At 50.4% G+C, this 144179-nt stretch overlaps 1 protein-coding gene across 2 annotated transcripts; it reads left to right on the forward strand.

Annotated features, from left to right (window-relative positions):
* Positions 1–21392: 21392 nt before the first annotated feature.
* On the forward strand, positions 21393–120428 carry NRP1 (neuropilin 1). Of its 2 annotated transcripts, XM_004588417.2 has the most exons (17): positions 21393–21745; positions 24946–25120; positions 65201–65382; positions 68265–68492; positions 74346–74501; positions 75997–76163; positions 92144–92299; positions 95040–95184; positions 100974–101305; positions 102679–102823; positions 104818–104922; positions 107807–107866; positions 111427–111564; positions 113263–113534; positions 114077–114173; positions 116174–116224; positions 117803–120428. In XM_004588417.2, the coding sequence occupies exons 1-17, from the start codon at positions 21676–21678 to the stop codon at positions 118090–118092; spliced, it is 2769 nt and encodes a 922-aa protein (XP_004588474.2). In that variant the 5' UTR covers positions 21393–21675; the 3' UTR covers positions 118093–120428. The 2 variants fall into 2 exon arrangements, with proteins under 2 accessions (XP_004588474.2, XP_004588475.2); XM_004588418.2 differs by lacking the exon at positions 116174–116224.
* Positions 120429–144179: the final 23751 nt, after the last annotated feature.

The following is a 144179-nucleotide window of genomic DNA, read 5'->3' on the forward strand; positions in this document are numbered from 1 at the left end:
GGCTGGAAGGCCCACCACAAACTCAGTGGGGACAAGGAAGGGCAAAGGGTTATTCAAGATGTCACTGGACTTTTCAGTTATCCATAAGGTACCCATGGCCAAATCCACCCAACTTCCATCCTACTCTCCTGGCAAAGTCAAGTCCCTGGGCACTTACGGCAGGGAGCAGGGAGCTGAGTGCTTGGTTCACTGCCCTGTTGGTTGCCCACCTGTGGATGGCCCAGTTTCTGCACTTGTGAACAAAGAACAATACACTCTCCAAGCAATAGTTATTTTCTGTAGGGTATAATTATAGTTGTAAACCTGCCATTCCTCCCTCCACATTAGAAAAATGCCTTCCCTCCAAACCAGCTGCCTGGGACCCTGATGAATGAGAGGGCCTTGTGTGTGAGAGAGCCTAATAAATCCTTCCAGTGACACAGGAATGCAGATTGACAGGCCAGATCCCACATCCAGACCGTAGCACAGTGGGCTGACCCTGCCCCTTCCTGGTTAGAGCAACAGTCAAACACTAGAGTTTGCCACTGAGCCTTAAACTGAGCCCTGAGGGCACTGTAGACAGAAGACACGACATTTCTTACACTCCCTAGCCTAGAAGACAGTGTGACTTCTTGGGTTTGATCAGACCTAGAGAGAAGACACAGACCCAAAGGATCACCTGTTGTCATGGACAACACACCTGTGAATGCAGGCATGACCTCTTGTGGAGCTCCCACTTTGTGTATCAACACTGGGTGTGAGCCTGCAGCAGCTTCATCCCACTGCCTGGGCTCAAGGCTCTATCCACCAGGCAAAGGAATTGTACAGACCATTCTGGGCTTAGAATGTTGTGACCCTAAGTCAGCAACGCCAAGGAAGAGCTCTACATGAGGGGTTGAATCATGCCACCAATGGGGACCAGGGGTGTCTCTTCCTCCTGAGAAGTCCTCCTAGGTGACAGACACCATGGATCCACGTACTCTATAGGTGTCATTTTGAAGGCTGCTGGAAGCCAGCAAGCCAGAAGTGTGCCCAATCTGGAAGCCTCTGCTGTGTTCCGTTCCAGGACCAGGAGTTGAGATCCAGGTTGCCCAGAAGGAAGTACCCAGCACTCCTGGCACCATGGTTTAGGGGAGGTTCTTCAGGGAAAGGAAGGAGCAGGTGTCAGGTAGACCAGCATCTTCATCCAGTGCTCGCCACTGTTCACACAAAGACCCCAAGCATGCTGCAGGTCAGCAGTAGCAGCATTGCTTGAAGCAGTCAGTCCTGGGCCTAGGGTCGCTGTCCTCCAACATGGACTCTGTCATCTACATCCCCACCAGTGGCCCCATGGGACTTTGTCACCCTCCCAACAGCAGAGGATTAAAGAGCAGGGAGGCAAGGCCTGGGAGGGGCATGGCCAGGCTGGCATGCAGCAACTCTGAGTACCAAAAGGATAGCAGATTTGGGGGCAATTTGGCGAGATCCCGTTGTAGGACATGGAGCTTAGAGAACTTGGCAGGGACCACTAGGAGAGGTAGAATTAGGAACCCATCTCTGGGGGGTTAATTGCAATTTGGAAGAAGGAAAGGAAGTGAGAGAAGGTTCCATGAATGCCTGGAAATTTCTGGCTGGGAGAACAGAGGGAAATAACCATCTCTTGGGAGGGTCATGAGCCTTGAGCTGTCATTTAGCTGTGACGCACCTATCACCCAGACAGGAGAACCTCAAGCTACGCACATGTCCACATGGAATCTGCACAAACACTCATGCTGGAGCAGTCCTTGAAGGCCACGACAAAGCCCACAAGATGAGCTCTGATAAGTCAGAGTCCGTGAACACAGCCACGCCGATCTTCTTGTACCCACAGGCGAAGTCGAGAGACAGGAGCAGGACGAGGGTACAGCCGTGTAGGATAGAAATATGGGTATGCATATTCATCGCAAGGAACTCAGCAGGAGCACACCACGCCATTAGGGACTATTCTGGGAGCTCTCTGTGAGTTAAATCTTCAACCAAATGTGTATTTTCATCTGAGTAATCAGAAAAATGTATAATGTAGGTTTTGGCAAATTGATAATTATTTTTTTAGTATAGATAAAGCCATCTATGCTGAAGGCAGGGGAGAGGTGGGATGTGAGGTCCCAGGACACATGTGCAGGTATGGATGGCCATATGTGTTGCCCTCTGTAGATGTGTGTTTAATGTGGATGGGAGTATTACTAACTGAGTACATGTATGGACACATGTGTTATTCCTTGTGGATGTCTGTGTTGCTAATTGTATTGTAGGCAGATCTGCCACTATCTGTGGACCTGTGTGGTACTATTTATACTGGGGATATGCATGTTACTGTTCCTGCGCATATGTGGACATGTATGTTGCTGTCTGTGGACCTTTGGACACGTGTGTTGCTATTTGTGAACATGTTTGTTACTGTTTCTATGAATGTGTAGACATGTGTGTTGCTCGGTAGTTCCTCTGAAGCGTTTTGTAACATTCTTGTTCTGAAACAGAATACAGAGGCAGACATTGGTCCTGAGCTTCCCTGGGACCACAGCGTCTGAGTGTCCCTGTGCAGGCCCCACTATCCTGGGCAGGCCCTGGTGGGCAGGCATGGGTGGGGGCCAAGCCAAGTGAAAAGGGCTGTGTGCATTTTCCAGGGAATTCTAGGATCAAATCAGGAAGGACCATCTTTGTGTTAAATGTCTTTCATCTCATTTTTGATGATTCATCAGTGAAATCACATTAAAGAATGCGAAAGTTCCCTTCCGTGTGAGACATCTTGTAGACACTCGTATGAACGCCCAGAAGCTTATCCATGGGCTGGGTGTGAGGTTTGCTTCTCAGTTTTGAAGTGACTGCATGGGGATGGGGAGAGAAAGGACAGGGGAGAGAGAGAGGTGGGGGGAAGAGAGAGTGAAAGATGGGATGGAGACAAAGGGGGAGGAAAGGAAAAGAGAAGGAAGGGTTGGATAGGAAGGAAACATGCGAGGCAGAGGAGGGAGGGAGAGAGATTTGGCTCTGCGGGTATCTCTAACAGCCAGTGCTGTTAACCCCTCAGCCCTCCTGTACAGATAAGTCCTTTTCTTGTACAGTCCTATTTATTTAATGATCGATTTACTTTATTTGAAAAATAGACAGAGAGAGAGAGAGATCTTCCATCTGCTCTTCAAATGGCCTCAATGGCCAGAGCTGAACTGATCTGAAACCAGGAGCCAGGAGTTTCTTCTGGGTCTCCCATGTGAGTGTAGGGGCCTAAGCACTTGAACCATCATCTGCTATTTTCCCAGGTCATTAGCAGGAAGCTGGATGGAAAATGGAACAGCCGGAACTCAAACCCATATTATTCGAATCCATATGGGCACCCATATGGGATCCTGGTGCCATAGTCAGGGGATTAGCATACTATACCACTACATCATCCCTATTCTTTTTTAACATGTGTTTATTTTTATTGGAAAAGCAAATTCGCAGAGAAAAGAAGAGGCAGAAAGATCTTCCATCTACTGGTTTACTCCTTAAGAAGCTGCAATACCCAGAGCTGAGCTGATCTGAAGCCAGGAGCTTTCTCTGGGTCTCTCATGCAGATGCAGGGTTCCAGGGCTCTGGACCGTCCTCTACTGCTTTCCCAGACCACAGGCAGGGAGCTGGATGAGAAGTGGAGCAGTCAGTACATGAACCGACACCTGTATGGGATCCCAGCACATGCAAAGCAAGGATTTAGCCACTAAGCCATCACACTGAGTCACATCTGCCCCATTCTTAAGGGGACACTTATGCATTTGATGAAGCAGAGGATATGTAGAGCTCATGCAAAATGCAAGCATGATGCTGGATTTCTATAAAACGTCACCAACCAGGACTGACACTTGGGCCAGCGGTGTCTCCAAGCAGGCTGCTCAGAGTAGGAAAGGAGCTGCTCCAGTATCACCTCTGTGGCTTCAGGTGAGAAAGAAGTCACTGTGGCATTTTTAATCTGTAATAAAAGCCCACATAACACCCTTTTCAAAACCACGGGTGTGTGTGAGCGTCATAAATGTCTGTCATTTCTAAGAGCCGTCTTCCCTTCCGTGGCCGCAAGAAAATCCAATAAATTAAACCAGATCAGGCATTAATCAGTTGCCAAGATTCATTTTTGTAAAAATCATCTTGGAGTTGTAGAACTTCATAAAAAGACTAATTGCAAAGCAGTTTAAATTATGATTATTACAATTTAATTGTTCTAAACAGTTCTCTCTTAGGATTATTTTTCCAAGTCATTTATTTCACGTTAGCAAATGACCTTTTAAGAAATGCTGTAATCAGCACACTTTAGGAAGACAACGTGGGGAACTCAGAGACACATCTACATGGGTCACCAGGGCTCCACCTCCCACCCCCTCAGTTGCATATATCTTACCATTTTTCTTTACTTTTATTCATTCAGTTTTATTTTGTTAGAAAGGAAGAAGGAGACACACACACACATCCCTTCCATCCTTTGGTCCACTCCCCTGATGTCTGCAACAGCCACAGTTGGGCCAGGCTAGAGTCAAGGTTCACACATACAGCTGCAGGTGTCTCAGGCAGTGGACTAACTGCTGTGCCACAAATGCCCATCTCACCTTTGTCAGTTTGGGTGACTGAGACCTGCGCTCTGTGAAAGCCGTGTGGTGGTGGGGCCAAGCCAAGCTGCCCCCTGTGATATCAGCATCACCTGTTAGAGCTTCATTTGCAGTCCTGATATCTGCCCTTCCCATACAGCTCCCTGCTGATGAGCCTGGGAAAGCAGCAGAAGATGCTCAAATGGTTGGGCCCCTCCACCCACATGGGAGACCCACATGGAGCTTTTAGGTCCTGGTTTCGGCTCAGTTTAGGCTTAGGTTTTGTGGGCATTGGAGAAGTGATGGATGGAAGCCACTTCTGTATCTCCTTCTCTGTCTCCATCTTTCAAATAAAATGGGCATAAACAAATCATCTCTCCAATGTCTCAAAGTTGCATGCTCCCCTTTTATCTCCTATTCAAAACTGAGCTTCTCAAGTGCTCTGAGCTCCAAGCTGTTGCTCTCTGGCACCCCCACCCTGGTCAGGCCCCTCTCCATCATCTTGGTCTCCCCAGGCTTACCTAGCCCCTGCTAACCCAAGACTTCTTTGCAACTATTTCCCTCTGAAAATTTTCCTGGCATAGAGTGGTCACTTGAAGTTAAAAACTGTGAGTTTGTTTTTGGTTTTTCTTTTATTGGTAAATTTTAGATTAGTGTATTATGAAAGACCATACTACAAAATGTGTGTCGGTGGTATCCATTTTCTATATAAACAACTTTCACTTTTCCCCCATTTGTTTTGTGATATATACTGCTTTGTTTAACTTAATTATGTAAGAACAAAGGGTAGCTTAGTAATAGATTTTAAAATGATGCTGCAAGCAATCCAGGGCCTGGGATCTATTGACATGTAGATTGGCATGTAATTACGTATGACCTCATCAGGGTGTGACCACATCAGTGGCAGGCATTTAGCATCCTGCCTCAGTTCTGGCTGGGTCTCCCTGTCATTATGAAGTCTCATGATGACGTGAAAGGACTTCAGTCTGAAAGCCAAGCCAGATAGGATTGTTGCTGTGCCTTTCTGTGGGGTGTGTAAGGATTTTACTACCTGACAGATGTATCTGGTGAACATGATCTTGAGTCAAGTTTGCAAAAACATTCTGACCCTTTGCTTCTCAACACCTCATGCTCCAACATCCATGTTCCTTTCCTCACCATATATTCCAGCAAAGCCCTATTTCCTGCCCTAGTATGTGGTTGGAAACACACAGTTTACTGCATAAGGAACCACACAGCTGGCCTTGTGTTACAGACACCCATGTCCCTGCTCAGAGCACCTGGGTTCATTTCCCAGCACTGCTTCTAGTTCCAGCTCCCTGCTCACGCACACACCTGGGAGATAACAGATGATGGTTTACGTGCTTGAAAGACCTGGATGGAGTCCCTGGCCCTGCATTTGGGGAGTGAACCAGCAGATAGAAGTGTTCACTTCTTCCCTACCCCTACTCCATCCCCAAGCACATCAATTTTATTATTTTTTTCTTAAGATTTATTTATTTTTATTGGGAAGGCAGATTTACAAAGAGAAGGAGAGGCAGAGAGAAAGATCTTCCATCTGCTAGATCACTCCCCATGTGGCCGCAACAGACAGAGCTGAGCCTGTCCAAAGCCAAGAGCCAGGAGCTTCTTCCGGGTCTTCCTGACAAGAGCAGGATCCCAAAGCTTTGGACCATCCTCGACTGCTTTCCCAGGCCACAAGCAGGGAGCTGGATGGGAAGCAGAGCAACCGGGACACAAACTGGCACCCATATGGGATCCTGGCAAGGATTCGGCGATTGACCATTAAGCCAGACCCGACACATCAAATTTGAGAATACACTAATAGAATGTGGTGGTGATATTGGTTTCCATCTCAGTTGTACCATCCTGTGGGCATGTGTGGGACCCTGAGATGCCCTGCCATGGGCACCCAGGAAACTCCTTTTGCCCCACCAGATTTCCAAGCAGGCAGGTATCACTCAGGGTTTCACAGTAGTGCTCCCCAGATTGGAGCCAGGGCCAGAGTCACCTCAAGGGGCCACTGGCATTCAGATCACCCATCTCACCCAGCCCCCTATGGGCTTGGAGTGCACTTGGGCCCCACAACACACACCAAGCATTAACGCCCTCTGCAACTGAAGGGAGGAGGCCAGGAAGGAGCTAGAAGAGGTGCCTCAGGTGCTGCCATCCTGAATTAGACTAGTTGATTATTTCATTCATTTATGGGATTAACAGACCACATCTGAGGACTGCAGAGCAGCTCCTTCACCCCCACTGGATCCATGTGCCTGACACACTGTCCTGGACAGCTCAGCCAGGCCTAAGAGCTACTAGGAGCAACAGAAAGTATGCAGAGAGATGGCCATGAGGGCTGCAGCTCACCCACTTCTATGTGTGCTGCCAAGAACTTAGCGCACACTTGGGTATTTACAACTCACTTCCACATGAACAATGTTATCTGCATGTCTTTGCGGCCCAGGAGGAAGGGGCGGATGAGACACAGATCCTGTGACAAGTAATAGCAGCATTGATTTATGGAGTGTGTGGCATTGACCAAGCTCTGAGACAAGGACTCTGGGTTTGGTTTACACGCCAAAGTGAATGCAGCTGTAAGCATCATACGGACATGAATTTCCGCTGAGAAACTCTAAATAAAGTTGCTTGTAGCGCAGTAGAAAAAGGACCCAGGATGTACAGCCAGGAATTCTGGCTCTTCAGAGCCACTATGGGCGAGCCACATCCCCAGAGAGCTACAGCCAGACAGGACCCTGGGAGGGGAGCAGGGTGACTCAGACATGGGAGCTGGGTTAGGGAATGTTTCCTCAGCCGAGCCCTGGAGGAGGGGCCACTAGGACAAAGAACGGAGAAGGAAAGCCCTGTTGGAAAGGGGCTGGAGGTGGGTGAGGAGCTCAAGGAAAGCTTTGATGCCCTGAGACACCACTCAAGAGCAAGGTTGGGACCAGGAGGAATCTGACGTTGGCCACTGGGACAGTGAGAAGCTATGGACCCCAGTATGCAGAATGGAAGGGAAGATTCATCGTGAAAAGTCAGGGATCCCAGGCCACTGCTGTAGTCCAGGCCAGGTAATAACAGCAGAGGTATGCACCCTTGTCCTGAGCAGTGCTTAGGAGAAAACAGCAAAACTCCTTAGCTGACTGTGAGCACACAGGTGGCTGGACCCCACCCTGGAGTACTACAGGAAGTGAAGCTGTCATAGCTCCACCCCGGTGGCCATTCACTTATTGCACCTCTACACAGGTGGAGATGTGGCTGGTGCGTGGATGGTGGAGAGTGTGGTGGAGATTGGCAGGTTAGAGATGACACTGGGGTGGAGGTGTGACAAGAGGATGATGGCCACTGGAGTGAAGATGTGACAGGCTGCAGGATAAAGAAGATGCCCTCCTGCAGAGATGAGAGCCTTGGGGGAAGGGGAACCATGAGCAGAGCTCAGAGCAAGTTCCCCAGCTGGATACAGCTGAGAGCTCCTCTGTGGGTCTGAAGTGAGGGGAGACGGTGGACTTGCTGCCTGTGGTGGCCTCAGGAAGGACACAGAGGGAACAGGGTCTGGGCTGCCTGCATCAGAGCCCAGCAAGGAATGTGCAATGGGAGCCCCAGGACTTTCAGATATGTGCCCAGCTAAACAGTTATAGATGTGTTGTGAGGGCTGGTTATGGAAATACAGGAGTAGGGATAAGAAGATGTACCTGTGGCTGTGGGCTCAATTGGCTCAGAAGAGGGAAGTGGAAAGAAGATGGAGAAGATGGGAGATGGTGGAACCTGCTGTGTGGTGTCAGTCCAACCAGGGGAGAACCTGGACTGGAGTCCCAACCCAACGCATGGCCAGGTCCAGGTGCCACTCCTCAATGGGCAGTTAGACATTGAACCCAGAGCACTGTCCAGCACAAGTGACAAACCTCAGAGAGCCCACAGCACTGCCCGAGCTCCTCCAATAACCAGAGCAGAACAGGGGGACCTGGGATGCTCTGACTCCAAGAGGCTGGGCTGGCAGAATAGGGTAAAAACAAACAATAGGAGTGTCATGGAAACCAAGAGGAGAAAGAGGAAAAAGAGGTCTTAGGAGAGAGCAGTCACCTGGGATGACTGAAAGACCAGCATGTGGCTGTAGCCAAGGCCACTGTCGGTGGTGTGTGTGATAGGGGGTGATGGACATTGGGGTGCAGGTTATGGGGGGTGATAGACACTGGGGTGGAGGTAGGTAGGGATGATAGACACTGGGATGGAGGCTGACAGGGGTGGTGGACACTGCGGTGGAGGTAGATAGGTGGGTGGTAGTCACTGAGGTGGAAGTGTGACAGATGGATGATGGCCCTTGGAGTGGAGATGGGCAGGCCCATACATTGGCAGAAAAGGAGCTGAAAAGACAGAAGAAGCTACTGGCAGGATGAACTGTGGAGGCCAGCGTGGACAAGGAGGGTGGGTGGAGTGGAGATCTGTTTGTTGGTGGTCTTGTTATGTATGATACCCCCATGCAAGACAGGTGGGTGGTATCTCCATCATCCTCTCATGGATGTATTCCTGACTCAAAGTTTGTCCACTTTCTCAGTTGGGGTAATGCTGTTGACCAGATGATGCAAACTCCCACATGGGACTCAGGGCTGCCCCTGTGGTCAACTGTACCAGGAGTTCTACACTCTGTATGTAGGGTCATTGACGACCATGGAGTTGCCCTCGAGTCAGGTCAGGTCCTGGGCATTCCAATCTGTTTGGGTCTGCCTTCAAGCTGTGTGGTCAGCCAGTGAAGAGAGAGAGGGGCAGAGAACTGTGTGCAGGATGAGACCTTGAAGACAATGTCCCCCTTTCCCTAGGCTGCCTCATCTCTTCAATATCCCCTCCTCCTCTCTGCCTGGAGCACCAGCACACACTCCAGGAAGAGCGCACACAGCTCACACAGCAGGCATGATGTTCTCATGCAGCCTCCCTGCCTGTCACACATGCTTGCTGCTGCTCATCCACAACAGCACACTTTCAAGTATCACACACACATCGCACCTCACCTTCTGCACAGCCAGATGCACAGCAGAGGACTCACCTGGGTGGGGAGTAGCCCTGAGTCCTGTGAGGCTGGTTCCAGCTCTGAGTGGACAGTTGCCATTTGTGGGAGGCCCCACCCCACGAATGAATTGTCCTAAAAGTGACAGAGTCCAGTGTGCCCGCAAACAGCCAATAGGACCCATTGTGTGGCCACATAATGACTGCACACCACATGCTGGGCTGGAGTCCACAGCAAAGCAGTGGCAGCTCCTGGACCCAGACACCTGGCATGGTCCTGGCATGGTCCTTCCATGGGGGAGGTTGGAGGAGACAGATATTGAGCTGGCAGTGGTGGGCATGGGGTGAACTTTGCACAGGGACAGTTGGCAGGTTAAAGTTGGAAGGACAGTATGTTGAGAGCCATCTCTTGGGCTAGGCTACTCTGTCTTGTTAGAAGAATACTTCCTGTACCTTTGGGTTGTAGCCAAGGTCTCCCAGGAGTTGTGTCACGGCTTTCTTTATGTTCTTTTGAGTCTAGCAAGGGGAAAGTTTTCTTTGAAGATAATATTTTCTAGCCTGAGATTCCTGACCCAACAGAGTCCCAGGATCCAGGGTTTGGCATGGTGGTCCATGCGGGTTTTATTTTCCTAAGCTGAGGACAACTGCGTGTGTAATTGGAACGCAGGCAGGGAAGCTAGTGGACATCAAAGGTGTGCTCCTGGAGAAGGGCATTCTGGGTGTTGGGGGTGGGAGAGGAGTGAGCTTTCATCTACTGGAGAGGCAGAGCAAGAGCAAGAGTGAGACAGAGTGAGAGAGAAACAGAGCTTCCATCCACTGCTTCACTCCCCTAAGTGCTGCAATGCTCAGGGCTGGGTCAGGCCAAAGCCGAAAGCTAGGATCTCCATCCAGGTGTCCCACATGGGTGGTAGGGACCCAAGTACTTGGGAAACCTCCTGTTGCCTCCCAGGCACATTAGCAGGGAGCTGGATTGGAAGCAGAGTAGCCAGGACTCAAACACAGGCACAGTGATAAGAGATGCAGGCTTGGCAAGCAGTGGCTTAGTTTGAAGTGCTCAGAGTCCAGCCCTACAGGACCAAACATGTGGACGGAAGTGATCAGAGCATAGCGCAGCAGCCAGCAGCCTGGCCTGCTCAGCAATGCCCCTGCGTGAGACCCAGTCACAGTGTTTGCAGAAACTGTGCTGGGTGGAGGGGACTCTCTGGGTCAGCAACAACATCATCCTATCCAGGAAGCTTTTCCCATGGAACGCAAACATCTTCCTGTTCCTCTGACTTGTTAATTCCTCCCATGGTTTCAGAGTGACCTCAGGTTTCTTTGAGGCCTTGTCCCAGTTTTCATATTTCCTGGAAGCAGAATCTACAGAGGACAGCCCGCCAGGGTCTGTGTACTGCACTTCACTCGGTGGTGAGTGTGGGAGGAGAACCACCTTGTCCCATGGAGCCCCCATGCAGGGGAGCCCTCAGCACACAACAGCCACTTGCTCTTTTTGAGTAGGTTCCCCCCAGGCTTTCCTGGCCTCCCAGTAATTAGAATGATAACAGCAGAAGAGCCTCCCGCAAACCTTCTTTTATTTCTCTTATTCAATTTGGTGAACTTTCCTGTGGCAAGGATGAGTGAGATAAAGCCCCTGCAAAGTCACAAGACCAGGAAGGGGAGGGGATTGCAGAGGGTGAGGCGAGAGCTGGCAATGCAGGTGCCTTCTGAGAGGGAGGAGGTCAGAGTGCACATGTGTGAGGGTGGGAAAGCAGGGGGCTGGCTGAGGTGGGCGTGCTTGGCACGCCCCTGGGAGGCAGAGGAGAGCAAGCCAGCAAGGAGGGCATGACCCTGGCAGTCACCTGTGTGCACAAGGAGGAATGCACATGACCTTCAGGCAGACCTGACTGATTGAGGCAGAGGAGGCAAGAGGGGTGACCGGTGCAAAGTTCAGAGACCTGCAGGTTCCCAGCTCTGGGGTCTGTGTGGACATCCATCCCAAGACGAGCTGCCCATAAAGAGAGAATGTCATGGGTGTGTTGAGGAATGAGGGACTCAAATCGACCATAGCCCAGACCCCTACGTGGATCTCATGTGTGAATGAGCCAGCTCCTCGGAGTTACAGGGTGGAGAAAAGAGTAGGAGCTCAGGCTGTGTGCGCCCAGACACATGGAGCAGGAAAGGAAGAGGAGAAAGGTGGCCCCACACGGGGCGCAGCAGTGTGGGGAACGAGGAAGGGGCTGGCAACAGAGTACAGGCAGACAAAGCACCGCAAGGCAGGCACCTGCAGTCGCAGCTGAGCCAGGAAAGCCCAGCTGTGCCGTGAGAGGAAAGAAGGTTGAACGTACTGGCGAGAAGGGACTGGAAGGAGACAGTACATTCCTTTTAGAGCTGTGCAAAATGCAAGGTAAAGGGTTTTTCTGAGCTCCTCTCCAGGCGTCATCACAGGTGGCTCCAAGTAGGGAGTGTATGGAACCCTGGAGAGCATGCCACCTTTTGTTACTCTCTGTGACCAACGCCACCAAGTGATATAAGGCACATTTTCCTGAAACTCGACTGCAGGGTTCTTCAGCACACAGGATTCCCTGGGTTCCCCCACGCCCACAGGAGGAAGTATAGCTTATTTCCCATGGCATGGAGCCCCCCACGTGCATGCTGCTGTTGTAGATCCCACTGTGTGGAAGCAAGGCTGATCCATACCACAAGCTGGCAGTCTCATTTGAAGCCATTCCTCTCCCCCTAGCCCAGGTCCACTTGACACACCCCCCTCCACCAGCGGGCTTCCCAATGGACGCCATTGCATTTTTCAGGACAGAGACCATCAGAGCTGTGCATGAGCATCTCTGGGCCTGAAAGCCAGGAAGTGGACATGGCTGCAGGTGTGCACAGCTCAGGGGACGGGACCCATACACATGAGGTCTCACACATGAGACCTCCCAGCTAGAAAGACACTGGTGCTTTCCAAAGAAACAAATGTGCCAACACCAGGATCCATCCTCAGCCCTGGGCTGGGAGCAAGACACGCCAGGAATGGGGATATAGGGGTGGTGCCAGGCTGGGCTGGGCCAGGCCCAAGCCGAAGTCAGAATACTAGAGCTTCCCCAGTCTGACACAATTCGTGCCACCCTCTCCACCCCACCTCCCTCCAGCACCCACGGACTGTCACGAAGCGCGGTGCCATCTGAGGCTCAGGCAGCAGGACGGTCACTGTGGGCAGCTTTCCCAAGCTACTCTTTTCCTTCCCAGAATTATCTCCTCTGCCCTGGGGAGTGGCTCCGGTGCTGGTGTTTCATGCTGCTGGCTTCTCTCAAAGGCCGGCCTGGTCACGAACAGCTTCCACTTAATGAGGCAGGAGAGAATGGTGCGTGACTGCCCCGCACACTGAACAGGGATGCTTCAGGGAGTGGCCCTTGTGCCTGCCGTATTCACTGACACTCTAGCAAATGTGGTGCACGGCACTGGAAGGATGTTTCTGGAATGCGAGAGGCAACCTTTTCTTTCCTACTATCACCGTGCTTGGAGTGGTGACGGAGCCCTTTGGAGATGGCATCCTGCGACCAGTGGCTGAATAAGCAGCAATAGTCGTTCATTTCAGCCATGGAGGAGTTATCCCGGAAGAAGCAGGCTAGAGGGAGACCTTGTGGGTGTGGCCTGGTGTTCGAACAATGGTCACCTGCTTGCTGTTCTAAGGCACTGTTCTGAAAGCCCAGCACCCCAGTGGTGAATGTGATCCCACCCCCATTTTACAAATGTGCACTTGAAAGGCAAGCACCTGCAATAAACTTGCCTGGGGCCATCCTATCAGTAGAATCTACTCTCCCCCAGGGCATCTCTCTGGAATATAGAGTTGTTCAGCCAGTGAGGCCTCCAGGCAATCGGCTTGTGGACTCACGGAGGGGACTGTGGTGGTCAGGAGTGCCTGAGCTCTGCAGGGTCTGCCGCAGATTGCAGGGTCACGGTGTGTGGAGCGGAATCTCCAGACAGAATGTCTGCTTGCCGGGGTCGGGGGTCGGTCTTACAGCACTGTGTCTGGCCATGCTGTTCCCAGCAGCTGGGAAGCACAAACATTTGTTGTTGACTTTGAAACCCTTCTCTGCCCTCTGATGTGGAGCATGAAGGCAGCGGACAGACCAGTGACTTCTAAAGCGCCCTTCCAGGCTGCGATTTGGTAGGGAACAAAAATAGACAGGGAAAAAAAGAACCCTCCACCATGCTCATGCCCCTCTTGTGGCACGGCTGGAGGCTGCTGTGGCAAGGTTGTGATTTAAAAAGAGGGAGAGAGGTTCTGAGCAATTCTCAGAATGGCTTATTGATCATGTCACCAGGTCTCAATTCCACTGGGATGTGTAAGAAAGATCACATTGGTGCTGGCTAAAGGATCCAGGACGCTGCAGACATAACAGCTCGCTGCTGAAAAACTTGGAGAGCGTGGCTTTCAAAGGGAAGAGAATCATGCAAGAGACTTTACACAGCACCTGTCATGAAGAAAGCACACCTGGATATGCTCCAGCAGGACTGGGGTCCTGTTCCCCAGACATCTGTCTGGATTGCTGAAAGCATCCTGAACCATCCCATTTGCCACCACACACATCTGCCTTTGTGCTGTAAACGACCCACGTTAACAACTTTGAAGTAACAGCTACAGGAGTTGCTGTGTGGTTGACTCTATATGGGATGCACCAAGTTCTACTTAAAAAATAATAATAATTTTTTTTTACTTATCTGAGAGGTAGAATGACAGAGAAGAAGAGACAAAGAAAGGAAGGGATCCTTCTATCCACTCCCCAAATGTCTGCAACAGACAGAGCTGGGCCAGGCTGAAGCCAGGAGCCTGGATCTTCATGCAGAGCTCCATGTGGGTGGCAGAGACTCAGGTGCTTAAACCATCATTGTTGCTTTCCCAGGTACATTAGCAAGGAGTTGGATCAGTGCTCCATATGGGATGCTGGTGTTGCAAGTGTTGGCTTAGCCCGCTGCATCACAGTGCCAGGTGCTACGGTAATTTTTTTGGATGGTGAAGTGCATAAAAATATGCTAATCACGCAAGGCAGAGCGCAGGACAGCAATAGCAGCCCCTCCAACCTACAGTTCACCATTCAGAGACCGCGTGCTCTACATCACCACTTCTATCTCATTCCACAGCCAGCACACAAACACAGAATTTGAGAAAGAGAAACACACACACCTTGGCTGAGAGATGGCCTTTGAAAGCATCAAAGGGTCCTGCGAGAGGGGAAGGGGGTTGTGTTGAGACATAACTGTGCCCTCTTCGGATCAGACAGGCCCCAGCTTCCAGTTCAAGGAGCAGTCACTCTTCTCTGTCACCCTCCTTGATCCCTGGTGGCCACCTGCCCCTCCTCACAGCTTCAGATCCATGGGCTCAGCATTAGGACTCCATCAGCAGGAGCTACGTGGGCTCTGAGGACCCTGATCAGTTACTGCAGAACAAGAGACAAAGTCCCAAATCGGTCCCGACATGCCTACAACAGCTTAGATCAGGCTTGATAGAATGCAGGAGCCCAGAATTCCATGCAGGTCTCCTGGGAGGGTGGCAGAGACCCAGGCACTTGAGCCCTCATTACCCGCTGCCTCCAGGTGTGCGCCTTAGCAGGAGTCGGGAGGGGAGATGGGGTTAGAGCCCAGCAACTCTGATGTGGAATGCCGCTCTAGACCAGCTGGGAAGATATCTCTGAGCCCAAAGGAGAACAAATATGGGAACTGAGCTGGCTCTCAGGGAGACGAGGCAAATGACGCTGTCCCAGGGAACCCCCGTGAAATGCTTGCGTGGCTGCCGGGCCAATGAGAAAGTCCCCGATGGTTTAGGGAGTCCAGCTATAGGTGGTGTCCGGAACTACCCTCTCTGACAGAAGCTAGAAAATGTACCACTGTCAAACACTGATGAGAACCCGAAGAGCAAACATGCAGAGTTCTGCCTCTTAGTCCTCCTCTAAGAGGAAAAACACGAGAAAAGCAGCTACCTACGGGACAGTCACAAAGTGAGACTGGCACCCATGTATGTGGCTGGAATGGAGAGGAGGCTCAGGAAGGTCTATAGTCTATAGGATGCGTGGGTCCTGCAAAAGAGGACCCACCCCCTGAGTACTGCTGCTCATGACAAAAGCCTCCAAGACCTCTGTGCTGTCCACGGGTGTGCAGGTGTCAGGGGCGTGGCCCCCTGAGTGTGAGGGTAAAGGCCATGCCCGTGTCTCTGGGCAATGCCCACACCTTCTGACACACGTGGCAACCCATCTTGGGTTAGAGGCAGCAGGATCTCACTCTGGGGGATTTTCATCAGTGAAGCCCACCCACCCTGATCCTCTGTGGCCTAGTGAAGACAGCAGTCTCTTCACTGCCCACTGATTTTTCAGAGGCTCTCCCAGGGAACCAGGAATGAGGAAAAACTTCTCCAGCTTTCCCAGGTGCCTCAGCCAGGAGCTAGATCAGAAGTGGAACAGCTGGGACTCATAGCAGCATCTATACGGGATGCCAGAAACTAAACCCCGCTATGCCACAGTGCCAGCCCCACCACACTAATTTAAAGAGCACACAATGATCAGAAATAGTAATGAACCTTCAGAATAAGAAGTGGACGGTGTTACGTGGTCTAATGCAAAGTTTTACTCTGGCATGATTCCAGACGTCGACTTCCCATGCTTGGCCCCTTCAATGCACAGCGCCTGGCATGGCCAACACTGAACTTGGGTGCATTCCCCTTCCTCTCCCTTGTGACTGGCAGCACCCAGTCAGCTCTGAACTCTGCGACTGTTGCAACCCACAATCCCAGGTCCCACTGTGCACTGGCAGTTTTGTTTGACGTTCCGTTTCTGTCTGATCACCCGACCCTTTGCAGGTTGCCTATCGCAGATTAGCACTTCTTCTATTTCCTTTTTCTGCAAGTAAAACTTGACACAAGGAAAATCAAGCAGAGGATGTGCAGCGCTATCTCTTAACCAAAGGCTTTTCGTCACGGCTTGGCCGCTGCTCACCCTTGCCAAGCTGTGTGCAGCATCTGAATAGGAGGGCAGGGTGCAGACTCAAAGGTGACCACTGCAGACTCAAAGGTGACCACTGTTCAGCACACTGAAGACTTCCTAACACATTCATCTTCCTCTCATAATACAAGCTTTTGTGTGGCGCTGGGCAGTGCATGTTGTAGGGGGAAAAAAAAGTGAGCCCATCAACTGCCTACCCCTGGTAGAGAAGGCACTTTGGCAATCCGAGGTTTCAGCATGGTAAGCGGAAGAGGAAGCAGTGCTTGCTGCAAACAGGAGCCTCTGAAAATCCAGTCACTGCAGGTGACTGCTCCATCGGGGCAGAACACTGCGTGGCATCGAGGACACCGCAGGAAATCTCTACAGAACCCCATACTAAAAGCAAACAGCAGAGCAATGAGCCCCCTGCTCCACTCCTCTCATCCCAGACCCAATGTTATCTAGCTCCTCTTCAGCAGCTCCGCTGTTCCCTGACCTTATCTGCACTGACCCCAGGCCTGCCCCAGCACAGCCTCCAAGCCTTTTCCTCCAGAGGCTCTTGGCAAAGCCACACGTTGGGGAGTGAGAGTGGCACTGTGCCCATTGGCACCTTGGCTGCATCGTGGTCTGGTGCCAGCCCCTCATCTGGCACTTGGCTCTCCTGACTTCCCTGTGCCCTCCCTTTCCTACTACACATTCTTAGGGTCAGCTGCCTCTGGTCAGATCCTGGGGTGTCCTCGGTCCCCTCACCAGATTCCCCCCTGATTTCATCCATTTCTGCTCCTATGTGTCAGGGATTTGGGGACTCATGTGGTTGTCTCAGAGAGGCAGAGATGGAATGAGGACCACACGAAGCTCACGGTCTTCATCTAGGACCCTGCCTGGATGACAGCTGTTTTCAGGCACCCAGTCCTGGGAGCAGCCCTTGACATACTGGCCCCTCCTGTCTGCCCTATTAGCTGCAACCTATGCTCTGCCATCTTTCCCATCTCCACTGCTCAGGTTCCACTGAGCATCTCCTGTGATTTCACGCATGCTCTCCACAGTTTCTCCCTGCTCCCCTCACCTCCTAAGCTCCATGCACCAGCCAGGGTTCCCTACTAAAAACACAAAGTAAAGCCACATAAACAAACTCTTAAAAAGGAAAAAAAAAAAGATGTATTTATTTGAAAGACAGGGAAACACAGAAAGTTCGTCCATCTGCTGGTTCACTCCCCAGATGGCTGGTCCAGGCTGAAGGCAGGAGGGTGGCAGGGTCCCAAGAACATGGGCCATTTTCTGATGCTTTTTCCAAGGCCATTAACAGGGATCTGAATGGGGGCGTGGAGCAGCTGGGACTCTCGTGGGCACCCATATGGGATTCTGGAGTCCCAGGCAGCGAGTAACGCCTCTTAACGGTTTCTATGGTCTTCCTAACATTTTAAAGCTCATTTTGTATTGACTTGAAAAGTTTCTGAAATGTCAGTGCTCTATTTTTACCAAGCTATGATTAAATTTTAAGAAGTAGCCACTTGCCTATTTTGACTGCTCGATTGATGCAGCTCATCACTAAAGAATAGTCCTTTGGAAATGTTGGTTCTCTTCTCTCTGATGTTTTCACTGATGTGATGAATGTTTCTCTGTCAGTTACTGTAATTTCATTCTTCCTAATTCAATAGCCATTCACTAAAGGCAGAACGACTCTTTGAGGGAGACGATCTACGGTTCTGACATCCTAGCCTCGGTCTGTATTTGCTACCATGACAGAACACTCAAGACTGGGTCACTAACAAACAGACACATGTTTCCCCGCCCCTCTGGTACCCTCAGATCCAGGTAGGGTGCTTCCCTCTGCTTCCCATATGACTCCTGCTACCCCATCCTCACATTACTGGAGGGTGGAAGACACCCAGAGATGGCCTCACCAACCTTTCTAAGCAGCAGCAGTGCTATCTGTGGGGCAAAACGCTCACCAGGCAATGAGCTCCTCAGAGTCTGCCTCTCAGCCTGGCTGAAGCAGTTGTTGGATTTCAGAATGCATTTTGGGAAGGAAGGGACAAGGCCTAGGGTGGCTGCATGGGCCAGGAGACGGCTGGGATCCATATAAAAGGGTCCAAAATTCACATTGGAATAGGCCTGTCACACAGAGGTTAATGTGCTGCTAGTAATACCAACATCCCATGTCAAGGAGCCTGGGACGCAGCTCCATGCTAATGCACAGCCTGGGAGGCAATGGCTGATGGTTCAAGTACTTAGGCCCTTACCACCCACGTCGGAGACCTGAATGGATTTCCAGGTCCCTGGTTTGGACCCAGTCCTGGCTACTGTGGGCATTTGAGAAGTGAACTAACAGATAATTGGAAGATCTCTCACAAAACAAAGGGTACAGGGCTATACAAACTTGCATTGTCTTCCTGAATCTCCCCTGTTATAAAGTAGACTGGGATACAAGTGTTTTGATAGTAACTGTTTCAGATGGTAAAGTTTGCTCAGGTGTTGGAAGGATTTTCAAGGTGGTTTTGAAAAGGCTGAGTAGGAGGAGCTAGAGTGAGTGAAGATCCCCTTGTTTCCTCCTCCTCCCCCAGGGCAAACAAAGGTGTTATCTATGAAGCACAGGAGTCGCTGGCTCCACATTAGGGACACTTTTCATGGAATTATTTAAAATAATTTATCCAAATTCCCATTTTCAATCTTTTCCTCCCATTCCGCTGCTTCCACTTTAGACGTGCATTAAGCTCATTGGAAAAACACGCAGCCTTTTTGCTGCTTTTCCTGACAAAAGTGGTTTGGCGTTTTCTCAACCTTGGCTGCCTTGGGTGCCATCCCAGTGCCCATGACCAACCTGAAGCCCCACATAGGGTAGATCTGGAGGGAGCTGGTGGTTACAGACTCAAGCCTAATAAGTTTCCTCAGAGCACAGGCTGGGCTCCTAACCACCTGGTGCACATGCTAGGCTCCAAGACCAAGTCTTAGGCTGGCAGACCAGGGCCAGAGGAACCCTCCAGGGAAACGCAGGGTAGGGGTGGGGGGATGGGGATCCCTGCCAGGGTGCAAGACCCCGAATCCCACTGGAAAATGCACTGTCCACGGGGAAGCAGGAAAATAGTTTGGCTCTGGCCCAAATCTCCCCGTGTGTCCACCACCCTCCCCAAACGGGTCGTCGAAGCGGCTCAGCGGTCCAGTTCCCTCCTACCCCGGGGAAGTGGCCAGGACGCCCTGTTCTCCTGCCCTGACACCCATCCAGGTTCCAGAGGCGCCTCTTCTCCACAAGCTGAGAGCACCTGGGTCACCTGGAGCCTACTGGTGTTCCAGGAGGGGAGGAACGCGCAGGTCGTGGCTCGCAGGAGCGGCTTGCCTCCGCTGCGTTCGCTCCATGGGGTCTGAACTGGCCGCAGGGCTGCCCACGGCCCAGCCACGGTCCCTTCCTTTCCCCAGGCTTCCGACTCCCGGCCTTGGAGCGCCCCCTGCCCACCCTTCCTTTGCTGCGAGAAGGAGGAAGCTGGCGAGGGAAGAAGGCGCAGGGGGCAGGGCGGGCTCCTGGCGTCCGGGAGGCTCCTGGTGCGCGCGGGAAAGCGGGAAGGCTGGACTGGACTCCAAAAGAAAGGGCGGCTTGGCCCCGGTCCTGCTGCACTCCGGGGGATGGGGGGAAGGGCGAAGGGGTGCTGGGCCCGCGCGCCCGGGTATGCCCTTCTCCCCGCCTGACCCCACCACGCTTTGCACCAACCCCTAGCCAAGTGCCCTCACCAACAGTCCGGGTGCCTTGGCCAACCCCCTGCTGTGCTTCAACGGGGTGGGGGTGGGGTGCGCCACTTCCAAGGAAGGCACGACCTTTTCCCCTTTCCGTTGAAGGGCTCCAGGCACTCATCCCATTGGGTGTCACATGGGTAGGGGGCACAGCCTATTTGCTCCTGAAACGCCCTTGCAGTTAAGACCCGCGCACGCGCCAGAGCACCGCCTCTGAGAGGTCCCGGGGTTTGAAGGCGGGGACGCCCTGACGATGGTGAGGGCGATAGGGCGCGGGCTGGGGATTTGGCTATCGTTCGGCCTGTGGCTGGAGCACGCGTCCAGAACACCAGCGAAAAAACAACCCTTCCCCTACGCTCTACTCCCTCCCCGGGGATCCCCCACTTTCCAAACCGCCTAGAGCACGAAGTACTGAGACAAGTCTGGGTGTGCACGGGCGGCTGGAGGCGCCCCAGTTCCCAGAATCGAGCGCCAAATCTCGGAACTGTGAGGCCGCCACGCGCAGAGGGCAACGGGCACAATTGGCATTGGGGTGCGCACAGGGCAAGGCGTGTGCTGTATGGAGCTGCATTCCCGGCCTCGCGCTTTTGGCCAATGACTGCCCTTCGCCGGCTGTGCACTACTGCGCCCCCAGCCTTCATTCTCAGCCCGAGATATCCCGGAGTACTCGCTGCCCTTGCCTTGCGTCTGGGGTCGGTGCAAGGAGGGAGGGGGCCGACACCGCGCTGCTCGCTGCTCCGGGACCCGGAGTTGCTCGAAGCAGCCTGCACCCCCTGGGCGCTCCGCCCGGCCGAGCTGCACAGCCCTGTCCAGTGGTCCAGATCGAGATTGCTGTGTGGGCTGAGTCGGACCCCGACGTTGCAGCCGGGGCGCTGCCCCAGGCGGTGCTGGTGAGAGCCGACCGTGCACCCGAGAAGGAGCCACCGCCGTCCTTAGCAGGCGGGCGGGGCGGGGGGGAGGGCTGGGCAGGGGCGGGAGCTCGGGCGGGGGCGGGCGCAGCCGGCGCTGAGCGCCGCGTCTTCCGTTCCCGCTCCTCTGCTGCGCGCAGACACCCGGCCTCCCCCGGGCGCCGGCTCCACGGCTCCAACCCGTCCAAGAGCTAGCGGTCCTTTCTTTCTGGAATTGGCTGTGCTGCGTGCGCGCGCGGCCTTCCCCCTCCCTCTGCCCCTCCCAGCCCCCATTTTTTTTTTTTTCTTTTTTGGAGCCATGGCCCGGGCAGTGGCTCTTGGAAGAGGAACAAGTGTGGGAAAAGGGAGGGGAAGCCGAAGCTAAATGACAGGATGCAAGCGACTTGAGCTGCACAAGCAGGAGCGCGTCTCAGAGCCTGGCAGAGCGGGCTGAGCACCGCAGCCCCCGCGCAGCCGGAGCACCTCGGGCTGCGTGGACCCCCCGGGATCGGCTTCGTAGCATCTCCGGACCGTTCGCTCGCCCGCGATTCCCACTTCTGCCTGCGGATCCGAGAAGGGAGCATGGAGAGGACGCCTCTCTTCTGCGCCTTGTTCGCGCTCGCCCTGACCGTGGCCGGCGCCTTCCGTAACGGTGAGTGGCAGGCCGGGCGCGAGGACAGCCCGAGGACGGCGCAGAGGACAGCGGGGAAAGCTGCGGGGAGAGCCCAGGGACAGTGGCGGAGAGGACGGCGCGGGGACAGATCGGGGACGGCGCGCTGGTGCCGCGGTGCCGGGGACAGCGCGGGAATGACCCGGGGAAGGCGCGCGGGCGCGGGGACTGTGGCGCGAGGACTCCGCCGGCCGCCGGACCAGGGTTCGCACACAGCCGCGGGGCACCGGAGAGGCGGAGCCCGGAGGAAGCCCAAGGAAAGTTTTGTATGGGTGCAGAGAGGATAACAGGGGTTCCGATCCTAGTGGGCTTGGCTCCACTGGGCTCCCAGTCCTTGGCTGCCTCGGGAAGTTGGTTTGTGGCTGGGGGCGTGGGGTCTCTCCCCACCTGGGTCTGGGGGCAGAGCCGCCTACCTACCTCCCTCACACACACCCGCAGCCAATTACCCTCCTAATGTTTCCTCCCAAAGGCAATTAGCCGAGGCTTCCCTTTCAAAAATCCGAGGGCTGTGGCGGGGAGCTAAGGCTCACCGCGCTCTCCGGGAGCGCTGCCCGGCTGCCTAGCCGACCAGGCGCTCTCGCCTCCTCCTGGGGGAACGGGGTCTTCCGCCGCGTCCGGGAGCTCCCTCTGCGCGCGGGTCCTGCTTACCCGGTTAGGAATGAATGAACGCCTAGGGGTCCCACGCGAGAGTCTAATAGGATAGCATGAGACCCCCGGGGTGGCTGCAGATCCCTGGCAAGATTGTGACATCCAGCGGACTGTGACTGTCCTTTAGGTCCTTGACGGCCTGGCCAGGGCAGTAACAGGGCAGGGCTCTGGGCCCCAAGTTGTGTGTCTCTGAGTTGGGACCCGGTTGTAGGCACTTGAGTCTCACTCATAGTGAATGTCTGCAATTCTGTTAACAGTAGTGGGTCCTCAGCCATTATTAACTAATTACTAAATATTTACTTTTGTCTGGCTTCGATTTCAATCAAAGTAATTAGGAGGAGAGAACACGCACCACTTACTGTGGTATATTGTTTTAATAAGAGACCACAAGTGGAGGAGAGCTCATGCTGGGCAGGAATTGGAATCCTGGCTTTATGATGGAAGTTAATCTTACTGATGCGCCTTTATATATATGGAGGTTTTGTGATTTCCCAGACAGGTTCCAAGTGGTGATCTGAAGAGTGTACTAAAATGCATGTAAAATAAAACCCAGCCCTGAATGTGTTAGGAGCCAGAGCTGCTGGCCTCTGTGTTAACCTGGCAGAGAGTGAACCACACAGAATTATGAATGTGCAGTGCAATTTATTAATGAACCTGGACTGTGGCATCTTCCTGCGAATGACGGGGGGTGCAGTCTCATTCTGCCTCAGCGGGAAAAGCTCTGAAATGGCTGCACGCTGTGGAGGTGGCCGTGACCCCACCCTCTGTGCACCTCTCCTGAGCTAAGTCCACTGTGGGGGGTACACATCCCAGGGCCTGGGCGGGGCAGGGGGGTGCTACCCCTGGTGTAGAAGGGGTTTGGGAGTTGAAGTTATGAGACACACACACACACACACACACGCTCAAACACACACTTTTAATTCCCTCAGCAGAAATCTGGGGAATGCCGACCATGTGCAGCCTGGCCGTCTGTGAGCTTGACCAGCCGAGGCTACGTGGCCACGCGCAGTGACCACACACCTCCCCAAGCCGTGTTCTCCTGGGCCAGCCACCAGTGCCTGCTAAATTAATTCATTAACCTTCTCTCGGACTAATGGCCCAGACTCATTAGAAAACTGCTCTTTCTTAATCAACTGGCAGAGAGACTGAGCAGACCCAGGGAGTCTGGCGGCCCACATTATCTTATTACACTGTCACTTTCTCAGAAGTCACAGATGAAAGGCGCTGCCGGGGCGCAGAGCCCACCTCCCAGTCCTGGGCCACGACCGTTTCCTTGCTCGCTAACAGTTGCCAGACACCAGCCGAGGGGGAGCCTGGGGACACAGGGTCCCTCTCCAGATCCTGTGCGCTGGTACAGCCCACTCTGTACGGGTGGGTGGCATGTCAGAGCAGTTCCATAGGGGTCCCTAGCATCGCCCGCTGTGGCCAGTGTCGCTTCTTCTTGGCACAGGCTGAAGGAAAGCAGTACCTGGATAACCCTTGGCCTGGGCACCAGAATTGGGCATGTGCAGCAGCTGCTGAGGCAAACGATATCATTTATGTTGTCTTCTTTTTTAATTTATGGGAAATGATTTCTGGAATGTGTGGAGCTTTATGCATTTTTGATGTGCTCTTCATCTTTCATTTCCATTTGACCTGGTTTTCTTGCAATAAAACCCTGTAGATTTATAAATTCATGCTGGGAGTAAAGAATGCCTTTCTCTTTTCATGGGGACTCTATTAAATGCAATATTAAAATCCATATATCCTATTACCGAAGACCCATGATTGATTAGGCTTCTGTAGCCCACTTGCCTCCGTACCTCTTCCTCTGACGTAGTTTATGTAGGTACCAAAGTGTTACTGTTCAAAACAACGTATCAATAGATGTGGTGGCGTTTCTGGTTGGGATCTGTCCCCGAGAGTCAAGGGTGCCCTCCCCCCAACCCTCAAGCCGCCACTCCCCCATGAGCCACCTGGACATCTGTCCTTTTCTGAAACTAAGAAGGTTCAAAACCAGTCTCTCAGCTTCCCCAGGAAGCAAGGGTGCGGCTCAGCAGCCATGACCCTGACCGCTGTCCTCCCTCTACCATCCAGGCAGCCTGGATGCAGGTGGTTTTCTGTCTGAGCATCGAGACTCGGCAGCTCCATGTGGAAAGGGATTTCTGTTTCTGCAAGCACACTGTGCTGTTTGTGATCCTGAGAGCAGGGAAAATGGAACTCTGAGTGAGGGGCAGGCACAGCAGCCACAGCAGCAACAAAGGGCACACCCAGTCTGTCTCCTGCCACTCACGGAGATTGATCCACTTTCTGGGCTTGCAGTAGGTCTCGTGGAAACCCCTACCTGCCTCCTCCCTAAGCGGGGCTGCTCTGACATCTGCCACTACCAATGAACTCAGACTGCTGGCCTCCGAGCCCGCCCTGCAGAGGACAGTGGCCTGCCAGGCCCAGGGCCCTGGGTGCCACCTGCAACCTTAAGGAAACCTTCCTGGGGGTTGGGGTGGTCCTGACAGTTAGCCCATTGTCGCCTGCTAACCTCAGCCTATCTGTTGCAGATAAATGTGGGGACACCATCAGAATCGAGAGCCCCGGATACCTGACGTCCCCCGGATACCCACACTCCTACCACCCGAGCGAGAAATGCGAGTGGCTGCTGCAAGCACCGGATCAGTACCAGAGAATCATGATCAACTTCAACCCCCACTTCGACCTGGAAGACCGGGATTGCAAGTGAGTGAACGCGGCGTGCAGCAGGGCGCACAGCGCCACCTAGCGTCTGCCTGCACGCAGTCGTGGCCACCTCTGTCTTGGGCCAGCAGGGAATGGGGGCTACAAGGACTGACCTGGCCGACCCTATCCTGTTGGTTCGTTTGGCGTATTTATCTGTCTGATTGGTTGTGTTTTGGGTTTTTTTTTCTCCTATTCTGGGAAGAGCAGAAGGCAGCAATAAGAGTTCCTGCTTGTGTTTCTCTTGGTATTGTAGGGCGTTGCTCATGTGGGTGCTGAGATTGGGCTGTGCTCACCTGGCATATTTTGTAACTCCAGGCCTGCGTCTGTCTTGCTGGATTTGACACGTGAAACGGGGGGCCACAGGCCGAGTCGGATGGGCTCTGGAAAGCTGGGAGGCCTCCATGGAAAATGCTAGCACTCCACTGAATAGGACCAGAGCTGAAATATAAATCAGCTGTTTTGCCTGTGGGCTTTGGTTTTGCCGTGTTCTGTCATGAAGTGACTCAGCATTGGGCACGCTTTGTCACTTTACACAGGGCTGAATGATATTTCTCCGCTGAGCTTGGGAGAGCTGGTGTGTGTGGGTGTCGCTGCCCACAACTGTCTTGGAGACTCTGTGCTTGCTGTGAGCAGGCTTCCACTCAGCTCACGTCTGCATGGGCTCTCCACAACCCCGTGACTGCTCATCTTCCCCACGCCCACACCATCCCAGTCTGTGCTCCTCATGGGGTGTGGTTGCCAGGGATTAGCACCTGCTTGTCAGACTTCATAGATAAGCATTACGATCCCAGGCAGAGTTCGTTTCGGGGGCAGTGGCGGGGGGCTTGACTTTAATATCCGTGGGCTTGAAATGGGTTCATCTTGAATGGGAATTCCTCTGGACATGACGTTTCTGAGGGGACTGATTGGGCGAATGGTCCCACCTGTAGCAAGTATAGCCACCTGTTGAGTGGGTGGAGTGAACTGGCTTTTCCTGGTCATCTGAAGAATTCAGTGTTTGGAGAATTAGCATAAATCGGTTTCCAAGCAATCAGCCTTTACTTGGCAGTGAAATCAGGCGATATAATCAGACCCTTTCTAGTTTGTTCCCTGGGCCTGTGGATCTGAAATGCTTCAGTGGCTTCTGACGAACTAGCTTCATCATGCGGGATTTGGCCTGTTAATACTCTTTCTGGTGGTTTTCAATCGTGACAGTCCCTCAGACAAGTTAAAGACGTGTTGTCTATTTTGCTTTTAGCTATTTTTGTTTACACTGCTCAAATTGCATTAGGAAAGTTTTGTCCTTGTTGTTACGGCTGTTTAAGAAATTCTGCTGAAATAATACTCGAGCAATAGCATTGCTCTGTAAAATCAGGTGCTAATTAGATTTCAGGAAGCTCATGTTTGTTAACAGTTGACTTGAATGCTGTGGCTGTGTGGATCCTTAACTCGGGCCCTGATACAGTGAAAGAACTCAGGATGGTCAAGACTGTTGGCAGTGGGTGCTTGGTGACTGGGAGAACAGGGCAGAATCCTGATGTGTTACCTTTGTGAAGACCCTGGCCCTGACAGCTGGAAGCCGCCCATGTGGTGTTGGTGCACGGGTTGGTGGGAGGTGCACTCTTGTTCCCCGTGAAGTGGTACCAGTCCCAGATCACGACCGGGACCAAAGCTCAGCAGGTAAAGCCTCCTGACTCTCTACACGCGCCATGCTTACGACAGCGTCTGGCGGGCAGTAAGCCTTAAATAACTCCTTGTGATCCCATGATGCGAGGTGGGATTGGGGCAGAGCTCATGTTAGCTTTCCTCTTTGAAAGCTGGCAAGACAAAGGATGATGCTAATTTTTAGAAAGGGGCAGTGTTAGTGATATTAATGTGATGTTGTCAGGGAGTCTTTGGATATTTTTTTTGTCCTTTATGCTATAGAGTGGGGGTGATTTCTTCACTGTCACCCCAGGGGCCATCTCCAAGCCAGGGCTGAGACTGGTAAATTTAGCGTAATGGAGTCAGTGCAGAGGATGCCCTGGGGAAGAGTCTGTGTGCTCCTGCCTGCTGAGTAGCTGGCTGGAGCCCTGTCAGCCAAGAGCTCCAGAAAGACAGTGGACACCAGCCCAACACATTGGCCCCACTGGCCATGCCTGTGGCTGTGGTCCTCTGAGGAACACATTCATGGTCTTGTCCATATTAGATGTCCCTACGTGTAGCTGATTTTTTGTTGAGATTATTTACAGAGAAAAAGCAGATAGGAGGTGGCACACACCCAGGTAGTGCCAACCACAGAGTGCTGAGCTCTGAGTCACAGCTCCCGCTAGGTTGTTCATGGGGTCTGGAATACACACCACCTTCCCCTACCCCTACCCCCGTCCTCTGTCTCTGCTGTTTGATGTGTCACTGGGTGCCCTCTGGTTACCTCCAAAGAAGTAGCCAATGTGAAGGCCCTCTGAGAAGTTAGGCTGAGTCAGGCTGACGGTGTTGCCACCGTGGTTGTAGCTAGGCTGCTTGCGAAGCTAAAGATGCCCGAGTGACTCTAGAGGTGAATCGTGCCACACACGTTGCATCTTCGCTTGAAGCTGCTGGGGCCATGCACTGGATTGCCGCTGTGAGGAAGTCCGAGGAATCGATCTCCTAGCATGTTTGCTAATTGAGGAACAACCTGAGACCCAAGGAAATGATTTTCTTTTGCAGGTTTTAGGACAGGCGAGTAATTAAATAGGCCTTCCAATAGATGTGGCTGAAGAATATTTCTTACTTAATTATTAATGCTTGGTTACTGATTAGGCAAATAGTAATAATAATAATCAATAAGCCACATGTCCTATTGTGAGCAGAGCAATGAGCAGCACCAGGACATGCCCAGTTCCTGTCACCCATGGCTGTACTGCTCCAGTGGGTGCCACAGTTACCAGCAGCTCCGAGGAGGGCGTGTCCTTCAGAGAAGTAGATGTTTGAAGTTGTTCTGGTCCCCACAGAATCCAGGCCCAGGACAAATCAACATCAAGATCGCAGGGCTCTGCCCACTTGAAATGACTGATGATGCTGAGGAGTGCATGGCTCCGTGCAATCATGGGCAGCTGAGCTGAGCCGTCTACAGGCTACGAGGGGCTGGGCTGGGGTCTCAAGCCACATGGGTGTGTGTGGGCTTATGGCTGGTGTTGAGCACGCCAGGGAATTTGGCAAGAGGAGGACATGGTGAGGAAGGGAACAATGAGCTCTCCAAAGCATGCTTGTGAGCATCCAAGGGCTAAGTGTGGTTAAAAGTAGCAACAGGCAGAAGGGACGGGCGGGTGTCTGCCAGGGAGCCAGCATTGTGGTTCTTAACCACGCCAACGTCTTCCTCGGTGGAAGGCAGACATCTTGAGTCTCGTAAAACTTTATATCTCTATAGTAAACAGGAACATCACTGGTACAGTAGTTAGAATTTATGGCTCCCTTCCGGTTTCCCAGCCTTGCAGGCGATCGGCATGATAATTTATAATGGTTTGTGACAAATACTGCTGAGCAAAGAGGTGTGTGGTTACATTCAGCTCGGATGTCGGCACCTGGGGAGCAATAAAAGTTTCACAGACCCCGGGTTAAAAACATTAGGAAAATGAAGGTGGAGTTGCAGGGAAAGAGCCTAGAGGTGGTGGTGTTGTGGGGAGACGTCCCAACCTTGAGTGGACTTGGCGTCCGTCCACTGCTTCGGTAGGGGGTGCCTCGGCCTGGCATGCTCAAGTTGGGGTCTCTGAGGACGCCCCATGGCCCCTCTGGATGGCGAGAGCTGCTCCCAACTGAGTGCCTGCAGAGGAAAACATCCCCCTGTGACTTCACAGGAAGCAGAGCCCCAGGCACTGTGGGGAGATGGGGATGAGGCCCTGGCTTTGGCATGCTGTAGGAATCAATCGTGCATTGTTTCTTTAATCCTGCTCTCCGCATTACCCGAGTTATTATAAACTGTGAAACGCGGCTAATCGCATTTATTTTCATGGAGTACAAACTCGTTGATTGGAAATTAATATCTGCCCTCAGTTTTTCAAATCTGATTATTCCTGCAAATTGAATTATACCAGTGGCCACTTAGTCATTTCTTGGCGAGTTGGCCAACATACATTCCATTTTGGGATTTCCTGGAGTAATGTTTTTAGTTTTGAACTTTCTTTCCTTATTTTGCTTTGGCGGTTTTTCTTTTTTCCTTTCTTTTGCATTGATTTTGAGTTGAAAAACCCATTGCATTAAAACACTGTTTTATCTGCAAGGAACTTCCTGGAGTTTTGTGTCCAGGGGTGAGTGTGTGTCTCTAGCCTAGTGTTTCCCAGCCTTGCTTACATCGAGTCGGACCGTACTTTTAATCCAGTGCTCATTCTCTCTGGAATACAGAAGTATATTTGAATTAGAATAACAACTTACAAAGGTACACAACCTCAGTTTGAAATTGCAGAAGAGATGGGAGGTGAACACATCAGTGAAATCAAGGCGAAGACAAACATTTCTGCTCCCTGGGAGGCCCCGAACACCCTCCCCGGGTCACCAACCTTTGCCCCGGAGCACCTGCAGCCCCTAGCTCCCTTGGATCTCTTGTTTGTCAGTTTCAAAGTCCAACAAAACTCAACAGCAGCTGAGTGGTCTGCTGTTCGCTGTCCTTGAACACGGACCGTGGCTTGTTTTGGGGGTGGCCACTGCAGAAACAGTCTTGGTTCATGCCCTGCAATCATGTGAAAGAAAACGTGAGGTTGCCTGTCTGGAGGCTGCTTTGTGTGCAGGGAAGAATGCTCCTTGGCTTTTGTTCTTACCTTTTCATTCCTGCCTGTGACTTGGGGTGGCTTCCCAGTACCACCGGGTCTGTGCTGGACGTGCCACTACTGAGTTCAACTCCGATCAAATCTGCTGGGTAGGACTGGAGAAGCCCAGAGTTGTGAGACACCCCCGCCCCCGACAACCCCACCCAGGACTCAGGTGGATAAACACTATGCTTTTGTGGCCCTCTGTTAGTGCTCATTTCATTTGAACAGAGCCCTTCGGGTTTAGCAAAAATTAAACTTCAATGTTGTTCCTTAATATAAGAAATTTGCACCTGGTCACAGTGGACTCTGTTACAAGTTGCTTTGTTAGGCATCTCTGTCGCTTGAAAGACGCAACCCAGATGAGGCGCTCTTGGAGAGATGGGGGTGGGAAAATTCCATGGAATTGAATCAACATGTGCTGGGCATATTCCTGACCAGATGTCACACTCTGGGTGCCCAGGGAGACCACCCCCTCCTCCCGCAGCCAACGTATATTTCCCCAGCTCCTTCTGTCCAGCTTGAAACTCTGCCTTCACGGGTGCCCAGGGGCCTCATCAGAGCCACACACGGAAACATGTGTGTGCACAAAGTCAACTTAAACAGGTTCAAGTTCACCAAGGAAAATCTTTGCCTCTGACATGCTTTTCCTCCCCGACGGGTCTGGGCGGTGGGGCTGAATCTGATTGTGTTTTTCCTCCTTTTGTTCAAATCATCACGGAGACTTGGGGAAGGAAGCGCGCTGGCAGGCCCTGTGTGTGTGTGTGTGTGTGTGTGTGTGTGTGTGTGTGTGTGTCCCTCACAGCTCTGAACTCCCACACTCGGGACCCCAGTCTCCCTCCCCACCCCCTGCCTCACACACGTGACAGCTCCAAGGTTCGTAGCTGTGATGGAAGGCACTTGTAAGATGTACCAGCTGAAGGACAGAACACTCTGCTTCTTACCCAAGAAGTCAGTCTTCCTCTATGAACTGTTATACACAGAAGTCAACCAGCCAACTGCAGAGGGAACTTTTAGACTTTGAGTTCAGGCTAAATAAGTAACTGTGTTAACTCTGCACATGAACTCCTAGCCTACTAATGACTTTCAACTCCAAGAAACCCAACTGGCTCTAACTGAGAAATGGAAATCCTGGGCCGAGTCTGGCTGGCCCCAAAGCCTGGTTCTATTAGTTGATGAAATGTGTGGTTAAAAGGATAAATGAGCAGCCCACATCAGAGCTCTGGCTCAAGTCCCACCTGCTCCACGTCTGATTCAGCAACCTACTAATTCACCTAGGAAAGCAGTAGAAGATGGTCCTAGTGTTTGGGCCCCTGGTACCCAAGTGGGAGATCCAGATGGAGATCCAGGTTCCTGTTTTCGGCCTGACCCAGCCCCTAGTACTGCTGGCAATTTGGGAGTGAATCAATGAATGGAAAGTTGATCTCTCTTTCTCTGTCCCTCTCTCTGTCAACCTGCCTTTCTGATAAAAATATAAAGTGAATGAGGAATGAAATCCTTGCTGTTCCCAGAGCTTGGTGTTGGTGCTGGGTCCAGCAGTAAGATGATCCTTTATTTGAACTCAGGCAAGCATTAGGAATGCATTCCTTCCCACAGTGGTCCCCATGATAACACTGGGCTGCTTGCATGGGCCATGGTGGTGCTGTCAGGACTCCAGAGGAGATGCTGCACACGGGGTCCCTGTGAGAGTCATGGAGGACTTCTTGGAAAAGACATAGATGCTCCAAAGTTTGTGTTTTTCTGGGCAAATGCTCTGTGCAGAGAGGGGTCAGGGTGCTACTGTGTCCTGAAAAAAGCATCCAGCCCCCAGCTGACTGTCCCTGCGCTCAGTTTTCAAATTGCACAGGTGGGGAGCATCCATTGAGCCAGGACTGCAAGTCTATGTCTCAGTGCCCAGCCAGGCCATGCTCATGGGTAGTACCTGTCCAAAAGCCTGGGTGGACAGTTTCTGGAAGGTTCTGCTGGGAGATATTGTGTTGGGGTCAGCACTGGCACCTGCAGAGGAATCACTTTCCCACCAACACCCCTGGTGAGCACACCCACTGAGTCCAGGCTGTGATCGCCATGTGAAAGCCAGTCCTTGTCCATTCTATCCGCTCAGGGAAAACAGTCTGAATTTGCCAGGAAAGAAAGATGGCTGGGAAAGTAGACATCTTCATATCACTGGCCAAGCCTGTTCTCCTGGGACCTTGGTTGTGGACTGTGACCAAGGCTAACCATGGCAGGGGGCTTCTCCGTGATGGTCCCGACGAGTGTGTGTGGGAGGGACCCCAGCTGCATGGCAGAGAGTGCCTGCAGCCCAGGCGTGTTTTCACCTGCACCAGCAGCACCCAGCAACAAAGGTTGTCTCCCATGCTGTTGGAGTTCCCAGGCCCTTGCTGTTGATGGAGGGAACTCCTCCCCACAGGAGTGTTGCTTCCCCCTACCCACTCCCTCCTCTGTGGCTCGGGATGAGGTGGCTGTAGCCCAGAGTGCAGTCTTCAGGGCCCCACCCTCTTTGCCTCCTTCTTGCCCTCTCCAGCCACTGTCACTGCCTGCCCCAAGGTGTGCCCTAGTGCTCCCTGGCCACTGATGTACATAGGCAAGAGTTTCCCACACTGTGTTCTGAGATGCTACTCCTTTGAGGGAGCCTCTCTTGTGCTTCCCTCTCCCATGTAGCACCAAGATCCAGCCGTTTGCCTGGGTTCTGCTCTGCCTGCACTGTGTTTTCCCTGAGTCACCTATGTGAACGGAAGCGATTGGCTCAGACGTGACCCAAAGTCCTGCCCCTCCCTTCCCAGAACCTCCACATTGTGTGTGGATGGCGTTGGCTACCTGCTAACTGATAGTGGCCACACACAAAAATGAGTTTTGTACCTCTTCTCCTTCTCTTATGAGTTCTTTCAAAAGCAAAGCCGCGGGGTCTCCTGATTCTGCCCCATCCAGCAGACCTGATCACTTAAGTCCCGTCCATGTCCTGTTTTGATTTGGCCCACCTTTCCTCCCTAGCTCCTGGTCACCGTTACACTCTGGTTCGAGTTTGAGGAATGAGACATCAGGTTCCTCAGAGCCTTCCCACAGTTGGGATTCTGGGGGACAATCCTTTGGAGGTTGTGTGCTGTGTGTGTGTGGCTCTGGGCTCAGGTCCTAGCTGCCTTCACATGGGTTTAGCATGGACGCTGGGAAGCCTTCTCCATCTCTGCTCATAAACACACGTGCACTTCCCCACAGGTCCTGACACCCCTTCAGGGAGCTCCTCTGCGGAGAGGTGAGCTTGGCATGCGGCCCTGCAGGATAGTATAAATAGCCTTAGCCACCCCTAGAGAAGAGAAGAAAGAAGCTATTGGGAGGGTGAGGGACCCTGGCTGCCTGGGAGCACCTGCAACAGCTGGCCTTCTTCTGTCATAGCAATTCAGATTATAGCCCTCCCTTGGCCCTCATGTCTCCCTTGTACCCATGTCTTAGCTCACGTGGGACTCTAGGCCAGTGCTGGCCCAGGAGAACTAGCCAAAAAGTGGCAGATGCAAGCAGTAACCCAGCACAAGAAACCCAGTGGCAAGAAGTGGGTTTTCTTCCTTCTTGATATCCCCCCAGCATCATAATCCTGCCTTTAGCTGTCTGGGACTATCCCACATCACCTATTCCCCATGTGTTGTAGAAATTCACGATAGCACCTGCCCTCCTCATTCCTATGTCCCTAATTGGTCTATGGACCCAAATGCCCCAGAAGGTGAGCTCTGACAACTCCATGGGGTTTGGCCCATGAGGATGCGGGGCAGGCTCCTGTCCTTAGCTCCTTCTGCTTTGGGCTAATCCTGCCTGGCCCGTGTTCACAGTATTCTCCAGAACATGCTTAGCCAACACGTGAGCTCCATGGGAGATCAGGGCATCCCTCTGTGTGAACTTCATTGGGGCACTGTGGGGTTTGGTGCAGGATGTGTAACCTCTGTGGGGCTCAGGTGACCGTGTCCCTGTGGGATGTCGGAGTCGCGAGCCTCTGGTGATGTGTGGGACACGTGCTTTATGCATCTGGGTCTGTGTCTCCTTATCTATGACAGGAGAAGGCAGGTCCCCAAGCCCTGTCCACCATGCTGGGTGTAAGGGAGCAGTGGGGAGCCCTGTGGCCAGCAGCATGGCCTGCAGGTGTCTGTCCTGGTGACATCAGCCAGTCCTGACCCTGGACCATCCTGGCCTTTGGCAACGCCGTGCTCCAGCCTTCCTATCTCCTTTCTTATATCCCCGTGTCCCCTTCCCAGCTCAGGCTCTCCCCGCCTTTCCAGTGCAACCCTCTTCTTCCTCTTCTTTCACCCATGTGGGCTTTCTTTTTTTAAAAAATTAAAGTTTGATTTCTTCCTTTGAATGACAGAGGCAGATCATCCATTGGTTTACTCCTGCAACAACAGGAGTAGGACCAGGGCTGAGCCTGGGGACAGGAACTCCTTCTAGAAGTTCTGTTCTGGATTGGTCTTGAGTTGCAGCCAAGCTGGAGGTGTCCTTTCATAGCAGTCAATAACCAGAGTGTTAACCTGCTACTCTGATTTGATCACTAACAGAAGTAGTTCTTACCTTATCTCCTTGTTCGGCAAAGCATGAGAATTAGATTGTAAAGAGTAGAAATTGCTCTGGAAAAAAATACAAAGGATTGACAGCAGGGACTGTGTTAATGAATCCTACCTCATTCTGCGTCTCTGAGGCCGCGTGGGCCGTGGAGTAAGTGAGGCATCTATTTGTAAAGCAGACTGAGTCAAGGAGCTGGTGCAGGATCTGTCAGCAGGAGACAGGCCACCCACAGAGGCCCATTGTGAGCAATCTGCCCCAGCAGCAAATCACAGACAGCACATGGATTCATTTGTTCCCACAACTGCGTGTTCTGTGAAGGTACAATTTCATCATTTGAGCACATAATCCTCTCCAACCTCTGGTCCATGTGTTCCAGACCCATTCTAAGATGAAACATCGGAGATGTGTAAACCATAATGCACCTTTGCCAAAAGCATCCAAAGGTACCAGTGGCTCAAAACCCGTCACCTAGGGTGGACCATTAACCTGGCAGTTAACATGCCAGAAGACACCTGCATACCTTACGGGAGTAACTGGGTTCCAGACCCTCCTTGCCTTCTGCTTCAAGCTTCCTGATCAGCTGTACAGCCTGGCAGGCAGTGGTGATGGCTCCAGGGCTTGGAGACCAGGAGTAAGTTCTTGGCTGCTGGCTTTGGCTCCTGCTAGGGAGTGATCCGGGGGTGCAAACTCTAGTCCTGTCTGTCTCAGACCCCGTCATCCTTCTGTGTACATTGTGAACAGCCCAGACTTGGTCCTCTGAACGCCATCTCCATGGCCGTGTTCCCAGTGAGGAGGATTCATGAACCCTGTTGGTGATGCAGGGGGGAGGCGGGAAGCAAGTCCTCAGGACACACGCACACGCAGGAGCTGAAGTGTATGCACGCAGTAACCACGTTCCCCCTGCCCCCTCCTCCTGAGCTGTCATCTTATGATGAACGGTCAACACAGCACCGACATCTGAAGTTATTTTGCCCACTCCCCGTGTTGACTGGAAAACAGCTCAGGTTTCTAAATACTAGGATAAAAAAAAAAAACAAATTGGACCGTCAACTCACATTATCTTTGTTATTGTGTTTCCATGACCAGCCTTGAGATCTAAATTCTCGGTCTTTTTTTCTCATGTTTGTTTTCGGGTTTGGTTTATAGTTGAGTGTTACTCAAGTCCTGTGAGGGGTGGTGAGTATGAGCTCAGTGAGCGTTCTTCACAGTGGACACAAAAGAAACAGAGCCATCGTGGAGTCTTGGGCCTGGGGGGGCAGGGGTTGTCTAGGCACATTCTGACCTAGCTTTGGGGGACGCCGGAAGTTCCTACTCCGATAGCCTCAGTTTTACTCACTCACTCCCTCTTACTAACTCATTTACTCATTCATCCCATAAGCTCATTGTCCAATGATAGAGCCATGAGCACAGAGGGCATTGTTAGCTTCCCTTGGGAAATTGCATTCTGGAAGCATAGGCACCAGCAGGAGGTGTGTTCCCAACCGCAGGCGCCCATCCTTGCTCTCCCACCATGGCATCCCCGCTGGCAGGTTCCAGGGATGCCCACTGGACCTAGGTTTAACTCCAAATGAATCCTATGAAGACACTGGCAATAGCCACCCTGGCTAAGCTTCCAGCCTGTTCCTCTTGCTGGAGATTTGCGTTGGGCACTCCTGGCCTGAGTGCAGTCAATCCCTGGTCCCCGACCCCAGTGGCTTGTCCTCCAGGTCCCACGCTTCCTTTGCTTCTTGGCTGTTTCACCTCTCCTGATTGGCCTGCGTTTACTCTGCAGCTGCAGCACCCCACAACTGGTGCAGCAGTTAATTTTCCCAAAGGGCTAAGTAAAGTTACTTTGGGCCTCTTATTAACTGGCTCTTGCAGAGGCAAATTAACCAGAGAGGGTATGAGTTACAGGAACTCTGGGTAGCCTCGCCCCCGACACCCCAAGCCAGGGCATAAAGATAATAGTCACTCAGCACACACTCTTCTGAACCCCAAGCCTCCCTATATGTGGCCAACAGATGTGGAGCTGGTGGAAGAGAGGAAGCAGGAAGGACCTGACAGATGTCAGTGATGTCACCTGGGTCTCCTGCTCCAAGGGAGCCAGGGTTACCATAGTGTGAACTAAGAAAACAAGGTACAGGTCCACTGTGCATGCCTGCAAGACCTTCAGAAAGAGCCAGCCAAAAGCAAGTGAGCCATTGGATGACTCAAGTTTTAGAAACAAAGAGAAAAATTATATCCTTCAGCCAAAGCCAGCCTCCCAGGGCAGGATGAGGGAGCATCCAGGGGTTGGTATTAGCGCCATATGGTTGCCAAGGCAGGTGGGTAAGAATCATGGTCAGGTTCTGGAGGAGGCCCTGGGGCAGTGGACGTGGGAGGGGCAGCCACTGGGTGCTGGGGGGCTCCGCAGGATGCAGCTGCGTGCAGTCCTTGGGGAAGGAAAGTCCTCCCGCCCTCAAGTCCTTGGACATGAAATGCCTGGAGGTAGCACGGGGCCTTATGGGAGGAGGCGTGGGCCAGAATCACTTTTTATTATTTTTTTAAAACAATGATTTTCAAAGTCCTAAATAAAACCTGCCTGCATGAACTGGCAAATTTTGTTTTGCACAATAAGCCAAATTTATGAAGAGTTGTATACACATCCAGGTTGCATTATATATGATGGAACAAGGCTGCATGTTTTTCTGTCAAGTAAATATTCAGCAATACAAGAAAATGAATCATTCATGATTCTTCCCCTGAAAGGCAAGAGCTAGATTTTAGTGTATCTTTTCCAGCCCATCCTGTTTGAAAGTGTAGAAAATGAGGTTATTCTCCATATACAGCTTTTCTCCTACAGTTTTCTCCTCACCTCCCCTCTTTTTAAGGAGACATGTTTATTGGGGGCTCCTTCTGTGGCATCTGGGATAAGCTGCTTTCAACAGCCCCAGCATCTCCTATGTGTACCAGTTCAAGGCCCCGGATGCAGTTCATCTAATCCAGCTCCTGCTAGTGTGCCCAAGGGGCAGAAGCTGATAGCCCAAGGGTTTGGGCCTCTGCACCCAGGGGGAAGACTGAATCAACTTCTTGCCTTCTGGCTTAGGCCCGGCATAGTCTTGCCTGTCGCAGCCATTTGGGGAGTGAGTAGGCAGGGAGTAGATCCATCTCTCTCTTTCTTCCCAGACTCCCCCGCCATAACTCTGACTTTCAAAAAGATAAATCATTTTTAAAGATTAATTTATACATTCAAAACTGTTACAGAGAGAGAAACAGAGATCTCTCATCTGGCAGTTTCCTCCCCGAATGAACAACAGCCGGGCTGGGCCAGACAGAACTAGGATCCAGGTATTTCTTTCAGATTTCCCTCATGGATGTATGTGCCCAGGCACTTGGGCCGTCTTGCATTGTTTTTCCCAGGCCAATGGGGAGCTGGATTGGAAGTGAAACAGCTGGAACATAGACCAGTCCCATATGGGATGGATAGTACTGCTGCAGGCGGTTGAACTGGCTGTGTCACAACACGGGCCCCAGTACAGTTTTCTCTTAGAATTGCATTTCATGTGTCACATTAGCTGCTTCAATATTTTTTTTAAAGCATGCCCTTTACAAATGGTGTTATCTTTTCAAACTGATATGTTTTATCCAAATAGTTCAAGTATTTAGGACCAGTAGTCATTGTAAAGGTTGGTGGGATGGGTCTGTAGCCTGAGTTTCCTTGGAGGCAACTGGCAGACGAGAGATCCAGGTCTGGCCCTGGCTTTACCATCTCCAGTCTGCTGGAGACGACCTGGATTGGTGAGGCTGGCTTCAAAACTATAGGGTGTTTTTTAAGGAATCTGGCTTTTTTTTTTTTTAATGAAAGAAACTGACATTTTCTCCCAGGAGTTGACACTATTTCAGAAGGACCAGGGACTAAATACTTTGAACTTGGCTGGCCAGGTGGCCACTGCTGCCACAGCGCACAACCCTTGGTGGGGTGAGGACAGTCAATGGTCCTGAGTGGACACAGCTGCGTGTCAGTAACAATGTATTTATTTATAATGGAGACTTCATCACAGTCAAAAATTTATAAAAGAGATTGTGTCCCAATAAAGTTTTCCTTATAAAGGATGTCGAGTCCCAGGAAACTTTATTTACCACTGGATGAAAGAGCTTGCTTTCTCTGTCTCTCCTAAGATGAAACGGCAAAGAAATCAAAGCTGCCTGAGGACCATTGTTCCAGCATCCAGGAGAGGTTCCAGGTTTCCTGTGTGACACTCATGTCCTCTCTTCCACTATCCCTGCTGTAGGAAGAATAAGAGCTGGAAGAAAGCAGCCGTGCACCAAGTGGCTCTTAGGAGCTGGAACCCAAGCAATTGGTGTCAACAGTGACTTCCCTGAACAAAACACACACACTCCCCTTACACATCAATGGCTTAAGGTGCAACTTTATTTAGAACTATGTCTTTGCCTAAACACTCCAAATTGTGTTCCCATCATCATAAGATCTTTCAGGCATAAATCCCTTTTGAAAAATGCATGGAATTTTGTAAACACACAGATATTGATTGGCAGCAAGGCAAGAAGATAACCCCGGGCTTGTCCTCTGACCTCTGTTTGATGGGTGGGAGTCAGTGGCACCGAGCAGAACGGGATGAGGACGTGGCCCTCCTGGCTTCCAGGACGATGTTCTGGGCACTCATGCTGCATCCTCCCTGCCCAGCGATTTTCCAGTCCAAGCAGCACAGGCTGATAGGCAGGGATTTGGGAGGCCTGTACGCCTTTGCTGTGAGTTCTATACGGGGTAACTGACCTACTCTGAGGGTGGAACAGGGAATAGAGCCCACCAGTAGAAATGCTTGTGCTAAAGGACCACAGCTAATATTCCAGTGTTTGTACAACTTCCCTGGGATGTGCAGGGTTGATTTTGAGCTGATTTAGCTTTGAATGAGACCAGTGGCCTGTGGTCTTGGGCTTTTTATGCAATTTTTAAAGAAGATTTCTTTTATTATTTTTAAGGGTGGGGTTATAGAGAAACAGAGAGAGGTCTTCCATCTGCTAGTTTACTAACTAGATGACTGTAACAGTCAAGATTAAACCAACCTACAATTGGGAACCAGAAACTCCATCCGGGCCCTGCATGGGAGGCAGGGACTCAGGTACTTGAGCCGCCCCCTGCTGCCTCCCAGGCACATTTGCAGGGATCTGGGTAGGAAGTGGAGCCAAGACTTGTGCCCAAGCCCTCTGAAATAGGACACAGAGCATCCCAAGCAGCATCTTACCCACCAGCCCAGACACTTGCCCTGTGTCTCTTGGGTGTCATGGCTCAGAACAAAGGTGAGTGGTTTGTCCTATGCCCTGGCTCTGTGCTCTGTCACTGACAGCAGTGGATCCCTTCTACCAGAAGTTCCTGAACAGTGGCCAGATGCCTGCCGTGTGTGTGTGTGTGTGTGTGTGGTAGTGGTGGTGGGAGTCGGGTGGGAGTTACTGTGTGTTCTTGTAGGCTCAGGTCCCAGTGGATCCATTGCACAGTTAAATGCGCATAGGCAGGATATTGAGTGCCAGGCATGCTGCCATTGGTATGGTATAGATTTGGTTGGTCTCATGTCACTCCCGGGGCATGTAATGTGGGACAGGGCTTGGTCTGTCTGACTACCTAACTACATCTACCTATATCATCTATCTGTCCATTTATCTAAATCTGTGTATGTGTGTCCCCCATTTATTATCATCTGTCTAGATATAGGTATGTCTGAATATATTCCATCATTGTGTATCTGTCATTGATCTATCCTTGCATCTATCATCTAGCTAGCTATGTCTTTCTTTCTAGCTGTGTCATTGATCCCTCATCTTTCTGTGTTTGTCATCCTTCTAGCCATCCGTCTGTCCATCACTCTTCTCCATCTGTGTATCCGAAAGCTGGGTCTGAACTGGATGGTACCATCAGGATGGTTTCTGAGGGTCTTCATGCCAAGGGACTCTGCTGTCCCTCGATGCTAAAGACCAGATGGACCAAGGAGGCCGTAATTAGTGAGAAAATAAGTGAGTCAGACAGAATCTTCCAGGCAAGAGGGGCCCCAAGAACAGGGCCAACTAAATCAACGGGGACCCCCAGGAGGCAGAGCCTCCCGGTCCCTCCCCAGTGGCCACTGCCATCTTTCCCATTTCTTGTTCCCTGGAGAATAGACAGCTGTTGCCCTCAAACACAGAAAGATAAGGGGGAGCCAGGATCAAAGCAGCAGGAATTTTGGTGAGAACAGGCGGGCTCAGCTCCCAGGCTTATCTCTCTGCCTGGCTGCTGTGACCCCCAGCAACCTGGCCTTTGTTTGCTTGTCACCTGGATTGCACTCAGCTCCTTCCCAGTGGTGCCCAGTCCCACCCAGGAAGTGCTGGCTCCTTCCTGCAGTGGGGTACGCCCCTCCCCCACCTTGTACCTTGAAGGAAAACAGATGGACATGCTTATACAAGCCAGGATTCTGCATTTCTTCTTTCTCAGCTGTCTTTATCCAATGTCACTCAAAGGAAGACTCGGGACATGGTGCCATCCAGTGATCCCAGAGGGGCTAGGTGCAGAATGACAAGCATGGCTTCACTGGTGGCTGGGAGGTGACCACAATCAGGCTGTGTCAAGGGCAGGGCTGAGCTGCCATCCCACCTCGATTCAGAGCCGTGGCCGCTGGATAAGGACTCAGGACCCCTGTTGGGGGTGTAAAGATGGGCTCCTTGGCGAGATGGCACAAGGGTGGCTGCCAGGGATAGGGTTGGCCAAGTATGCCGGGTTGTGGTGTGGTCTCAGGAACCAAGATGTGCCTAGCTTTGTAACAGCTGACCAGAGGACAGTACCCTGAGCCTGTCACATTTCCCCAAATCACACCCCTGACCAGCCCCGGGAATAAGGCCGACCTTGTGGTTACCTCTTCCTTCTTGAAAAAGTAACTTTTAAAAAAGACTTATTGTTATTGGAAAGGCAGATTTACAGAGAGGAGAAACTGGGAGAAAGATCTTCCATCTACTATCTCACTTCCCCAATGGCTACAGTGCCCAAAGCTGAGTCAGTCCAAAACCAGGAGCCAGGAGCCCCCGGCTGGTTCTCCCACACCAGGTGCAGACTCCCAAGGCTTTGGGTCATCCCCCACTGCTTTCCCAGGCTGTAAATAAGGAGCTGGATGGGAAGTGGAGCAGCCAGGACATGAAAAGGCACCCATATGGAAAGCTAGCACTTGGATACAGAGGGTTAGCCAATTGGGCTGTTGAGCTAGCACCACTCAAAAACTAAATTTTAAAAAATACTCTCACTTGAGAGACAGAGACAGTGAGCTCCCACTCCTGGTTTACTCTCCTAAAGCCCGCAATAGCCAGGGCTGTGCCAGACCAAAGCTAGGAGCTCAGTGCAGGTCGCCTGTGTCGGTGTCAGGAGCCCAGGCGCTCGGGCGACCACTGCTGCCTCCCAGGGCATGCAGGAGCCCGAAGCCAGAGTCAGGGGCCAGGGCAATGTCGGACTCTGGCACTGTGATGTGGGAGGGGGGTCAAAGTAGTCCTTAATCTCTTTCCCATTCTCAGGCTCCTAGGGAGCACCTAGCTCAGCTGCCCTGTGCTCCTAGCATATATTCCCACCCACCCACCCGCCGGGGCTGCCAATCAGGAGGAGCCCCCAGAAGCCTTAGCAGGGAGCACACCACAGCATCTGTGTGGCCCCGCCCTCTGAGGCCCCACCCCTACTCCCCTCACAGCTCCCTCAGACCCCATCCTGCTGCCCACTGCCCCTGTGTGGTCTAACCTCTCCATGGGCCCCTGGTACTATGCCCTCCCAGGGAAAGGGAGCAGTCTGTGAGGAAGGTCTAGTGGCCAATGGCCAGGGGACGTCCGTCCGTCCTTTGATCAAGGAGGATCGAGCCTGACAGGAAACCTTTCCTGTTTACAGACGTCTGGGGCTTTGTAAGGGCCCCACAAGTGCTGGGCAGCTCCTTGGCTGCTATGCGAAGGGGCCAAACAGGATGTGTCCAGGGTGGCTGTAAGGGGCACAAGCTCCCGGTCGTGGCAGGAAGGAGCAGCAAGAGCTGGAGCTCAAGGTTAAAGGTGGAGTGTTGGCCCCTGCTTCCTCCTGTTAGGGCTCCCTGTCCCTGTGTGCTCCACGCCTGGAGTTCTGAGTCTGCTTGGAGGGTCGGTGAGTCAGAACGCTGTCTGTCTTCCCTATGGGAAAAGCCTTGGCATCCTCAGCCGGGTTGGCTACTCTAGAACGCACAGTTCACAGGTGCAGTTAGGAGAAGGATTTCGAGGCTGTCTGCATCTCATTGTGCAGCTGGACACAAGCCATCACTGGGTCCTAATGGGTTTCCCATGGCCCTCCACATCCCCCCTCCCACCCTGGCCTTCATGAGGCAGGCAGTGCGTTACGGTAACCACAGTGGCCTGCTGCAACCTGGGGTGCCTACTGCTGCAGGTGCTGAAGCAGCACCTTATCATTTGTCGGGTCCAAACGAACAATGAATATGCCTTTTCCTTTAGTAAGTTTTCCCATGGGTTTGGATCCTCTCTGTACAGTCATCTGAAAACATTCACGGAAATGATGAAGTGAATGGGATCCTAGTATCTGAACAGAACACAGTATTTTTCTTGTTACTTTTCCAAAAACCAAGTGAGATATTTAGGATTCATAAGGAAAGTGTTGCCAGTGTGCTTCAAAGACAGTAGGCATGGCTATGAAAGAAAGCGCTTTCCTCAGAGCTTTTGTGATTTTGTGATGGTGGCTGGGGAAATAACCTCCAGGGTTTTCAATCCCTGGCACCAGGGGGTCCCCAGGCAGGTGGCTGGGCCACCCCACTCTATGTCCCATCCTAGGGAGTGGTGCTGGTCATCCTGACCCCAGCCCCACCTCCCCAGCAAGGAAGTTACAGACTGTTTACAAAAGGGACCCACATACGACCTTCTGAGGACGGCTGACAATTTTTTACACTACCTCCTGCTGAATGATTTTGTGAAAATCCTGCTGTAAGAGCAGCCCAGTTCTGCCTCCCTCCCCTGGTCCTGGCTACAGGTGTCCCTGAGCATGCTCAGATAGTGGGAAGAAGAGAGTGGAGGAGCTACACACAGCTCTTGGCTCCTCCAGGTTTGGGGCTTCCCCACACAAGGCCCCCAAAGCCCTGCTGCTCTCCCTTGCTCCAGGCAATCCTGTAGAGAAAGGGGGGCATCACTTTCCCACTCCATAATGGGTGACAAATGAAGCCCTGCTGTGGGTAGTTGAGCATCTGTAGAGAGATGAAGGGCAGCTGCCCCTTGGGGCTAGGAGGCCAGCCTGCCAACACTCTGCCTGAGTCTATCTGGGCCAGGAGGCAGCAGATTCAGAGATCCCATCCTGGAAACTATGGACAGAACCTCGGGGCTCCTGGCCACATCCAGCAGGTGGACATTGTTGGCTCTCCAGGTCAACACTCGTGATGCGTGTGGGGATGTTAATGCCAATAGCTTTCAGGAACTGAGTCAAGCAGACTCCATTCAGTGGCTGGAAGCTTTTCTAGCTTTTCCACAAACTTACCCTGCTTAGGTACAGGATTCACGTTTTCTTACACCAAAATAAACTTCTCCTTCAAGTCCTTTTGTGGAGTCCTCTGCAGTCCTCACGAGTGCGCACACGCACACACACACACACACACACACAAACACACACACACGATCTTTTCAAGGCATGGATGAGGAACAAGGAATATGCAGCTGCATAACCCTTCCAAAAGCAGCCGTGAGCGCAGGCATTGGATGAGCTGGCGACCAACGAGGTAGACATGCTGTGGCCCACGCACACCACTCGCATGGCCAAGCGTCTTTGCAAAGCTCTCGGAAAGCCTGGGAGTTCCGGCCACACCGGACAGCCAGGACTTGGAATGGGTGAAAATCAGCGTCCAGGGTGAAAATCCGAGTGGCGTTTCTCAGGGAACAGAGGAGCTGAGAAGAATGGGCTGGAGGCCGCACAGGCAGCTGGGCCTTCAGCCCCTGAGCTTCCCATACCCCCACCCCCAGCATCAAGCCCCAGGGAGACACAGACCAGGGAGGTCCCCTCCTGCATGTTGATGGCCCTGTAGGGAACACCAGTCATGATCAAAGAGTGGAAATGAGTCTCATGGGACTTTCTCACGCCAAACGTCCCCCACGCCTCCCACGTCCCAACTGTGGTCCCATTCTCCACCACAGAGTCCTCTCTGGAGCATGTCCCGGCCCCTCGCTGAGCCTGCTGGAGAAGCCGGATCTGCAGTGCACACCTGCTCTGTGACTGTGATTGGAGTGGCAGGAAAGCGAGGCACCCATGTCACAGGATGATGGTGCCTCCCTCTCTGACTATAGGGTCCCAACAGAACACTGAGGGTCCTCTCTCTTTCATGGCTTTGCCTCAGGATGAGGGTAGTGAATCCTGTTGGTTTCCAAAGAGCCTAAAAGTAAAATTGTTCCTGCATAGCCACAGACAAGATGGGCAGCAGGAAACAGAGCCCGTGGACACTCAAGCAGTGTTCTAGAACCCTAGTCCTTGGAGCCCATCAAAGCTGAAGGAACCGCATGCAATCTGTTCGTCAGTGGCTCTTGAGACCTTGCTTAGAGAAGGCTTTGAGCTCACGAGTGGCCATGGGGTCCACCCCCAGCGTGGCACTGCCTGCACAGCTAGACACGTGGTCTTGCCCTGAACCAGCGTTGCACTGCATCCCACGGTTTAGAACCACAGCAAGTGTCAGCTTGTAGGCAGTGATTGGCTGGTCATCAGCTAGCAGAGCATCTGTAATGCCAAGTAAGTGATTTCCCTTTGTTTAGGCTGGGTGGTGAAGACTGTGAGGCAGGTCCAACCCCAGTCTGTGCTTTCCCAGGAACCCGCTGACCTCTGTCAAAACCCATCCTAGGAGACATGTCCTGGGGCTCCTTCCCAGCAGTCAGGGCACCTGCTTCCGTCCCACCCCACGATGGCCCCAGGGTCAGCCGTGGATGCACACACAGCTGCATCGCTTGCCAGGGCCTGGCCCCCTGATGGCATTTGTAGGAACAGATGATGTTGTGAGGTATTTCCACCTTGTACTTCAGTTGTGCTAAACTTGGTTTCCTCTAATTTCACCATCATCGATAATATAGTTATTTTCTTTCTAACATATATTTTCATTCTGTTTGAAAGGCAGAAAGAGACAAAGCTCTTCACCCTCTGGCTCATGCCCCCAAATGCCCACAATGGCCAGAGCTTGGTCAGCCTGCAGCCAGGAGTCCAAGACTGGAACCGTGTCTCCCATGTACCGAGTCCCAGGTACCAGGGACTTCGTATTGTGCTGCATCACATGGTATGCGTAGGCAGGAAACTGGAGTCAGCATGGAGTTGGGGGCTCAGAACGTTCACTCCTGCATGAACGTGGATTCTGAAGACTGACTCAGCTGCTGCACCAAACCTGGTCACTCCAAGCTGACACTGTGTTGACGGTGCCAGGGCACAGCTGAGGCTCTGGGTGGTGATGGAACCAGCAATGTGCACGGCTGCCCTGTGTGCAGAGCCCTGGAGGCTGCTGCAGGTTGCAGCCAGGGAAGGAAGCAAAAGCTTAGAGAGGAAAGAGAACCACTTAGCATCACTCTGCTGTCCACAGGCAGGGGCTGCTTAGAGCCCGCCACCTTGTTCTCTGGACAAACCATACCTATCCCAGCCAGGCAGTGGCTCTGACAGTTTAGCAGACAGTAGCTGCAGCTCAGATAGATGGTCCTGGAGAAGAAGCACCACCCACATCATGACTCTACACACAGGGAGACCCTGGGCGTGGATAGGCAGAGCGCAGGGACCCCAGGATCCGTGGGTGTGCAGCTGTGAAGGTTCTGTGCTGCTCGTGTGGCGTGAGTTGTGTAGTTTCCTAGATGTTTGCGTTCGTGTGTGATTTGCTACCTCCAGAGGAGACTGTCCTGCCTCTGTTTCCTTCTCCATCTGGTGAAGCCTGCTATGTGGTCAGGAGTCCTGCTGGGCTCAGGATGGGCCATAGGGATTGCTCAACTGCCTGAGCTGGGTGTGTCTATCCAAAGAGCTCTCAGGGACCTGCCCAGCCCTGTGGACCTCTGAAGGGGGTAGGAGCCTCCCTCACACCCGTCAATGAGTATGATGGTGGTAGAGGGCATTTATATGAGCGGCAGTATGAGCAGCACCTGGGTGCTTACTCCCCACCTTTTTTTCACCAGCTGTAAGCAGGACCCTTGAACAATGTGGCTTTTTGAGTAAGGATTTTTTAAATTATTTTTTAAAAGGATCCATTTATTTATTTGAAAGGCAGAGTTACAGAGAGAGAGAAAGAGATCTTCCATTCGCTCGCTCGTTCACTCCCCAAATAGCCACAACAGCCAGGCCTGAGCAAGATGTTTCTTCCAGTTCTTCCACATGGGTGCAGGGGCCCAAGGCCTTGGCCATCTTCCAGGACTTTCCCAGGTGCATTAGCAGGCAGCTGGATTAGAAGTAGAGCAGCCAGGACCTGAGCCAGTGCCCATTTGAAAATCTGGGACTACAGATAGTGTCCTTACCCAACATGCCACAGTGCCAGCCTCTGAACATTGCTTGTTTCATGATAAAAAGAAGTGCTGAAAAGATGAGAGATTCTGTAGGAAGAATGGGGATCAGTCAGTTGGTGGAGGGTGTTTGCATTCCAAGCTGACATTGGGTAGGATGTCCTTGCAAAGCTCTGAAATCAGAACTCGGTCCCAGGACCCTAAATCCATCTCTGAGGCTGTGGGGAAGCCTTCATCCTGGGCATCAGTCTCTATGTTTGAAGATATGGGAACAGAATCTGTCAAGATCAGGTTCACTGTGATGTCTAGGCATTTCTGAATTGTCCTGCTTTGCCCTGAGTCTCTGATTCCAAGGGAGGCAGTTTGGAATCTGTGTTTACATGCCTGTTATCTAGGGTTTGCAGTCTCTCTGAACTGTCTGCATCTGGGTGGTGTGTGTGTGTGTGTGTGTGTGTGCGCGCACATCTGCTTGTCTCCATGCCTGTGTCTATGTATGCACATGTCCACGTCTTCCCACTAACTTCTGACTGCAGCCCATGCCTGCACAACGCGCCTCTGTTTGGTGTTGCCCTGCGGTTGCCGTTGTTTGTAACTCTGTCTGGAAAAAAAAAAGCCTTGTCTCCCAGTCACAGCGGCTGTCTCTTTTCTTGCCCTGAAGCCACAGACGATGGGGGAGAAATAGGCATTTGTTTCTGTTCGTCAGAGTCTGAGCTGCCCCAAGCGAAATTCTGAGCTCTCCTGTTCAATCCAGAAGCTGTGAGTCACAGAACAAATGCCAACTGAGGGCTGCCTATCACAGTTATGGAACAAGCAACATTAATCTTAAGAACCAGACTGCATTGGTCGAGGTCTAATTTATGCCCACAGAAATGTCAAGTTGGCCAGCCAAGGTGCTTAGGACACACTGCCCAGACAGGAGCTGTCTGCATGAACCTGTCGTCTTATGGACTGGTTTGGATCTGGAATGCAGGCGGCTTGTAGGTGCCCTGAAGGAGAGCTGCTGCTGGGACATCCATGGCACAACTATTTGTAAAAGTACAAGTCATGTCTCCCCTCATAAAGGTGCTATTGGCAGAAGGAGGCCTGATGGCTAATCCATAACCATTGACTGGCACAGAATGAACTGAGCAAGGTCTAGGAACTGGACTGCGTGCTCCCTGGAGCCGGAGTCCTGGGTCTGCTGCCCCATTGCACTGAGTTTGACTTGAAATTGGCATGTGTTCACATTTCCTTAGCTTTGTGAAGGTGCTCAGGGGCATGTGAGTGATAGGCAAGTTTGTGGCCAGATCCCTGGGGTCAGTTCTCTATGATCCAGCAGGTGCAGATGACCAGGGCTGGCCTCCTACCTGCCGGGTGGGAAAAGCCACTGGTCACAGTTGCTGAAATGGACCCCAGTGACAGCCTGTGGTGTCAGTAGCACAGATTTGTACTCGGTCATGTCATAAGTTAACCCTCCTTGGCTGGATAAAGTTGTGATCTTTATGTGTGGTGTGCGGCACAGCTAGACACAGCTAGACCCACCCGCACTGTTTTTGTCCTCCCCTTGCAGAGTGGCTGCTGGACTTGGGTTTCATCTTAAAGGAGGCTGCTTGTGGAAAAGGCAGATAGAAAGGATGGTATCTGTCATCAGATCTCTGAGCCAGAAGGAAAGAGCCATGACCACTGTTGGACAGAAGAGAGCAGAGGTTGTGGCAGGTGGCTGGCCAGGGGTTGGGTGCCTGCATCCCATGTTGGAAAGCCTGGGTTTAGGTCCCCGGCCTGCCTCCCCTTCAGCTTCCTGCTTAGGCACACCCTGGGGGAACAGCAGGTGATGGTTCAAGAAGTGATGTCCCTGCCACCCATGTGGGAGACCCAGTTGTAGTTCCCAGCCCCTGGCATTGACCTGGCCCAGCCCCAGTTGTTGAAGGTATGGAAGGAGCAAGCCACAAATTAAAGAGTGTGTCTTTCAAATTCACACAAAATGAAAATGTAGACATTTTTAAGGAACAAAGTTGCAGCAAAAGGATTTATTGATGCCTGTCCCTATTGAGAGGAGTATGTGGAATGACAACAGGGGGAGAAGATCCTGATGTTGCATGGACGTGACTTGCCCTTGCTGCATCCCCAACACCCTGTGCACCTGCGTGGAACAGTGTCTGTGCAGGTGTCAACCATTGGCTCCATCGTACAATGTGTGCATGACTTTTGTTTTCTGAGCATAAGTTTGAAAACCTGGACCTCATTAGCGCCGTCTTCTACCTGTGAGACGGGAGCAGAGGGGCCCGTGTGCCGTGCCTGGGGACTCACAGACGTAATACTGATTAACACTAATAGGTTTTCGACACCTGACTCTCAGGAGTCCTGATGAGACAGCACCCCTAAAGACCTGGGCCTGCTCCCGTAGCAAGGTGATATTGTCACGGGGAAGGCGGTGGGTAAGGACTGTTTTAACCCAGGGTGGTGCACCCAGAACACAGGCAAGAGTTTTCCCAAAAGTGATTTACAAGATTGCAGGAAAAGAAAATGAATGACAGTCTTTGATGTTGTTTTCCAAAAGGATTTATGAAGCAATGGAAAAGAGTGGGATTTTGAGTTGGCGCAGCATGAATGTAAAATAGTTGAGTGTTTAGGTTATGGGAATTTTTGTTCCAGTTTCTTGCAGATTTATCAGTGAGCATGTACTTATTCCCGGGGAAATAAATGGTGATTCTCAGGGGAAAACAAGTCTAGGTAAACACGCAGTATTTCTTACAACGAGAGGAGCTGGTTTGGTGGTGTAGTAGGCTGAACCTCCACCTGTGGTGCTAGTAGCCCATACGGACTCTGATTTGTGTCCCAGTTGCTTCACTTCTGACCCAGCTCCTGGGAAAGCTGTGACTAGCTCAAGTCCTTGGGCCCTTACACCCATGTAGGGGTCCTGGAAGAAGCTCCTGGCTCCTGGCTTAGGACCGGCCTAGCTCTAGCCATTTGGGGCTTGAACCAAAGGATGAAAGATATCTGTTTCTGTCTCTATCTCTGTGTGTCTCCCCCGACCCCATCTCAGCAGTTTCTGACTTTCAAGTAAAATAAATAAAATCTTTTTGAAGAGAACAACTTCAAAACCTTTATTGATTTAAGAGGCACGGGAGGGAGGGAGGGAGAGTGAAAGTGGCAGAGAAAGCAAGCCTCCCTCTCCATCCGGGAGCCTGTGATATCCACCCCAAGTCCCTGCCCTGGAGCCGTTCCAGGAAGGGGCTGCTTTTTGTCCATCAGAGGTCAGCACCCTCCCACCTGAGAGTAGCATGCAACAGTTCTGTCCCCCAACATCAGGTGCTTCTGCACTTCTGCTGATCCCGCTCCCAGCTAGGGGCCCCTCTGCTCCAGACAGCTGCTGGGGTGCCCTCACTCAAACCTCCATAGCCCCCATTGACATGGACCAAGGACTTGCATGCTTGTCTGGTATGCACTGGGATCGCTTTCCAGGTTGTGAATGCTGTATTTATATCCCTGATAATGTTTGTACTTCTTGGGGTGGACATCTGTCCTCTCAATTAAGACTCAGGTTAGGTTACCTGTGTTTCCTACTGGACTGTCCAGCTTCCTCCCAAGGAAGATCACAGGCAGCAGCAGGTGCCAGCTCACGGAGCTGGAGTTCTAGCTGCTGGCTTTGGCATGGCCCAGCCTGGCTGTTGTAGGCATTTGGGGAGTGAAGCAACAGAGATGAATTGGTCCCTCACCTTTTCCTTCTGTAAAACAAGTGATATATACATGTACATATATGTTATAAAGTTCATGGAAAACATACCTTATGAAAGAGCTGTGTGTGGACTTACAAAGGAAGTGTTGCTTGCCATCATAAACATCTCTTTTAATTCCACTGCTGGATGAACCCGTTGCTTGTGCTTGGATCTGAACCTGAGCAGTTGGTGGCCAGATATACATTCTACCTCCAAGTAGCCCTTTTCAGTTGTTGTTCTGCCCTGGCCTCCAGGCGTTTCTTTGGCTTTTTCTTTTCTCGGGTTGTCATCAGAATTCATCTCAACAGATTTCAGTGGTGGTGTGTGTGGGGGGGGAGGGGCAAGTCAGGGTTCAAGTAACAAGGGCAGAACTATTGGCCATCCAGAAAAGCATGGGCTGCTGGGCTGTGTCCCTCCCACCAGGCAGCTCTGGGGTTTGAAGTAGCAGAGCCTGGATCTTCAGCCCTGGGCAGATGCGTCTCTGAAAAATGTTCCTCGGCTGCCATCAGCTGAGGGCCTCTCCTGCCCTCCCAGTCCTCCCACCACAGACCCTTCTAAGCCCATAGATGAAGAATTCAGTCAGTGCCCTGACCAGTGTGGTAGAGAATGACCTGGGCACTGCCGGTTTAACCAAGTCAACCAGCTGTGCCCAAGGTCCTGCCATCACTAGGAACAGGATGCTACACATCCCCAGTCTTTCTGAGGCTGGCAGCTGACAGTCAGCACAGAGACACTCTCAGCTTTTTAAGGGAAGCTGCCGCATTGTTGATGCAAGCTGTGACCGCTTGTCCACTGTAAATGACGCACGTCACACAGCCAAGACTGCCTTCCCTCCTTAGCATATTGTCTAACGGCAGTCAAAATCAAAGCTTCAGCTGACGGTCACACACCATGTGTCCCGAGATGTCTGCTTGACTGTTCCAGCAGTCGTATGGCCCGTGTTGGACAAGTCTGTCACAGCTCAAGGAGAAAGCATTTGAGAAGATGTTGGAATTTAATGGGGAGGAATTAGAAGAGCTGTTGCTTGTAACAACCACACACTGCTATGATACTGCTGCCCTGGGTCATATCTGAATGGGGATCTTTTGTTTCTCAGCAGTGGTCATTGGGGTGAAGGGGGAGGGTTCTTTAATATGAATGTGATGGAAATGCCATCAAGGTCCAAGTGTCTGTTTAAACGCAGGTCATGTGGGTGTGTTTTGTCGGTGAGAGTAGGCATTCGCACATGTCTAGGAAAGGGTGATGTTTGCTGTCCGGGACCCTGAAGAAGCATGTCCTCCGCCATTGGCGTCTGCACTGCGACTGTCCCCACGTGCAACACAGAGAAAATGTTCAAAGAAGCGAGGTTTGGGCGCACAATCTCCTAGGAGCCCAAGGAGGAGGGAGGGAGGGAGTCACAGAAAACGCCGCACAGACGTGAAACAGTTCCAAAAATAGGAGCGTTCTCCACTCACAATGTGGAGTTCCTGGCTGGCGAGTCTTGTGTGTAAAGGAAAAACCGGCAGAATACATTAAAATTCTTCCTTTGGTATCAGCCAGCCCTCAGAATAGATGTGGAAGATGCTTCTCTGAAGAGTGTCCGGGGGGGGGGGGGGCTTTGAGCTGCAGTGGGTTATGTCGTCCCTTGCGACACCCACATCCAATAGCAGGTGCTTGTTCTGAGTCCCAGCTCCTCCACTTCAACTACAGCTCCCTGGTGATGTACCTGGGAAGGCAACATGTCTTCGATGGCTTGAGTACCTGGGCCCCTGCCACCCACGTGGGAGACCTGGGTGAGGTTCTTGGCCCCTAGCTTCAAGCACTTGAGGAGTGAACCAGCAGCTGGAATATTTCTCTATAAATGTTTGTATTAAGTCAATAAATATGATTACCTCCAGTGTTTCCTTGGCAGCCTCACTATGGAATTTTTCCAGCTGTGCATTTTTTTCTTCATGATATATATTTCCATGCACTCTTCAGTGACCCCCCTGGGCAGCTGTTTGGTTCATGTGGGCAGCTGCATCCCGATACTGGAGATCCTGGTTCAAGTCATAGACACTCTGCTTCTCATGTAGCTTCCTGCTGATACACATGCTAGGAGGTGGCAGGTGGCACCTAGCTTGAGCCGCTGCCACCCACAGGGGAGGCCTAGCTGGGATTTGGGGGTGCTGGGCTCCTGAATTCTGCCTAGGCCTACACTGGCTGTTGTGGGCATTTGGAGGGTGACTCAGCACATGGGAGTATATGCACCCTGTCTCTTTCTCTATATTTCAAATACAATTTTAAAAGACTGCGTATATGCATGAAATTCTAAGTTTTCTTGTATCAAGATGATAAGCTTTGGATTCTATTGTCCGTGAACACTTTGGAGCATCTCATGGCCTGGCTTCCTGTGTCAAGTGGATGTTGCTGGGCTGTGTCCCCAGCAGGCACTGTCCCTACACTGCACGGGCAGGACACCCCTACACCCCAGCTAATCGCAGAGACAGGCAAGGAGAATTGTCCCTGGTGCCTCCCCAGTTCCCTCTCCCAACCCCCTTCACTTAGCGCCTGCACAGTCTCCGGTGCCTGCATCAGAATTGTGCAGCCAGAAACAGTTGCTAAAACAGTTCTTCTAAGCACAGATTCAAATTAGATCACTAACATTTCAGCAGACTGGGAGAAGGGATTAAGTTGCCAGATTGATCCCTGTCGCTGTCATCCTCAGAGCAGATTCCTCCCTGAATGTCCTGTGCTTCTTGACGGGGTGGGCGTGGAGGGGCTTGCTCCATTGCTCTGCTCCTAAAGGCAGACTCCTCCCAGGGCCCTGAGGCTGTCAGGCCAGGATAGCTGGGCTGCACCCAGGTCCCCAAGCTGTGGGCTTCTCAAAATCTCTTCTTGTCATTGCAAAGTGTGAATTTTTGCTACTCCTACTTATAAAGTAAGTAACAAACAGCAGATTAGAAAGTGAAAAAACCAGTGGTGGCTGTGATCTGAGGGCAGGAGGGGGAAAAGCAAGGAGAGCTGCTGAGAGGTGGGCCAGGAAGCTGGAGTGCTTCACATGAGGGTCACCGTTGGAGGATCCCCAGTGCCTGTTTCAGTAGACTTCAGTAAGGAAACACAAGCTTCCACATGCTTCTGGGATCCCAGTGCTGAGAAGCCAGGTTCTTATTCCTCTGTGTCCCCGAGCTTTGCCCACAGCACCAATGCTTTAAGCACATTCACAGTCACGATGCCATCAGCTTCAACCTCTTCATTAAGAGAGTTCAAAGGAATCAGGCTGCTTCCCGACAGCCTGCAGTTCAATCATTTCTCTCCTGGTTTTTACATTTCTTTAGCTGAAAGGCAGAGAGAGGAGAGCGAGACTCCCAAGTGCTGGTTCACTCTCACAAGTGCCCCCAACAGCTGGGGGCTGTCCCTGCCCCTCGCCCCCATCCCAGGGGCCCAAGGACTGGAGCCATCCCTGCAGCCTTCCAGGGCGAGCACTGGCAGGAAGTTAGACTCAGGAACGAAGCCTGGCCTCCAATCAGGTGCTGTGGGATTAGATGCCAACATCTTAATGGCTGTCCCCAGCATGCTTCCCCCCCAAAAAAAAGTGTTTATTTTACTTAAAAAGCAGCAAAATACTTAATGCAAAGAGGTGGCAGAGCAGGCACATCTCTCCTCCAACAACCTTCACACTGGAGCCGTGCACCTCGCTGGTACCTGGCTGGGTTGAGGTTGGGAGAGGTGGCTCCAAAACACATTTTATTTTGGGCTTCTCCAGCATTTTTCCCTCTCCTCTCCAGTCCTGGGACTGGAAATTCTGCATTCTCATGTAGAAAATAGAATTGACCTACATGATGAATGACTCAATGGCAATCGCATGTGGGCACCAGTTCATGTCCCAGTTGCTCCAGTTCCCATCCAGCTCCCTGCTTGTGGCCTAGGGAAGCAGTAGAAGATGGCCCAAAGCCTTGGGACCCTGCATTCTCTTAGGGACCCAGAGGAGGCTACTGATTCCTGGCTTTGGATAGGCTCAGCTCTGGCCATTGTACCCACTTGGAGACTGAACCAGCAGATGGAAGATCTTTCTGTCTCTCCTCTCTGTAAATCTTCCTTTCCAGTGGAAATAAATAAATCTTAAGAAAAGAAAGAAAAAAGAGTAGCATCAGGTTGAGTCCACGCTCTGGCTGCCTTTCATGAAGCCATAAGGTAGTACAGCAATTGACACAGCGCATGTGTTGCTCCCGCTCTTGGCTGCCCTTTCTTCTCACACCCACCCACTCCTTGGTGTTGCATAAAGCACAAAGGGCTCCATGAGTCGTGAACATCCTTCCTTCTTTTGTGAACTTGCTCCCAGTAAAAGGTGGTCAAAGACTTGCTTTTACTTCAGTTCATGACTCTGTCTGCAAGGCAAGTCCTTGAAAAGAAAGAAAAAAAAAAGTCACTCAAACCGGCATTCAGACCAAAAGCAGCAATTCTGTGAGCCCTGTTTGTAGGAGGTCTGCGTGTTGTCGCGTCATATCATGTCGACGCTGGTGGCAGTGTCTGTCCACCAACAGACGTGCCTTTCTCATTATACCAACTACTTGCTGTGTGATAAACTGATTTGGGATGTATGCATTTGGGGAGAGGGAGGGGCATACAGAACATTCCCCATGGAAAGATGTCTGCTGAGCTACCCCGTAGCTTATCTACCTCCCCCTGACCTCACAGAATTTTCCATAATGAGAAAACATGCATACATCTGAATCTGAAGCTAGACCACAAGCAAGTAGGAGCACCCAACTGCCACCCTCCTTAACACTCAGGGTTAAGGCAGGACAACCCACTCAGGGTCACCACCTGCCTGTGCATGTCACCCAGTCCTGTAGACAGGCTGGACCCATGTCCAAGGCCTAACGGCTGAGCGGTCCGCACTTCGTGTCCACCCCAACGTCTGTAGACACTGTCTCTCTACATCCTTGTATCCCCTTCCTGAGTCCCATCTTCCCTCTTCCAGGGAGAGCAGTTGCACCTGTGTATTGCTGGAAAGGATCTGTGATAATTCTTGAAGGGGGCGTGGGAGGAAGGGTTTAGAATAAATATCTGTCCACTTTAGTTCCTGCAGCTGCAATGACTGATGTACCCAGGTCTCCACTGACTTTAATCATTTGTCAGGTGGGTTTTGTTTGTTGTTTGATTTTTTTGTTTTGTTTTGTTTTTGTAGTTCTTAAAATCTGCACATAAGGATCCTGGAGCTCTCACCAAATTAAGAAAGGAGATATGACATTCTGTTTTATATTTATTTGTTTGAAAAATAAAGTTACAATGGGTGAGAGGGAAGGACAATGAGAGAGAGATCCTCCATCTGCCAATTCAGTCCCCAAATGCTTGCAATGTCCAGGACTGTGCCAGGCCAAAGCCACGAGCCAACAAGTCCCTCCAGGTCTCTCCAACATGAGGGCAGGGATGCCAGCACTTCGGCCACGTTCTGCTGATTTCCCCAGCCGATTAGGAGGGTGCTGCATCAGAAATGGAGCATCCAGGACTCAAAACGTCTCCCTCGTGGGATGCTGCCACTGAAGGCAGAGGAGTTACTTGCTAGACCACAGATTGTGGCTCTGTGATGCCCCAAGCCACAGCCACTCTCATCCATAACTGAAGGGTACACCCAGGTACCTCCATCCATCCCAGTGAAGGGAGCTTTTTGTGCAGACTCAGCACCATGTGTCAACAGCACGAACCCCACTGCGGTTAAGTAAGTCTTCAGTCAGGTGAGCTGCTGGCAGCACTGAAAGTATTTAGTGGTTTAGCCGCACATATACCATGGTATACATAAATTGCTTTCTTTAACTCCAAGGCTAGTAGCGGCTTTGGTTGATTGGCTTTTGGCAGGCCCTGTAATCATAGTGTCTTTCACAGCATCGTGTCGGGCCTTTTCCCAGACTGAGTCATCTGCCCACAGAGTACCCTGGGAAGTAACGCAGCTTAATGTCCCGGGCTACCGAAACTGCAGCCAATTTTGTTTTGTTTTGTTTTGCTGCTGAGTGGTGTGTGCTTTGGGAAGCAGGCTTTGCTCTCCCCCCACCCCCGCCTCTGCTCCTGTGGGAAAGGCACAGTCCACCAGCAACATGTCACGGACTCCATCTTGTGAGTCTCAGGTGTCAGCTGGCCCAATTCATAGAGTGGCCACTGAGACCCCCAGAGGTTGTGTGACCACCCAGGACATCCTGCTAGTAGGCGACCAAGGGTGCACACATTGATTTGGGGGGCAGGCACCCAGTTTCAGTCAACTGGATGTCAGGCAGATGTCACCTGCCCATCTTGACAGATTGTGGGCTACCAAAGATGATGACCTCGACACTCTGCAGGCCACCAGAGGCATGAGGTGACCTCTTTGGTAGTCACCATTCTGATGGAAAGTACACAGGGGACTCTGGGGCTGCAGAGCTGCTCAGTCCCCTCCCCCGCACTCATGTTGGAGAGAGGAGGCGCCCTTTGTAGGAAGAGCCCTTGAAGATGCAGAAATCTAAAACAACTGGGAAAGAATTGAGTGTGGCCGGAAGACCTGTCCCTGTCCAGTGGCCTGGCCTGTTGCGTGATGCTGGCATGATGCTATAGGACCCCACCTGAGATCCCAGTGGAGGAATGCGTTTTTCCTGAAAGCAGCAGAAAGTTGGCAAGAAGCACTCTGCAACTGAGAGGTAGACGAGAGGCTGAGAATTAAGGCCTTCCAGCTGGTGCCATGTCAACAGCCTGTGGGTGTCCCATGCCCCTCTCCCTCCTTCTTCTCCCTCCTTCCCAGGCAGGCGTTCTAAGGGAGACAACCCTTATTGCTGAATGTGCATCTTTGGGTCTCTTAACCTGCAGTAAATCAGATGAATTCCCGTGTGCTTGCTTCCTTAAAAATGTCTTGGTAATGTGTCTTCATTGTGAAGTAACATGCTCAGAAGGAAGAAATGTAAACTTCCCAGTATTCCTCATGGCAGTGACGTCTGCTCTGACCTGTGTCTCACACGGTGCATTGTGAACTCTTCTGTTATTATTGTTAAATGAAAGCCGTACCGTGCTTGGGTCTGTAGATGTGTACAGTGTGGGACATCCTGAGAAGTTCTAGTTTGGTTCAAACTGCAACCCTGCATTCTTTCCCGGTGGATTCTCACGCCCACAGCCATGCACACTCAAGACCATTCAAGTTCAGGTTCCTCTACCATTGCTGTTCTCCTGTCCTTCATGGGCCTGGTCATGGACCTGGCCAACTCTCCATCAGTGGCTGCAGGTGGAGGGCTGCCAGCGCTGCTCAGCTCTGTGTGGCCCACAGGGATGAAGTCACTTGAGAGAGGGACCCAGATCCCCTGCGTTTGCCATGCTCGTATCTCCCACTCACTCAGATTCTAGTGTAGCTGCAACCATCAGGGGTGCCTCAGGAGAAGATTATCTTGGGTAAGCTTATGTGGGTAGCTGGCACTGGGGGCCAGCAGGTTAAGCCTTTGTCTGTTATGCCAACATCTCATAAAAAGCACTAGTTTGAGTGCCGATTGATCCACTTCCAATCCAGCTCCCTTGGAAGGCAACAGAAAATGGCCCAAGTCTTTGGGCCCTACACCCACATGGGAAACCCAGAAGAAGCTCCTGGCTTTGGATCAACCCAGATTTGACCATTTGGAGAGTGAAACCAAGGGTGGAAGATACTTTTCTCCCTGTATGTCTCTCCATCTTTCTCTTTGTAACTCTTCAAAATATTTAAATAAATCTTTAAAAACTGTGATATGTTTAGGAGGGGCTGAACGAGGGATTCAGCATATACACGCACAACACACACACACATAAAAACACATACACACACTCACACGCATATACACACATCACAGACATACCACACGTATATACGTATCACACACCATACACGTATACACACACATGCACATATACACACTCATTTATAGGTAAAATACATAACTATGTTTGTATAATTTCAGTTTCTTTAGTAGAAAAAGAGATGGAGCTCTCACCTTCTAATTCACTCCCTAAATGTGACCTGGGCTGAGACAGCCTAAAGCCAGGATCTGGGAACTCTATCAGGCTTTCTCGCATGGGTGGCAGGGGCCCAGGCCATCACCTGATGGCCCTTAGGGTGCATGTCTGCAGAGAGCCGCAGTCATGAGCTGGGGCCAGAGGAGCAAGCCCCTGGGCCCTGGAAGGAACTGAAGCCAGCATGAGAGAGATTTGATGTCACAGAGATTCTCTGTGGGTGGCTTTGAATCTGGAAGGGACGCAGGTAATATCTGACAGCTGCCATGACAGCCCTCCGGGGCAGGTGAGGGAATGTATGAATGAATGATTGAATGAAATGAATGCTTTTTTAAATAAAATTCTTCTTATTAGAAAGGCAGATTTATAGAGAGAAAGGTCTTCCATCTGCTGATTCACTCCCCAAATGGTCACAATGGCCAGAACTGAACCGATCCAAAACCAAGAGCCAGGAGTCTCCTCCAGGTCTCCCACATGGGTACCAGGTACCAAGGCTTTGGTGCATCCTCTGCTGCTTTCCAAAGGTCACCAGCAGGGAGCTGGGCGGGAAGTGGAGCAGCCAGGACATGAATCAGCACCCACTTGGTATGCAGGCACTTGCAGGTGGAAGATTAGCCAGCAGAGCTATTAATGGTGCCTCCTGACTTTACTCCCGAGGAGGAGAAACTTAGCTTGTAAACTTAGGCTCTAAAGGGGATTACGACAACCTGATAAAGGAATTCTTATTGATAGATGGCATGTTAAGTCTCGTGAAGAGTTAGACTGGTTGTCACAGAAATCTGGCCTCTGCCCACTGGGAGTCTGACAGCCAGGGGGCAGCCATAGCCACTCTGCTTCTCTGAGAAATGTACCTGTGGGCTCAGGCCTCAACCACCTGCTCTGTCTGGGGAAGGCTTATCTGACTGACTTTGGCCTGCTTGGAGGTCAGGGAGCTATCCTTGCTTCTTGATCCTGGTGGGCAATGGGTAGGCCTGGTCCGAACTCTGCTCCGATGCACTTTGGCTGGGCTGCCTATGCTCAGTATCAGGTGCTAGCTCACCACAGCTCCCACATTGCTGCCCTGGATCACTGTGAGCTCTAGCCACATGGACCCCTGGGCAGGTGCTCTAGTCACATGGTCCCTGGCTGTGGGTTCTGGCCACTTAGCCCCACTGGGCATGGGCTCTAGTCACATGGTTCCTGGCCATAGGCTCTAGCCATATGGCTCCCCTGGGTGTGGGCTCTGGTCACATGGTCCCCTGTACGTGGGCTCCGGTAATGTGGCCCCCTGGGCATGGGCTCTGATCACATGGTCCTCTGGACAGGGGTTCTGGTCATGTAGCCCCTGGATGTGGACTCTGGCCACGTAATCCCCTGTGTGTGGGCTCTGGCCACATGGCTGCTTGGCATGCCACTTGAGCCAGAGTAGCCAGATTGGCTCTTAGAGGAAGCTCATTTAGGGGCACTGGCAAAGCCAGAGCAGCCTTCTTGTGGTGCTCCCCAAGAGCTGAAGACTCATTCTGCATCTCTCTCTCTCCTCACATTGACATGCTCAAAAATGCCCTCTGCAGACACCAAGACACCCATGTATGTGGCTGTGAGGACACTGTGCAGGATGGTGAGGAGAGTATTAGCTGATGTGGCTTTAAGAGTCAGGGCCGCATGGTTACTTGTGACTAATTCTGCAATAGGACCACAACTATCCCCCAAAATGTGTGAAGGGGAGTAAGAAACACGACCAGAGTGGCAGGCAATTGGCATAGGTTGGTAAGTTAATGTTTGGGCTGACCACCTCCCATATCAGAGGACCTGGGTTTGAGTTCCAGCTCCCATTCTATTGCAGGTTCCCATTGATGTACACCCTGGGAGGCATCAGGTGATAGCTCAAGAACTTGGGACCCTGCCACTCACATGAGAGACCTAGGGTGAGTCCTGGGTTTCTGGCTTTGGCCCAGCCCAGTCCTGACTCCTGTAAGCCTTTGGGAAGTGAACCAGAGGATGACAGATCTCTGTCTCTCTTTGTTTCTGTGTCTGTATTTCATAAATAAATGAGAATTTCAGAAAATGAGCAGATACTAGAATCAAGTTTTCCCACAATGCAAATCTCGTGGTACATATTGTCTGTCCCCAGAACTCCCCCAGCTCTGGGCTCCTCCCTGGCTGGTGCCAGGCAAAAGCTTTGATGTCAAGAGAAGGAGAGACAGAGCGAAATCTTCCGACCACTGGTTCATTCCCCAGATATGCACTTCAGAGATGAGCCAAACCAAAACCAGGATCCAGGAGCTTCTTCTGGGTCTCCCGTGCAGAAGCAGTGTCCTGAGGATTTGGGCCATCCTCTGCTGCCTTCCCAGGTCATATGCAGGGAGGAGGATGGGAAGTAGAGCAGCTGGGACATGAACCACTGCCCACATGGGATGCTGACACCAACCCTGATGTACTTTCAACTAAAACATAATAGAAATGTAAAATTAATGCAAGAAAAGCAGAGAGTGGTGTGCTACTTAGTGCTCCTAGTTTTAGGTGTTATAAGGATTGGAATTTGACTAGAGTTCGTTCTGCTTTTCACTTGTTTTTTCATGAACATTTTTCTATATTTTAAAGAAATCTTTTGTTGTATCTGCTGTGCAATAGTTAACTAGTGTCCTGTGCTATGCACTTGCATATTTGACATTGCAACAGATCACTTCCATGCAGTAGGTTTCTGGAAGGCTGCTCTGTCTTAGCGGGAGGCTGGGGCCACAGGAAGTCTCATCAAGAGTGTTCATCAGAGCCCTGCCAGCCCGCACAGTGGGTGAGGCGAGTGAGGGTTTCAGCCAGTGCCGCCTCCTACGGCTCCTGGAGAAAATCTGCTCCCTTGGGAGACAGGGTGATGTAAGGCATTTCCAGCACAGCAGCAGGGCAGCCATTGGGGCCGCTCAGCTGGGAATCCTGTTAACGCCTGTGAGCACCATAGAACATGTTTGCACAGGTCAAAGTTACATTAGCTGCCACTGTCATCTCCTCCCCCCTGGTTTATGGTGCTGGATATCACATTTCACCATTATGATCCTGCTTGTGAGGGCAGAGCCGCTTGGAAGATGAACGATGCTACTCCTGGGATCCCTTAGCTGGTGAGGGGATTTGTAGAAAGGAGAGGTGGGGTTTGGGGGTGGTATGGCAGTGCTCCTTGTGGGGTAAGCTCTCTGTCACTTTGGGGGTCTCTGGCTGAGCCCAGAGCAGCCCCTTGACTTGGCAGTACATACCTACAGCATCCTTGGATGCTCTCAGGTGACTGAGTCCATTTCTCATTTTCCCTCCTCTCTACCCCTGGACCAGGCAATTTTTCTAGTACTACAATTCAAACTTTGCTAAAGGAAAAAAAAAAAATCTTTGGGCAGCCCTTTCCAGAATTCTTAGAAGGAAATTTTGGTTGCTTTATTGTTCTTGCAGGAAGCTCAGCTTGTGGTTTCCAGTGGGACTCAAATGCTCTGCTCCCTCACTGGTGTGGGGTGCGTGGGTGGGCATAGGAAAGTACCCAAGCAGATGCCACGCTGGAGAAATTTGCATAACCTCAAACCAGCCGTTTGGTCCCTTGCCGGTCATTTTGTTATTAGAGCTTGGCTAGCCTTAAAGGTTGCCTGTTTTTGTGGGACACAGTGCTGTAATTTGGTACATGGACTAGGCTGCCAGGTTCCTGGTTCCTTTTTCTGTTCTCAGCTCTTCCTCCCTCTGAGACTCCTTCAGGAACAGAATGCACTGTGAAGAGCAGATGCCGGGTGCCCCCACGTGTCATGTACCCACAGCTTGGGGTTCTCTGCTTCACACCCCATCCTGAATCCCAAACTGTAGGAGGGTACCGGGGAAAGTGGACCATGCTCAGTGAGGAGTCAGCACCTGCTCCGCCCTGGCTGGGACTGGGGAAAGCTGTTGTCCTAACACAGGCTGTTTACATCCAGGGAGTCAGGCAGGGAGCAGATTGAGAGAGGCACAGCTTCCAGACAGGCCTGGCCCCTGTTGGGTTCTGGCGTGGACCTCTCTCCTGCTGGAGCAGGGACTACACTTCTTGACCCCATGAGTCCTTGGACACCACACAAACTCTCCTCCTGCTGCTGGGGCAATGCGGTCCCCAGGGAGACTCTAACAGGTGCCTTCATCCTCACCTTGGAGAGGTGCTGCCCTGGAAGCTGGGGATCCTGACATTCTGCAGAGCTGGCTGCCCTTGGAAATGCACAGACTCAGTTTCCTGGGGTGGCTGCATCGCTGGGCCACACACTCGTCCTCTAGGAAGAGGCCACTGGCATGCCGACTGCATTCCCAGCACCATGTGTGCCAGGGAGAGATGCTTACGGAGGGGAGTCAATGTTGACTGCAGAGGGAGGTGTCAGCTGCACCCTCTTGGGCCACGTGCCCTCAGAGCTGCTGGGGGAGGACAGTGGCAACAGTGGCACTCCTGTCTGTCTCAGTGGTCCAGGGTCCTGAAGCTGGCACTTGACTGCCCAGGGACCTGACTGTGGTGAGGAGGGGATTCCCAGTCCCCACTACACACTGCTAAAAATAGCTTTTACCACTGCCAAGCAGAGGGATCCTTGCTACGGAGGGTGTGTGAGCTCAGCACCAGCTGCTTTCCCCACCACTCCTGGCACTGAAGTGGCTGGCGCTCCAATACCTAGGAGGTTACTGTCCTTGCAAGCTGGCCCTGGGTCTCTCAGGAAGACCAGCCCCCACCCCAAATGTACCTAGGAGGTGACCCCCACTCGGCTTTGGCCTCTCAGCGTTCAGCCCATGGCCAGGTTGAAGTAAAAAGCCTGTGTTGCAGCACTGGGCATAGTTCGGAGCAATCCTTGCCCTCCTTGGTTTCCCCCTCTTCCTCTTCCTCCCTCTTCTTTCCTCTCCCTGTTCCTCCTGATCTTCTCTTCCTTCCCCTTTTCATTTTCTAAGAAATATGTCTTTTTTCCATTTCTCTGAAAGGCAGAGTGATACAGAGAAGGAGGGAGAGAGAGCTTTCATTTGCTGGCTCCCTCCCCAAATGAATACCACGGTCAGGAGTGATCTCCCACGCAGGTAGCAGAAGCCCAAGCACTTGGGCCCATCTTCTGCTGCTTCCCCAGCTGCTTTAGCAGGGAGTTGGATCAGAACTAGAGCAGTCAGGACTCAACCAGCACTCACATTGAATCTGGCTTTGCAGGGGACGGCTGCAACTGATGGGCTGCAACTTCACTTCTGCCTCCTCCTCTCCCATCTGCCCTTCCTCCTCCCCCAGGCTCAAGAAGCTGCACAGTCCCTCTGAATGTTTCTAGAGCTTTGTCAGGAGACTGTGGCATCTCCGCAGGCCAGGCCATTGTCATGACAGCATCAGCCACAGCAGGGAGTCCCAGCGGGAACAGGAGCTCACCTGTGTCTATGCTTATATCCCAGCAGTGTCCACCTCACTGCCTCTTCTGGGTGGACCCAGGGTGTATACATGGCCTTGATGGATAAGGTGGGTCATCTTTTACTTGGAGAGCCTGGCATATGTGCTGTGACCAGCAGAATTGCCCTGAGGTACCACTGGGAGCGTCCTATGTGAGCCCCAGGGGTGGATCACGACAGCCGCTGAAGATGCCACTGAGCATGGTGAGGGCTGCCTGGACTCTGGTGTGTGAAGTTGCTAGAACCTTGCATGAGCCATTCTTGGGCCATCTCCAGGGTATCTGAGACCTCCACGACTGCTTATTGTTAGTACTGTCACATGGGGCCCCCAAGGACCAGGCAGTCTGCCTGTAGGGTGAGGAAGTCAGAAGAAGAGAGAACAAGACGGCATGGGCCAGGTGAACCAGAGCCCCTTCCTCTGGGCACACAGGGGGCTCTGCACTGGCCCTGCACTTCTGCCGTCGCCTTCCCAGTTGGGTCACATCGTCACTCACTTTCCCATTTGTCTCCTTCATACGTTGTCATTAACCCTGTGTTCTTTCTCTTTTTTAAAGATGTATTTATTTATTTATTTGAAAGGTATAGTTACAAAGAGAGTGGTGGGGTGGGTGGGGAGAAACAGAGCTCCTTCATCACTGGTTCACTCCCCAGATGGACGCAATGGCTGGAGGTGGGCCAGACCAAAGCCAGGAGCTTCCTCCTGTAACTTGGGCCAACCTCCACTGCCTCCCCAGACACCACGCTGCTGTGACTATTTCCTGCTTGAGCAAAATGTCACCTTTAAGTAGGGGGATGCATGAAAATAGAGCAAGTCACGGTCCTTTTTGAAATAAATTCTGAGCCAATGCTGTGGAAAGGGACGTGATTGGAGAGGAGACAGCTGGGGTCTGCCCTGCGGGGTGTTCTTTGGGAAATCCCAAGTTGAATAGTGCAGGGCCTGTTTGGTGTTCCCTGGCTATCTGTAGGTGTGGAAGGTCACCCATGTGTTATCTGCAAAGGGCTTCAGCTAAGGGAGACGCTGGGGTTCCAGGTAGGCCTTTGTGCCTTTGTGTGCACAAACATGGACAGAGGGACAGGACCAAATCACAGAAGGTCCTTCCCCGGGGCTTCATTTCTCATGTACATCAATTGCATCCCCCCGGGCTTAAGGGGTCCTGTTATTGCTGTGGATCTGACCTGCCAGGTGACGTGTGTATGTGTTACACAGTTCACTTGCCCCTTCCGGCTCAATGTTTCTTCCTGCCATGTAAAGCTGTGGCAATGGAGGACAGACTGCCCTGGTTGAGACTGGTTTCTCAGTCTCTGGCACTCTTACCAGACTAACACTGCTTCCTGTGTCTCTGTGCCAGGTATGACTACGTGGAGGTCATTGACGGAGACAGCGAGCATGGGCGGCCATGGGGCAAGTTCTGCGGGAAGATTGCCCCTTCCCCTGTCGTGTCCTCGGGGCCCACCCTCTTTGTCCGCTTTGTGTCTGACTACGAGACTCATGGTGCGGGGTTCTCCATCCGCTACGAGATCTTCAAACGAGGTGAGTGAGTGTTTGCAGGGTGTTCCCTGGAACTGAGCATCAGCCTAAGGAGCAAAGGCAAAGGCAGGGCTGGCGCCGGCACCCCTTTGTGACTATTGTGAGCTTCCATTGTGAACTTGCTGTGAGCTTCTTCCAATAAAGGGATACTACCCAGTGGATAGAGAGGGTGTTTATTTATTTATTCTTTTAAATATTTATTTTGGCAGAGTGACGGAGAAAGGGAGAACAAGAGAGCTCTTCCATCCACTGCTTCATTTCTCAAATGGTTGCAAAGGCAGGGTCTAGGCCAGGCTGAAACCAGAAGCCAGAAGCCAGGAGCTGCCTTGGTGCCTCCCACATGGGTGCAAGGACCCAAGCACTTGGGCCATCTTTTGCTGCTTTCCTAGGCGCGTTAACAGGGAACTGGATGGGAAGTGAAGCAGCCATGACACAATCCAGTGTCTATGTGAGATGCCAGAGCAGCGTACAGTAGCTTTACCCACTACGACACAATGCAGCTTTACCCACTACGACACAATGCAGCTCTACCCACTATGACACAATGCCGGCTTTACCCACTATGACACAATGCCGGCTTTACCCACTATGACGCAGTGCTGCTGGAAGGGGTGTTTAAAGCAGGGAATAAGCTCTTACGGTGCATGTCCTGGCCACAGGGGCTTTCTTGCTTGCTGCAAAGGCAGACATGCACCCTTTCAGTTTGGCTTCTAAAGACACACTCACTCCCTTCTCCTTAAAGCTAACTGCTTCCTGCTACCCTTGAGGTACCAGAGTTGAGAGCTGGACCTCCCTGGGAACCTGGGTCTGCCCATTTGGCGCACAGCAAAGCCAACTGCAGATTCCCGAGGCAGAAGAAAAGAAATCTTTATTGGGGCAAGCAAGGTGCTAGTGGTGACACTTAATGCCAGGGGTGCAGAGGTAAACAGAAATTGTGGCTGTTGGGGGATACGTTCAGCTCACACGCAGGTTGCTAGCCCCTCTTGGATACATCAGCCACACTGTGTTCCATGGTGCTCCAGCCAGCCAGATGGGGGTGGTTGCTTGCCCTGGGCCTGAGGTAGGTCACTGGAGAAGCCCTCGAGGCAGCGTGGACACCACAGTGTTAGTTGCAAAGGAGATGAGCAGCCCCGGGAATCTGGACTCAGGAAGGCATCTTCAGCATGAGGCTTCCTCGCAGTCACAGATGCATCCGAGGAAACCATCAGCACCGGAAGGGCCAGAAACCAACACTGTGCTTAGCAGATATGCCTCCAAGGCACCAGGGAGGGGACCATGTGAAAATTTCAGCAGCCTGTGGTTGTCGGGGAGAGAAGCACACCCGTTCCTCCCAGGTCTAACACAGTCTTGACCATGAGTATGGATAGGAGGGAGAGCCTTCTCCACAAGGTGCCCAGCCACACACTCAGGACACATGGATTGTGAATAGCGGTACTCAAGTGATGTTCATGTCAACACTGGACCGCGTGTGTGTGTATGTGTGTGTGTGTGGCTTTGCACTAAGAGTTACTTGGCTGCTGACCCGTGTTTGAGACCACTGGGGTGAAAGATGTCAGGGGAGGGGCTCAGAACCTAGGGTTTCCTCAGCTGAAAACATTATGTGGCTCAGGCCACTGAAAAAATTGGGGGAAAATCAGCAGGGAGAACATTGAAGACACCTCCACAGCCGCTAGCTTAGTGGGAGGGGGTGGGGCCTCTCTTTGCTAGCCCAGCCCCCCAATTCAACTCTCTCAGGAGTTCCCCCTGATTAATCTGTGGAAGAGCAGACATTAGTCATTTTTTAACCAGCATCCAAGCCATTGAGGCTGTTACAGAGCCGGTGAGGCCTCTGCAGGGCAGGTGCATGTGGGTATGCAGCCTGCACAGGGGTGGCCAGGGTGGGGACACGTTACCCGTGGCTACCTGGTGCTTTGGGCGAAGACTTTCAGCAGACTCATAAAGCTGTAGTCCTGGGTGCTGAGCCTGCTGCATGAGAACCACGAGCGGAGGTGAGAATTTCTAAACTGGTTACATTTAGAGGCAGTCCTGGGACTCAGGGAGGCCAAAGTATCCCCCATCCCTGGTCTTCAAAGAGGCTTTGCTGTAACTGTTTGGAAATCCTGGTGAGAACTAGACAGCTTTTCTGTTGCGTAGTTAACCCCATTCCCCCATCATCACTGGGGGCTATGAGATTGTCATTTGCAGCAATAGCAGGCACGCTCTTGAACAGTGTCATCCCAGGACCCCACCACCCTGTGTAGTCATCACAGCATGAAGCAGTCCTTGTATCAGATGACCCCTGTGAATGTGGGTTTGACACATGCTCGGTCACAGCCATGGAGGGGCAGGTGTGCTGCCTCTGACCTTGGGATGTCAGCACATTCATGTCGATGTCAGGTGGCACCTGGTGATGTGTTTGGAGCCCTTGCCCCTGCCACTTCATCATGCACCTGTGTCAACACAGCCTGTTTCACATCTCACTTATCAGACCCAGGTGACCTCTGGCAGTCACTGAGCCATGGGGGGGCCTGAACTGCACCCAGCACCTCCCCCGATTCTCTCCTTGGCCTCTATAGCTGCTCTTTCACCAGTATTGATAGCTCTGGGGTTCTTGGAGACCCTCACAGTCAGCGCTCCCTTGCCCTGCCACCCATGATTGTTTTTCTCTGCAACAGCACTGCTCTCAGAATCCTTCTGCACAAGTGGGAAACCAAGGTGAATGCAGTAAATCTGAACTGACTGTCTCAGACCTGTTGCTGGTACTGAAAGAGCCAGTACTGCCTGCCCAGGACCCTGGCTACAGCGACGGTGACTTTCAGATAAACACTGTCCTTGCCTCCAGTCAGGCTTGGGGAAGCTGATCCCAGCAAAATTTTCACACTGTCCTTTTTCTCTTCCACTCCCAGGTCCTGAGTGCTCCCAGAACTACACGAGCCCCAGCGGTGTGATAAAGTCCCCAGGGTTCCCAGTGAAGTACCCCAACAGCCTTGAGTGCACCTACATCGTCTTTGCCCCGAAGATGTCGGAGATCATCCTAGAGTTCGAGAGCTTTGACCTGGAGCCTGACTCCAACCCCCCGGGAGGTGCATTCTGTCGCTATGACCGGCTGGAGATCTGGGATGGCTTCCCTGAAGGTGAGCTAGTGGTGGGGGGTACGACTCAGAGGGACGGTGCTGGGATCTCTAGGAGCATCCTGGTACATTGAATCACTGACACCACCCCTCAGAAGGACAAGCAGATCCACACAGAACAGTGATGATGGGCCCGGGCTAGAGCAGGCCTGGTAGGCTGGCCCATTACCCTGCTCTGCAGGCCAGTGAGCTGGGATAGAAAGAGTGCAGGTATCTGCGTGATGGAACTAAACCCACAAGAGCTTTCCTGCCAGACTGCTCAGCTTCTTTCACTGCCAACCTGCTGGTCATCCTGTCAGCCAGCCATGGACCATCAAGGTGTGGAGACTCAAGATGTCGCTTAAGTCCAATGCTCTGTTCCCAATGGCTGAACCCTGATGGGACTGTAAGGGCTAAATCGCATCTATTACATGTGTGATGTCACAGAAAAATGTCTTAAGAGATTAGGAAAGAAAATGTTTGGTGTTTTTAATTTAGATAAAGCCCTTCTGTTCCCATGTTGTTTCTTCACTGGCACTCTTCAAATACAAGATTTATTTATTTTACTTGAAAGAGTTATGGAGAGAAAGGGAGGGTGAGACAGAGCGAAATCTTTCATCTGCTGGTTCACACCCCAAATGGCTGCAATGGCTGGAACTGGGCCAATACGAAGCCAGGAGCCAGGAGCTTTTTCCAGGTTTTCAACATGAATACAAAAGTCAAGGATTCAGGTCATCCTCTGCTGCTTTCCAAGGTATTAGCAGGGAGTTTGACTGGAAACGGAGTAGCTGAATCTTGAACCGATGTCCATATGCAATGCCAGCATCGCAGACAGGTGATTAGCCTGATACACCACAATGCCAGCCCCAGGTTTTTTTTTTTTAAGTTAGACAGTTACAGAGAGAATCTGAGAGAATCTCCCATCCGCTCTGTCACATCCCAGATAACCGTGACTGGCAGGGCTGGACCAGGCCAACACTAAGAGCCAAAAACTTCATCCAGGTGTCCCACAGGGTTCAGGGGCCACCTGCTGCTGCTTTTCCAGGTGCATTAGCTGGGAACTGGATTAGAAGTAGAGCATCTGGGGCTCAAACTTGCTCTCATGGGATGCCAGTGTCACAGGAGGCTGCTTAACCTGCCTTGTCACAACTCTGGGCCCCAGCTCTGGCAATGTGAATTCTCTGGAGACATCATTACAGCTGCTGCTCCTGCCCTCCTTGTACTTCCACATTGGGAAGATGTTTCCTGAGCACCTAGTACATGCAGGCCACTGTCCCTGCCATAGGGTCATGAAGCTACCTTGAAAGCTGGCCCTGCCCTGTGATTTGTAATCTACCTCCAGCCCTGGGTAACACACAGCATGCTGCAAAATGAATGTACTGCCTATGTGGGACACAGGAAGACGAGATGCACTGGAGGGGTGAAGCAGGAATTAGGAGGAGGGAGCTAGCTTCTGAATGAGTGCTCAGATTGGTGAGTATTTGAAGCAGGTGGGGCTGTGGACTTCTACATGGAGGATGTCCCCCCAGTTCTCCAGACCTGCTGGAATAGACACAGGCAGCACAGACATGCCAGGACCCGAGAGGGCAGAGGGGGCAGCACAGGTGCTTTGTCATGGTTGCACTGCTCGTCCTGTGTTTATGCTGGTTTGTTCTGATCGGCCCGGAGAGCATGGGCTGTACAGCTCAGGGCAGACAGCCCAGCGCTGCTTAGTGCCCCTGTACTCAGAGCCATAAACCACCTGAGAAACAGAGCAATCAGAATCTTCCCTAGAGGGAGGGGGGATCAACAAATGGAGCCACTCTGAGCGGGTTAGCGGTCAGTGAGATTGCCAGCGCCCAGTCCCTCAGCCATGGACACCGCGGCCCAGGCAGAAAGTGCTGATCTCACAGGAGCTCAATGTCTTCTGTGTTTCCACCAAACAGAGTGATGATGGTGATGGGGAGGGTGCTACGAGAACCCCTCTGTGGGTGGTGAGCTTTGCCCAAAACCAGACACAAATGGATCTTCAAGCACTCAGCTCAAACATCTGGCAGATGGCATTGATGAGAATTCTGCCACAATGGCCAGACCAGTCAACAGCGAATTCCCTTGTCTACACGTCACATCTGCTGCCTTCCCTTCCAAAACCTTCCTTCAAGTGGCATCAGAGAAGGAGATGCAGTCAGCTGACCCACTTGGATGCTTTCACAGGGAAGCATGTGGTGACCAGCAACTGGGGTTCCAGTTCGGGAGTCACCGAGCTGAAGCAAGGAGCCGTAGCGCCAGGAGTTCCCAGCCTTACATCTGGTCCTGCAATAACATCAGGGTCTCCCAGGGCAGAGCACCTTGGTGTCCGTTGGTGTCACCTGCCCTGCCCACCTTCCCCAGTGGGATGTCTGCATATCCCTGGGTTTGTGTCCGCTAGTAGACACGCTCCTGTCATTGTGATTCAGCACACACCCTCAATTTCCCCCGCCAGCAAAATCACTCACAGTCTTTGATCGCCTTTCCAAAATCAACAACCAGAAGGCACTGAAGGCTTTTAACCACCCAGCAGTTTTATGTTGCATTTTATCATAAACATTGAATTACACAACCAAGTAATTGAAAGCTGCCCATTGATTCAGATTGACTTTGAAGAAAAGCAGTTGACTCCCAGACTGGAGTGAGCGCCTGGTGGCTTGCACATCTCTCTCTCTCTCGCCTCGAATCTTGCAGCTGGAAAAGAGATGGTGAGGTTTGCCTGTGGTTTGTGGCCAGGAGCCAAGTACAGCTACCCACTTCCCCAGTGGGTGCCCGGACTGACCAATGGAGCTCACAGCCCAGTTCTGGGACAGGCAGGACAAGAGTTTCAACTCAGCCTGACAGGGGAGGGGTTAGCAACATTTGATCTCAGCAATCTCAGGAATGATTCTCTAAAAAGCTAGATTGAGCTCTGCTGTTTAGCTTTCTATGTAAATGAACATTCTAGAAGCAATGGGAGAGGTGTTTGTCACAAATATTGATTCTGAGCTCCCAGGGACTCGCTACCACAAGGCTCACTACCTTAAGGCAAGCATAACTGTTCCCATTTTGCTTTATCTGTTCACACACACACACACACACACCTTATTTTACGGTTCTTGTCCATGGGAGATCGTTGCTCTCGCTTGTGGTCAGAGGTAACAGGAAGCCCACTTGTACAGTTCTGGGGCTGGGGATCCACAGCAGAATTGGAGGATGTGGCATCCCCTCTGCCTGGGAAGGGGTGGCTCCTGAGTGGCCCAGCACCCTTGTTCCTTTCACACCTGGTAAGCTGCCTCAAGCAATAGCTCGGGTCCTCCATGCCCAGATCTAGACTTTTCAGCTGTGCCTGTAGCAGCTTTCCCTTGTTCTTTGGCACTTAAACACACAGAGAAATGGCAACTCCGAAAGTCATGTCCGTGTGAATGCACAAATCCATACACGCACAAGACAGACGCAAGCACCCCCAGCACTCGGGCCCAGCCCGGATCAATACCGCATTAGTTGCTGAGCCGAGGTCCCGCTGTTGTCCAGGAAAGCTCAATACTTCTTTGTATGAAAGTCGAAAAAGCCTTTCACTCTCCTGTCTTGAGGGCTGCTAGCGCAAGCGGCGTGCTGCTATCCGGCGGCAATGTTCTGAGGACAGAGGCAGCTTTGCCCAGCATGGCCTGCACATTATAAACCAGTGAGTCATGGAGACTGTAAATTACGGTCTGTGATACACAAGTTCCCTTCTGTTCCCTCTTTCAAAGAGGCCCCCGGCTAGCTACCCTCCCCTGAGGAACCAGGCGATGCTGGAGGGGGAGGACCAGCACTTCCCAGGGTGGCCGTGGCATCCCCTACATTCTGGGGCAGGATAGGGATTGTGGCAACAGACACCAGCCCAGGGGATTAGGGCTGGGTAAGCGGTTGCCAAAAACTAAGGGGAAAATGACAGAGCCACACGGGTAGAATTTCAATGCTTGAGGCAGAGAGAATGGGGGGCGGGAGAGGGTGTGTGCACGCTGGGCATTCATAATTGCAGACTGGGACAAGGAGACGGCTCCAGCCATACATATGTGTGGGTGGTGTACTTCTCCATGGGAAGACGAGGGTGCTGCATTAGGGATAAGGCCACATCCAAAACGAAAACCTCAGCTGGCCAGAAGAGACTGTGCCCAGGATGAAAGCTGCAAGGACAGTTGGCAGCCAGCGTGCTCCAGGGGACTCAGGTCCCTGACCCCTGCCCACAGACATACAATGCCTGAGTCTCACCTGTGCCCATAGCCCCTGTCTGCCCCCTTGTTCCCTCCCAGGCCATCCCCTGCATTCTCTGTGACAGCAGCCTTCACTCACCAGACGTGTGGCCTCTGCAAAGTAGGGACTTGCCACGAAAAGTGCTCTGAGCTCAATCATGCCAATTACTCTGAACACACCAGGGGTTTCTCAGAGACCCAGGCAGCCCTGTTTTGCAACAGCTTGGCTTTGGTTCCGTTTAGATCCTTATATGGAGAAACCTGGCAGCCATGGGTGGCTCTGTGTGCTCAGGGCTTAGGGGAGCTGGACTGGTCCCTGGGGGCTCCATGGCTCACTGTTGGAGCCCCGTGGGAAGCATGTCCCACCCTCAGCAGCTACAGTCTATAGCCCAGTCTCAGACCCAGGTCAGGGAGCCCTTATGCCTATCTGAGGTCTCTCTCGAGGGATGGATCCATCCCCTATGACCCCCTAGGGTGTGATGCATAATTGAAATGGCCATCTATACCAGAACATCCTCGGCCCAGACTGGCATGTTTCTATCACAAGTAGGGCATGAAAAAGACCTTTTGGTGCTGATCTGGATCGGGGAGTAGAAGGGTTCTCCCAGCAGGTAAAGCTGAAACCTGAAGCTCTGGCATCCCATATGGGTGCAGGTTGGAGTCACTGTTGCCTCCTTCTGAGCCAGCTTCTTGCTAATCTGCCTTGGAAAGCAGCAGAGGATGGCCCAACTACACCCACATGGGAACCCAGCTCCAGCGTTAGCAGCATCTGGGGAAGTAAGCAAGCAGATGGAAGATCTTTCTTTCTGCCTCTCCCTCTTTCTCTGTCATTCTGCCTTTCAAATAAATCAGTCTGACAAGGGAGAAAGAAAAGGAAAGAGGATAGAAAGGGGAGTAAAGAGTGCTGTTTGTTCCCATTTGGGGGTGTCTGCAGCCACTGTGAGCTGGACAGCCACCTGACTTGAACACAGGTGGGTCCCTGCCCCAGACTGTTCAGTGACTTGGGTGTATTGCTTGACCCTGCAATCCTCTCTTGGCTGCTGCTTGCCATGGAATATCACCACTCTCAGATTTCAGAGAGAAGCTGGACAGATGCGCTGCCTGTTGTGTTGATATAAACAACAACAGCAGCACCACGGTCCATGCATCTTAGCATGACCGTGATTCTGAGTTAGTATCCAGTTGCTCAGTATATGAGCAGGGTGTGACCCAGCATCCTGTGCCCAGGTCTGTGATGTTTAGCAGAGTAAGAAGGGAGATAGGATCCCTCTACTGTAACCACTTGGGTTCTCAGAAGCTCTGTCTTGCCCAGGATTCTCTTCGGAGCATGAGTTAGGTTAGGAAGTATGAGGCCCTAATGACCACAGCATCTTGGGAGTCTCCCCCATCCACCACCAATGCTGGGCACACATGTGGTTTGGTCCTGGATGGAGGAGGCCAAGATACTTTCCCATAGCTCCTCCCTCCCTCAAATGGTTCTCCCAGGCTCTGCATCCCACTGCTTTTCTTCCTGCAGACTTGACCCAGGGTGTCCTGTGTGCATTCACCAGCAGGTGATGGCTTCCTGCGGGCTAGGGAGCTATAGGCTGCATCTCTCTAGTGGCCATTGCTCTGGAAGCCGCTCTGAGGTTCTCTGTGTTTCCCTCTTGCCCTCCAGTTGGCCCTCACATCGGGCGCTACTGTGGACAGAAGACGCCAGGTCGGATCCGTGCTTCCTCGGGCATCCTGTCCATGGTGTTCTACACGGACAGCGCCATAGCCAAAGAAGGCTTCTCGGCCAACTATAGCATCCTACAAGGCAGCATCTCAGAAGGTCAGTGTGTGGGCCCATGGGGCTTGTGACTCCCCCTTCTGACCTTGTCCTGAGCCAGAGCCTAATGTGTCTTCCTCTTTCAACTTTTTAAAAAATAAATATTGATAGGAGGAACCATTAGATGCATTTTCTTCCTAAAACTGGCTGAGGAGCCTGCCTGCGGGCCTCCAACCTCATTGTCAGGGAGGGCGGGATGGGAAATGAACACCAGGCTCCATCCAACTTGGGCAGCCCCACTCCCGGGAAGCACAGGCAGGTGTCTGGGCTGAGGAAGACCCCGGTGGTAAGCCATGGCATTCTACTCCCTTGTGTGAATATAAGTGGATTCTTTACACAAGAATCACATTTCAAATTCAGCCTTCACTTTCCCATCCAAGAGGCACATAACCACAGTGATGGTGTTTGTGTCCTCCATTGGCAAACTCACCTCCTTCTCAAAGCTTCTGTCGTTTCCAGCTGCCTTACTAAAGGCCTGAGGGGGAGAAAAAAAAACTATAATGGAAAAGAATAAATCATTTGTGCCTGTCTCTCCCAGCTGCTGGAGCATGACGTAGCTTTGAGAGAGGCCCCAGGGAAGGAGGTGCGGAGACCAGACCCAACCACAGCCCGGCATGCCCTCTGCCATGTCTCACTGGGAATGCCCAGCCAGTGAGACCCCAGGTGCTATGCCTACTTAAATTGTGTGTGGACTTTGTGCAAATAAATGAATTTCCTTTACAAATACCAGCGCTGAACTTAAAAGGGTGCAGCTGATGAAAGAAGAGGCTTATGCTACACGTGCTTCTGTTAAAACAGAGAACAGAGGGACCATGATCCTACTCACCTCTCCCAGGCTCTGCTCATATTGTGCTAAGCACCAAGTCCCTCGGTGACCAGTGTGTGAGCTCTGGCCAAGTGCACACAGCAGGTACACACAGTTGCCGATCACATCTTCATTTCACACTGAGGAAGGCGTGGTGTTCTTTGGGGCCACATGCCCTGCACTTTCCCTACCGTGGAAGCTTGAGTGTCATAGGACACATACGTGTGTTGTGTGCTAATGAGCATGACCGGGTGAAAGGTAGGTACGTAAGAGCAGAAGGCACCAGGAGCTGTGACCTCAGTGCCCCAGGAGAATCTGAATGGCAGAGCCAGTGACCCTTGAACATGAGTTGTCACTGCACAGAGAGACTGTCAGATTTCATTAGATACTGAAGGAAGTGATCCTACAATGTATTTTGTTTATCCATAGCTCTTAGAGTGTACCACAAGTGAGCAGCACATATATGTTATGTGGAAAATGAGTCTGAACTTGCAATACCCCCTGATGAATTTTAAATGATGTTTTGGTCATCCTGTCCCTACTCAGTAGAACTGTTCATCATTGTGATGGTTACTTGTGGACACAGGGTGAAGGTTGACATAGCCTTTGTACAACTCCATGAATGAACTCCACAGTCCACCAGCTTAGAAGGAAAACCATTGTAACCCTACATTCTGCCATGTTTCCCTTCAGATTTCAAATGCATGGAAGCTCTGGGCATGGAGTCAGGGGAGATCCACTCCGACCAGATCACTGCCTCCTCCCAGTACAGCACCAACTGGTCCGCAGAGCGCTCCCGGCTGAACTACCCTGAGAATGGATGGACGCCGGGGGAGGACTCCTACCGAGAGTGGATACAGGTACCTACAAGGTGTGGGTGCAGGTGTGGACAAGTGAGCATACACATGTGGTTAAAGTGTGGCCGCGGGTGTGGACAAGGTGAGCATGCATGTGTGGACAAGATCTGGGTGTGGGTATGGATAAGCAAGTATACCTGTGTGGATGAGGTGTGGCCGTTTGTATGGACAAGGTAAGCATACACGAATGGACAAGGTATGGGTGTGGATGTGGACAAGCGAGTATGCACGTGTGGACGAAATGTGGCCATGGGTGTGGATGCAGGCACAGATAGAGGTAAGAACATGGCCCTATACATGCAGGGTTGAGGAAGACCCTTAGGGCAGAAGCAGATCCCTGAACAGTACCCACAGTTCACTCACTGCTGACATCATGGAGGACACAGGACTGTTAGTCCCATCCAGCGCAGAACCGGAGCATTGACATCGCATTGTTCCTGGCAGGAGGATCTGATTTTTCTTCCCAACTCTGCATTTTTTTCTGTTGATGCCTGCTCTGATCAATTTGGTCTCCCGAGTAATGGACCCCCTGGTGGATGTGCGTAGTCCTCACTTCAGCTGCCAGGTTTCTTGTTTGCACAGGAGTGGAACAGGGAAGGGAGTGTGTCTGTTCTATTCACAGGGCTGTCTGCAATGTGTGTATGGGGCGCCATGCAGGGCCACGGGCTCTGTGCCCTTGTGACTGGCACCTTCTTTCTCCTGACATCCTGCTTCTGCCATATCCACATACTCATGCTAACCCTCCACACTTGTCCTGACGGGGCATATGGGGACAGATTGTCCAGCACTGGGTCCCACTGACCCCTTTCGGGGAGGAGGCAGAGCTAGGTTCATTGCTTAGGATGTCAGATGACAGATTCCCAAGGAGTAGTGTTTCCGAGCAGGGAGAATCTAAGATGATTAATCCTCTGCTTTCCACAGCCCTCTCTGCTTCAGTCCTAGAAGCATAAACACCAGATTTTGTTTTACTTTGGAAAGGTCAATATTAGTTTAACATACACTTAAAGTGAAATGGCCTATTACAGAGACTGAACCCATGTTAACCTCCGAAAGACAACACTGAGAAATGCATGCGCCATGAGAAAAGATGAGGCTCTCACCTCAGGATGGCTGCACCCAGCTATGGATTGAGTCAGAAGGGAAATGAATTGGCCTGTGTCAAAATAGGTCTTGGTGGTGTGCTGTTCACGTCCTCTCAGAGCCTCCAGGAGTCGGGGTGATTGACAGGCATGCCTGCGGGAAGACGCACATTGTGCAGAGCTCAGCGTGTTCCACTCTGGGTCACGCTGGGCAACCTGTGGTAATGCAAGGCCCGTGGCCTCGCACAGGTTCCAAAGCTGCAGTTGCAGCAATTCTACACACCAGATGCGCAGTGACTAAGTGGGCTCTCCCAAGGCACTTGTCTGCATGTCATCCCCTGGAGTGTGACACGGTATGAGATTGTCACAGGAGAAGGAAAGCCTCTGCAGCCACTCCAGCCTTTGTGTCTGGGATGGTCAGGGGGAACAAGGAGTCACCTGGGTTCCAGAACTGGGGGTTGTGTGTCATTCCTCCCCTTGCACCACCGCCACCACCCTGTCCCAGTCGTTAGCCGCTGGACCACCTGCAGATCTGCTCCTCATCTCAGATCAGGACCCAGGAAGAGGACGTGGCCATCTTGTGACTGTCATCAAGGTAGGCAGAAAGAGCACAATGAAACACCCACTCGTGCGACTCTCTCGACTCACATTGCACCCCTGACTCTCCCAAGTATGTCACCCAGCCATGGCTCCACAGGACAGCAGGCATATGGCACCCAGCACATGCTGCAAACGCTTGGAGACAGATGCTGACACATTCATGTTGTGTGGTGTCATCCAAGGGGAGGCATGTGTGTGGCCCAGCTTGTGTTGCATGCTTGGCCTCCTGGCAGTTTAACCCTTAGCATCACCTGCTGTGGCACAGATATCCCCATTGTTAATGTGTGGCTGCAGAAGCATTGACACAAGCTCAAAGTCATAGCTTCAGCTAGGCTGGGCAGGGAGTTCTGTCCCACTCCACACCTACCCCCACCCTGCAGGTGTGCTTGTCCTTGTCACTTGCATCTGCACATGCAAAGCCAAGTCCATCTGAGGACGTGGCCGCCTCTTTCACGGCTTTCCTTGACTGAACAAAGCTATTTCTAGACCTTATAGGCCAGGGCTTCACTCCTCAGTCCTTCCAAAGACAACGACAGGCACTGTTGCCAACTTCCCACCACCTGTTTTGGGATAATTCTGTGTGTTTCCATTCTGAAACTCTTCTAGAAAGGGCTGGCGTGTTTCCTGGGATAGATGCTTTAGGAATGGCCCAGCCAGCCCAGAGGGCAGTAGGTTCAACCTCCAATTACGGGAAGAGAGGATCCCACAACCTACACGCACCTGAGTGTGCCGGGGACATTTGTTCTCCTTTTCTGCCCCCGCAAAGCACACTGCTGTAGCAACAACAAGGACAAACACCTCGTGTGTGCTAAGTTAATAAGCTGGTGTCGGAAGCCGCCTTTCCTTCAAGACAGCAAAAGTCCTGGAGCCTATTGTCTTTTCCAGGAAACGACTGAGTGACACAGAACACAGTGCATCCTTACCCCGCCCACAAGAACATCCACCGTGGCTTCCTGTGAGACCCATGGTCTCCGTGGAGCTGGGCTGTGAGCAGGGAAGTCCCCAGCGGAAGGCTGCCATGGCCAGCTCCCACTGAGGCCGCTCCATATCCCATCCAGGTCAGAGTTAACTCGGCACTCTCTTGTTGGTCTTTGTTCTGCCTGTATTTCTGGCTAAATGACCAAGGATTCAGAGAATCAACCCTAACAAGCCTTACCTGTCACTCACATCTTCATTGCCCAAGCCATTAAGGCCATTGAAACCAAAAAGTCTCCCTCTACTGCCCCTGCACTCACAGCACGTGTACAGGTCCCCAGCAGGCAGGCTCCGTGACTGTTGCACCTCAGCCCTCGTGTGCCGCTCATTTCCCATTGATCACAGCAGAGCCCTTCACATACAAAGCAGGATTTAATGTGCTCATTATTCAGATGTTTTATTAATGATGGCTTTGGCCACACTGTAAACAGATTTGTCCTCCCAGCTTTAATTAAAGCCCTTGGGAGTGTTTTCCTGCAACAACTGTGACTTTTCCCTGATGCAAATGCCAGGAGACACACACATACACACACGCAGCACAGTGCTCGGGTAGGAAATAACTGTACAACAGAACCAGGGGCCACAAGTCAAAGACCACTCCCGCCAGGACTTCAGGAGTGGAAGCCAAGGAAGCAGCTCTGAGCACCGGGGGCTCTGGAGCAGAGGGGGCAGCAGACCTCAGGAGTGTCCTGTTGAGAGGAACCCAGTGGAGTGACAGGGTCCCAGGCCGGTCTGCAGCTGTGGTGATTCAGCTGTGCCCCTACCTTTTTTGGTGCCTAGTGAGCATGGCAGTGTTCTGAGAAACACAAAACTTGACTGTTTCCCTCATGGCAGCAGGGATAGTTGCCATGGCTCAGAGTTCAAAGGCAGTGGCCAGTGGGATAACACCTGGCATCCACTTACCACTCAGGTAATGAGACAATACCTTTCTCCTTTCTCTACTCAGTCCTGGGCGTAGCAGCTGAAGATTCCACATTAGATATGACCTTTCATGTCCACTGCACACCTGGGGGCACTGCCCACCCTCCTCGCGGGGGTCCACTGCACACCTGGGGGCACTGCCCACCCTCCTCGTGGGGGTCCACTGCACACCTGGGGGGACTGCCCACCCTCCTCGTGGGGGTCCACTGCACACCTGGGGGCACTGCCCACCCTCCTCGAGGGGGTCCACTGCACACTGGGGGGACTGCCCACCCTCCTCGCTGGGGTCCACTGCAGACCTAGGGGGCACTGCCCACCCTCCTCGAGGGGGTCCACTGCACACCTGGGAGCACTGCCCACCCTCCTCGTGGGGGTCCACTGCACACCTGGGGGGGACTGCCCACTCTCCTCGTGGGGGTCCACTGCACACCTGGGGCACTGCCCACCCTCCCTCGCGGGGGTCCACTGCACACCTGGGGGCACTGCCCACCCTCCCTCGCGGGGGTCCACTGCACACCTGGGGCACTGCCCACCCTCCTTTCTCAGGAGTACAGGGCCACACAGGCAGCGGAGCCTCCCCTTTCTGGCTTTCCAGCCCCAAATGTCCCTTTGTCACCTCACTGCTGCTGTCGGCCTGTGCCTGCAGGCTTCTGTTCCTGGACCTAGTTGCTTCTCGGTTGCCCCACCTGTCATCTTGCAAGATGTGGAGAGATCTTTGGCTGTTGGAAGTGTCCTCCTCTCCTAGGACCCCTGCAAGGCAACTGCCCTGGACACACCCCTCACAGGAAGACACAACGCATGGCCAGATCTGGAATCACATAGGAGCCCCTCCCCACAGCAGTCAGGCTGCAGACTCAGCCCCAAGCTGGCTCACCTGGTCCCGAAGCGCTTCCATGGCTGCTGCCTGTGCACACACACGCAGCTCATCCAGACCTGTGGCTGTTGTTACCAGTGCCTTCGCAGAGAGGCTCTGCTGTGATTCAGGCCTTGCTTGCCACTTAGAATGGACACTAAAGGCATCAGGAGGTGGGCAGGACCCAGTGGGACCTCCTGAGCGCCAGAGAATGAAACCGTCTGTGAATTCTGAGAATTTCCTCTGCAAACGGTCTCACATGTTCTTATCACATTTTAGGTAGAAGTAAGTACTGGCTTATTTGATTAGAAGAATTTGTTACCCAGCTTCTTGTTTTTAACCTTTCAAGTTAAGAGTCCCCCAGAATCGAAAAGAGACACAGAAGTAATTTATCTTGAAAATAGAAACAAAAGTAATTTATCCTAAAGCCCTGCGCTGTCATTTATCTTAGCTTCATAGACAATTTTCTTTCCTTCTAAACGTCCTAGACACATCTTTGGTTCACTGATATTAATGCGCTGAATGTGAAGCAGGCTTTTGATTTTTCACAGGATGCCAGCCACTAGCAGGGCTGTAGTCTATGAGACTGTATTCTTGGCAAACCCGGAGCACAGAGAGGCTGGCTTGTCCTGCCGGTGAACACCCAGGGCGCTTCTTGTGGATGTTTCTGGGACAGTGGGAGTATGTCTGCATTATGAGTACATCACTGAGATGACTATAAAAGAATGCTTTCTAAGTCCTGTGAGCAGAGGTCTGCCAGGACCAGCTCACTCAGTTGGCACACGTGCCATGAAGCATGTAGGGATGGTGTGGGACTGGGAGGGTACTGCAGCTGTTCTGTCTGTGCACTGGGGGGTGTTTAATAGCATCTGCCAGCTGCACCTGCAGAAGCCAGAAGGGCAGCGGTGCGCCCACACACACACAAACGTGCGCACCAAGGTGTTTATACATACACATGTGTATACTAATACACACATACACTCATACACCGAATGTACCTCCAGATATTGACACTGACATTGACCATGTCGGATCAGAGAGAGAATGACCCCTAGGTTAACAGAAGGAACCGGAAAGCCTATCCAAAGCTTTCTCTGACTAGTCGGACCAGCCAGACTTTTAAAAGACAAAGCCACTTGCGGCTTGGCTACCTTTGAACATATTATTGGAACAGAACCCTAGTGCCTTTGTTTGCTGAAAATAGAGATTATTTGTTTACATAACACAGGAAAACAGCATCTCCAACCTCCTTGTTTATTTATCTTAGGTTCCACTATATTTAGCTGTTAAAAGTGAACTGTTTTTAGCTAAACAAATACAGATGCTATTTTAGATGGAGCTTCAAAATGAACAGAGAAGAATGATTAAGAAAAGGAAATACAGGGATAATGTTTTAAGTCACCACTGCCAGACTCAGGCAGAAAGGGCTCTTCCACGTGGGTCTGTGGCCTTTGCCTACTCAGTTTCATTTTCTTTTTCATTGGTGAATTGTGGTGTTTTGATGTTTGGAGACACAGTGACACAGAGCTCTCATCCTTAGGCTCACTCCTCAGAGGCCTGACGTAGCGAGGAGCATCCAGGTTGAATCCGGAAGCCAGGAGCTCCTTTCCGAAGCACTTGAGCCAGCTCTATTACCTCTCGGGTAGTGCATTAGCAGGGATCTGCAAACAGGAGCAGGAGCTGAGCACTGGACCCCGACACTCTGATGTGGGATTGTGGATCCTTAACTGGAATCCTGTTAGGTGTAAGGCCTGTCTCTGTGTTCATTTCCATGTGGTATGCTGGTGCTTTCGAGCTTCAAATGCGATCAGAAGTCAGGGACGTGGTTGGATAGTCCCTTGATTTGCCTTTTCACGGGAGGAGTAGTTAGTAAGTGTGACGTGTGCAGCCTCAGTGACACGTTGAGAGCTGTCGGTTACCACCCAGTGTCACGTCGGGGAGAAGGCGAGGTCTATGGATTCACATCTGTTTTGTGTGAAATGCTATCCTTGTCTGTGGCGTCTAAAATTATTGGGCTGTTGAGACTCCTCAGGAGGAAAATGTTAATGGAATCCATCACGTGCAGGTTTTACAGCAGTGGTTGTAGGAATTCCTTTGTTGGGATCGGGTTCTGCCCAGTGATAATGACTGCACCCTTCACAGCACATAGTAGCGTTCACATGAGGGAGCAGTGACCATGGTTGCATGCATGAGAAGTCACCCACGGGTACCGAGGCTTTGAGTAACCATCACATCGTGATTGGAAAGCCCCATGGCAAGCACTGTCTTCAGAGCTGGCAGAAGCCCCCAGCTTGAGACTTTTTTCCCAGCACAGATGACAGGAGAGCATCCTGGTGTGGCCAGGATTCAGTGCCTGCCAGTTCTCATTTCATGCACTGTTTGAAAGCTTGTACTCAAAATGCAGTAGTGATACACACCAGAGCAGCAGCTCTGGGTGCTGACCTGAGACAAAGCAGACGTGAGCACACAAGTGTGGGTGTACATGCACACACAATGTAGGTAGAGGAATGTATACACACACAGGCACACACAGAAGCACAGGTGCACATACGCACACACAAGTATGAGTATATAACAACATGCACACACGTGTCTTCCTTCTCTCTGCCCTCTTCCCTTCCTGCCGCTTTTTCCTCTCTCTCAATTCCAGGTCCAAACAGAGGAAAGTGGATTAAACTTTAAAATGCCCCATAAATCCCAAAGGTAATAAAATGCACTGTGCTTTTGTAGTTCCGACCCCAGTCGAACAGAGTGAGCATCTGAGACTAAGTGCACATGTTATGACGGGAGCTTCATCACATAGGCCCTTGTGCAAGTGACTTGTGCGGTTTTTGTTTTTTCAGCTGTCTTTGCCTCATGGGGTTAACAATGCATTTGTGCCATTCTTCTAATCGCTTTCCTTTAGGAGACAGATCTCTGGATGCTACCACGATTTTTACTCTCATAGCCTTAATTTCTGACACCTTGAACTGCATTTTCGGCATTTAGCAAAAGCATAAGTAGTCTGTGTTGCTCCTGGCAAGCGCAAGGGGCTCGTCAATGAAATTCTGTAGGTGGCGATGACTGGCCCCGTGGCTTCTTGTGTCATATCAAGCACTTGGATTCTGGGGTCCTACTAAAAATAAGCTTACTGTATATCTTCTTGCCCTGAGGTTGCCCAAAATGACACAAGCAAATATATGCCACAATTGAATGCCAAAATAAAAATGTAAATATAGGAAAGCATAGCTGAATTTGCTGGGTCAGCCTATAGCACTTTTTTGTGTATGTGAGATTTTCCCCATGGAATGTAGGATCATACATGTTTGTGTCATCATGGAGCTCTCCAAGGACACAGAGGATCTTGTCCTGTGGGCCCTGTGTGCTTGGTTCTTCCATGTGCACCTGGAAGACATTCCTGTCCCCATCTCTCCCTGATGCAGACGGTGGGGCCTCTGCGCTTTGCCTTGAAGTCCTTCCTCAGGCCTTTCCTTCCTTAGGAGCATGGCCTTAGCAGCTTAGGACCTGGGGCAGGCATTGGACCTGGTGGTTGAGATGCCTGTGGCCCACATCAGAGGACCAGCCTGGCTTCCTTTTCTAGCTCTGTCTCTTGTGCCCAGTTTCTTGCTAAAGTGAACACAAGGAGACAGCAGCAATGGCTCAAGTGTTTAGATTCCTGCCACTCACATCAGGAACCTGGCTCCTGGTTTCAGTCTGTTGTGGGCATTTGAAGGGTGGACCAGTGGATGGACACCCAACTTGGCTGCCCTCTCCCCTCTCCTCGCTCCCTCTCCCTCCCCACCTCTCTGTCTAATTAAAAAAAAAAAAAATTGTGGAAAATGAAACGAAAGACAGAAACGACAACAACAACAACAAAAACTGTTCCACAGTAAGCCTTTCAATAAGTTGCATACTAATGAGAAAAGTAGAGGGAAGAAGTGGTACCAGGACCCGGCTACGCTTTGAGTATCAGTACGGTACATCTTTGGCTTCTGAGACTTGTTTTGTGTCCAAGGATGGGAGATGCTGCTCAGCCCCATCTCAGAGATGAGAGAGACCACAAACCAGGGAGGAAGCAAGCAGCTACAGGTACAAGAAACCTGACACGGTCTTCAATGCGAGGATCTGGGAACATCATACTTTCAGTGAAAAATCCTCAAGATAAAGGCAAGAGGTTAGAAAACGGTGTGGAATGTGAAACTCCAATGGAAGTTCTTTTGGTACTTCATGAGGCACGCATGGCTTAGGGGAGACACAGGAAAGAAACATTTTTTGTTTGTTTCCAGCCTTAAAAAATGAAGTTGCAACGTGTGGAGTCTGACAGTTGAGTGATTTTTTTTTTTTTAAGAATTCCAGACTAGCCATTGCTATTTTCATTCAGCAGCATTTCAAAGCACTGGAATTATCTTTCAAATTTCAAAGAATGCTTCTGAATAGGGCATGCATTTTAAAGGATACATGTATATTTAAAAAAGGAATTCGTGCATTTAGCATTTACCATGAAAGGAAAACTAAGTCAGTATTTCTGCCCATTGAGACAACTTCTGTCAAAATCAACCTCTGGTAGTAAGTGAACCTCCTTGATAGAACCATGGAAATTACCTTGTATGACCATATTCTGGTCAGACCCTGTGTCTTCCAGGGAGTGGGACAAGAAAAGGTCACAGGAAGTGGGGATTTTGGTCCGTCCTGGATGCAGACGCTCAGCTGCAGCGTTCCCTGGGTGGGGACCGCCTGTGTTCCAGAAGGTTCTGGGGGAAACATCTGCTTGTTTATGCCTGTGTCTTCAGTATCTCCATTTAGAACATTCATGTTTCCAGATTTCATCTCAATTAAAATCTTTTTATCAGAAGTAATTCAAGCAGATTAAGAAGCAGCTCATTCCATTTCCATTTTTGTTTAAAATACTGGCAGTTTTATCAAAACGCTGCCAAGTGCTATGTTTCGGTCTTGGATTTTGCATCAGAGAGTGGAGTGGCTGTGTGATGATTCACATTGCCACAGACTTTAGGAGAGCTGTTTTAAAGTCCAGTGGAAATTCTGTCACAACCCTCATTTTTCCAAAAAGTTTTTTTTGAAGCTCTCTTACATGCATGGATTTCAAATTTTTCTTAGACCAAAAAAATGTATCTTTTCATTCCATTTTCCACAAGATTTTATTTGACGGAGTTCCCATCCTTTGGTTCAGCCCTCACATACACTGGCTACAGCTGGCGCGGGGTCAGAGCCCAGAGCTTTGAACACCCAGGTCTCCCTGGTGGATGACAGGTACATTGGCAGGAAGCTAGAGTCAGTAACAATGGCTCACCAGGATAATCTTCCAGTTTGCAGCACCAGCATCCCATTTGCATACCGGTTCATATCCCGGCTGCTCTACTTCCCATCCAGCTCCCTGCTTGTGGCCTGGGAAAGCAGTGGAGGACGGCCCAAAGCCTTGGGACCCTGCATCCACATGGGAGACCTGGAAGAAGCTCCTGCCTCCTGGCTTCAGATTGGCTCAACTCTGGCTCTTGTGGCCTTAGGGGGAATGAACTAGAGAATGGAAGATGGAAGATCTTTCCGTCTCTTATCCTTTCTTCAAATCTGTCTTTCCAATAAATAATCTTAAAACAAACAAACAAACAAGCAAGCAGAAACAAGACACGAAGCCAGGACCCAAGCCAGGGAGTTCATCCAGCCTGGAAGGTGGATACATGATAGCACAGTGGCAATTGGTGCTTATCATCCTGTGGATATAGTTGGAACAGGTGTCTGGTCTTGGGTCCAGAGTGGGCAGGTGTATATGTGTCAGGCTCTGCTGTGTGGAGACCTGGGCAATGGCTGGAGGGGGTGGCCACCCTGGGTGCACCATGAGGTCTGTGCATGCACTGCCAGCATCTCAGAGGGACCAGGTAGCTGCATGTTCCCCATCATGTGGCTCAGGTTGAAGGGTGTGACATATAAGCAGGTGACAGATAAGTTCTTCCCCTGCTTGCATTGAGGGCAGTGGAAAGCCCACGTCCACGGTAGGAGCTGGGGATCCATAAGCATAGTGCAAAGTTTCTCTCTCCCCTCTGCCCTGCCCCACATCCATCACAGTGTTTCCCATGTGGCTGCTACAAGCTGCTACTCAGGGGTCTCAGTGACCTGGGTAGCCAAGCTTGGCTGCAGTTGAATTGCACCAGTTTTTGCTTCTTTGTGCCAACTGTAACAACTGCAGCGGATTTTCCTGTGCAAACAGAACCCACAGAACTCTAAAGAATGTTTCAGAACAAGAGCTTGATTTCCTAATCAGTTGCTCCCAAATCAGAAAGAAAAGCATAGAATGTGAGATAGAGGAAGTGTTGGGACCGATGTAAAGAGAAGCTCAGACCAGTGTCACCTCCTCCACCTGCCAGGGACACAGCCTGCCGTTCCCTGGGATCCCCCCTCCTTGCCATGCCCTAGGTTCAAGAGCGGGGCTGTCAGGGCAGCTAGCCTTCCCTACCTTGGTGTTGTGACAGCCACGTCAGTGTTGATCTGACTGACCAGCCCACCCTCTGTTCATTCTTATGGGTTGTTTTACTCTCAGCACCCGCTTTATTGGAAACAGCAATCGTCTATCCCAGGAAGTGCTTGCTTTCCATTTAACTCTGAAAGAAAGGACTTATTCAAACAGTTCAGACGAGCAAACGAAATGGTGAGATGCTTCCTATCCTGTGCTTTTTAAAATTCTCCAGAATTTGTAATGTTTCCTTATTTTATCTTTGCTGCAACCCACCCTTCACCCCACCCCATCTTGGGTTCTAAGAGCACCCCCACGTCCACGGGTTTTGCTTTCCAGAGGCAAGAGTCAAATTTGAGCTGATAGATAGTAAAGTAACCCCAGGTAGTTCCCTAATTATAAAAGAAATTTCAAAAAAACAATCGGGGAGGAGTGATAACTATCATTGCCTGATAGTTATGATGTTCAGTTATGAGCTGAGGGGCCAGCCTGAGGGTACAGGCCAGTGCCGCTGTCCCTGTGTGCAGGGCGACAGCTGTGCAGCCTCAGGGAGGGCACACATGTTGCTCCGCGTGACCCCTGTAAGGACTGTGACAGGCCATGGAGACATTCAGGCCATGGACTTCTACTGATTGACAGCACACAATTGTAAGCACTTGGAGGATTATATCGCTCGATGGAGAAGGGACACCTTGGGAGGGGATGCCTTGTGGGTTCTCAGAAGCCGGGTCCTGAAGGGTCTCAGGGTCGGTGCTGTAAACAAACCCTTGGAGGCTGCAGCTGCCTGGATGTTCATGGAAAATAAGGATTTCTCTGCAGAAACAAGCAAACTGCTCAAGACTCTTCTCTTTGGCTGGTGGCGTCAATGGACTGAGCAACCCTCTGAGTCATCAGAGATCTCGGAGACACTCCACCATGCCCCCCCCAACTCCATTCCCTCAGAAGTGTTTTCCTGTTTTTTATCAGGCATCAGTTTGCTGGACTCTGTTTTTTTCAGGCTGTGCTGCTCTGCCATGGGAGTGGTCAAAGCTAGACCGCACTCTCTGGCCAGGGCCAGCCCAACAGGCAGCATTTTACGGATCAGGATGGACTTCCATTGTGGCAACAGGGCTGTCTCTTCACACCGTGCTGTCAGTAGTAGCTGGTTCTGGATCTTTCCAGGGAGCAGCCATGTGTCCCTCCCGGCTCGAAGGCTACGTGCTGCTGTTCCACCTGCAGCAGCAGAGACACGTTGAGCCACACACAGCACTCAGACCATGCCTGAGTCAGTTCCGGTGAAACCAGAGCCTGTCTCTGTGCCTCTCCATCCAGGGATGCACTTCCCATCGCAGTTAAGACAGTGCTGTGGCAGAAAGGGCCCATATAGGCCGTTCCTGCATACCTGCACGCGGGCTGCTCCTTGGATGTGTCTTAGTAGAGACTGCGAGTCTGCAGCAGGGTAGATACCCGTGCAAGGGAAAAGGAAAGGATGTGTGTTCCTCACGCAGACCCCAGGCTTGGGCCTTCTCAGCATCTGCAGTCCGAGTCCTCATTGTGTGTGGCAAGGGGAAATGGGACAAGCCTGGTATCTACAGCCACCACTGACACTTCATGTCTGTGTGAGAAGGTGGTGGGCAGAGTCACTTCTGTACTGATCAGGCAGATTTCACAAGCTCATGGAAATAAATGGAGTTGGAAGATAAATTTATTTTGGTGCCCAAAAAGGCCTTGAAATCCAGTTTTTCATCATTTACATTCTTTGTGAACCTTCTGAAGACCCCACTTTATACGGGCTTCAACATTTCTGCACCTACACAAAGTTGTATTTATTTGAAAGGCAGAATCTTACAGAGACAGAGAAGGAGAGATCTGCCGTCTGCTGGATCATTCCCTAAAATGGCCACAGCAGCCAGAGCTGGGCCAGTCCATAGCTAGGAATGTCTTCCAGATCTCACACATGGTTTACAGGGACCTAACGGCTCGGGTCATCTTCCTTCTCTTCCCCAGGTGCATCAGCAGGGTGCTGGATCAGAAGTGAAGCAGCTGGAACTCCAATCAGTGCCCATATGAGATGCTGTCACAGGCAGCTGCTCTTCCCACTATTGCACGACTCCAGTCCTAATTTCTAATTCTGTTTTCCACAAGGTGCTTGATGTCCTTCCTAGAAGCCAGGGTTGGGCCAGGCTGAAGGATAGAACCAAGATCACAACCAAAGTATCCTACATGGGTTTCAGAAAACCAAGTATGGGAGCTGTCACTCCTGCTTCCCAGGATGCTCATCAGCAGGAAGCTGGAGTTAGGAGCCAGAGCTGGGACTGGGACCCAGGCCCTCTGACTGGGGGGTAGGGGTCATAACTACCAGGCCGGATGCCTACCCACTGCCATCCAGTTTCCAGCAGAGGTGCAGGTCCTATGTAGCCCTTCTGTGAGCATCTCATCCATTCCCACCAAACCCAGGGGTGATTATGTTAGGGAGAAAAACACAATGAAGCATCCAGTATACCAGGGTGGTGAGCAACTCTGTGGCATTAGGGCAAAGTGGAGAGCTCTGCAGGGTGTGGTACGCTACTACTAGGCTTCCGGACTGTTGGGAAAGGGGAATGCTTGCTGGACTGAGGCCTGTGTCTGAGCCATGGGCGTTTCCTGTCTTAGGCTCGGCTGACTTGACTCCTGCTAGCTCCTTCCTCTGAAGTCGGCTTTGTCCTCTGCTCAGGATTCCTTTATTTGACTGCCAGTTAATTTCTTTCCTATCTGGTAACTGAATCTCACCCCAGTCACTATCAAAAGAAACAGGAAAAGGACCGACCAAGAGTGAGATTGTGGTTAGCTCACATCAGCTCCAACCACACGCGCATCCTGAGAATTCCATCACTTGCCACTGAAAAGCCGTGTGCAGGTTGCTGGGAGAAGCTTGCTTCCTGCTCCCTGGGATCTGAGGACTGCCGGGCCAACTCCCGCTGACCAGTGGAGGCACGAGGACACAGCTCAGTGGACAGCCCATGAATCACCATGTGTTCAGATGGCATGGAAACAGTGCTATGGTGCAGTGTGACTTGCCCAGAGCAGCTGCCACTCCACAGCTCAGCATCATGGCCTTGGAACTACATGGGCCATCCAAACAGTGAGGGGTAGGACTGCCACCTGCATACATGGCACTCTGTCAGGTGGGACATAGCGCCTTTTAAATGTGGGGTTCTGTTTTCAACCCCAAACTCATATTTCATTGGATGACTTATATTTTGTTTGTTCAGCTGACACCCCCAGCCACCTCCCCTTTTGAAAATGTGCACCAGAACAGGAGAGAGAGTGCCAACCCTGGCACAAAGGACCAGGGCTCCCTTTGGAAAGAGGTCAGCATTGTAGAGCAGACGATTGATTAATTGAAACCCAAGACATCTTTCACTGTGGCCCTGAAAGTCATTTCTATCCATGTTTTGTTTCGGTTTCTTGAATTTGGTGAAACCACTCAGGGTGTAGACTTACTACCTTTAAGATCATGGGGGTAAACTCTAGAAGTTTTTACTGTCTCTTTTCTTGACTCCCTGGACAAAGTTTGTTGCTCCTGCCTTGTGTGACTGACCTCTTAGCTGATTTCCTGGATGTCAGTATTGGTTCTGTCAAAAGCAAGTTGGCAGTCTATGCACCCCAGCACCCCCAGGAACAGCGCCCCCCCAGCACCCCCCAGCACCCCCAGGAACAGCGGCCCATGATTAAGGAGTCGCGCTATGTGGATTGCAGCCTTAACTGAGAATTGTTTCTGGAAACTGAGTTGTCAAGCAGCAGGCAGCCAGGGCAGAGGACTCAGGAGCTGGGGAGGTGGTGGTGTGTGCTCTGCTTGGCTTTGCTGCTTTTCCTGGGGAAAGGGCGTCTGTAAGAGAAGTGTCAGAGGTGGGTGCGCTGCACAACCACTTGCTCCATGTGCAAGTTTGGTTTCTTTCTTAAAAGTTCCCACATAAACCAGAACATGCGGTAAACAGGGAAACAGTTCTACAAGGTTATTCAGGTGTGCTCACAGAAGGAAACTAAGTATATTCCTAATACACGGAAGTCAGCAGTTTTACTTGAATTATATTTGGTATTAGTTATGGCAATAAGGACAATTAGAGAAAGCTGTTCTGTTTACTGGAAACACAGGTGGGACATGTGAAAGCGTGGCAAGTCAGGGCTGGGCGGGACCATCTCTTTGCTGTCACCTGTGTCCTTTGCTCTGCAGTTGAGGACCTGGCAGCCTAGACACGGTGCTGGAACTGGGCTTAGACTCTTCGTGCTTGGGGCTTAACCCTTCCCTCACATATCCCAAGGCTGCAGCAACCCTCTGAAGTCACTGAAGGCCTTTGGAATAGAATCGTAGGCTAGTGGCAATGATCACTCTAGTTGTGGTTCCCAGGACACGCTCTGCAGAGGTGGTTTAGGGGTGGGATGGACTGACTGGTGGAGACGCCACACGTGCTGGAAGCCAGCAGCCCTGGAACTGCACGGTCCACCTGCTTTCAGGCTGAGCTGTAGTGGGTGAGGGGATGTGGAGTAGGAAAAAAATGTAAGATGAAGCCAAAAGGCTCAAGACAGACAGGAAACGGGATTGTGGTAGGCGTGGCTTCTGATCTGCTGCCATACCCAGCTTCTAAGAGCTTGTTCTTCATTTTCTGCATGAGAAATGCCACACAGGAGTGCACTTCAAAAAGTTCAAGGGAGATGGAGTAAAAAGTAAGTTCACTTCGGCACAAACATTTCTGAAACCTGTGCTTGGTTTGTTGTAGCACACATTTTTTTTGAAGACTCCTCAGTGTGTGTGGCTTCTAAAACTTTTACACCAAAATAAACTCACTGATCTCTTCTCCTATGGACTGATTCTGAGGGATATCTGGGCAAGTGGCTTTCATCTTTCGAAGTGACCATGAACCCCATCTTCTCCTACACACCAGAGACCAGAAAATCCTGTCTGCAGGAATGAGGACCATGTCATGCCTGCCCTTGTCCTATCTTTGTTTTTCAACAGAGGGAAGAGGTGAGACAACGGCCGGGGATGCCGTCAGGGCCTGCTGGCCCCAGTGGAGGAAGGGTGTCCCTGGAAGACACATCTCCCGGGTTCTGTGTTCTGGAGGTGGCTCTGATCATGCGTGTGTTTGTCTTGCAGGTAGACCTGGGCCTCCTGCGCTTTGTCACGGCTGTGGGGACACAGGGGGCCATTTCCAAGGAGACCAAGAAGAAATACTTTGTGAAAACATACAGGATAGACATCAGCTCCAATGGGGAGGACTGGATCACTCTGAAGGAAGCCAACAAACCCCTGGTGAGTGTGGCAGCCCCCTTCCACCTGACCATGATTCTGTGTGGTCATACGCATGGTTCCTGTCTGGGCTGATCTGCTTTGTGAGCTGATCTGAAGGGGAAACTGCAATTAGAAGCTTACATGTGACCAAGTAAACTCATGTTTCCCTTTCTAGAAGCCAAGAAGAAATTATTCAGATGTTTCTAGGGAAAGTCAACACTAGCCAGCCACAGTGGCCGACAGCGCTGGGAGCAGCCACTGTGGGTCCCAGCCAGGTGTGGCTTCAGAGGGCATCAGCGCAATCAAGAGTGGCCACAGGGAATGACACTCAGGAGTCACCAGGGCTTGCCAGCATGGGACTGTCCACACAGTCCTCTGAGCCAGGGACCATGGCAGCTGGTTTCCTCTACATTTCTCTCTTCCCACTCCTTTGTTCCTCTGTGTGAGGGGCTGGTTTGTAGAAAGAAGCTCATCACTCACTCCGTGGTTCACATACTGATACACAGGGGTGCTCGGCTGATGGAGCAGTAGGTGTCCGGCGTCACCATGTGGCCCTTGCTGACCATGCAGGCCCCTGCACCTCAACCTTGGTGGCTCAGAACTGAGGAGTTTGCTGTGCTGACCTATTTGAAATCACATACAGATTTGCTAAGTACAGGGCTTAATGAGGACCCAGTCACACTGTCCCCAGAGTTACAAGCCTGTTCTAGAGCCAAGCAAAACAAAGGAGATTGATAAGTATAGCAACAAAACCCAGGGGACCTGAAATTAGGGTTCAGCAAGAGGCCTGTGGATGGGGCCTTGTCTGGGCCAGGGAAAGCCCCCTCCCCACACCATGTAGAGGGAGAGGGTCTGCTCGTTCCCTGGGACTCTGACTTAGGGAAGGCCAGCTATGAGCAAGTGCAAGCACAGCCACTCTGGGGGTGGCAGGTGAGTCCAAGGCCACTACCTGCACCTGGCAGGTGTGGAGCCTGTTTTCCACCCTCATGCTTAGAGGAGATTAAAGGACAAATGTTAACACCAAGTCTGATGACTAATTCTTACTTGAGTACAAGCTGAACTTTCAACCAAAAGCACATTGGTGCTAAGGACATGCCTATACAGGAGAGACGTAGAGAACATGAGAGCTGTGCCTGGTTTTCCGGGCTGTTATCCTTGTGCTGTGGTCCTCGAGGTGCTGGCATGGCCAGAAAGGACATCCAGAGGCACCCTGGCAGCCAGGGCACCCCACAGTGCACACAGCCATGTGACAGTGCACACAGCTGGCACGAGAAGCCCCTGGGCACACAGAAGGGTCGCCAGGACACGTGTGCAGAGAATGAGCATAGCTTCTAAGAAACGTGGACGCACTCCTGTCTGATGCCTTTAGAGCCTGGGAAATTGCCACATCCAGCCAGGGTCTGGTCGCTGTCACTCGCCTTGCCCTTCTCTGCTTTGGGGCTTTTCAAACCCTGGCTGTGACCTCCACACAGCCAGGAAGTGTTGGCCATGTGTGGATCACTCCACAGGTTACAACAGGTGTCCTGGCACAGTCTCAGCCATTGCAAGGCTGCCTCCAGATGATCAGAGCTGCATGTCTTGGACTGACACCTGACCCCTTACAAGGGCACATTGGCTCTCTATGCAGGGCACAAGCACCAAGCCCTCAGCCATCCTCTGTGGCTTTTGTTACAGGAAAATGACCTCATGCAAACCACTTCCCAAGGGGACTTTAGTCAGGCAGAGTTCAAAGGGCATCTTGGACCAGGAAATGTTCAGCTTGGTGTATGGCCTTCCCACTGTGCCAGCCACTTCAGACCAGATGGCTGTTTCCCCAAGCCCTTTCTCCTGATGAGAGACAAGTGTCAGAAACTATGGACCTTCCCTGCATGGCCGCTTGATGAGGCAGGGGTCTCTCTGGCTCAGGTGGGCCCCATTGTACCCTAGGATGAAATCTGAGCTGGTTGTATGGAGAAACAAAAATGGTGCAGCACTGGCCTCCAACCTGGGACTGGGTACAATGCCAGGAAGTGGAACTTCCACTTCTTCCTGGGGCAGGCTGAATGCCCAAGTCACCCATGGTGGCCAGCAGACCCATGCCCAACAGGTTGCTGTAGAATGTGCCACAGCCCCACGTCTGGCACAGCTGTCCCTGCTCACTGGTGAGAACCAGATTCACACCCAAACACGCCTCATCTTTCTTGGAATAAAATGAGCTGTTTTCCAGCTAGACGCCCAGCAAAGCTGACTGTGAGTAGGAAGTCGTTTATAACCCAGCTCTGTCTCACCACCAGAACACAATCTTGCCTGGACCCAGGACAGATTAGCGTGGTTTGAGAGTATTGAGGACAAGTTCTTCTCTCAAGTAATGCAAGCAGAATGGAGAACGCTGCTTGCCCAGCACTGAGTCCAGAAGCACAGTGCAGGTGTCCACACAGCAGACCTTTCTGGATCTCAGCTTTCCTCCTGGGGAAGCAGATGAAAATGCTCTCCACCCCCCGGAAATTCTGCAGTGTCCACGGGCCTGAGGCATGGAGCAACACCTTGCCTCTGTCAATACCAGCCAGCAGTGCCTCCCTGTGAGAACTTCCTGGAGCCGTGGCCACTGCAAACACTGAACACACGACTAGAACATTCTACAGCAGGGGTCTCAGGTTTCCATCCCATAGCCATAACCCAAGCTACCCGTTCCATCTCAACTCCGACAGACATGGTGGTGTTTTTTGGATCTGCCTAAAATGCGAGAAATCTTGTAACAAGAGCCCCTTCCTTATCCACACAGATCTTCCAGGGGAACTCAAACCCCACCGATGTTGTATTAGGAATTTTCCCCAAGCCGCTGATTACACGGTTTGTCCGAATCAGGCCCATGACCTGGGAAACGGGTATATCCATGCGCTTTGAGGTCTATGGCTGCAAGATTACAGGTAAGCACCTGCAACTTGACCCTGGCGTGCCGGTCTATGCAGATGTCTGGATGCAGGGAGGGTGGGATTATACAGAAGCCGGTCAATTCTAGTCGGTGTTTAAGGACACAGACTGTACTTTTGCTTTTTATTTACTTAATTGAGAGGGAGATGGGTGGAGAGAGAAGACATCTGAGCAAGCTCTTCGCCTGCCAGTTCACTCCCCCAAGGGACCACAATAGCCAGTGCTGGGCCAGGCCAGAGCCAGCAGCAGGGACCCTCATCCAGGGCTCCCTCATGAATGCAGGGGCCCAAACACTTGAGCCACTTTCTGCTGCTTTCTCTGGTGCATTAGCAGGGAGCTAGATCAGAAATGGAGCAGCCAGCTGAATAGGCACCTATATGGGATACCGGCACTGCAGGCAGTAGCTTAATCCACTGCTCCACAACACTGGTCCCAGGATGCCAGCAGCTTAGCGCCTTATCCACTAGGCCGAATGCTACCCCAAAAGCATGAGTTTAGGATTTGATAGATCTCGAGTTCAGATCCTACCCTCCTGTTCACCAGACTATCTCTGTACAGTGTAGCTACCCGTCAAAGCCTCGGTTGTCTCCCATGGAAGACATTGCTAGAGGCATGTACCCAGCTGGTGTGCTGTGATCTTGAGTGATATGATGTATGTAGAGTGTCTGGCACAACCTGCTGGATGCAGGCATTTGTTTGGTAGAAGCTTTTTTTCTAGGAGTGTGTAAGCCTCATGGGTACTAGCACCAGAGTTACCCTCTATTCCCTGAGCAGCAGGCACTGATGGGGCCTGTTCCCGGGGCAGGGAGCACTGATGGGGCACTGATGAGACCTGTTTCCAGGGCAGGGGATACTGATGGGTCCTCCTCCCAGGGCAGTGAGCACTGATGGGGCTCGTCCCCAGGGCAGGGGGCACTGAAGAAGCCTCCTCCCAGGCCGGTGGGTACTGACGGGGCCTCCTCCCAGGGCAGTGGGCACTGATGCGGCTCGTTCCCGGGGCAGGGGACACTGATGGAACCTCTTCCCAGGGTAATGGGCACTGACAGGACCTGTTCCCGGGGCAGGGGGCACTGACGGGACTGTGACGGGATGTTCCCAGGGAACTGATGGGGCCTCTGCCCAGGGCAGGGGGCACTGATGGGGACTGTTCCTGGGGCAGGGAGCACTGATGGAGCCTCCACCTGGGACAGGGGACAGTGATGGGGCCTCCTCCCGGGGCAGGGGACACTGACGGGGCCTCCTCCCGGGGCAGGGGACAGTGACGGGGCCTCCTCCCAGGGCAGGGGACACTGATAATTCTTGAGAGTACACAACAGTGAATGAAGTGCTCTGACTTTGGAGGCTGCAGGTGTGACTGCGGTGCAGTGAAGGATAATACTGAGTGGTGGAAATTCTGCCACTCACCACCTGCCCCGACAGTGCCACCTGCGACTTCTCTTTCCCGGCGTCCATTTTTACTGCATCAGTAAACCAAGGCAGACATCCCTATGTAAGTTAAGCTCCCCTCCCCAAGTTGCTGGGCCTCTCAGAGTGGGAGCTGGCGACAGACAGGATTGTGGCATCCCTGCTCCAGGAGATGGACCACAGGTCTCCCCATGTCAGCGGCAAAAGATAGGCAGGACCTCCAGTTTCCACTGTGTCCTGCGCAGCAGGCAGGTCTCTGCTCAGTGTGCTTGTAAAACAACACACAAAACAAACAAAAAGCAAAACAAAAGGAAAACATGCCTAAATCCCCCAGTTACTCTGGCAACCTATCACTTGCTTCTCAGATCTGCAGAGCCCCGGGCCATAGCCTAATTCTTGCACCCAGAAATTGCTTTTTTAGAAACAATAATCCTAGAACGTCCAAAGTGCCCACTGTCGTGTCATCAGAGAGCTGAGGAGAAAGTTGGGTGCCAGCTGAGCACGGTGTGTATGGGTGGCTGACAAGGGGTCACCATCTCTACCTGACAGGGAGTGAGAACAGACCTCTTCACAGGGTCTCCCCACACTCAAGGTCCCCAAAACCCTGTCCCTCTATCCCAGGCTGCTGCTCTGCAAGTCACTGAGCAGCAGCTCAAGGATACCTGTCACAGGTAGTCACTGCTTTTTCATTCCATGAAAGCTGCTGTTAACCAGGTATTTGATTTGCCATTTCATCACAATGTTTCCATGAAAGCTGAGCATGGAGATTTTACTGCAAAGTCAAGTCACAGAAAATAACCACCCAGTCTGCCTTCCCCCCATCCTTGCCAGGATTGGTTCATTGCTTCCTGAACAGGGTGGTCAGGTGAAAAGCAGACTCTCCAGTTAAACCTGAGGCCAGACAGACAGCAAATAACTTAGTATGAGGGTCCATAAAAAGTTCATGGAAAATGCAGTTAAAGGGTATATGGTCATTTTGCTACAAACATTTTTGACGTTCATGCATGAACTTTTCATTTTTGCACCAAAATAAAATTACCTTTAAATTCCGTTTTGCACAAACATGTGGAACCCCTTGTATGTTCCATGTGATACTGGAAACATTTGTGTACCCAGACATTCCTAGTCATTTCTCTGAGGTCCTGGCAGTCAGGCATCCTGCTTCTTGCTCTGCTTGTTTCTTAGTCTGGCAGCCCTGTGTCCACAGGAGCTGTGAGTGGACCCTGCTGTGTGCTCTTCACTGTTGAGTCACATGCTGAGTCACATGTTAAGTTTTGGGCAGGGCAGACTGAGACGCCTCTCGGTGTAGGATAGTCGGCATCTGACTGCAGTGAGGCTGTGTTGGCCCAGTAGGGTCTGGTACCCCCAGGATCCTGGCTGTGGAGGCCAGTGCTACGCTGGAGAAAAGGCATGCCTTGGGTGCAGGTATTATTCTCCTTACCATGTTAATTCTGTTTTCCTCCAAATACTGTGTCCGCATGCCCCATTATGAGCTGGGCCTTGCCTTGCAAAAGCTGATTTGGAGTCAGACAGGTGTGACCACAGTAAGCAAAAATGTATGACTTCTATTTTTAACACCACCATTCATTTACAGGCCATCTGAAAAAAATGATTTTCTCAAGTCCTGTTTTCAATCCTCACTGTCAGGATCCCAGCCCAGAGCGAATACTGTGGCTGAATTACAGGAACAGTGCCTGACATAGTGAGAGCTGCCACCGTGGTGTTAATAAGCTGACTCACTGAGCAAATACTCATTGAGCAGATACCAGGCACAAAGCAGGGCGTAAACAGTCACGGAAAATAAAACGGCAACTTGGTTCATGTCCTTGGAGGACCTAAGTCCTAGAAAAGCTGAGAGCAGCCCAAAGATGGGAATGCAGCCGTGGCCCTTCATTGCTGAGAGTCCTATGAGGGGAAGTGAGCCCACAGCATGCATCTGAAAAGAGTCAGGGAGTCAGCAGTTAACAGAGGGACTGAGGGAGGGCAGGAGGCAAATGGCATGCAGGACAAGGAAGCACATTGTTTGAAAGCAGAATTGCATTGTTCGTAAAAGCAGTTACCACTGATGCAGACGTGCGGTATATCACCAGGGCTGCTCTAGGAGTGTGGGGCCTTATCACTTCAGCTGCAACAGCAGGTGTGCTGGGCATGTTCATTTATACCACTGAAAGTATTTTGGATGTATGTCACCTGGGCTAAGCAGGTGTGTTGAACATTGTATCACTTACATTGCTGCAGGTAGATAGGGAATTATGTCCCCGGGGTTGCCATGTTTGTTAGTTGTTGTCACTTGGGCTGCAGCAGGTGTGTTGGGCTGTGTCACCTGGGCTGAGCAGCTGTGTTGGGCTGTGTCACCTGGACTGAGCAGCTGTGTTGGGCCTGTGTCACCTGGGCTGAGCAGGTGTGTTGGGCTGTGTCACCTGGGCTGAGCAGCTGTGTTGGGCTGTGTCACCTGGACTGAGCAGCTCTGTTGGGCCTGTGTCACCTGGGCTGAGCAGCTGTGTTGGGCTGTGTCACCTGGGCTGAGCAGCTGTGTTGGGCCTGTGTCACCTGGGCTGAGCAGCTCTGTTGGGCCTGTGTCACCTGGGCTGAGCAGCTGTGTTGGAGCTATGTCAGCTGGACTGGAGCAAAGCAGCTGTGTTGAGTTTTGCATCACCATCATTGCTTCAGGTGTTTGGATGTTTTATGTCACTTGGATTCCTGCAAGCATATCGGGTATTGTTTCATGTGGGTTGCAGGATACATAGGCTATCCAAGCCTTCAGGATCTTAGATCTAGCCAAGGATGCAGGGCCACAACCTGAGGCCTCTCAATGAAGTTGAATACTGGCTTGGGCTCCTCCTGTGCCAGTTGTCATGGTTCTGGGATGGGAGAGCTCAGGGTTAGCTCAGGTTGTCTGGGACATTTTCCCCATGAGCCATCAGCAGGGACTTGACATCTGGGGATCTAGTCTCTGTGTCCTGGAGCAAGAAGGGTTTGGGGAGAGGCAGTGGCCAAGGTGCCGCAGGCCAGGAAGGGTTAGCCTGACAGGCCTGTGCTCAGCACTGGGCAACACAAACACAGGGCACCCGAAAGGGTCCTAATGGAGCTGGATGGACAGGGTTCTTCATATGTGAGAGGCAGAGACAGACAGACTCAGAGACACAATTTTGATCATCCTAGGTAATGTGGAGTCTGGCTAGGTTAAGACCCTTATTTTCTTTTTTCATTGTTATTGTGGCAGAAGACACAAAACATCGATTTTAGCACTTCTGCAAGGTTCAGGTGTGCAGCTGGGTCTCATGGAGCCCTGGTGATACTGTTGTGTCATCCAAGCAGACCCTTGCACCCACTGAACACGGCTGGTCATCCTCCTCCTCCCTGGCCACTGCCACCCATTTGGCCCTGCCATGTGACTGTTCTGGAGCCTCCGGGCTAGGATCCCATACATGGGTCCCCCTGTGTTAGGATCAGCACCATGCACCCTCTGTGTCCATCTTGTTCCACACAGCCACTCAGGATTCTACATGTGAGATTGATGTGACAAGAACAGCTTGAGGAAAGTTACGGTGTGGTTGCCACTCATAGACCTGGGTATGGGATGAGACCAGGGCACCATTTAGTGCTGTGACCTGGCACTGCTTGGGTCAGGATCGTGCCAAAGACATGGAGGCTACAAACAGACCCAAGATTGGCAGGACAGAATTGGGAGCTAGGAAAAGACCATCTGACTGGGCATGGATCAGCTGCGTGGTCATGTGGTCAAGGAAAGTGCAGGCTGGGTCAGTCAGGGAACAGTGCCTGATGTCCTTGGTTGGCGCAGACTCTGATGCAGTCAGGCTACTGCTCAAGATGCCCATATCCCATTTGAAATGCAGCATTCCTGAGAGGTGACGCAAGTCCTTGGGTGCCTGCTCCAACGTAGAAGACCCAGATTCAGTTCCTGGCTCCTGCCTGGTCCAGCCCTGGTTGACATGGGCATTGGGGGAGAAACAGCCAGTGGATGGAAGATCTATTCGTCCCTATTAGTCTTTCAGATAAATTGAAAATTGACCAATGAAGACTCTGCTCATGGCAGGAAAAACCAGGGTGGGGAAGTCACCATGCACTTTACCTTGGCCTGCCTCTTCTGCTGTCTCGCATTTTATCTCCTCACCATCTCCTCACCTTTCTCTCAGGCTTGTACTTATTTCTTTACTTCCCGCACCCATCCAGGATGCACTTGTTGATGGCTTGTTGCTGGGCTATGAGCTGGTGAGCAGAGTGCTCAGGGATGACAAGGGTGTGAGGGAAAGGAGGCTGCAGGTGGGATAGTAAGCCCCACAGGACACTTGGAGGCAGCCTCGGTGCCCACATTGCGTCCTGCCTCTCATTGTCCACTGCCACTTCCTTCCACGCACAGATTACCCCTGCTCCGGGATGCTGGGCATGGTATCCGGGCTCATTTCTGACTCCCAGATCACAGCCTCCAACCAGGGGGACCGGAACTGGATGCCCGAGAACGTGCGCCTGGTGACAAGCCGGTCCGGCTGGGCCCTGCCTCCTACATCCCATCCCTACACCAATGAGTGGCTCCAGGTGGACCTGGGTGAGGAGAAGCTGGTACGAGGCATCATCGTGCAAGGGGGCAAGCACCGGGAGAACAAGGTGTTCATGAAGAAGTTCAAGATCGGGCACAGCCACAATGGTTCCGACTGGAGGATGATCATGGATGACAGCAAGCGCAAGGCCAAGGTGAGGACTGGGCAGGGCCCGGAGGGGAGGTCTTCCTCATGGCCATGTTCGAACAGAGGGACCCAGCTTTGCCACCCAGGAAACCCCATCTCAGTCCCTGCGGCCCCACAATCCCAGGGAAGATGGGAACGGGAGTGGAGCGTGAAGTTTGAGATAGGCAGAGAAGGCTTGAGTGACAATGCCCTTGTCCCCACGGGGAAGGGCCGACTATAACCCAGGACTCAGAAACTGGGTGACCATCCCAAAGCATACACCTTCCAGACATCCACTAGGTCAGATGGATCCCCACCCTTCCATCACTGATCCCTCAGGCAGCTGCACTGTTTGGCCTTGCGGTTGGTCACTTGGTAACTGGGGGGATGGTGCCTGCAGTGTGAGTGTCAGCTACCAGCCTTACCAAGTGGGCCATCTACATCCAGTACCCCTTACCTGGGTCTTTGCCCACCCTCACTCCTGGCTCTGAAATGGAGCTACTCAGGGGACCTATGCCAGGGAATAGTGCATGGAAAATAGAATTAAGAAAGAACCTTTATTTTGGTATAGGAATTTTTGGAAACCACGTAGTTTCTCATAGCAACATTCCGTGAGCCTGCCATAGACCCTTTGCACACACACACACGTGTGTGTGTGTTTTTATCTGTGAAAGAGGTTAATGACAGAACCTGTCTTCTGGGGTCACTTTGAGAATGTGAGGAGTTCATGAGTTTTAAGTACTAGGTCAGTGCTGTAGGAGGCCATTCCCAGAGGCAGATCAGCTCCTTCTCCCCAGTCCTCCCTCCTTTGGGACCAGGCGTGAGGCTGGAAGAGGTGGGTGTTGCACTGGGCCATCTCCCTTCCATTCTCCACTCTCTTAGGTTCGTTCCACTGCGGGCTGTGATGCTCCTGTCTGTCAGTACAGAAAATAGAGTGAAATCCTGGCGGGGGTGGGGAGGTAGTTTACCTGCAATGACCCAGTCAGCCATGCTTGGGGCGCAGCTATCACAGTGGGGCCAAGTCCATGTTCTCGGGTAAATGGTGTAGGCACTCTTCAGTTTATCTGAAGAGGCCAGCTCCTTGGACAGCCACAGCCCAGGGTGAGCCTTGGTGGGAGGATTATATCCCTGAACAGAACTAGAAAACAGCAGGAGTTGCTCCCCAGCCCTCCCTCCCCACCACGCCTCAGGGAGGTGGCAGTCCCCTGGGATGTCCCCCACTGTCTCCTTCAACCCTCAGCCCTATGTACCCCTTCTCCAGCACAAGTGGGAGTGTCCACACTTCCTATCTGGTTCGTTGAAGGGAAGTCAGCCATGCCTCTGCCCCTGCCCTTCTACGAGTTCCAAGAAGCTAGCACAAGCAAGGTCCCTACAAGCTGACCGCTCTCCTCCTGTCCCCAGTCTTTCGAGGGCAACAGCAACTATGACACGCCTGAACTGCGGACATTCCCACCACTGCCCACGCGTTTCATCAGGATATACCCAGAGAGGGCCACGCACGGTGGACTGGGGCTGCGCATGGAGCTGCTGGGCTGTGAGCTGGAAGGTACCGTGGCTTCCCTCTCCACACAGCTGAGCCTTGGCAGGCCACCCCTCCCAGGGGCCAGATGCCTGATTCAGTGAGGCCCAGCATCCAGCCCATGTCCCAGGAGGCAGCTCTTCTCACCCCGCTACTCGCTCAGCTCTAGTTGTGGTCATGGGTGCTGTCAGTCAATCTGACCAAGTGTAATTCTCAGGTCAGGGACCCTCCATGGCATCACATACGTCCACAATTGTGCCATCTAGCCCTAGACACCACCTTGGTTCCAGGAAAGAGACCCAAGGGCCTCCAGGGTCTTGCATTTCTATGCTGGTGGTGAGATTACCATAGGCCAGTAAGAAACAGCAAGTGGGGCACTAGGAATTTCCAATGGACTCTGAGCTGCTGCTGCAGGGAACAGCTTTACAGGGAGAGCGACTGAGGCTCACTCTCCCACACACACACACAACAAGTCAAGGCCACACCAAGGACAAACCCTACTCACACTCCAACAGACAATCTGTGGCCCTTTGGCAGAGAAGTGTGGACCCTTGCAAGGGGAGACCCTGGCCATGGTGCAGGTCTCGGCTTGGGAGATGGTGGGCACGAGTGGTTGAAAAGGCTGAGCTGTCGGCCCTTGGCTAGGTTGGTTCTGAATGAATAGAGACGCAGGAGAGAGGAAGTAACCGCTGATGTGGTTGTCCTGAGCTGCAGGGTAACCACCACCGGCTCTAGTTGGCCAAAGTGGAGTTCTGTTGCTCATGACTCCAGTTGCAAGCCCTGCTTGAATGCCCATGTTTCACCCTGTTCTGTGGCAAGCACCTGAGTCTGCCCTTCTGTGAGTGTCCGTTCCACTGGTAGCTCATATGTTTATCTAAGACACAGATAGTTAATTCAAATAGGAAATGGGGCAGAGTGAGCATCCATTTTCTACATTTTCAGCGTCATGCACGCTGCACTGGGCCACTCTTGACAGACACAAAGAAAGCAGACAATAGGTGAAACAAGCAGAGAATGCAAAGGACTGAGAAGTCACATATCGTGTGGAGCCTCAGGAAGACACTGGATCAGAGGCCATTGTCAGATGGCCAGAGAGGACTCCATGCTGCAATGATAATGGCCTCGAGTGCTCAGAACACACTCGGTCTTCCTAGGACCAACAGACATGTCTCAGTGGCGAGCTTGTTTGCTGCCATGCATGGTGGAGCATTTGGAGAAATTTAAACTTGGTTGTTCCTTTTTTAAAGATTTGTTTGAAATCCATAGAGACAGAGATCTTTCATTCACTTTCCAAAGGGCTACCTGGGGCTTCCACATGGGTACGGGGACCCAGGAACTTGGATCAGTAGCAGGGAATTGGATTGCAAGTGGAGCAGCCAGGACTTGAACCAGTGGTCCTATGAGATACTGGTGGCACAGGCCACAGCTTACCCTGCTGCAGCACAACTCCAGAGCTCAAACGTAGCTGTTTCTACATTTATCTTACCTCTGCTGAATACTGAAGCGCAGTGATTCAAGGTCAAGGTTCTGTTGAGGAAGCAGCAGTACCCCTCAGGGCTGGACAAGAACAGACCTGTCTCCCGAGTCCTCACTCCGCACATATCGTATGGTTCTCAACCATGCAAAAACATGATACATCATCTCAAGCCCCATACAGTGAAGTATGATAGTGAAACTGTGAAATGTTAACAGATTGCAAAAATGGGTAATAAGTTGTGGAGCAAAGCAGACTACACTAAGTGTAAGGACTTCAAAAGCCACCTAGGATTAACACTAGTGACCACAGATGTGAAGACAATGCTGGGGCAAGGGAGCAGAGAGGGACATGAGAAGGGGGACTGCAGCCCCACAGGAAGTTCTCCACCCAGGGTGGATTCAGGCACTTCTTAGAGTGGGGATGATGCCATGAGTCAGACGCCAGTTCAGGATCTGGGATGGGGCCTCAGATGCCAGGTGCTGGCGGCCCCCTACCTGGCTGCAGCCATGCCAACCCCCAATCCTAATGTGTGGTTTTGTTTTAGCACCCACGGCAGGGCCAACCACCCCCAATGGGAACCCAGTAGATGAGTGTGATGATGACCAGGCCACCTGCCACAGCGGCACAGGGGATGATCTCCAGCTCACAGGTGAGCCGCCATCTCCCCTTTCCGTGTCACATTGAGTCCGCCCGTTCTGTGGCCCAGGGGACATTGGTGGGGCGGGGGGTTCACTTGCTCTGTCACCATGACAACTGTGGCAGTCCCAGTCACCAAGGTTAATTGCTCAAAGCCAAAGGCTGGGGATGAAAATGGCTTTGGGGCTCTAGGAGCTGAGATCTCATCCTCTTCCATTTCCTCCCTGACATAACCATGCCCCTTCAAAGGCTGTTTCTGATAGGCCCTCATTCCAAGATGCAACTTTTAGGGTGGGGTTTTATCAATCATTTCCTGTCAGTACACGCACAACTGTCTCCTTATCCCCTCCAACAGGTGAGCAGTACCAGGGCCTTGCTGACTCACGTACAACTCAAGGAGCCACAAAGTGTCAGGCAGGTGCCAAGATGGGACTGTGGCCATTAACGGCATCCCAGGGACCTCTACCCAGGTCAAACATGGTTTCATGTGATTTCCAATTTTCACAGGAGGTCAAAACAACCCCAAATGCTGGTCTGAGGGTCTCAGAGCTCAAGGGACAGACTGTCATGAGGCAAGTCAGAGGACATGACCCTCAGACCAGACCATAGATGGGGCCCCCCAGGAACATGCATTCACCACCCGGAGGTAAAACAGCCTGCACATAGATGCCCTACCTGGAACCTCACCTTCCAATGGCCAGGAGAACCTCTACCCCCTCATCCCTCTGGCCAGTCAACACCACACTGTTGCTGCTCCTGAGTGCAGGTCCAGTGCAGAATGGTTTACAGAGCGCATGGAGGCAAGCCAGATGCTGCGGACTCATGCAACTGCTGCCAGCAATGGCTCCACCATTGCCCCTCTCACGTCGGAGAAGCCTCACATCACAGGGGATCTTTTCTCGTTGCCCCACGGAAGATTACTAACATGGCCAAGGATGTTGATCAAAGGCAAATATCAGGACATACTCCTCACATCAGAACCAGCTGCAGACTCGTTTCTGAAAGAAAAAAAAAAATTTGGAAAGTTCATGACTGGATCTTTTTGAAACTGAAGTCTGTGACTCCAACAGGGCAGGCTTTGTCCTGAGTGGCTGCACAGGGAACGAGACAGGTAGAAAATGCATCATTGATGGAAGAGGCAGGGACAGTTTTGTGCAGGCTAACGTTGGGCTTCAGCTTCACCTTCAGCCCATTTTCTCAGGCTGAAATATGAAACAGGTGCAGACACTGCCCCTGTAAAGGTGTGGCTGTGCCCCTGCAGCAGGTGTACCTGGGTCCGGAAGGGAGAGCCACCCATTAAGTCCACTTCCAGCACTGAAGCTGTTGGTTGTTCTTTGCTGTAAAAAACAAAAGGTGGGCGTATATGAGGGGCCTCACAAAGTTCATGGGTCCAAGTCCATGCTTGATTTGTCATAATACATCTTTTCCAAGAACTTCACTAATCCCCCAGTAAGTAACAGGTAGACCAAGGTTGTTCTCTAACCCTGCTGGGCAGAGACAGGAAGAGTGAGGCCAGGGCTGTGTCTTCCAGCGCTTCATTCCTGTGCATGGACAACTAGGTATCTCCTGCTGAACAAAGAGGGTCAGCCCTGACACAAGAGGTACCAGGAGGCCACAACGCACCTTGGAGCCATGTGTCCCCAATGCAGAACCTAGCCTATGACCTGTAAGAAACCTGGTCACACATGCACCACTTTATCAGCAAGAATGCACTCCTCAACTCGTTCTCCTCTGACAGGAGAACTAAATGCTAAAGCCGTGTGCCTCCCTCCACTTCTACCACTACAGACGCCCTTGGAAACCCTTGGTACACATGATCTCTCTTCTTCTGCCTCTCATCCCGACAGTTGGTTCTAGCATCCTAAAACCATCTTGAGAGCACAATTTGAAGTGGGAGCTATATCCTAACACCGTACCTGCAGGAGGTGCAGGGAGCCTGGACTGCAGCACTACCGGAAGGGCAGAGCTCAAGGCCATAACCCTACAGATCCTGGTTCTCAGGTCCAGATGGATGCGGGGACAGGAAGCTGTGAGTGGAGCAAGTGTCAGGCTGCAGTGCCTCCTGGACAAGTCTGAGAAGATGTCTCCACTGCAGGGGAAATGGATGCAAGAGGAGAAGGCAGGCAAACAGAGGCTGCAGCCCAGCCCCATGGTCAGAGTGTTATCCGGGTCTCTCCCCCACATGCTTGGCAGCACAAGTGTCCTTGGGAAAAGCTAACAGTTCCAGCAGCAAAGGAAGGGAGATTGCATCAACTCTAGCCTCTGCAAGAGCAAACACACCAGGCTGCAGCTCCCTGAAGCACCATCTGACACCGTGGGAGCCGTCTGCAGCACTGAAGCCAAGCTTCATACCCTGGATGGCACAGCCCTGCTCATCATGCTTGCACACCACGCTTGGTGGGAGAAGCACCACAGGAAGCGGGTCTCGGACTGTTCCAGCTTCCCATGTGCCTGTAAAGGGACTGGCCGAGAGGGCATTCCACGGTTTCTCGCCACAAGCCCATGCCGCATCTATGCCGTGAGCCTTGGAGATGACTGGAGAGCTGGCATAGCCTCAGTGCCAGACGCAGCTGCAGGATAAGTGCATTGTGTTGCCAGAGCAGAGCTTGTGCAAAAGGGAGTGTCACGAAACAGCACGTGCAGGCCTCTCGGTCCCTTTTCCTCCAGGCTAGTTTTAGAACCTTCATCTCTGAGCAGCATCTACCATTTCGATTTCAAGGAATTTTAAGGTGTTGGGGAAGGAACTACAAGTGTGCCTGCTATGGCAGTGAGCAGTTCAAGGGAAATGGTGCCATGGTAGTGTGTCTGGCAGACTCCCTGCAGGAGTGCCAACTCTGACAGGCACATGGCTTGTAACACTTCCTTTCCCTCTCTCACGTTCCGATTTTGTCTTGCAGGTGGCACCACTGTGTTGAGCACGGAGAAACCCACAGTGATAGACAGCACCATCCAATCAGGTAAATCCAGAATGCAGAAGGGTGAGCAAGGGTGGCCATCCTGGGCCCTGCTGGGTGTCTTCCTGCCTCTCCACTGCAGCCATCGCAACATAGGAGCAGCCCTGGCCTGCCCTACTTACTTTGTTTAGACGCACATCTAGGACCCAGCATGTCTGAAAATTCCAGGCAGGACTTTGTCAGGCAGCAGCCCAGACAGCAGAGTGGGCCAGCACTGACTCCCCTGAGCTGGCACAAGGACAAGGTGTTGCCAGTGAGCATGCTCAGGAAATCGCAGTTGGGGACAGTGGGCAGCAGGGGGAGCAGAGGCTCCTCTTTGTTTGCTTGACCTGCTGGCAAGGTCTACCCAGAAGCACACGGGGTTTGCCTTCTCAGGCCAGCTCCCTGCAACACACACACACACACACACACACACCCCACACCCCTTTGTGCCTTCATGGTCATCTGTGAGAGTCGTGGGAGGGGATGTCATACCCCAGAGCTGGGGGCAGGACTAAACCACAGAACGAGCTTCCCTCTGAGGGAACTTAATCTCAGAGTTCCCACCCCTCCGTGCAGTTCAAACCCCCCCAGAGAGGAGAAACCACATGACTTGTGACCCAAACTCCCACGATGCTGTGGTCGCACACATGGCTTACGAGTGGTGAGGTGTGACCTTGCGGTCTGAGCAAGGCTGAAGCCTCCCAGGACAGCCCTGCCCGTGCCCCTGTGGCTGCCCCTGCCTGGGCCCTGTCTGTGGTTTTCTGCCTGGCTGCCTGTGACCCTTAGGTGGGCAGAGAGCGAGCTGAGCAGTTGAGTTCTGCTCTCTGCTGTCCTGCAGTTTCCTCTCTGGCCTGTGGGGACAGGCAAAGCTCTGTGAGAGGAGCTGGGATCAGGACAAAGCTCTGGCATAAGGCAGCTGGGGAGCTGCCTCCAGTCCAAGACCAGAGGACCCTTTCTGTGTGCTGAGGGCTGAGATCTGGCTCATGAGTGACCACAAGGTCACTGACCTCCTGGGCTTACTGCAGAGCTGTAGACCAGCAGGTGCCAGCAAGGGCCCAGGGTGGGTACGTGGTCACCGCCCAGCAGGACCCCTCACGCCCACCATCAGCACAAGTTGAGGTCCCCACCCAGCTTCCTGTTGGGGCAGTCTTGGCCAGCTGAACAGTCTGTTCAGAGTGCTTGGCCAGGTCACTTGACTTCCTGTTTTTCCATTGTCTGAGTCTGAGTCCTGACTCTGGGCTCAGAGACTCTGCCTGCCGGTGCTGGCCTGTCTGGAGAAGTCAAGCCAGTCTCCTGCTGGTGCTGGCCTGTCTGGAGGAGTCAAGCCAGTCTCCTGCTCGTCCAGGGGCTGCACAGATACCCATCAGGACCTGGGTGCTAAAGGCCTCCCACACAGATCAGGCCTGCGATTCCACCATGCTTCAGCTGTCAAGCCCAGCCAGGGCCCGAGAATTCATTCAGAGGGCTCCTATCCCTGTGGTGAACTCAGGGCATGGGACGCTCCTGTGCTGGCACTGCACACAGGACACTCTGCTAGGAGCTAATGGGACGGAGTGCTGCATCTAGCTGTGTCCAGAATAGGGGTTGGGGGGACACCCTCTACACTCTTAGTGACTTCCCAACCTGCATCCCTGCTGGTCTGGCCAGCAGGGGCAGCATGTGCGTGAGCCCATGCTCAGAAGTGGTTTTGAACATGGTATGTAGCACTTAGATCCTGCTAGCCCTGCATGTAGAGACTGTCTGTGTATTTCAAGATCAGGAAAGGACTAGGACGGATGCCTGCCAACAGATTCAGCCAGGATCCCCTGTGGCTGCAGGGTGATGCTCATGGAAGTGAGGGTGCTACTGCTGGGTGTTTAGTGCATTCGAATAGTAACGTTTCCCGCTCCCCTGCTTTCCCTCCCTCTCTCCTTTCTCTTGTATGTGTGTGGATATTCCCTGTGTTTCGTCACCTTTCTAAGCCAGTCCTGAGCTAACAGCACTGAGTGACCCCTCTCTGATGAAGCACGCTGCTTTGAAACATTTCTGTTACACAGACAAGATTGCCCTCTATTGTAGGGTTGAGACCCGAGGACGAAGACCAGTGGCTGGCTGGCTGTTAGCACAGTTCTCCTTATTAAAATCCCAGGACTGGGAAGCACCCAGAGAAAGTTCTGGAGTGTAGACTCTGGGTGTGTGAGCAATGAGGACAGACCAGAGTTGTAGGTGTTGTGCATATCCTAGGAGCCACAGTTCAGGAGAGGAATCAAAGCCACAAGAAAGCCAGTGTCTTCTAATAGGAGAGTATGTGCCAGGGAGTCCCGAAGTCAGGGACATGGGCAGTCATGGGCTCTCAGCCCAGCTCCTTGCAATGAACCTGGAAGGCATACCCCAATGTGTGGCCGTGGTGCCAATGTGGACCACACCTTTCCCAGGACACTGCAGCCATGGGGCGGCCCCTTGCACTACCTGAGTACGTGTGTGTGTGTGTGTCTCATGGTTCCCAGTAGGTCACCTGGTCATTGGGAGGGCCCATCTACTCATCCTGGTAACTCCTACAGTGAGTACCCTCCAGAATTTGCCATGAGCCTGACGAGAGCTCCTTACATGCTGAAACGATGCTCAGCAGGAGCACCTGCACCCTGCAGGAGTTATCCAAGAGCCCAGCCTTGCATGTCAGACCAATGGGTGCAGGCACACCACCCTGGGGCCCATCTGGGAGTCTTTGTCTGTTTCTGTGCTGCCACCTTGTGGACTTCAATTCTGTGCGCTTCAAGCCTTGTCCGGGGAGCAGGATAGGCAGTGGTTGGAGCTTGTTCCTACAGCTTGTTCCTACAGCTGTTGTTGCCTTAGCACTACCAGGCCAAATGCTCATTTTCCCACACTCCTCTTACAACAGGGGTGCACTGAACGTGAGGCTGTTTGCATGACACTGAGGGTGAACGGGGCACCTGTGTTTTGTCTCTAGACTCTTGAGGAAGTGTGGCATGGCTGTTTGTGCACATTGACCTTATATGGGTGGCACTATGATAGAAAGCAGGGTGGACAATGTGTATATACATGGATTCACTAACAAAGCAGGAACCTATACTAGGGACCTACTAGGAGACACAACAATAGCAACCACAAAGCAAAATTGGAAACTACCAAGAGCTTACTTCCCAGGTGTCTGCCCCAAGAGCACAGACCCAAGGCCCCTGGTGCCATGAGAACAGATGCCCCAGCTCACCTCCCAAGGTCCTGCTCTCACTGCCACATGCCACTCTGAGATTCCTCCTCTGAAACACAGCATCCTCTGGTTTACATTCCGAGGTGGGGGAGGAGGTCCAGAATGACAGTCCTTCTTGGAAAGTGGCCTCCCTGGAGATTTGATGTCAACCCCATCTCACAAACAGCAGTGGCCTCAGCAAAACTGCACAAGATGAAACAGCCAAGTGTGGTGTCACAGACACTCCACATCTCTGCACGTTTCCGATTCCCTGGGTCTGGCTTTCCCAGACATGCAACTGGTCAAGCCGTGTTTGCCAAGGACGAAGTCCTTCTACTTTTGAAGTGACCGAGTCTCTTCTCTTCCTTCCCCTCTCCCACCCCACCTGCTGCAGAGTTCCCCACATACGGATTCAATTGTGAGTTTGGTTGGGGCTCACACAAGACCTTCTGCCGCTGGGAGCATGACAGCCAGGTGCAGCTCAGGTGGAGCGTGCTGACCAGCAAGACTGGGCCCATCCAAGACCACACAGGTATGCAGCTAAGGTGCTCCTCCAGGCAGGGAGGGAGCACCAGAGCCTCTTCCTTTGGGGGCTAGGAAATGCCATGCATGCGCACTTGTGCCTTTGTTTTCTAGGAACTGGGCCCTCCACCCCAGAGGAGAGGCTGAGGTGGGAGGCCAACTGCCTGGGCTTGGGGAAAGGTGCCCGGGGCCAGACTGTATCTATCTGTGCTCTCTCTACATTTTTGCTGGGTTCTTACTCATGGGCTGTTTCAGATACATTCAAATGCAGAAAGGAGCCTGGGATGTGTAACCTGACCATACTTGGTCACATAGCTATGTTCCTAGCACCCCAAGGCTGGGTTATTTTCTACCCAGTTCGACTCTTGCTCCCTGATCCCACCCTTTGAGTAATTGCAGAACTCCAACCCCACCGCCCTCTAGGATCCAGGAACTCGCAGTGGCTGCAGAGAAAGGTGCCACCCAGCCCACTTGTTCTCCTGGCTATCCCCATTCAGGTTCCCTCCTTCTGCATACCACTCTCATCATGCTCGCTTTTTCCCCTCCCATGAACACAGCCATTAAACGAGCTGAATGGGCTGCCTTCTTGCCTACTGAGAGTGACAGGGAAATTGGCCGCAATTGGGCTCCTTCAATTCTGACACACTTTCCATTGAGCCTTAAGACAAGCGGTTTTAGAAAACTTAAAATACTTTGACTGTAAGTGGCATCAAATTAACTAAATGCAATTAGCCCAGCTGAAGGCAGTAATGGTGGGAAAATTGATGCAAAGTGAGGCCAAATGGCCCAGTCACCCTGACACTCAGAGGAGGTTAAGAGCTGCGTGAGGCAGACATGGAAGCTAAAAGGCTGGCAGAGGGAAAGTGCTAGCAATGACATAGTTCCTGACCTGGAGCTCTGATGAAAGCCTCCGAAGGGAGGCGGCTGAGAGCTTGGCCCTGCAGCCCCCACCCCCACCCCCACCCCGGCAGGCAGGAGTCTTCACAGACAGCCCTTAGAGGCTAGCGGAGGTTCAGGGAGGGACAGGACAACCCCACATCTGAAAGGCAGGAGACAAGGCAAGTACAGAGAGAACCCCTGCCCCAACACACAAGGCTCCTGGGTAGAACTGTGCAAATCAGACCCTGAGTTTCCTGAACACAGCCTGGGCCAAATCTCCCACTATGCATGGATTCACCTGCCTAAGAAGGACAATCAGGATTCCACTCCCTGACTCAGACCTAATGGCCACAGCAGCTGGGGCTGGGCCAGGCCAGAGACAGGGGCTCCACCCAGGTCTTCCCCATTCGAAACAAGCACCTGAACCATTAACTGCTGCATCCCAGAGTCTGCGTTAGCAGGAAGTTCAATCAGAAGCAGAGCCAAGACTTGAATCCAGGCTCCGGTACAGGTTGTAAATATCCCAACTAGCAGCTTAACCAAGGCACCAAGCACCTGCCCCAAACCAGGTATTCTGTCTGCTGTGGATGCCAACCGGCTCCTACCTGCCAGTGGCATGGGTGCCCATGATAGTGCATCGCCCTAAGACATGTCTGAGTCTGTGCTGGCCACATGCCTACCCCAAGATGAGGTGCTCACAGCATGGCCTCGGTGTTGTGCCCCTGCTCTGTGCCTGAGGTTCCTGGGGCTGAGCACAGCAGAGCCTAAGCATGGAGAGAGGACGGTGCACACTGGGGCCGCCTCCCTGACCCCATGTTTGTCACCACAGGGGACGGCAACTTCATCTACTCCCAGGCTGATGAGAACCAGAAGGGCAAAGTGGCCCGGCTGGTGAGCCCCGTGGTGTCGTCACAGAGCAGTGCCCACTGCATGACCTTTTGGTATCACATGTCTGGCTCCCATGTGGGCACACTAAGGGTCAAGCTGCACTACCAGAAGCCGGAGGAGTACGACCAGCTGGTGTGGATGGCCATCGGACACCAGGGAGACCACTGGAAGGAGGGCCGCGTGCTGCTACACAAGTCACTGAAGCTTTACCAGGTGCTGCCACATGCTGGGCTGGGAGGGCAGCTCAGGGAACAGGCTGAAAAGCCATGGGGATGCCTGCAGTGCCATCTCCCCCAAAGGTGGCCTTCCTGGAGCCCAGGCCCCCACGTGCAGACAGCAGAATCTGGGTCTGAGCCGCCACCATCGGTTCTCTTTGCATCCCCTGGGCTTTTCAAATTGATTTATGTAAGAAGCAGAGTGGCAAAGCTCCAGTCTGCGGATTCTCTCCCAAGATGCTGAGACAGAACTCCATCCAGGTCTCCCACGTGTAGCTGGCACCCACTCACCTTGCTGTCTCTCCCAGCAGGGAGCTGGGAGCCAGACGGTGCAGTGTGGGACACCAGGACCAACACCCTCATCTTGTCCCCTGGGAATTTTGGCTATCTCATCGCCAGGCAGCTGGCTGGTTCCTGGGCCAGGCGCACGGGAATCGGCCTGGATTCCGCTCCTGTGCCCCAGCTTCAGCTGCACAGCGTCTCTGGCACTGCCCTTTGGGATGGCCACTTACACCCTGTGAACTGTCCTTGTTCTGGCAGGTGATTTTTGAGGGAGAAATCGGCAAAGGAAACCTGGGCGGGATCGCTGTGGACGACATCAGCATCAATAACCACATCTCTCAGGAGGACTGTGCAAGTAAGTACGGGCAGCCATGGACACCACCGGGCACGTGCCCCAGATACAAAAACATGCTGTGACGATGTGGGCTTGGGAACACCATGGGAAATGCGAGAGGCCAGGTCACCCTTAGCTGCCCCATCACCTAACCTGTCGATTCACATCACAAAGTCTGGTTGGAACCCACAAACCTTTGGCATGTGACATGAATTCCAGTGAGCAGAGAAGCAAAGCTGACCCTGTGATAGCCACTGCAAGCATGGGGATGGAGTTGGAAGCTCAGACTGCACAGGCATGGGGTACAGCAGGGCAGGCTTTTGGTGACTAAGAAAACAATGTGTTTCACTAAGACAATGCTGAATATGAGCCACACAAACCATCACCCTCCACCGTACTGCAAATACATACATGAAAAAGCTGAAATGACCTTAAACAATGAAAACTAGAGACTTCGATCCTATGAGGGAGCAGATCTTGGTCAATTCACAACCCTGTTCCTAATGCAGATGGCACAGTGATCAGTCTTGGCAGTGCTGTGGCTGCACTAATTATTTGCTGTAGGTCATCATAGCTCAGGATGTCAGTTATAGCAAAATGGAACAAGCCTGACTGGCACAATCAGGCATAGTTGGTCAGTATGGCGTATAGCACAGTGGTCAGTCTTGGCAGCGCTGTGGCTGCATTAATTGCTATAAGTCACCACATCACAGGACGTTAATTATTACAAAACAGAACAAGTCTAGTGGACAAGTGTCAGACAGAAGAAGGGCGTTGGATATGGCAGATCTTGTCATTCTAGCACTTCACGGAGCTTCACTGTGCAGGATGTGGAGGACAGAGACCCTGCATGGGGCAGTAACTGGGGAGCATCAGTAGGAGAAGTTGGACAGTATACAGAAAGAGGAACGCAAGGGACAGTGTGTCTCTGGACTGTGTGGGGAAATACGTTTCATGCTATGGCACTTGGCAGATCATCAAACAATTGTAGTTACATCACACATGATGGAGGCCCAAGTCCTCCCCATAGCCAAAGCAAGCATGCCATTTAGTGGCACAGGTGACATGACTGCTGACGCACTGCACAGGTCCTCCCCACAGCCTGAGCAGGCATGCCTGTAGTGACACAGCAGGGGACATCACCACTGACCCACTGCCCAGGTCCACAACACAGCCTAAGCAGCATGCTGTGTAGTGACACAGCAGGGGACATCGCCACTGACCCATTGCCCAGGTCCACAACACAGCCTAAGCAGCATGCTGTGTAGTGGCACAGCAGGGGGCATCGCCACTGACCCGCTGCCCAGGTCCTCCCCACAGTTACTGAAAACATGCCAAGTTGTACTTGAAGACAGGTGAAGAAGACAGATGTGGCACTCCAGTAAGCTAACTGGAGGCGTTTCCTCCTGTGGAATTCATCCACTCCTTGTCAGTGGCTGCCACCCACCACACTCAGAAGTCACAGCCTCAGCTCCCCCACGCTGCCTCTTTGTGTAAAAATGTGTCGGAGATGACTGTGCGTGCTTGCTCTGTCACATGTCCACACTCCCCTGTGGGTTTCATGCAAGAAGCCCATCCTTCCTAACACAGTGTGCATTCCATGTGGTTCTGAGGGCTGGGAAGGAAACTCACTGCCACGCAGAGCAGCGGCCCCACCTCCTGCAGAGACATTTAGGTCCCAAACGGTCAGGACACAGGACACAGCCTGTCTCCCCATAGACTACAGCACAGCAGCCCACCCTGCAGCCCTGGCGCTGTCTTTTCTCCAGGTTCCTCCCCGTTACAAACACCAAGGCACGTTGCTCACCCTGCCCTTCTCACAGCCACACCTCTGGATGCACATGCACACCTAAAGGGGTGGCACTAGGACCTCATGCTGCCTCCCTGCCTGGGCAGCTTTGTGGGGCTGGGGGAGGGTATCACAGTACCCATGTGTGTCTGTGCCACAGCTGACGTGGTTGGTGCAAAGGTGTATTTTCTTGGTCATTCAAATATCTCTCCAACTTTGTTTCACTTGTCAGAACCTGCAGACCTGGATAGGAAGAACTCAGAAATTACCATCGATGAAACAGGTAAGTCTGTCTTACTGACCACATGTTTTTAAATGGTTCCCACTATCTTTGTCAAAGAATGTTCTGGATCTTTGATTCAAATAGTAACCCATGCAGTAGACCCTAGGACACAGGTGGGTCTTAGCATGCAGAGCCCTGGGCTTGTCTGAAGAGGCATTCTCCCAGGAGCTGCACCAAGCTGGGCACTGGGATGGCAACAGCTGTTTCTGCTCGGGAACTGCAGACACCCAAGTGCTTAGATCTGACTGATCTGAGTCTGGCTTCTGGGATGGCCTGCCCTGCTGCATCGCCTGTTCAGTGAGGAGGAGGAGGAGGGTGCAAGCAAGAATTCACTGAGTTCCAAGTGCTCTACATGCGTGTCTTGTCTCCTCCCAACAGCAGCTCCCATCTCACAGACAGCAAGATGACTTGCTGGACATAGCGCAGAAGGTTGCCTCAGAGGCAGCTGGCTTAACTCCGATGCCCCTGCTGCCAAGCACTGCATTGCCATCAGCCACGAGCTGTGTGCATCAGAGTCAAATGGTACCCATGGCATCCTGGCAGATGACTTTTATTCTCTAGAGGTGCCTGGTCCTGTTTCTCAGGTGGCCATGACCTCCCTCTCAGTTGCACCACAGATCCATGCACTCGGGGAGCCCCCTTGTCATGGGGGAAGAGTGCCCGGTGCTCACAGCTGCTGCGGGCCTGCTGTCTCGCGGCTCTAGATCTCTGGTCAGGATCTGTGTCTGTTGGAACACCGCTAGAAGACAGCATGAGGGCGTGCACTCACCCTGTGGGCCTCTCCTGGTGCCAGCTGAGCATGCTCCAGGATCCATGGCCCCAGGGCTGCCATGGCACACTGCCCAGCAGGTACAATCAGCGTGGTTCTCCACAAAGTTCATGAAAATGCGTATTATGAGAAGACTGCATGGGCTTCTCACTTTTTACACTGAAATAGACATCGTAAAGATTTCAAAGAGCAGTAGGGAGGGAAGAGAGAATCAGTCTTCCACTAGTCCATTCCCCAAATGTGGCCAGGACTAGACCTAATTAAAGTCAAGAGCCAAGATATCCATCCAGGTCTTCCACTTAGGCAGAGGATCCAAGGTACTTGACCTTCCTAGGTGCCTTAGCAGGGAGCTGGATTAGAAAGAAAAGCTAGAACTCAAACCAGAGCCCCCATGTGCAATCACACAGAGCAGTGAAACTCGCTGCACCACAGTGCCAGCCCGCATATCCATTCCCCAATTCCATTTTTTCCATGAACTTCTGTGGAGATGCCTGCATCCACCTGGCTGTCGCCTTGCTAGATACCATGAAGTGCTGCCCAGGGCTGATTTTGAGATCTGCTTGTGCCGAGTGCCTGCAGGACTGGCCCATGCTGGACACCCTGCAGGGCTCAAGGCATGCATTTCTGCTGGGGTCAAAGCCTGGCACTGTCAGAGGCTGCAGAAGCCTGTACCAGGGCAGCACACGGCCTCCTCTGAGCCCAGCAGCAGGAGCTGAGCTGCCTGTGGGAGAAGAGCGCCTGTCTCCCTGTGCGACCTGCCCTGGGTGCTTGCTCTGCTGCTCACCCAGCCCGTTCTGCTTCTCTCCTAGGCAGCACCCCGGGATATGAAGGCGAAGGGGAAGGGGACAGGAATATCTCTCGGAAGCCAGGCAACGTGCTGAAGACCCTGGACCCCATCCTCATCACCATCATCGCCATGAGCGCCCTGGGTGTGCTCCTGGGTGCCGTGTGTGGGGTGGTGCTGTACTGCGCCTGCTGGCACAATGGCATGTCGGACAGGAACTTGTCTGCCCTGGAGAACTACAACTTTGAGCTCGTCGACGGCGTCAAGTTGAAAAAGGACAAGCTGAACACACAGAGCAGTTACTCAGAAGCGTGAAGGCAGGTGGCCAGGCGGTGTGCAAAGCTGAAAGTTGAGAGCCGCAGCAGACAATGGGGTTTGGCACCAGGCACCGTGGACCTCTCCCTGTCAGACTGGGAGGTGTGTGGCCATGGACGCTGAGCCAGGCTCTTCTCAGGAGCTGCTGTGAGTGTGGCCGGCAGACACGAGCACAGAGCTCACTCCCTCGTGGTCACGTGCAGTCAGGAATCACATGCTGGCATGGCAGCGGACGTGATGGACTGACCTAATCATTCACTGCAACTCCCCCTCTCTACTCACTCCTCCCTCCCTATGTGCGCTCTCAGAAGCAATGCCGGCACCCCGTGTGCCCGTAGGGCCCTGTTGACGGATGTGCCACCTGAAGTAGCCCAGTGCCCAGAACAAACCAGAACGGCTGCATTTCGTCGGACCCTTTGTGTCATTGCCCACAGCACGGGTAGGTCCATGAGGGGTCGGGACATTGAGTTGCCAGGGCAACCTGGGTCCCAGGTTAACATGCATGGGCTGTGTTTACGAAGCAATACTGCCAGCTCCTCTGCATGCCCCTTCCGGGTCACGACGCAGAACCTGGCGCCCATGAGCTCTGCGGACAGAACCGCGTGCCCACTCCGCCACGCCCCACCTTGGCACTGGCTAGTCTGCATCCTTCAAGTGCCTTTCGTTTGTACTGGTTCTCCGTGTTCCATCGGTGACCCACTCTGTTTCCTGCCGAGGAGGTGCACTTGCCGTCCGTCCGAGCATGAGGGATCCCAGTGGGAGGCGCCAGCCCCCAGGAAGGCAAGGGCTCTGTTGTGGCAGCGTGGCTGCACTGGTCTGCTCTCCTGTGGTCCGACCCCGTGTCTCTTGATGCTTTTGTATAAAGCTGCAATACTCTACTGTTCTTTCATACGGAATGTATTTTCAGATGTAAACTTCAGCTCCCTCTTGCTTCTCTCTCTCTCTCTCTCTCTCTCTCTTTCTCTCTTTCTCTTCTGTCTCGTTTCTTTCTCTTCTAGAATTTAAGCATTTGCCATGGTCCAGGAAAGAAACCTGCAGCTTTAACCTGCTGGGAATGGCAAAACGTTCACTAGATTTTATGTTTCAAAGTAAATAAATAAGGGAACTTCCTAACTTGGCCCTCCAAAGTCTAACTTTGGTTTTCTTGTTAACTGGTTGGAGTGACAGTATCCTTTTTCCTGAAGCCGTTTGTCTGTCCCTCCCATCTGAGCGCTCTTCTGTAGCAATGTTTGCCTTTGTTAGAAACAGTGATAACTTGAGGGAAGCAATAATGCAGCTGGCTTTCCAGTGAGACCCAGAGGCATGACTGAAGTGAATCTCAGAAATGTCTGTAAAGGTGAGACATTTGCCAGGCCCCTGGCTGTTTAGTTGCAGAATCAGTGTAGGAGGGAGATCCAGCTAGGGGAGGTAGCTTAAGGCAGGAGAAGGAGAAGGGACCGCAAGGTGCAGCCAGAAGTGTAGCCTAAGCTATATTGGGTAGCAATCCTGAAGGCGTAGACTTGAACTGATGATGCTTCTGGAAACTTCGACAACAACCTGCCCTGGAGCTGGAATGCCCTTCCCCTCTCCCGGCACTTGAGCATTTGCTGGGCTGGGTCCAGCCATGCTGTGGCAGCACTGCACATCTGTCCCCCCGCCCAGTCCCTCCTCAGCTGAGCCACCTTTGCATCATGGACCCCAGGCTCCACTCATCTTGGCTTAATGGGATTAAGAACACCTTTTGCTTCCAGGAAAAGTACTGATCATTGAGAAAAGAGCAGCTTCTGTCCGCAGAGGCCTTACTAGGCTGTAGCCAAGCCAGAGGAGGGCACTGAGGTCACGTGGCTTTCTTCGTTTTCTTAAGACAACAGACAGAAATCGTCCTCAGCCAAGGAAAAATGATACTGCAACTTTGAATTTTAAAGTATCTTGCACTGATAAATATATTTAAAAATTATATGTTTATAAAGTTATTAATTTGTAAAGGCAGTGTTACAGAATGTTCAGTTTATATTGTTTTAGATGGTTTCGTAATTTTTAAAAGGTGTAAAATAACATATTTTTTTCTTTATTGAGATCTATAGACCTTTCTGTGAGAAAATGTTTTCATTTTACTGGTGTATTATTGCTTCATGTTTTGTACCATCATAAAACTTTGTGCAAATTTTTTTTACAGAAATTTTTATTTTCTACAACAATGACACTTGTAAAATGAACAGCGAAGCCTTAACTTTAACTGATGTTTGTATTCTCAGACACTCAGCAGCATAAAACCATGTAGGACTGAACTGTAACCTAAACTCCAAACTATGACTACTACATTCCAAAGAGACAGCGAATTAAACGTTTTCATAAAAGATCCCGACTGTGATTGATATGCTTATGCCACCTCCATCTGGTTTGACAACTGGATATTTGGTCATCAGTAACTTCTAGGGCTTGTTCAAGGTCACATCGGAAAATATCCTCAAAGAGAAACCAGTGAGATTCTTCCTAGCCATCTATTTGGTGCCATTTGTTCTAGAATTCTCAGAACCCTGCCCCCCAACCCCTACCCCATTGGTGCTGCTATGAGCCTCAATCCAGGGCAGGCTTCACAGCAACAAGTAAACCTGGTGCCACAACATTCACACTTCAACTCCATTTTCCACTAATATCCTCAGGTGTCCCGGAGGTACCCAGTTCAGGTGACTGCATCAGTGTGCATCACACACACACACACACACGTGCTGAGATGCCCAGAGCTGCAGCCTGCAAGCTGCTTTTCTTCAAGTCTCCTTCAAAGGTCATCCAGTGGTGCCCCCATTGACCTGCCTCACCCTGTCCCCTTGCCATGGCAATCCTGCTGCCCAGAGCCTCCTGTCCTTGTCACCAACAGTGACAACCTCAGTGTCTGTGTCTTCAGGCTCAAGACCACAGGAGTGCCGCCACTGCAGCTGTGGAGTGACAGAGTGCGTGGGAGGCAGCCACTGGATGAGCCCAGCTGGTTGGGGTCAGTTACGGAGTTGGGTATGCACCGTGCTTCTGCCATCAGAAGTTGGAGGAAGCACAGCACAGCATCCTGGCTTCTCCCAGGACTTCCTTGTACATAAATATCACAGTTTACGGCAGTGACACTGCAACAGAACTGAAGCACAGTCAGCAACCAGATGCTCACTGCAGCCCAGGAGCCCAGGAGCCTGGGACCGGGAAGCAGCACCTGGCATGAGGCGTCTAACGGGCTGATGCCATACCCGAGGAAGGGGACAGGAGGCAGAGCCAGGTGGCCTCATGCCAGTTAGGCTGCTCTTGTTCTTCTCCCTTCTCACCCTCTGCCCTGGGCATCAGAGACAGCAGGAAGGTCTCTGTCCCAGGCAGGGATTCCCAGCACAAACAAAAAGGCCAGAAATGACCGCAAAGACAGGAAACTCAGGAAAACAAACAAGAAACGCTCTCTAAAAGAAAACACTAACCACAGACTAAATGGAATTTGTCCCCAGTTACTTGATGTTATATGCAGAGCATGAAAATAGCAAACAGAAATCTAGATAATAACAGGATGTGACAAAAATAGGGCTTGCATACCTCAGACAAATTGAAGACCAAATGTCATCATTATAAGCTTAGTAAGTAACCTACGAATGGGGAGAACACTTTGTATAAGACAGGTTTGATGTCTTACACAGAAAGGTGTAAGAGGAGTGAGCATTCAAACATGTGTTGGCAAAGCCATACCCTGTGTCCCAGGGCGTGCGCCAAGCTTCCTCCACACTTCCTGCTTACACACAGTCTATGTGACACCAGAAGACAGCTCAGGTCTTTGGGTCCCTGTTACCCATGTGTGAAGCCCTAGCTTGTGACTTCCAGTTGGCACAGCCCTGGATATTTGGGTAGTGAATCAATCAGACTCTCTCTCTTCTTTTCAACTGCAGTGAAAAAAAAAAATACATTTCGTAAAAAAGAAAAAGAAGTTAAAGCACTTTGATTTGTGCCAATATAAAAGGAGGAAAACAGCAGTTCTGTGTGAGAGCCCATATCTCCTTAACCTAAAAAAAAAGAAAGGAAGCTGTATGGAGAGACACAACATGAACAAAGCTCCTTGGATATGCTAACAAGCAGCAGCATTTCTAGAATGTGAAAAACAATGTTCCAGAAAACCTAGTAAAAAAAAAAAAAATCCATCACCCAGAAACCTAAGGTGGCTTCACAGGCAGGAGACATGCTTGCTTTGACTATAGCACTGGTCCTACAGGGCCACACTGTATCAGCCCTCCCCCAGGGTTACAATGGCAATCAATGACCTTGTCTCTTCCAGGATCACAATGGATAGGCCTTAATGTTTCCCAGAGTCATGATGGGTCTAACCTAGTCTCCCTCAAGTTTACATTGGGTCTAGCCTGTCCCCCAGGTTCACAGTTGGTCAAGCTTAGTCTCCATAAAAGTTATGGTTGGGATAGCCTAGTCTGCCCCAGGGTAACAATGGATCTAGGATAGAGTTCTCCATGGCTATATATGGTCTAACCAAGTATTTCCAGGGTCAAAAGTGTATTCCAGCCTGGTTTTCCCTAGGATCATCTTCTGTGGTTCATAATGGACCTATCCTAGTCTCTCAGTGTCCAATTAGACCCTGTCTTATCTATATCAGACTCACAATGGGTCCATCCTAATCTCCCCATATCAGAATGGGCTTTGTGTAGTCTTTCCCAGAATCACATTTTGTCTAGTCTTCCAAAGGGTCACATTGGATCTAGAATAATCTCCCTAGGGTCACAATTGATTAGCCCAGAGTTCCTCAGGCTCCCATTAAATCTAACCTATTCTCCTCAGGGTCGCAATGGGTCCAATCTAGTCTTCCCTTCAGTAACAATGGATCTAAACAGTCTTCTTCAGAGTCAGTCATACCTAGCCTAGACTACCAAGGATCACAAGGTGGCATAATAGCCCGATGTCTCCAGGGTAACAAGGGCCTTAACGTTATCTGCCCCAGCAGCACATGTGTGTATCAGAGTCTTTCCAAGGCTAACAATAGGTCTACCCTAGACTCCCCTTGGTAATGATGGGTGTAGCCAATATTCTCCAATCATACTGGATCTAACCTAGCCTCCTGTAGCACAACAGATCCAGCCCTATCTTTGCCAAGGTTTCTAACCTAGCTCCCCAAGCTAGGATTTTGTCTGACACAGTATCTACCTGGGTCAACAAAGGCTAGCTTAGCTTCCCCAAAGTCAAGTTGGACCTTGCCAATACTATTATCAGTCTCAAAATGGGCCTATTCATGTCTCCTTAGTGTCGCAATGAGTCTAAACCTAGTCTCCTCCAAGATCACATTTGGTCTAGCCTAATCTCCTCAGTTTCATCATGAGTCTAGCCTAGAGTCCCTCAGGGCCACATTAATTATAACCTAGTCTCTTTCCTGGATACAGTGGCTAGAGTCCTGTCTTCACCAGGATCAAAAGGGGTCTAGCCTAGTCTATCTGTCTCACAGTTACCTTGAGACTAGCTGAGTCAAGTCCACTGGTATAACAGCATTACTACCCCATCTTACCCGAGTCACCATGAATCTAACCCAGAGTTCTCCAATATCATATTGGGTCTAAACTAGTCTCCACCACCCCAGTGGATGCAGCCTGCTTTTCTATAGGGTCACAGTGAGACTAGTCAAGTTTCCCCCAAGGTCATGATGCCTTAGGCTGGTCTTCCCCAGAGCCACCATGGGCCCAGCTTAGTTTACCCCAATGATCACAATGGGTCTAACCTAGGTACACCAGGATCTTGATGTCTCAAGCATGATCATTTCCAAGATCATGTTGGACCTACCTTTGTCTATTTACTCATGGTCATATTCCATCTTGATGTCCCAAGTTTGTCACATTGGATAATGATGAAAACAGTCAGGTCTTTTCCAGGGTCATACTGGGTCTAACCTGGCATCCTCTATGGTCACAATGGTTCAAATCCATTCTGCAGGTTGAAAATGGGGCTACTCTACTATTCCCACAGTCACAATGGGTCGAGCCTATTCTAGCTTAGGTCGCATTTGGTCTAGCATAGCCTCTTTCAAGGTCATCATGACCCTAGTTTAGTCTGGCCCAAGATACTTTGGGCCTAGGCTACAAGGTCACCTAGCACCGCAATGGCCCTGGCCTACTTTCCCCAGTATCACAATGGGTCTAATGTAGTCTTCTCCGCAAGCACAGTGCATCCAGTCTAGTCCTACCATAGTGAAGATTTATCTTGTCTAAGCTCCATTAGGAACAAACTGGGTCTACCATAGTGTCCCCAGGGATATGAGGGGCAGAGCCAAGTATCTCTCAGGAATATAGTGAGCGAAGCCTTGTCACCCTCAGGAGTACAATGGGCATGGTCTGGTCTACCCAGGGTAATCCTTGGTCTACTCTAATCTCCTCCTATGTTCACAATGGTCCTAACCTACTCTCCCCTAGGTCACAATGGTTCTAGGGCCACAATTCATGGAACCTAGTCTTCCTCACAGTCATAACAGGTCTAGCCTTATCTTTCACCATGGATTTGCAGTATACTATCTTTTACCAATGTGACCTACAAAAGAACGAAGTCAACAAATTTCTAAGTGATAAAGTGGTACTATCAAGAGTTCTCTGCTGGTCTAGGTATTTATTCAAAAATAAAGGAACTGGAGACTCGCAAGATGGCCGACGTAGGAGGAAGACTGTGAGAGAGCTCACAGACAGAGAGGGCTAGAACGCGACAAAAGCGTAAGTGGAGCAGCATAGAACTACAGGGAGAAGAACGTGAAGTTCCCTGGACAGTGTGGAGCCAAAAAAATCCACACAACTCGGAAGAGCAACCAGGGAAAAACAAAGCAAAGGACAGGGAAGACGACTTTCCGCTCCTGACCTGCTGAGTCACCTCTGAGTGCAGACGCTGAAAGCCGCCGAACCCACCCAAAGACCGACCTGAAGACGCTGTGGCCGTGAGGACCGGAGGTGATTGGGACCCGCTGGCATCTGCTCACCCTGGTCACCAGGACTCGCCAGGACCTGCCCCGCTGCGGACACCAGGACCCTGAATCACCGGGACCCGCCGGCATCTGCCCACCCTGGTCGCCAACCCCCGGGACCTGCACCAGCCGCAGCCTCCAGGCTCCATTGCGACCCGCGGAGACCAGCAACGGATGCAGCAGTCGGGAGACGCACTGGCGGCCAGGATTCCCACCAGAGGAAGAGGCAGACTGCAAGAACCTGAGGTTTGAGTGAGTTGGGTGGGGACAGTGGTGGGTTGGAGGCTTCGGGAGTTGGCCCCCCAGGGGCACGGACAGAGCCTGAACACAATTGGTCTCCCCGCCCCTCCCCCCCCCCAGGCTCCAGCCTCTAGAGACACAGGGCGAGTGCCTTGAGACTGCCAAAACTGTGTCTGGGAGAAAGGCAAAAGGCACACTGGATACTCCCCTGTGCCTTTGCGGTGTGGCACTCAGCTGGGCGGTGCTATCCCACAGGAACCCAAGCACGCCTCTGGGCTGGGCAGTTCCCTGCTAGCGCGGGGGCGGTCGGTCCCCTGCAAGTGCTGGGGTGGGCGGACCTGCGCAGGAGGCGTTTCCAGAGAGCACCTGGAACACGCCCTATAGTCCCTTGCTCTGAGCCCTGTGATCCAGTAAACAGGGTGCGCGCACAGAGAGTGCCTTCACTCCCCCACGCCCTGTGGTAGCATACCTGTAGGGGACGAGCTGAGAGTGCACTTTGAATCCTCTGGACCCTGGAAGAGGCGCCCTGAGGTCCAGTGTTCTGGAGACGCACCAAAAGTGCCTTGAAAATTCCCACACCCTGCTACTCCACGCCTGCAGACTCCGATCTCTACAGGATAGTGCTTGGAGACCCCTCAGCACACTGGTGCCTAGGTCTCTCAAAAAAGAAACACTAACACAATGGGAAGAAATACCAGAAAAGGTAATGATCCAGATGAGAGTACCAACACCCTACCAATAAAGGATCGAAAGCCAATGTCTATTTCGGAGATGCGAGATGAAGACATAGAAGATCTACCAGACAAGGAATTCAAAAAAATAATGTTAAAATATGTCAGAGACAATGAGAAGAATTGGGAGGACTTCAAGGAATTCAAGAACCACATAGCCTCAGAAATACAACAAATGAAAAGTAAAATCCTTGACTTAGAGCACGAAATTGAGAGCCTAACCAACAGAACAAATACAGCAGAAGAGAGGATCTCTGAAACGGAAGACACACAAAACGAACACACCCAGTTCATGAAACAGCTGGAGACAAGTCTGAACAAAGCCAATAAGACCATACAAGAAATGAAAGACAACCTCAGAAAATCAAATATTAGGATTATTGGCCTTCCTGAAGGAGCGGAAAAAGAATCAGGAATGCAAATGGTGCTCGACGAAATTATACAGAAAAACTTTCAAAACACTTGGAACATGAATCCAGCTCAAATCCAGGACGGTCAGAGGACTCCCAGCAGATATGACCCAAAGCGATCTTCACCCAGACATATGGTGCTCAAGTTCCACTCCAACGAAGACAAAGATAGAATCCTGAGACAAGTACGAAGCAGAGAAAAGATCACATACCGGGGAAAACCAATCAGGATCACGGCTGACTTTTCTGAAGAGACCTTACAAGCAAGAAGAGAATGGACAAAGATCTTCCAAATCCTGAATCAGAACAACTGTCAACCAAGACTATTGTACCCAGCAAAGATCTCATTCGTATTTGAGAACGAAATCAAATACTTCCACAGCAAAGAGAAATTAGAAGAATATGCCAGCACAAAACCAGCTCTACAAAATCTCCTTAGAAATGCACTAATTCCAGAAAAAAAGGAGGTGAATCATAAGCAAAGATGGCAAACAGGAAGGTCTCCCCACTAAAGTCCACACAAGGAAGGGCAATAACACAGATATCAACACCCACAAAAACAAGTATGGCAGGGCAAAATCACAACCTCTCAATTTTAACTCTCAACACAAATGGCCTGAACTCACCAATCAAAAGGCATAGATTAACAGAATGGATTATCAAACAGCACCCAACTATCTGTTGCCTACAAGAGACACATCTAACCAGAAGAGATTCAAAGAAGCTGAAAGTGAAAGGTTGGAAACAGATATTTCATGCCAATGGACAAGAAAAAAAGGCTGGGGTAGCTGTCTTAATTTCAGATGATGTGGACTTCAATCTGACACACATCAAAAAGGACAGGGAAGGACATTATATATTGGTGAAGGGACTGATCCATCAGGAAGTAATTACCATTGTGAACATATATGCACCAAATTCAAACGCACCTAGCTACATGAAGCAATTACTCACGGACTTAAGGGGAGACATAGATATGCACACAATAATAGTGGGTGATCTTAACACCCCACTAACAACTATAGACAGATCAACAAAACAAAAACTCAACAAAGAAACAACAGAACTCATACAAACAATAGAACAACTGGACTTGGTTGACATTTATAGAATTTTTTACCCTAAGGCCACAGATTATACATTTTTTTCAGCAGTGCATGGCACCTTCTCCAGGATCGACCACATGATAGGACACAAAGCAAACCTAAATAACTTCAAAAAGATAGGAATCATACCATGTACCCTCTCAGACCACCACGGAATGAAGCTGGAAATCAGCAATTCAAAATGCCCCAGGAAATACAGAAACTCTTGGAGGCTGAACAATATGCTACTAAACGAACAATGGATCAGAGAAGAAATTAAAGATGAGATCAAAAAATTTATGGAAACCAATGAAAACTCTGACACAACATTCCAAAATTTGTGGGACACTGCCAAAGCAGTGCTACGGGGTAAACTCATCGCAATTGGAGCTCATGTCAAGGCCCAAGAGAGGCGCCAAATACAGGAACTAAACACACACCTCCAGGAACTGGAAAAACAACAGCAGAAGAGCCCCACACACAACAGGAAACAAGAAATCATCAAAACAAGGGAGGAAATCAACCAGATAGAAATAAAAAAAACCATACACAAAATCAATGAATCAAAAAGCTGGTTTTTTGAGAAGATAAACAAGATAGACACTCCACTGGCCCGACTGACAAAGAAAAAACAAGAGAAGGCAAGAATTAACAGCATCAAAGATGAAAAAGGCAACATAACAACAGACACCGCATCCATTAAGGCCATAATCAGAAATTACTACAAAGCACTGTACTCCAACAAATCAGAAGATCACCAAGAAATGGAAAAGTTCTTAGACTTCTACCACTTGCCAAAACTTAGCCCAGAGGCAACAAACGACCTGAACAAACCCATAACTGAAGTAGAGATTGAATCAGTGATTAAAGACCTCCCAACAAGGAAAAGCCCAGGCCCAGACGGCTTCACTCCAGAATTCTACAAAACATTCCGAACAGAGCTGACCCCAATCCTCTACAAACTCTTCAAAACAATAGAAAAAGAGGCAACCCTTCCAAACTCATTCTATGAAGCCAACATTACCTTAATCCCAAAACCAGACAGAGAACTAACAGAGAAGGAAAACTACAGACCTATCTCTTTGATGAACATTGATGCTAAGATTCTCAACAAAATCCTAGCCAACAGAATTCAAAAACACATCAGACAGATCATTCATCCAGATCAAGTAGGATTCATCCCTGGAATGCAGGGATGGTTCAACATTCGAAAATCTATAAATGTGATACACCACATCCAAAAACTGAAAAACAAGAATCACATGATAGTATCAATTGATGCGGAAAAAGCTTTCGACAAAATCCAACATCACTTCCTACTAAAAACCCTAACCAAGGTAGGCATAGATGGAAAAATCCACAACATAATTAAAGCAATATATGAAAAACCCAACGCCAGCATCATACTGAATGGAGAAAAGCTGGAACCCTTCCCACTGAGATCTGGAACAAGACAGGGATGTCCACTTTCTCCACTACTATTCAACATAGTCCTAGAGGTACTCGCTGAGGCCATAAGACAAGAAAAAGAAATCAGAGGAATCCAAATGGGAAACGAAGAAGTCAAGCTCTCACTATACGCAGATGATATGATTCTTTATGTAGAAGAGCCAAGAGACTCAATACAGAGACTGCTAGAACTTGTACGAGAGTTTGGTAGAGTGGCAGGGTACAAAATTAATGAACAAAAATCAACAGCCATAGTGTATGCGAACAGCCCCAAGATGGAAAAAGACTTAACCAGCAAGATACCATTCAAAATAACAGAGAAAAGTATGAAATATCTGGGAATAAATCTAACCAAAAATGTAGAAGACTTATTTGAAGAAAACTACAATCTGCTTAAAAAAGAAATTGAACAAGACCTCAAAAGATGGAGTAATATCCCATGCTCCTGGATAGGTAAAATCAATATCATTAAAATGTCTATACTGCCAAAAGCAATATATACATTCAACGCAATCCCAATCAAATTGCCCAAAATATTCTTCATGGAACTGGAAACAATGATCCAAAGGTTCATCTGGAAGCACAAAAAACCACGGATAGCTAGAACTATCCTGAAGAACAGGAAGTTAGCAGGGGGAATCACAGTTCCGGACCTCTGGACATACTATAGGGCAGTGGTTATCAAAACAGCGTGGTACTGGCACAAAGATAGAGAGGAAGATCAATGGAGCAGAATAGAAACGCCAGAAGGAAACCCACACAGATACAGCCAAATAATCTTTGACAAAAAGACAAACGACAACCCAGGCAAATGGGAAGGTCTGTTCAATAAATGCTGTTGGGACAACTGGTTGATAGCCTGCAGAAACAAAAAAATAGATCCACATCTCTCACCATACACTAAGATCAGATCTAAATGGATAACAGATCTAAACCTACATCCAGAAACCTTCAAACTTTTGGAAGAAAATGTTGGAAACACACTGGAACACTTAGGGGTAGGCCCTCACTTCCTAAAAAAGACTCCAGATGCAGTAGAAATCAAGACCAAAATAAACAATTGGGACCTCATCAAACTAAGAAGCTTCTGTACAGCTAGAGAAACAATCAACAAAGTAAAAAGGCAACCCACAGAATGGGAGAAGATCTTCGCACACGACATAGGTGATAGAGGGCTAATATCCAGAATATACAAAGAGCTACAAAACAACCAAAATGTCAAAACAAACAACCCACTCAAGAAATGGGCACGGGAAATGGGCAGACACTTCACAAAGGAACAAACCCAAATGGCAAATAAACATATGAAAAAATGCTCAAGTTCCCTGGCAATAAGGGAAATCCAAATTAAAACATCAATGAGGTACCACCTAACGCCAGTAAGACTGGCCCACATGAATAAAAGCACCAACGACACTTGTTGGCGAGGTTGCGGGGAAAAGGGAACCCTACTCCACTGCTGGTGGGGCTGCAGGCTGGTACAGCCTCTATGGAAATCAGTATGGAGAATATTCAAACAACTCAAATTCAACATACCATATGATCCAGCAATAGCACTCCTAGGAATATATCCAGAACACTTGTTCTATGAGAAACCAACATGTACTCCTATGTTCATAGCAGCACAATCAGTAATTGCAAAAACATGGAAACAACCAAAATGCCCATCAAAAGAGGATTGGATAAGAAAGCTATGGTTCATCTACTCCATGGAATACTACTCAGCTATTAAAAAAAACAAAATGCAGTTCTTTGTGGCCAAATGGGCCAAACTGGAAACCATAATGCTAAGGGAAATGAGCCAATCCCAAAAGGTTAAATACCACATGTTTGCCTTAATTTAAGATGATATGATGTTATGTATAACATGTTATGTTTTGAATGTTATATGTTGTGTATAAACTAAAATTGAAGTATAGGTGAGGTGGTCACAGAAGGTGGCTGGGAACCCGCATTTACTTTTAACATATTGGTTACTCATTACTATGTCAATTAATTCCATAATGATGTAAATTTTTGCTGATGGTATGTTGGAGCTTTCAATTGACTGGGATGATACTCTGCTGGCTCTGTCATCAGACCAGAGAGGGTATACCTAAGAAACCGTTGAACTTGACGGGACAATAAGATGCTGGACTCTATGTTTGGTATACGCTTGCAATGGGGAAATCTCAACTGAACTTGAGCTGTGGTTATGCAATAAGGTGGAGGAATCCACCATGGTGGGAGGGTTTGGGGAGGGGTGGGGAGAACCCAAGTATCTATGTAACTGTGTCACATAATACAATGTAATTACTGAAGTTAAATAATAAATAATTAAAAAAAAAAAAAGGAAACAGATTTTGAGACAAAGATTAGAATATGGGAATATATTAGTGAGGAAGTACACTCAGGATCAATCCATGTGAAGGTAAAGGATGAAGAAAGCAGGATTGAAAAGATGATGAGCTGGTAAGATGCACCAACAAAGATATCCACCAATTGCAAAGGAAACTTGGAGACTGGATGACCTACCAGAGCTGACCCAAGACCAGTCCTTAACAACTGCATGTCAACAAGTCTCAATGGCAGAACACTCCAGGGAAGGAATCATGACTTTGGACAAGGTGATTCCTGATCCAGGGCAAATGGTTGAAGAAAGCTAAGGATTGCGTGCAGCAGCCTTCTCAGCAGCTGGAAAAGTAAGGTTCTAAAATCAGACTAGACCTAAGCGGCACATCTGAACTGCTAGAGCATAAGGCATCCAATAATTTTCATGGTTTTTTTTTTTTTTTTTTTTACAGATTATAGCATTAGTTTACTAGAGAAACTATAACAAAATATCTACAGACTGGATGCATAAGAAATACATTTCCTCCAATTATGGAAAGTAAAAGTTCAATATCAAAAAAAAATAAATAAATAAATAAATAAAGGAACTGGCTGATTTGAATAAAATATAGCCAGAAGATGAAGAGGGTCAACATTCTACTAAGAGAAAAGAGATACCACTGAGCAGTGTAATAGAGCAATCACAGCAGTGGGCAGACACCATGCTGGAGACTGGGGAAAATGGTAGATCAGGAGACAGAGATAGGAGAAGTTCACAGCTCTCAGAGCAACTGATGACAAGAAGCTGAGGTCACTGTTGGTGAAACACAAAGTAGTAGAAAAGTCTGCATTACAATCTCATGGCAAGTGAGGGTGAGGGCAAATAGGTGGGATAGCAATACCTCAGGCTCCTAGGGAAAATGGGCCTATGCTTCCCATGAGAGAGGCCCTGAGGATTTATCCATTTCTGTCTGAATTTCCCATGCCCCAAGGGTGAAAACAATCATTGTTGAAAACAGAATTCAAGTCCCACTTCCTAAATAAATAAACTTTATTCTTAAAATAACTAAGAAAAATCATTTAGACTTGGAAGAGGGCCCAATGCCATGGCTCAATTAGCTAATCCTTGCCCAGCAAGTGCAGGATCCCATATGAGCACCAGTTTGTTCCCTGGCTGCTCCACTTCCCATCCACTTCCCCTCTTGTGGCTTGGAAAAGCAATAGAGGATGACCCAAAGCCTTGACACCCTGCACTACATAGGAGAAGAAGAAGAAGCTCCTGGCTCCTGGCTTTGGATTGGCTCAGCTCTGGCCATCGTGGTCAACTGGGGAGTGAACTAGAGAATGGAAGGTCATTCTCTGTCTCTCCTTATCTCTGTAAATCTGCCTTTCCAATAAAAACAAATAAATCTTAAGAAATTACATGGAGGTCTCAACCCTGTGGAAATACAAGTCCCGCTGGTTAGCTGATGGCTGAGCTAGGTGTGACCATGGAACCTCATATCATTTACGGGTAAAGGAACCAACAACAATCTGGGCAGGTCAAGGCAGCAGCACCTGAATATGCATCCTAAAACAGGATATGAGTGGGCCAAGCTGCAACTGGAAGGGGGCAGACTGGGCAAGGTCAAGCAAACCTTAACTCACAAGGAAGAACAGAAATCAGGATGGAGCACAGGTCATGCCAAACTAGGCTCTTACACCAACTTGTCTGCATGAGCCAGGGATACTAGGCCACAGAATCTAAGGAAAAGGCTGAGACAGGTGAGGGGCTAAGCCAATTGGGTCAGAGCAACCACTGGCACATGTGTAATCTAGGGCTTGGAATAGACCCGGTTGGGGAGCTGTGAAAGTACACACTTGCTGGGTTGGGGTTCCCGCTGGGGAGTGCGGGGGCTGGGAGTGGGGGCTGCGTTCTGGTCTGGATATGGCTGCAATCTCCCTTGGCACAAGTGTGAAATGGGGCTGGGTGCACCTAACCGGGCCAGACTCCAGCACCATCTGGTGCTCTGGAGAACCTGGGTAGATGTAAGACGGACTAGGCTAGGTCTCTGCCCCTACTGAGCAATGTGTGAGCAGTGTCTGGGAATGGACAAGACTTTGCTGGGCTAAAACATCCAACAATAAGAACCAGAATGGATGGAAGGTCAGCAAGGAAAGGCCACTGTTACTGCCAGGACAGGAGGTGGACTAAGTAGGGCTGCCCCAGGAACCCACCGGTATGTGCAAGATCTGGCATAGGGAGAAGTTCTGATGGAGGAGCTTGGGAAATCCTCTGTAGGAACACAATCCCTGCAGGTGAGACAAGAACCATAATAGGGAGCAACCCAGACCAGGCAAAAAAAAAAAAAAGATACCCAGCGGCATACATTTGGCATAGGTCGGGGGCAGACCAGGTTGAAACAGTTCACATCACACACTGGTGAATCCGAGCACCAGAACATAGTGTGGGTTGGGCCAGGTTCGGTTGCACCACATACCAGTGCACGTTACGGAAAGCAAAGGTGAGGGGAGCTGTACCAGATGTGGCCACAGCACCCAACCAGCACACGTGAGAACCAGGGAGGGATGGGGCAAAGCCAGCAGGGGGAATATGGGCTCCCTTTTGGACAGCCACTCCCACTGGAGAGCATGAGTCAAATTAAACTCCAGAACCACCTGGAGAGTGTGTAATCCAGGAGTGGGAGTGGACCTAGTAGGAAATAGTGGACACCTCCACCTTGAGTTACCATTCCCACTGGAGAACACAAAAACCAGGACTGGGGCAGGGGTGGCTAGACAGAAAGGCACCTGCCAGTATGTATGTGGGTTGGATAGTAGGGCTGGTTGGATTGAATTAGGCTTCAATGCCCATTGACATGTATGAGAGCTAAATGGGATGTGGGACAGATTGAACAAGTCTGTGGTACATAGTAGCAATCATGGGAACCAGGGTAGGAGGCAAGCCTGGTGTGGGTTATGGGGAGGTGCACCAACTAAGCTGCAGCTCCCACTGGTTTACGTGAGGTCCGAGTATGAAGTGGGCAGGATCAGGCTGGACTGCAACATCCATTGGTTCATGTGGAAGACAGGGCTGGAAACAGAACTGACCCAGCAATTGCAATGACCAGCATGTGCATAAGTTCACTGGGGCAACAGACTGTACTGGACCCTGTACTGGCAAACTCACACAAGAATCAGGTCTGGGATCACCTCAGATGAAGTTTCTTTGGAGATCCCTCCAACTGAACTGCTGATCTTAGAACCCCAGCTATGAAGAGACTATGTCAGTCAGTGGATTCTGAATAGATTTTATCATGCTTGGAATGGCAAGATTGGCAGCAATTCAGAACTGTTGAACTATCAAAACTGCTTGAGCAGGACCCTCGGAGCCGCCCCACATCAGGGACCTGGGATGGGTGGGAGACTTGCTGGGGCTTCTCCCTTTGTTTCTCCCCCTACCCCAGATACATAAAAATGTTAGTGTGGAAACAATGGTCTTACCCACTTTCCTGTAATCCTTGACCCTTTGTGCCTTAATCAACAGTGTGGATTCACTTATACCTTACTAGGCGGGATACAAAGAGTAATTACTCCTCACTAGGGTATTGAAGATTTCTCTGCACACCCCTCCTAAAACTGTTCTGCACCTAAACTGTTGACATATGTCTTGTTAGAGTTATAAGCCAGTCTAGAGTACCCGAAAAAAGCCAGGTTCAGCAAAATTATGCTTCAACGCTATAAAATGCTAAATACTATAATGAAAATAGACACGAGACAGCTGAATAGTACCCTATAGCCATTTTAAGGTGTATAGAACCCGGTTGTATATAAACTAAAATTGAAATGTCAATGAAGAAGTCACAGGATGTGGTTAAGAACTTGCATTTTTTAACATATTGGTTACTCAATACTTTGTCAATTAACTGCATAACATTAAAATTGTTGCTGATGTTATGCTGAGGCTTTTAATTGATCAGGATGATACTCTGCTGGCTCTACCTTCAGACCAGAGATGGTCTCCCCAACAAGCCATTGAACTTATCTGGACAATAAGATGCTGGACTCTATGTTTAGTATATGCTTGCAATGAAAGCTGAGCTTGAACTGTGATAATGCAACAAGGTGGAGGAATCCACCATGGGGGGAGGGTTTGGGGTAGGGTGGGAAGAATTCCAGTACCTATAAAACCGTGTCACATAATGCAATGTAATTAATAATAAAAAAATTTTTTTGAAGAGCAAACAAAAGAAATTACTTGGAAAAAGAGTAGGAATAGTAATGTGCTAACAGCAGTGTGTGTGTGTGTGTGAAATTAAAAGGGCAACTTGGGAATCCAAGACAGCTAAATGGCAGAAAGATGCACTGGTTTTGACCATGGGGAGATAAAAGCAAAGCAGAGTAACTGCATTCCCCGGGGAGCACTGGAAAGACATCTGTAGTGGAAATGCTAAATAAGACATGTGTCATGTAGCATCATGGACAGCAAAACTACAAAGCAACAAGTGGGGACACCAGCTGGAGGCCAGGGGAGATGATGCCTTCCTGGAGTTGGAAGCAGACTGCATGTCACTGGGTGGATATTGCCTGACCACAATGACTCTGAGTTCAGCCTGGAGTGCTAATGGGGGCAAGGTGGACACCTAACTCCATGTCTTTTTCCCATCCTCTACCCCGAAAAAAAACAAAGTTCACCTGGGGACTAGCAAGTAGGAAGCATCATCTTAACAAGTCAAGTAGAGGCTAATGAGCCTCACACCTGTTAATGACTTAGGGATCTTCTCAGAGGGATAAATTTGTGGTCCCCATTGAATTTGAGTCTGGCCTGAATGGCTGGCCCAAATGGCTTCTATGTAGGCCTGTGAGGTGCTCTACTCCCACCAGTCTCACAGGCACACCACCAAGGTGGAGCATTGACAGACAGCTGGTTCTGGAAACACTTCAGATCTCTCCATGCATGGGGCAGCTCATGTGGCTGAGAAGATCCATTGAAAAGCCTAACAGTGGGAGTTCTCTGAGCATAGAACAGGGCATGAGGTGCAGCAGGGTCTCTGGGAAATCACTGTCTTCCTTTAGATGGTCAGAGTTCACTGAGTGAGTCAGCACAGAAGGTTCTGGTGGTTTCTACATTTGTATGAATGAGGGTTCTCCCTGGGTACTGATCACTGTGTTAGAGAGGAGCTGAGGATATAACAACACAAACCAACATGATCACACCCTCCCTTGCTGCTGCCAATAGAGATCTACCATGCCCGATTTGGATGTCCTCCTGGACACAGGCCAACAAATGCCTCTGCATAGCCACTGAAGAAACAGACACTCCACTAAGTCACAAGGCACATTGCAAAGATACAAGGCATCAAAGGAGGAAATCAAGCTTTTACACAATGCCTAAAAGTAAATGCAGAATTGCAAGAAACATAAATAAGATCACATGACTCCCCCAAAAGAACACCTGTTTCAACAGTATAACGTGAAGAATACAGAGAAATGAAATGCCTTAGAAATGAATTCAAAGAATGATTGTGAGGTTTCTCAAGTCCACACAGAAACAAATATATAGGTTAAAGAAATATACAAATAATGGATGAGTAATTCTGCTGATATCGACATACTGAAGAGAAATCAAACTGAAAAGTTACAGAATTCAATGTCTCAAATAAAAGATACATGAATTTTTAAAAAAATTTACTTTTTTATTATTATCATGTTATGATACAGTTCCATAGGTCCTAGGATTTCCCTTATCCCCTTCCCAATTCCCTCCCCCATCAATGAGTTCCCTTATATCATTACTATAGTATAGTTCTTCATAAACAGTCATATGTCCGTTATTGCAATCATGGGCAATGGCAGAGAATCTCACATCCTATTGCCATGATATAGTAAACAGTTTCATTTTAAGTCCATCTTTGTGTGGAAGTAGAGATGTGTACTGCATTGTATCCTCACATCTGGATATGTTAGTCTCCTTTACACAGTTACTATACTTCCCCTTAAATGAAAAGCCACACTACAAAACCAACAACAGCAAGAAAAATAGAAACTTACAATGCCAGGAAGTTAAATAACATGCTACTAGATATGGTAGTCTCTATTACACAGTTATTGTACATTCTCTTAAATTAAAATTATAAAATAAAATCAACAATAGGAAGAAAAGAAATCTAGCTTTTTGTTTGTTTCCCCCTGGTGACAGGAAATATCTTCTAATTCTGAGATGCTTTCTTCTGCCTCCTTCAATCTATTTTGGAGACTCTCCACTGTACTTATAATTTGCTCCACTGTATTCTTCATTTCTGGTATATCAGCTTTTATTTGATTAATTTCTTGTGTGACATATTCCTTAAATTCCTTGAACTCCTGTGTTACGTGTTTCTCGTTGTTGATAAGAAGTTTTATAACAAGTGTTTTGAATTCTGTATCCCCCATTTTCTCAATGTCTTCCTCAGTGAACTCTGAAGATGACAAAGGCTTTTGCTGCTTTGCAGGGGAGTCTTCAGTAATATTCATTGTGCCTCAGTCTCTGCCTTTGCTCTTGGTCATTGTACTTTCTGGTTAGCAGAGTCTTCTCCTTGGGGCAGGTTTCTAAGCTGTGTCAACCACAGGTCTACAGTTTGATTTTACTTAGTGCAGTTGGCACATGGCTGTTTGTTTGCAATCACTTGTGCCACTCACTCCAGCAAGCTCCAGGTCTGGGTTCTTATGTTAGATTTCCACCATGGTCTCCATAGCCCCAGCTCCTGGCTCACCAATCTCTACCTCCTGTGATACCAGGCTGAGGCCTCACCATTGTCTATACAACCTTTCTTCCACTTCCGGTTGGGGCAGGTCCCAGGATTAGGGAGACACCAGGTATCCTATATAGCTAGATTGTTCTTGGTGGTGATCTTGCTGGAATCTGTTGGCCATTAGGTCTGAGTACCACACGAACCTATTTTGACCTGTACAATGCCATAGTTGGCATTATTTTCCTGTGGGACCAATACAATCCACTGAGCTGAGTGAGTTCTTGCTGAACTCAGTGCATGCACAGCTCACTGTTGTCCCCTGAAGCCCTAAAACTTTTGCCACACCATGCAAAATGATGCCTGATGTGCCACAAGTAAAGTTCTCGATCTGCTGACTGTCAGGTCTGAGGGCTACCTGGAGCTATCTTGGGTAGAACCTGTAGGATGCCATGTTGTTGCAGTTCGCTGAGCCAGAAATGAATTCACTCACAGCTCAGTGCATGCAGAGTACTGTCCATAGCCCTTGCCTCCTTAAACAAAATGGCATCCGATACAGCTCTAAGGGGCATATTGAGTTGTGAAATCCACCCTGTTCCTGCACTACGCTGGGATCTGCTGCTCTGTCTCTGCTCATGGTCAAATCAAACAGACCAGCAAGACGAGCAGTTCTTTGTCTGGGTTCACCTCCTGAGCTCCCAGTGAAAGTCCCTTCCCACCTGGTTGCTGGTGGAGCTCTGGCTGCTGCTGCAGTTCAGATTGCCACTTGCTGAATGCTGCTTGGGTATCAGTCACTGCAACACCACACCGTTGTGTTCGCTGCTTTCCTGTATCTGTCAGTCTCCAGGTACCCCTCTGCTGTTCTGTCCTCTCCTATTACCTGAAATGTGCCCTCTCTGCTTCATCCTGGCTAAATATTTCTCCATCTGTTTAAATGTGTCCTTACCCTATTACTCCATCCTGACTCTCTGATATTGGAAAATTTTAACAACAAACTCATTCAAAGTATATCCAAGCTAGAAGACAAATCTCCGGAAAAAAGTCAAACTAAAAAACTGAAAAACTTAGAAAAACGGAAAATACCATTCACAAATATGGGGTGCATTCAAATGATCTAAAACATACATATTAGTCTTGAAGGTATGCAAAGAGAGATCAGAATAGAAGTTCTATCCAGTGAAATAATAGCAGAAAATGTCCTTATTTTGGATAAAAGTAGGCAGAAAGTACAGAAAGAAGATATAACTTCTAACACATGATCAGAAATAAATTTCACCACGACATACTCTAGTCAAGTTAAAAACATGAAGCATTCTACAACGTACACGAGAAAAATTCCACATTTCCCTCACAGGATCTCGACTTACATGACAGCTCAATGAAGAGACACATCCCAAATCCTTAAAGAAGTTGTCAACCTAGAATACTTTATCCAGTAAAGTTCCTATTTATAAGTAAAGGTAAAGCAGACCTTAAAAAACAAACAGAAGGCTCTCCAGCTGTGCAATCAGCATGTGGTAGTTACATGACAGTGCAAGTGGAGCACAAAAAAATACAAGCAGAACTTGTGACCACACATCTCACACATCTAACCGTACAAATGACACACACAGAAACAGTCATCACTATCAAGAACATGAAAGCAAAAACTCTTCTTAGTAAAGGTATAAAGGGAATCCAAAACATACAGAAGGAATATGTATGGGGCAAGGGCAGGACCAAGTCATTACTTACAATAATAACCTTGAATATGAATGGCTTAAAATCCCTAATTTAAAAATACATAACTAACAATTGACTGGGATGATATTCTACCAGCTCTAACTTCGGACCAGAAATGGTCTCCCCAAGAAACTGTTCAACCCATCTGGACAACAAGTAGCTGGACTCTATGCTTGGTATACGTATGCAAGGAAAGAATCTTGATTGAATTTGAACTGTAATACTACATCAAGGTGGAGGAATCCACCAGGGGGGAGGGGCATGGGGGGGATTCCCAGAGCCTATGAAACTGTCACATAATGCAAAATAATTAATAATAAAAAAATACATAACTAACTCCCAACAGACTTGATCAAAAGCGATCTTCACCAAGACACATGATAATCAAGCTCTCTTTGATTGAACATAAGGAAAAGATCCTTGAATGTGCACATGAAAAAAATCAACTGACATATAAAGGAATGCCAATTAAACACACAGGAGACCACTCACAGGAAACTATACAGGCCAGTAGAGAATGGAGTGACTTATTTCAGATTCTACAAGCAAAAAGTTGTTGGCCCAGGATAACGTACCCAGCAAAGCTTTCTTTTGTCTTTGAAAATGAAATAAAATTCTTTCACAGTAAAGAAAAGTTAAAAGAATATGTCTCTTCCAAACCTACCCTAAAAATGATATTCAAAGCGTTCTCTTGACAGAGAAGAAGAATAGCATCAAACAAAACCAAAGGCAAATGGGAAGAACATCCCAGTAAAATGACAACAGAAGACTAAATCAATGAACAACCCATTCCTAAAATGACAGGACCAAAGTTCCACCCATACATATTAACCCTTAACATAAATGACTTAAGCTCAATCAAACATCATAGATTAGTAGACTGGATTAAAAAATAATACCCATCTATTTGTTGCCTACAGGAGACATATATCACCAACAGAGATCAGCAGAAACTATACCTCATGGATTTTGATGGATATTTAGTTTTTGTTAGTTTCATCTCTTCAAAGCAGTTCCTTCTGATTAAATTCTTCAATGACATAGATCATAGAGTAGCAGCATTTTCTGCAGGAAGATTCTTGATTTTCTTTTTCATTTCTTCAGTGACACATTAGTGAGTCAGTACCATGTTATTTAACTTCATGGTGTTGTTAATTTCTTTTTTTCTTCCTACTGTTGATTCTGTTTTGTGGCTTTTCATGTAAGGGGATATATAGTAGCTGTGTAATGGGGATTGTCATATCTAGTAACATGTCATTTAACTTCATGGCAGTGTAAATTTCTATTTTTCTTCCTATTGTTGATTTTGTACTGTGACTTTTCATTTAAGGGGATGTACAATAACTGTGAAATGGAGACTAACATATCCAGATGTGAGGATACAATGTAGTATGCATCTCTACTTCCACCAAAGATGGACTTACAATGAAACTGTTTACTATATCATGACTATAGGATGTGAGATTCTCTGCTATTGTCCATGCCCGTAATGATGGACATACGACTGTGTATAAAGAACATACTATAGTAATGATATAGGGGAACTGGAGGGGGTATTGGGGAGAGGATAAGGGAAATCCCAGGAGCCTCTTTAATTGTATCTTAAAATGATAATAATAATAATAATAATAATAATAATAATAATAACAATAAATTAAAAAGTTAATAATTTGGGGCCCAATGAGGCAGCATAAGGGTTAAAGTCCTCACCTTGCATGTGGCAGGATCCCATATGGCATCAATTCTAATTCCAGTGGCCCCACTTCCCATCCAGCTCCTTGCTTGTGGCCTGGAAAAGCAGTCAAGGATGGTCCAAGGCCTTCGGACCCTGGACCCACATGGGAGATCCAGAAGAGGCTCCTGGCTCCTGCCTTCAGATCAGCTGAGCGCTGATCAAAAATGCAGCCACTGGGGAGTGAATCATCAGATGGAAGATCTTCCTCTCTGTCTCTCCTCCTCTCTGTGTACCTGACTTTCCAATAAACACATCAATCTTTAAAAAAATTACTGAGACTTGATTAATTGCTTAACATACGATCCATCCAAGAAAATATTCCTTAGTTATGAGTGAAAAGTCCTGTAAATGTATGTCAGGTCCATTATCTTGGTTTGAAGATTCTTGTTTGTTTGTTTGCTTGTTTGTTTGTTTGTTTTTAAGACCCTGGATATATCACATTGGTTCAGGGACCCAAACACTGGGTCCTTCTTCCACTGCTTTTTCAGACCATTTGCAGAGAGAGGGAACAGAGAAAAAATGAAGTTGAAACTTTAAAAAGGGGGAAAGGAGATGAACAGAGCAAAAAGTTTTTCTTAGGAAGTTACATGAAATAGCAAACCTATGGCCAGACTAACAATAAAAAGAGAGAGAGAGAGAGAGAAACTCAAGTAAAATCAGAGATAAAAAGGATACATTTCAACCAACACCACTGAAATACAAAGGATCATAGCAAGTTACTATGAATAACTATATGCTAAAGAACTGGAAAACTGCAAAGAAATTGATTAATTACTGGATTCATATAACCTACCAGACTAAATCTAGAAGATACAGAAAACAAAAACAAACCCATAACAAACAATGAGATTAAAACAGTAATTAAAATCTTCCACCAAGAAAAAAAGTCCAGGACCTGGTGAGTTTGCTATTGAATTCTATCAAACATTCAAAGAGGAAATAATTGCAATACTCTTCAAAGTATTGAACAAGATGGAACTCTGACAAACTTTTTATGAGCCCACCATTACTTTGATACCAAAACGAAAGACATGGTACCAAAATAAAACCCCAGACATACATCCACAATGAACACAGATGCAAAAATTCTCAACAAGATAATAACAAATCAAATCCAAAACCATGTAAAACATGCCACATCATGATCAAGTGAGATTTACTCCAGAAATTTAAAGGCTCAACATTTGCACACCAAGAAATGTGTCATGAAACACATTAATAGAATGAAGAACAAACACCATATGGTTATCTTAAGAGATGCAGAGAAATCATTCAAGAACACTTCATGATAAAATTCCTCCACAAATTAGATACAGAAGGAAAATTCTAAAGGCTATATAAGGCAAACCAATATCATACTGAAAGGGGGAAACCAAAAGCATTTCCACTCAAATATGTAAGACATATTCAATATATCTTATTCTTATTCAATATATCACTAAAAGTTCCAGCAAGAGCAATTAGAGAGGAGAAGGAAACGAAGGGCATCAGATCGGAAAAGTGGAAATCAAACTACCCATGATTCATGTTATGTATGGGAAACCTAACTACTCCATCAAAAAGCACTTAAAATTTATAAATCAATTCAGTAAGCTTACAGGTTACAAAATAAACACACACAAAAAGTTGCTTTTTTGTGATGACTCACAGAAACTTTTTTTTAATCCCATTCACAAGAGCCACCAAAAACATATCCAGAAATAAATTCAACCAAAGTGAGAGAGGTCCACAAGGAAAATGATCAAATATTGACAAAAGAAACCATCAAGGACACACATTTTTAAGAAATGGAAAAGAATCCTTGCTCATGGGTAAAAATCAACATCATTTGTGTACATGTTTAAAGCAATCTACATATTTAATGCAATCTCTATCCAAGTAACAATGATATTCTTCACAGAATTAGAAAAAAACAGTCCAAAATTCGTAGGTAATCACAAAACAACCAGAATGATCCTTGGGAAGAAGCATCAAACTGGAAGCACCACAATTCCTAAGTTCAAAGCATACTACAAAGCTGTAGGATTAAAACAGCAGGGTCTAGGGATAAAAGCCAACACACAGATGCATGGAACAAAATAAAGAGCCCAGAATCTGAGCTGCATACATTCAGCCAACTGACTTTCGACAGAAGTACTTCTGCCCATACAGTGAACTAAGGATAATCTCTTCAACAAACAGTGCTGGCAAAACTCAAGATAGAGCCACGGATCAAACACACTCATTAAAGACCTGAGACTATAAAGCTGCTGAAGGAAAAAATACCTCTCCAAGACACGGGTGTGGCGGACAGCTACCCAGAAAAGACCCCAAAGCACGGGCAGCAGAAGCAAACCTAAACAAACTGCGAGTACATAAAATGTAGAAACTTTTTGTACAGCAAAGGAAATGATCAATGAAGAGACATCAGCAGAATGGGAAAATATTTTCAAACCTCCTACGTGACAAAAGATTAATATCCCAAATATATCAGCAACGTAAAAACAAAACTTGATAACAACAACAAAACGAGCCTAATCAGAAAATGGGCAAAGGATTTCAATAGATGGTAGTGGGATGCTGCAGTGTCTGATATTGTCTGTACCAACAATGTCAGGGCACACTTAAATGGCAGACTGATGGAATTATAACTCCTTATGAAGAGTTGTAACATTATGGGAAAAATCAATCAGGGGGTGGAAAATGAGGGGAGGGGAATACCAGACTATACAAAATTGTATGGTAAATTTCAAAAACAAGATTTTTTTAAAAAGAAACATAA

This window comes from Ochotona princeps, chromosome 10 (genome assembly GCF_030435755.1).
Source record: "Ochotona princeps isolate mOchPri1 chromosome 10, mOchPri1.hap1, whole genome shotgun sequence".
Classification (NCBI taxonomy): Eukaryota; Metazoa; Chordata; class Mammalia; order Lagomorpha; family Ochotonidae; genus Ochotona; species Ochotona princeps.

Bases quoted from the DNA above. Each gene is read 5' to 3' on its own strand.
- NRP1 (XM_004588417.2), top strand. From the start codon at position 21,676: ATGGAGAGGACGCCTCTCTTCTGCGCCTTGTTCGCGCTCGCCCTGACC. The intron at 65,383-68,264 runs GTGAGTGAGTGT...TTCCACTCCCAG, and splicing joins CTACGAGATCTTCAAACGAG to GTCCTGAGTGCTCCCAGAAC. The intron at 95,185-100,973 runs GTAAGCACCTGC...TTCCACGCACAG, and splicing joins CTATGGCTGCAAGATTACAG to ATTACCCCTGCTCCGGGATG.